At 39.9% G+C, this 144,179-nt stretch overlaps 2 protein-coding genes and 1 long non-coding RNA gene across 7 annotated transcripts; 1 reads left to right on the forward strand and 2 right to left on the reverse strand.

The window, feature by feature from the left end:
* Positions 1 to 59,493: 59,493 nt before the first annotated feature.
* LOC142172943 (uncharacterized) lies at positions 59,494 to 68,806 on the reverse strand. Its single transcript, XR_012702198.1, has 2 exons — positions 68,378 to 68,806; positions 59,494 to 60,445 (listed from the first exon to the last, which is right to left on the reverse strand). It is a non-coding gene; the product is annotated as an uncharacterized LOC142172943 (long non-coding RNA).
* A 16,068-nt stretch (positions 68,807 to 84,874) lies between these two features.
* Positions 84,875 to 88,928, forward strand: LOC107772552 (protein TWIN LOV 1). The gene is made up of 8 exons (XM_016592054.2): positions 84,875 to 85,046; positions 85,452 to 86,112; positions 86,547 to 86,754; positions 86,853 to 86,917; positions 87,077 to 87,129; positions 87,343 to 87,398; positions 87,484 to 87,541; positions 88,452 to 88,928. The coding sequence occupies exons 2-8, from the start codon at positions 85,563 to 85,565 to the stop codon at positions 88,584 to 88,586; spliced, it is 1,125 nt and encodes a 374-aa protein (XP_016447540.1). The 5' UTR covers positions 84,875 to 85,046; positions 85,452 to 85,562; the 3' UTR covers positions 88,587 to 88,928.
* Positions 88,929 to 131,186: 42,258 nt separating this feature from the next.
* On the reverse strand, positions 131,187 to 136,839 carry LOC142161625 (protein PTST homolog 2, chloroplastic-like). 5 transcript variants are annotated; one of them, XM_075237082.1, is made up of 8 exons: positions 135,676 to 136,836; positions 134,881 to 135,044; positions 134,401 to 134,559; positions 134,116 to 134,333; positions 133,034 to 133,179; positions 132,799 to 132,946; positions 131,688 to 131,756; positions 131,187 to 131,604 (listed from the first exon to the last, which is right to left on the reverse strand). In XM_075237082.1, exons 1-8 carry the CDS (start codon positions 136,278 to 136,280, stop codon positions 131,509 to 131,511), a joined length of 1,605 nt encoding a protein of 534 aa, XP_075093183.1. In that variant the 5' UTR covers positions 136,281 to 136,836; the 3' UTR covers positions 131,187 to 131,508. The 5 variants fall into 5 exon arrangements, 4 of the variants coding, with proteins under 4 accessions (XP_075093183.1, XP_075093181.1, XP_075093180.1 ...); XM_075237080.1 differs by lacking the exon at positions 134,401 to 134,559 and having other exon boundaries at positions 134,116 to 134,348; positions 135,676 to 136,831; XM_075237079.1 differs by lacking the exon at positions 134,401 to 134,559 and having other exon boundaries at positions 134,116 to 134,366; positions 135,676 to 136,831.
* Positions 136,840 to 144,179: the final 7,340 nt, after the last annotated feature.

Below are 144,179 nucleotides of genomic sequence, written 5' to 3' on the forward strand. Positions count from 1 at the left end.
CCAAGCTCCACCTCCTAGAAATCAGCCTCCCTACCGGAACCACTATAATCCACAGCCCCCTCAAAATAACTTCCGCCCTCAGGAACCACCTAGAAGACAGACTTTCACACCTATTGGTGAACCATATTCTACCTTGTTCCCAAAGCTAGTCCAGATGGGTTTCCTACAGCAAGTCCCTCAAACAAGGCACAATCCGGCATAACCTGCTTACAAAGCCGGTGTTAGGTGCGCTTATCATTCAGGAGCGGAAGGGCACGATACAAATGATTGTTGGGGCTTGAGAAGGGTAGTTGAGAACTTACTAGAGCAGGGGAAGATAGTACTAAGGGACGAGGAGGTCCCAAATGTAACTAACAATCCGTTGCCCGCTCACAATAATGGGTCGTTGATTGGAATGATTTGCGAGGACAAGGAATTTGATCCTGCTTTAAAAGCTATAATCACCATCTTCGATGCAGGTAAAAAGCCTAAAACCAGCCCAAAACTAGAGAAAGGGGAAAAGAAGGCCAGTACTGTCAAGGTTTAGCTCGAAGAGAAGGTTGAGAAAAAGACAGTAACGATGTTGCCTGTGAGGAATGAAGTCCTTTACGTTCCACGAGGTCGAGCAGAGAAGCCGCAGAGGTTCGAAGTCAAAAGGGCAAAACCGATGTACATACCAAAAGGGTCCTATGTGGTCTGGGGGACGATTCAACCATCTCGGCTGAACGAGCCAGTGGTTATCGGACGCGTGCCACAGAAGCCGATGACAAACCCGTCCACAGTACCGTGGAACTATCAAAGAACGTTGGTTACGTACAAAGGCAGAGAAGTCACGGGAGAACTTTTGGAGAATACTTTCATTGGAAGGTATTCGAACACTCAAGAGTTAAACAACGCCACACGGAAGCGCTTCCCACCCAAAGATCCTGTAAGCGTTGAGGAAGCGGAAGCTTTCTTCCAAAAGATGAAAATGCCAGACTACGAAGTGGTAGATCAACTACGCAAGTGCCCCGAGCAAGTGTCCATGCTATCTCTGCTGATGAGGTCGGCCGAACACCAAAGATCTTGCTCAAGACCCTAAACGAAGCGTACGTACCAGTTGAAACCTCAGTCGAACAACTAGAAAGGATGACGGAGAGGTTCTTCGCCGTTAACCAGGTTTCTTTCAGCAAGAACGACTTACCTCCAGAGGGAGAAGCTCACAACAAAGCCTTACATCTGACAGTTAAATGCGAAGACTACTACGTCAAGCGGGTAATGTTGGATGGAGGATCAGGTGTTGACATTTGTCCGCTCTCCACACTGAAGAGAATGGAAATTGGGACCGGAAGAATCCGCCCCAATAATGTCTGCGTAAGGGCTTTTGATGGCGTCAAGAGGGACACCCTCGGGGAAATAGACTTGGTATTGACTATAGGACCAGTGGAGTTTGAAATAACATTCCAGGTGCTTGACATGGATACGTCTTACAATTTTCTCCTCGGCAGACCTTGGATTCATACGGCAGGGGCTGTGCCTTCCACTCTTCACCAAATGGTGAAGTTTGAGTACGAAGACCGGGAAATTGTGGTCCTCGGAGAAGACGAATAGTCTATTTATCGGGACCCATCCATCCCATATCTTGAACCAAGGGAAGGGAGCGAGCACACGGTTTATCAAGCTTTCGAAGTTGTGCTAGCGGAGCAGTATGAAGAAGGAAGACCTTGCCCCCAACCTTTCTTGTCCAACGCCTCAATCATGGTAGTTAAAGAAATGATCCGGCATTGATTCAGTCCAGGGAAAGGGCTCGGACGAACATTGCAAGGAATAACGGAACCCATCACCTTGCCTTCCACCAAGAAACCTTTTGGGATAGGTTTTCAACCCACTCCAAAAGATGAAGAGTGGGCAAAGAAGAGGAATAATGAGGGTTGGAAACTACCTCGGCCATTGCCAGATTTATATGAAACTTTCGTCGGACCGAAATACATTGAAGAAGAAGACGATGAGGTTTTCACGGCCGAAGAGATCGATGAGATATGTGGGGCAATGAGAGAAATGCTCTACGAATCTCACATGGTTCAACCAGGAGAAGGCACAAGCACCGCTGAGATGCTATATGTGGGGCCAAACGCCAAGCTTCGAAACTGGGAGACCACGCCATTCCCAACTAGACAGGAGTCTGGGTAGACCTGTCCTGCCACCCTTCCTGCATCACGAGTTATCCCCAGGATATAACTTGGATGTTTTTCCCTTCAATTGTTGTTTTGAATCCTGAAATATAAACATTGTTATCTTCAAAATTCCAAGAAATAAAAATCATTGTTTTCTCATTTTTCCTTTGTTCTGATTTTTTGTTATTTTTCCTTTATCTTTTCTTTCAGTTATAATAATGTGGCTTTAAATAATATGACATGCTTGCGGACTTCACGCCCAGATCACAACGAGCTGTTTAATTGTGAAATAATGAACCAAGAATCGGAATATGACGAAGAAGAGGCTTTTAGGGAAATAAATCGAGAATTGGAACACTTTGAGAATAAACCTAAGCCGAATCTGAATGACACTGAATCGGTTAATTTGGGAACTCCTGAAGAAATCCGAGATACCAAGATAAGCATTCACACGGACGAGAAAACACGAGACGCGATAATTCAACTCCTTTTTGAATTTAAAGATGTGTTTGATTGGTCATACGATGACATGCCAGGATTAGGTGTTAATCTAGTGGTGCATAAATTGCCAATTCACCCTGATTGTCCTCCAGTTTAACAAAGGCAAAGAAAGTTCAAAACTAATGTCAGTGACAAGATTAAAGAATAGATCACCAAGCAGCTGAAAACGGGAGTAATTCGGGTAGTCCAGTACACCACGTGGTTGGAAAATGTAGTTCCAGTGCCGAAAAAAGATGGAAAGACTCGTGTATGTGTGGATTATCGAGATCTGAACAAGGCGAGTCCCAAAGACAATTTCCCATTACCCAATATCCACATCCTTGTGTATAATTGCGCCAAACATGAGATCCAATCTTTCGTAGATTGTTACGCTGGGTATCATCAGGTGTTGATGGATGAAGAAGACGCCGAGAAAACTACCTTCACTACACCTTGGGGCACTTACTATTATTAGGTTATGCCATTCGGTCTGAAGAATGCTGGGGCAACTTACATGAGAGCCATGACTACCATTTTTCATGACATGATGCATCAAGAGATAGAGGTGTATGTGGACGACGTGATAGTCAAGTCCAGGACTCGGGACAATCATATCCAAGACTTGAGGAAATTCTTCGAGAGACTGAGGAAGTACGACTTGAAGCTGAACCCGGCCAAATGCGCTTTCGGAGTCCCATCAGGAAAGCTTTTGGGTTTCATAGTAAGCAGGAGAGGTATCGAATTAGATCCAACAAAGATAAAATCTATCAGAGATCTACCTCCCCCAAGAACGAAGAAAGACGTGATGAGTCTATTGGGCAGGTTAAACTATATCAGCCGATTCATTGCCCAGCTGACTAGCACATGTGAGCCCATATTCAAGCTATTGAGGAAAGGATGCAGTGATCAAATGGACAGCTGAGTGTCAGGAAGCTTTTGACACGATCAAAGAATATCTTTCAAATCCCCCAGTTTTGGTCCCGCCAGAGCCAGAGAGACCCCTGTTCTTGTATCTAACAGTCTTGGAAAATTCTTTCGGTTGCGTCCTCGGGCAACATGACATAACCGGAAAGAAGGAGCAGGAAATCTACTATTTGAGCAAGAAATTCACCGGCTATGAGGCCAAGTATACTTTGCTAGAAAGAACGTGTTGTACTTTGACATGGGTTGCTCAAAAATTGAGACATTATCTCCAAGCTCACACTACTTACCTCATAAGCAGGTTGGACCCTTTGAAGTACATATTTCAGAAGCCAATGCCTACGGGAAGACTGGCCAAGTGGAAAATCTTACTTACTGAATTTGACATAGTCTATGTCACCCGCACGGCGATGAAAGCCCAGGCGTTAGCAGATCATCTAGCCGAAAACCCGGTGGATGAAGAGATAAACACCATAGAAGTAGCCTCGGAAAGCGCTCATGTTTGGAAGATGTTCTTTGATGGGGCCATAAACACTAAAAGGGTTGAAATTGGGGCAATTTTGATCTCACCCTCTGGCCAACACTATCCTGCTACAGCTAGACTGCGTTTCTTCTGCACGAGCAATACAGCTGAATATGAAGCCTGCATCATGGGCATGCATATGGCGATCGATCAGGATGTTGAAGATTTATTGATTATGGGGGATTCTGACCTGATTATCCGGCAAGCCCAAGGCAAATGGGAAACTCGGGATGTCAAGCTTATTCCTTACCGACAGCACGTGGAGGACCTCAGCAAGCGTTGCATGTCAACAGAGTTCAGGTACATCCCGCGGTGTCACAATGAACTAGCGGATGCACTTGCTACCTTATCTTAAATGTTACCCTACCCAGGCAATGCCCACGTCGATCCCTTGGAAATCCAAATCAGGGAAAGACACGGTTACTGTAATGTAATCGATGCAGGATCACGTACACAGTCATGGTACCATGATGTCAAGAGGTTCTTGAAGATGCAAGAATACCCCGAACATGCTACCGGAGATCAGAAGAGGACTATCAGGCGGCATGCAGGAGGTTTCTTTTTGAGCGGCGAGGTATTGTATAAAAGGACCCCGGACCTCAATTTGTTAAGATGTGTTGACGCCGAGGAGGCGGGAAGAATTATGCATGAAGTACACGCAGGAGTGTGCGGGCCCCACATGAACGGGTATGTTTTGGCAAAGAAAATCCTTCGAGCAGGTTATTACTGGATGACCATGGAAAATGACTGTTTTAGCTTCGTTCGAAAATGTCATCAATGTCAGATACACGGTGATTTGATTCATGCGCCTCCCACAGAACTGCATCACATGTCTGCACCTTAGCCATTTGTTGCTTGGGGCTTGGACGTCATTGGTCCGATCGAGTCGAAGGCCTCAAATGGACACAAATTCGTATTGGTTGCTATTGACTACTTCACGAAATGGGTAGAAGCGGTCACTCTCAAATCAGTCACTAAGAAGGCTATAGTGGATTTTGTACATTCGAATCTTATCTGTCATTTTGGTATTCCCGCAACTATCATCACAGATAACGCAGCAAACCTAAATAGTCACTTGATGGGAGATGTATGCGAGCAGTTCAAAATAATGCACAGGAACTCCACTCCTTATCGGCTCAAGGCCAATGGTGCTGTTGAAGCAGCAAACAAGAACATCAAGAAGATTTTGAGGAAGACGATCCAGAGCTCCCGACAATGGCATGAACAGTTACCCTTTGCGTTGCTGGGATATCGCACTACAGTACGCACATCAGTAGGGGCAACCCCTTATTTGTTGGTTTATGGGACCGAGGCTGTGATACCAGCAGAGGTAGAAATTCCTTCGCTACGAACCATTGTCGAAGCAGAGATTGAAGATAGCGAGTGGGTTAAGACTCGATTGGAGCATTTGACTTTGATCGACGAGAAACGAATGGCTGCGGTTTGTCATGGGCAGTTGTACCAACAAGGAATGGCCCGTGCTTACAACAAGAAAGTACGACCCAGGAATTTTGAAGTGGGTCAACTGGTATTAAGGCGCATTCTGCCATATCACCAGGAAGCGAAAGGAAAATTTTCTCCTAATTGGAAAGGCCCATACATCATCAGGAAGATATTGCCGAGAGGAGCATTGTATTTGGGTGATATTGAAGGAAATGATCCTGAAACAGCGGTGAATGCGGATGCAGTCAAAAGGTACTATGTCTGAGTTTTACTTCGGTGATGTCTTGGCACATTTGAGATGATGAAGAATTTGTTCCCGCTGCCCAAACACTATCAACTCTCTCCACAAGCCCTTAGAGCCGGTTCCATTTCTTTGTAAAAAAAAAATCGAAAAACATTGATTGAGCTTGAACTATGTCTGACTTGATTCCGAAAGGATACGTAGGCAGCCTCTCTCTGGGGTTCAGTCACACCAAAATAAAATCCAATTTGCCCAGAAATTGAAACCGAGTCACACCAAACGGCTTAGAAGTTGTAGTTTCATCTACCATTCTTTTACCAAGCACAAGTCCTTCGGATCAATTGCCAAAGGCAGGGGAGGCCAAGAGATATCATGATTGGAGGCCGGTACATTCAGAATTGAGAGAAATAAAATGAGAGAGTCTTGTCGGTGAAAACCTTCAGGCACCGTGAGGAGACGGGAGTAGAGAAACGAAAAGGAGAGATCTTGTTTAGTAAAAACTCGCAAAGAATGCTATCAAGCGACAACAAGAATAGAAATGAGAGAGGTCGACTAGCGAAAACCCGCAAAGGGCGCTGTCGGCCGAAAGGATGATTCCACCTTAGGAAGTCTTGGCAAAGTTCCACAGGTTTGGAAACATAGATCTATTTTGGTTCATGAGGAAATGCAAGTTCATTGAAGGTCAGGCGTCCAGTCTAAAAAGCATATCATGTCAATTTAAAGTCAGCATGTTTCCCTCAAATAAGTCTTTCTTGTCCCGAAAGAGACACTTCTCTTCTAAAATTTGCTTTCTCCGTTCTTTGTTTTACTTTTATTTGAATCCCTTTCATTTTTAACCCCAAGTTCCAGATATACTGGAAAGAATAGGTGGCAGGACTGGTTTAACGGAGCTCCGTTTTGTAAGAAGTAAATACCCCGCTTCAGTAGTACGTTTGTCCAAACCCGATGGATCATGATGTTGGCTGCATTCGGAGTAAAGCCACACACACCCATTAAAAAAATCCCCACAGGGTCTCCCTTTGTAAAAATCCCCACAGAGCCTCCCTTTGTAAAAATTCCCCAAAGAGTCTGCCCCAGCAAATCCCCAACGAGTCTGCCTTGTACAAATCCCCACAAAGTCTCCCCAATAAAAATCCCCACAGAGTCTCCCCAGTAAAAATCCCCACTGAATCTGCCTAGGTAAAAATCCCCAAGCAGAATGGGATGAAAGAACCAAAGCCTTACACGGGCAAATCATCACAGAATCCGGGAACGCGAGTTTGAACAGCCTAAAGGGATCTCGCCCGTGGATCCAATCAATGGCGGAGTTTCTCAACAGGAACAAGGACGCAACAAAGCAATTGGAACAATCAAGGTCACCGAACCAACCACCATTTTAAAACTGACAATTGTTCTTTGTTTGGAAGATTGAAACAGGTGTGATCCGGGGCAACCGTCCAAAAGCAGGTGCCGCCCAAGAAGAAAAGGAATACACAAGTGCAAGAAACGGCTTTGCAATAAGGAATCGACCCAAAAGAGAAGTTTCCCCAAAGTTCTCTCCTGCATTTTACTAAACGAAATATAATAAAAAAACGAAAAAGGAAGTAAGAAGAAAAACTCAGCGTTTTGTTTTAGCCAGCATTAGGGCTCCAATCCCTGAACTGAGCATTTTTCCATTTAGCCAGCATTAGGGCTCCAATCCCTGAACTGAGCGTTTTTCCTTTAGCCAGCATTAGGGCTCCAATCCCTGAACTGAGCGCTTTTCCATTTAGCCAGCATTAGGGCTCCAATCCCTGATCTGAGTGTTTTTCCATTTAGCCAGCATTAGGGCTCCAACCCCTGAACTGAGCATTTTCCTGTTAGCCAGCATTAGGGCTCCAACCCCTGAACTGAGCATTTTCCTGTTAGCCAGCATTAGGGCTCCAATTCCTGAACTGAGCATTTTCCTGTTAGCCAGCATTAGGGCTCCAACCCCTGAATTGAGCATTTTCCTGTTAGCCAGCATTAGGGCTCCACCCCTGAACTGAGCATTTTTTCTGTCAGCCAGCATTATGGCTCCAACCCCTGAACTGAGCATTTTTTCTATTAGCCAGCATTAGGGCTCCAATCCCTGAACTGAGCACTTTTTCCTGTTGGCCAGTATTAGGGCTCCAACCCCTGAACTGAGCATTTTTTCTGTCAGCCAGCATTGAGCATTTTTTCTGTTAGCCAGCATTAGGGCTCCAACCCCTGAACTGAGCATTTTTCTGTTAGCCAGCATTAGGGCTACGACCCCTGAACTGAGCGTTTTCCTGTTAGCCGGCATTAGGGCTCCAATCCCTGAGTTGTGCATTTTGTTTAGCCAGCATTAGGGCTCCAATCCCTGAACTGAGCGTTTATTTTATGTTAGCCGACATTAGGGCTCCAATCCCTGAGTCAAGCACTTTTTCATTTAGCCAGCATTAGGGCTCCGACCCCTGAACTGAGCGTTTTTTTTAGCCGACATTAGGGCTCCAATCCCTGAGTCGTGCATTTTTACCTTTGGCGACATTAGGTCTCCAATCCCTGAGTTGCGTTTTGTAGACTAGAGTTTTTTCCAATCCCCGCATCAGTACTATAGATTTATTATGGAAATTAACTCATGAAATTTTCCTAGTGAAACTGGGGAAGAAAAATTTCATTCGTTTATTTCGTTTGTCTCAGCAGGTTTGACCTCGAGGCGCATGGATCGAGATGACCTACGGGATGAGTCTCAACCTTGAATAAAGAAAAGTAGAAAAGAACAAAAGGAGAAGATGTTCCCAAATACTAGAACAAACAAACGGCGGGTCGCTCCAAAAGTCGTTCAAAGTCCCGAGCTCCGCCAATCCCGTCTCACTCAATACCGCAGAAATAAACAGGCGCCTACAACTTGCGAGCATCAAGATTCGGATCGATGTCTACAAGCAGAATCAGCTAACACCCAAGATCAAGTTGCAAAAGAATTATAGATAGGAATCTTGTAACTAGCGGTTGACAGGCATAAGTAGCTAGTTCAGTTTCAATTTCCTTTGGTTGTAATAAGGAGGTCAGTAAAGCGGTAGTGGCAACAGCAGCAACAGTAACAACAAGCATTGCAATTCCATGGTAGTCCCAGCTACCTAAATTTCCCGAACTACATTGACCTGATTCCTGTTTATCCCAGGATATGTAGGAAACCTCTGAAGCAAAGGTTCGGTCAAATGCTTTTAAGAAATGTTTCACACGGAGTACCCGACGAGCGAAAATCGTTCATACCCGCTCACTTTATCTTTGCACGAAAACTCTTTGTGTTTTGGGCAAAGAGGGGCAGCTGTGAGCATTTGATTTTTGCTTCACGGAAATTACTCCAAAAGAAATCAAAACTAAAACAAATGGTTTTGTTGTACAATTTTTTTTTTGATTTTACGTGGCATTTTTGGTAGTTAGTTGTAGTTTGTGTGTGATTGTTTAGTTTTGTCGAATGAAAATGCAAAAATGCATGTCACATATGAACTTGGATATCATTCTACTATTAGGAATTAATCAAACCATAAGTTGGTTTTAAAAGGGAAATCACAAAATATGCAGCTGTTATTCTATTTGTTGTCCTTGAGTGATTTTAAATGTTAATGTGTGTGATAGTTGTTTAATATTTGTATAGTTTTGTTTTACAATTTAGGTGGGATTTTTAGAAATTAAAGAATAAAGAAGAAAGGGGTTTTCGGATTGGGCCAGTTTGAATTAAATAAGAAAGGCCCAAACCAAAATAACTCAGTCCAAATACCCTTTTACCCGATCCAATTAGGCGGGCCACACGACCGTCCAAACGACGTCGTTGTGTCACCCTCAATTTGGACCGTTGATCTTACTAGATTGACGGTCCAGATCACTCACCCATAACCCCATACCCGACCCGTTACCCAAACCAACCCCGACCCCAACACTAAACCAAACGACACCGTTTGATTAGCTCTTGGATCTTGGTCGTTGATCTTGACTGAACCAACCCCAGACTAACACCCAATAATCCCCTTTACTTCCTCATCCCTTATCCCTGAACAGATTAGTTCGAACATGGTTGAAAGCCGTCGAATAACGGATCTAGGGTTTTCAACAGTTCAAGACGTGTCAAGTTTCAAGGTCGATTGTTTCCTATTCAGTATTGTAGGCCTATTTCTCACGAAATAGACATATAATACTAATTAGGACCCAAGTTTGAAAGAACATGCTGTTTGAAATCTGAGAAAAGAACAGTAAGTTCTCCTTAATTCCTTTGGTCGCCTTCTGCAGTTTTGTTTGTCGATTTTAAATAGCATCTTTGTCTTGATCTATTTCTTGTCTTTGGTTCAGTGCTTCTTTTTTTATCAGACCTTTTATTAGGTCTAGTTCCCCTGATCGATAGATTACATGATGTAAATTGTTCGGTCAATTTATAGTTCATTATATGTGAGTCAGTTTTAACCGGATAGTTAGCTCTAATCCTGGCTTTGGTGCCAAGTCCATTTCAGCATGTTTTTGATATTTTTGTTTAAATGATGTATGGCATTGGTCCGGTTGTCCCCTATATGTGATGTGTGCTTCCTTTGTTCTTTGATATACGGTGAGTTCAGTATATTCATAGGATTTCTTTCACTCCATTTCAGCTTAATTTGAAATTATGAATCAATCATCCCCACAATGTGCAGTTGGTGGTTTGGGAAGTTTTTGACCTTGATAGTTAGCTAGACTTGTGTTCTGAGTCATGGTGATGTTGTTACTGAGTTTTCTGTTTAAGTATGGATGCATTTTTTAGTTTTAGTTTCAGTTTCAATGTTCTGCTGAGCTTTTGTTAAGGGATTAAAATTAACTTGACAGTATGTGCTGTCAGGGCATATTCAGGCTGCCCATACTCTTGTTTAGCTTAATAAAAGGGAAACCACTTTTAATATTTAAAGATAGGGTTGTCAGGGGGAATCTCATTGGAGGGAGGCTTTATTTTTATCTGTTGAGTGGAAAAAATAGCAGGAGAACATGGGAGGGGGTTCAGTTTGTTTAAATAGGCTGATTTGAATGGGCTGGGAGAAGCTATAAAAACAGAAGGGTCTCCATTAGTGCGGTAGAGGTTTTTTTGGAGCCATCAAAAACAGCCCCCTAAAAAACTTATTTTTGGGAATTGATGAGCAGTATAAAATCATAGAGAGAACAGGGGGGAAGAGGGATTTTTTGAGGTTTATCTTTTTGTTCTGAAAACAGCTGACAAAAAGGGGTTAGATAAAACATCATTCCATTGAGCTTTGGTTCAGTTCAAAGCCCCAGTAGTTGATATTGATCTTCTGGTTTGACTCTAACTTGTTGGAACTTCTTATGCAATCTACTGGTCCAACTTTGATTTGAGTTCAAGTCCATTTTGAGTCTTTTGCATGCTGTTTGTGGCTGTTTGGGTTTCACAAATCATTTCGGGCTTCGTTTGAGTGTGTTCCTGGTGCATCTAGTTGCTGAAACTGCTGTGTTGCTGGTGCTGTTTGTTATTTATCACTGCTGATGCACTGATCACTCCTCTTTTCCTTCTTGTTGTCCAATTTCCAGGTACATATTTGAATCTCATACTGATGTAACAGTAAAAGCATGAAATGAAAGATGCAAAAGAGTTTAATCAGTTGTCGTTGTACTTATAGCTTTATAAATGTTGCTAAAATTGTTTAATTCTTTAGTTTATAGCTCAATAGAGAACACCTTAGTTAGATCATACTTAATTGAAACTTAGTTGGTCTAAAACTACGATATATGGTTTGTTTAGTAGTATACATGATGTAGCTATGTAATTCATGGAATGTACAATTAGCTAGTATAATTGTTAATTTGAACTTCCTCTCCAGTTATGTTTTGAATATGTACGGCATGTGGCTTTTAACCTTGCCAAATGCAATGTAGTTTTAATCTTTTGAGTTTTAACTTTATTGGATCCCGTTTAGGCAGTTTATAGGACAAGTTTCGAATACCATTAGTAGCATCTTCTAATAAGTAATTCCATTAATCTTGTTTAAATGGGTTAGTTTAAATTCAACTTGAGAAGCGTTTGGAGTGAGCTTAGCATTTCATCAATCTTATATGCAATTTCCTTTACCAAATTAAAAGCATGTTCACCCATGGAATAAGGCACGAAACAATTCCCGCCTCATAAACAATTAAACAGGTAATTAACAAGAATCCGGAGTTGGCCAAGCATGCAATTCAATTAGTATGTATTTTCTTTCTTCCATTTCCTAGAGACGAGCATAATAAAGATGTAGTCATTGTAGGTTTATCCTTTCAAAAAATAATGAGACGAGCCTAGGCAAATAAAAAATGCAAATTGCGGGGCCCTCAATAATTGATCATAATAAATACTTAGAATTCGGGATGGACTGTTTAGTGAATTTCACTGCCTTCCCCAAAGATAATAACGCGTTAGACTCTTTAGGCGCGACTTAATTAAATTACATTCTTAAATTCGGGTGCACATTTATGTGACCCAAATTCAAATCTCAACGGAGTCGAAATGTGTTAACAACTACGGGTGCATTGATTGTGACGTGGTTCGAGATGTATTTTCACGACGTTTCAATTCTATAAAAATAAATGATAATAATAAAAGCGGTTTAAACTTAATAAAAGCACATAAGTCACAACATGTATTTGAATCAGATATTTAGCCATTATAACAATTTAAGCGACCGTGCTAGAACCACGGGATTCGAGGGTGCCTAACACCTTCCCTCGGGTTAACAGAATTCCTTACTTAGAATTTCTGGTTCGTAGACTTCATTTGGAAAGTCGAAAATTTCCTCGATTGGGATTCAAGATAAACAGGTGACTTGGGGCACCAAAAGCCAAACCTTTCCCAAGTGGCGACTATGAATTAAATAAATAATCCCATTTCGAATATTGTCACTTAAATTGGAAAAACTCCCTCGCGCATTTTACCCTTCGGGGCGGGGCGCGCAAAAATGAGGTGTGACAAATGGGCCTCAAGAGCATCCAGCCTTATGCTCCGTGTCGGGTTCTGAGACAACTCGGGAGATGCCAAACCGTGCCACGAGAGGAAGATCTTAGTGTTCAAGTAATTGAGATTAGCCCTGACGGACAGTTTCCCGAAGAAAAAGTCCGTGAGATTTGGAATGAATGTCAATATCTACAAGCAGATACTTGTGTGCAGGATCGGGCCAAAGGAGAAATGTCGCCAGAATACCTCGCATGGTTCAGAAGAGAACTTGAGCATCAGAGGCCAGCTAAAAGACCCCACATCCAGGATTTCACTGAATCTTCACAAGAACAATGGAGTTGGCTAGCAAAATAAGAAGGCTATCAGGCCGAAATTAGCAAGTGGAAACAACAGATCGGAGTTCTGAAATTTGAGAATAGTGTTCAAGTTGCTGCTAATCAGGGAGAAAAGAACATGTTGGCCCAAGAAAATGAGGTGCTTAGGGCCCAAGTCCAACAAATGAGGATAGCGGCCAATAACCAACAAAGGAGTCGGTCAGACGAGCGGTTGATAAAGGGGCTGAAAAGGGAAATTGGTGAGTGCCGGGATGAGCTGAAAAAATCTGAAGGCACCATAGCAGAACTCCGGGCACAGTGGGTAAAAAGAACTGAAGAACGCACCCATTACATGCAACAATTAAAGAAGGATTATGAAAAGACTATCGGTAGTCTGAAAAGGAAAGTGGTCACCCTTGAAGATAAAGCAGTTAAGCAAGCTAAAACTTTTGAGACTGAAAGTGAACACTGCTATGATTTACTGGCCCGAATGGAAGTAGAAATACAGCAGCTGCAAGATCAACATCTTCAGGATTCTCATGTGTTAGAGGCTCGCAATAATCAAGTAAGGTGATTGCTTGTAGAAAAGGATAGAACAAGAGACAAGATTGAGACCATTGCCCATGCCATCCTCAGGAGATGTCGGGCATGTGAAGACATGACCCGTGCTACCTTTTTTTCGGCAGTAATAATTTATGTCAAGCGAACCATGTATGAGCTGGAGAAACTTGAAAGTGATTTGGCACCTAAGCCCGCGGCGAGGCCGAACGATGCCCCGCGGGCACCCACTTTTGAAGCACTAATGTATTCATAGATCGAGTATGTATTTTCCATTCTAGAGTTTGTTGTTTATCAGTCTATTTTCTTTTTGCGTCCAAGTATGCAAGTATGTTCAGAGTTTGTATTTGAGTTTAGTTGGAATCCGTTATTTTCCATTTCAAAATGTTTAGTTTGTAATAGAATGTTGTGGTAATGAAAATCTGAAAAATTCCCTAAAAAATTTGTTCCTTCATTTTGCACTTATTTTCACGAACTACGCCTGGTCTGATTCATGCGGGGTCACGATACGTAGGAAATCTCTATAGGATTCGACCGTAACCAAATGAAGAGAGAACAAAATAAGAAAAACAAGAGAGGATGGAAAAGGAGTAAGAAAAGAAAAGAGCGGAAAAACAAGAAAGGGATAAAATGCGGAGAGAAAAATGAAAGAGAGAAAAGAAATAAAACAAAAAGAAAAGAGAAAGCTTACCGTTGGAACTAAGGAAATGCTGGGATGACGCATGCGGTTGAACAAAATGCATAATAGAAATGGTTAACTGTATAGGTGCATTCATGCCCAACGTGCGGTTATCCAATCTGTTAAAGCCTAATCGCTAACAGAATTGTTGTCTAAATGTGTGAGTCTAGGTAGGTGGTTAGTTGTTTGGCATTCTGGCAACTCATCCATACAACACCCGGTCTAAAGATAAAGTGAACATGACTGGCCCGGAATCTGATACGAGTATTGTTGACCCATCGAAAGAAGTAGAAGAAATGGACGTTCATGCAATGAGGGAGGAAATGTATAAGTTGAAACAACAGATGGAAGAAATGTACCAAGCCTGGGCAAAGGGGCATCCACCGCCAGTTTATCCTGCTAACCCCGCTTATATCCCACCATTGGCTCAGCCTCAAGAGCCACCCACTGTGAATTCATCTCCAGCATTTCCCCTCTACCAACAATGCCAGGGCACCACTTCTCGTACATCACGGTCTCCTCCATCCAAACAAGTCTCATACCCTCTTCCACCAATCACTCCCGTTTTTGTGGCACCTCCGCCTGCAACCCTACACTAATCCCCCAGTGAACCTCTGTTCCAGACGCATGACAACTAGTATTATCCCTCTGAGCCTACCTTCAAAGTGCCAGAACCCTACTATTATACCCCTCATCTTGATCTCACGACAGGCACCGAGAAGCCGCCTAAAAACCCTGAGCAGGAGGAGATGATCAGAAAGGTCAAAAGTCTGGAGCAATCATTCCGAGACATGAGGGGGTTAGGGGGGCAAGTAAGTGTGGCCTATAAAGATTTATGTTTGTTCCCAAATGTTCAATTACTGGTTGGGTTCAAGATGCCTAAGTTTGATTTGTACGATAGGCATGGAGACCCACTAGCACATTTAAGGGGATTCTGTAGCAAGACGAGAGGAGCAGGAGGGAGAGATGAATTGCTGATGGCATATTTCAGCCAAAGTTTGAGTGGATCGGCGTTGGAATGGTACACTAGACAAGACCATAGAAGGTGGTACACCTAGGATGACTTGGGCCAAGTCTTCGCCTGTCAGTTTCAATACAATCTCGAAATCATCCCAGATCGACTGTCATTGACAAAGATCGAGAAGAAGCCCGGTGAGAGCTTTCGAGAATATGGGTTCCGTTGGAGAGAGCAAGCGGCGAGGGTTGACCCCCCGATGAAAGAGAGTGAAATGGTTGATTATTTCTTGCAGGCTTTAGAGCCCACCTATTTTGGTCATTTGGTGTCAGTAGTGGGCAAGTCCTTTAATGAAGTTGTGAAAATGGGAAGTATGGTTGAGGAAGGACTCAAATCCAATAAGATCATGAGTTATTCAGCAATCAAAGCAACCACCCAAGCCATTCAAAACGGCACTGGGGTGTGCTTGGGAAGAAGAAGAAAGAAGAGGTTGCAAATGTCGAATCAGGATTATGGTCCAGGTCTGGAAGCCCTTCACCATATTACAACCAACCCAGACCCCACCACCCAAATTACCCGTATACCCCATATGGCCCTCCTCAACACAATTATCCACCACCGGAGCCACAATTTTCCGTCCATCATGCCCAAGCTTATACCCAGCCTCCGGATCACGTGCAATGGCGTGCGCCGGCTACCTAAAACACATACCCATCTCCACAAAACACATATTCACACCCGAGGGCTTATAGGCCAGGAGCCGGCTTTCGCCCGAACCAAACTTTCAGAAATGAGAAAGTCCAGCACAAAAGAACCTTTACTCCATTGGGAGAATCTTATACCACTCCCTTCCATAGATTGAAATATCTTGGAATGTTGACACCAGTCGAGCCTAAAACGCCAAATCTCCCTCCAAGAAACCTGGACCATTCGGTCAGTTGTGAGTATTGTTTAGGGATGTCGGGGCACGATACTGATAAATGCTGGAGATTGAAGAACGCGGTGGAGGAACTTATTGATAATCGTCGAATTGAAGTACAGGCTCCGGAGGCACCAAACATTAATCAAAACCCGATGCTGGCACATCATGAGGCCAACATGATTGAACTGCTATATGAGGAACAGGGCCTAAAAAGCCCTCACAGACGGTCATGATGATCATTTCTATTGAATCCAAGGAGAAGGAAAACGCAGTTAGGGCAAAGCCAACAACCCAGCCAAAAGGGGTGAATGATAAGCCAGTGGTGGTAATAGGGAAAGGGTCGTCCGTCGTCGCAAAGAAGCCAGAGCCAGCCAAGTTAGTGGTACCAGGGGCGTCGTCTGCGCCCGTGGTTGTTGTGAAAGGGGTCTACATAGAACCAGTTGTCATAAAGTCGGTAGTCCAATTACCCGTAGTTGATAGCAAAGCCATGCCATGGAAATATAAAAAGGTAGTGGTGACATACAAAGGGAAGGAAATTGAGGAAGAGAGTTGTGAGGCGCAAGGATTAACTCGGTCAGGACATTGTTTTGCTCCCGAAGAGCTGAGAAAGGCCAGGGTTACTAAAGACAATCCAGTACTAGTCAAGAAGGTTGTGACGGAGGAAGAAGCGGAAGAGTTTTTGAAAAAGATGAAAGTACAGGATTATTCCATTGTTGAACAACTGAGAAAAATGTCGGCCCAGATCTCGTTGTTGTCATTACTGATCCATTCGGATGAACATCGCGAGCTTTGATGAAGATATTGAATGAAGCTCATGTACCTGAAAAAATTTCAGTAAACTACTAGGAGACAATTACCAACAAAATCTTTGAGGTAAACAGGGTGACATTTTCTAACGATGAATTGCCGGTGGAGGGCACAGAACATAATAAAGCTCTCTACTTGACGGTCAAGTGTGAAGATTCAGTGGTTACTCGGGTGTTGATCGATAACGGGTCTAGTGCTAATATTTGTCCATTATCTACATTGAACAAGTTGAAGATTGAGGATGATAGAATCCACAAAAATAGTGTTTGCGTTCGAGGGTTCGACGGAGGCAGAACAGACACAGTGGGGGATATTATACTTGAATTGACTATTGGCCCGGTCGAGCTCACTATGGAATTTCATGTGCTGGATGTTGCAGTATCTTATAAACTTTTGTTGGGTCGACCATGAATCAACGCGGCCAAAGTAGTGTCTTCCACGTTGCATCAAATGGTCAAGTTCGAGTGGGACAGACAAGAGGTCGTGTTACGCGGGGAAGACCACACATGTGCTGTAAGTGATGCCATCGTGCCCTTTATAGAGACTGATGATGATAAGGGACCATGGGTTTATCAGGTCATCGACACAATCTCGGTGGATAAGGTGCCGGAGGGTAAAAGCATTCCATGTCCCAGGGTAGCAGCTGCGCCCACCATTGTAGTGTCAGAAATGCTAAGTAATGGGTTCGTGCTAGGGAAAGGTCTGGGGGCTGAGCTTCAAGGTATCGTTCAACCTGTCTCTTTGCCCAAGAATTTGGATACCTTCGGGTTGGGATTCAAGACAACAGTGGCAGATGTTAGAAGGGCTCGTAAATTGAAAAAGAAAGCTTGGGTTCTTCTCAAACCAATTCCACGCCTGTCCAGGTCCTTCGTCAGGCCGGGTGTCAGAAAGCAGTTGTTGGCAAAAGTGACAGGGTCACTGATTGGGGCAGAGGAGAATTTGGATAAGGTGTTCGAGAGGGTATTTGCTGAAGTGAACATGGTTGAGGCTGGTGAAGGGTCCAGTAAAGCAAATATATAGTGCATCGGACCACGTGCTAAAGTCAACAATTGGGAAGCTATTCCTCTTCCAATTCGGAGGGAGTCGTGGTAGTGGGTGTTGTTTCCTTTTTGTTCACCTGGATTATTCCAGGGTTTGTAATTCAGTTGCTATGTTCCGTCCATTAGGATGAGTTAAAACCCTGTTATCTTTACATTCAATGAAATGCAATTTTTTCTCCTTTCTTCAGTCCTAATTTTGTTTTCATTTTTCTTCTCTTTTTTGTACAGTTCTTGTTATGCTGATATCAATGACATGACACGCATGAGGAATCTTTGGCCCAGTTTTAAAAGCCAGTCTAACTCAGAAATAATAATACAAGAAATCGAATATGATGATGAGGTGGAGTGTGACGATAACAAGGCCTATGAGGAAATTAGTAAAGAATTAAGTCACTTTGAAGAAAACCCCAAACCTAACCTAAATGACACAGAAGCAGTTAATCTAAGGGACCAAGACAATATTCGTGAAACTAAAATAAGTGTTCATCTGGAGCCACAAATCAAGGAGGAGATAATTAAAGTATTATTTGAATACAAGCATGTTTTTGCTTGGTCGTATGATGATATGACGGGTCTAAGTACCGATTTAGTGGTTCACAAACGGCCCACTGATCCGGCACTCCCACCTGTCAAGCAGAAGCTGAGAAAGTTCAAAACGAACATAAGTGTAAAGATCAAAGAAGAGATTACTAAGCAATTTGATGCAAAGGTCATTCGGGTTACGCAGTATCCTACCTGGTTAGATAATGTTGTGCCGGTACCAAAGAAAGACGGCAAGACCAGGGTGTGTGTCGATTATCGAGATCTTAACAAGGCAAGTCCAAAAGATAATTTCCCCCTGCCGAACATCCACATATTAATTGATAACTGTGCCAAACATGAGATTGGTTCTTTTGTGGATTGTTACGTGGGTTATCATCAGATTCTAATGGATGAGGAAGATGCGAAAAAGACAGAATTCATCACTCTGTGGGGAACGTACTGTTATCGGGTCATGACGTTTGGTTTGAAAAATGCTGGGGCAACTTATATGAGGGCAATGACAATAATATTTCATGATATGATACACAAGGAAATCGAGGTGTACGTGGATGATGTGATCGTGAAGTCTAGACAGCAGTCTGACCATGTCAGGGATTTAAGGAAGTGTTTCCAAAGGCTTCGTATGTACAATCTTAAGCTCAATCCTGCAAAATGTGCTTTTGGAGTACCATCTGGGAAGTTGTTGGGATTTATAGTCAGCCGTTGGGGTATCGAACTAGACCCGTCGAAGATCAAAGCTATTCAGGAACTGATGCCCCCAAGAAACAAAACTGAGGTGATGAGTTTGTTGGGAAGATTGAATTATATCAATAGGTTCATTGCTCAACTCACGACAATTTGTGAGCCGATTTTCAAGATGTTAAAGAAAGATGCTACAGTTAAATGGACTAATGAATGTTAGGAGGCTTTTGATAAGATAAAGGGGTATTTGTCGAACCCACCCGTGTTGGTCCCTCCAAAACCGGGGAGGCCTTTGATTCTATATCTGGCGGTTTTGGATAATTCATTTGGTTGTGTACTGGGGCAGCATGATGTTACAGGCAGGAAAGAGCAGGCTATCTATTACCTCAGCAAGAAGTTCACATCTTACGAGGTTAAGTATACTCATCTGGAGAGGACATGTTGTGCCCTAACTTGGGTGGCACAGAAGTTGAAACATTATTTGTCATCCTACACTGCTTACCTCATATCTGGCTTGGACCCATTGAAGTATATTTTTCAGAAGCCTATGCCCACAGGGAGGCTTGCAAAGTGGCAGATCTTGCTTACAGAGTTTGACATTATCTATGTGACACGGACTGCAATGAAAGCACAGGCGCTGGCAGATCATTTGGCAGAGAATCCAGTTGACAATGATTATGAGCCATTGAAAACTTACTTCCCTGATGAGGAGGTGATGCATATTGATGAGTTGGAACAAGTTGAGAACCCAGGATGAAGACTTTTCTTTGATGGGGCCGCAAACATGAAAGGTGTGGGAATAGGAGCAATACTTATTTCTGAAACAGGTCAGCACTACCCTGTTACGGATCAGCTTCATTTCTATTGTACGAACAACATGGCAGAAAATGAGGCATGTATCTTGGGGCTGAGATTAGCTATAGACATGGGTGTCCAGGAAGTCTTGATCATGAGTGACTCGGACCTACTGGTACACCAAATTCAAGGAAAATGGGAAACACGGGACTTAAAGCTTATACCGTACAGACAATTTTTGCATGAGCTTTGTCAGTGGTTTCAGTCAATAGAATTCAAGCACATTCCAAGGATTCATAATGAAGTGGCCGATGTGTTTGCTACTCTGGCATCAATGTTGCACCATCCGGATAAGTCTTACGTGGACCCTTTGCAGATTCAGGTCCGCGATCAGCACGCTTATTGTAATGTGGTGGAAGAGGAACTTGACGGTGAGCCATGGTTTCATGACATCAAGGAATATGTCAGGATAGGTGCGTATCCGATACAGGCCACACGTGATTAGAAACGAACAATTCGACGGTTGGTAAGCGGGTTTTTCCTCAGTGGAGGAGTGTTGTACAAAAGAACTCCAGACCTCGGGTTGTTGAGGTGCATGGATGTAAGGCAGGCCACATCTATCATGACTGAGGTACATTCGGGAGTCTGTGGACCGCACATGAGCGGATATGTTTTGGCAAAAAAGATCCTACGGGCAGGTTATTATTGGCTTACTATGGAGCGAGATTGAATCAGTTTCGTACGTAAGTGTCATCAGTGCCAAGTGCATGGAGACTTGATTCATTCTCCGCCATCAGAACTACATACGATGTCTGCACCATGGCCTTTCATTGCCTGGGGCATGGATGTCATTGGGCCAATTGATCCAGCAGCGTCAAATTGGTACAGGTTTATTCTGGTAGCTATAGATTATTTTACCAAATGGGTGGAAGCTAAAACGTTCAAGTCTGTGACCAAGAAAGCTGTGGTGGATTTTGTGCATTCGAACATTATTTGTCGGTTTGGGATACCGAAGGTGATTATCACAGACAATGGGGCTAATCTTAATAGTCATCTGATGAAGGAGACATGTGAGCAGTTCAAGATTACTCATCGTCATTCTACTCCATACCGCCCTAAGGCAAATGGTGCGGTTGAGGCAGCCAATAAGAATATAAAGAAAATACTCCAGAAAATGGTGGAAGGATCTAGACCGTGGCATGAAAAGCTGCCTTTTGCATTGTTGGGGTACCACACCACCGTTCGAACCTTGGTGGAGGCAACTCCTTACTCTTTGGTATATAGCACAGAAGCAGTGATACCCGCAGAAGTGGAAATCTCGTCTCTCCGAATCATAGTAGAGGCTGAGATCAATGAGGATGAATGGGTGAAAAGCCGCTTGGAGCAGTTGAGTTTGATTGACGAAAAGAGATTGATATTCGTGTGTCATGGTCAGCTGTACCAGCAAAGAATGGCAAGAGCGTACAACAAGAAAGTGCGTCCGAGGAAGTTTGAAGTCGGACAGTTAGTGTTGAGACGTATTTTGCCTCATTGGGCCGAAGCAAAAGGAAAGTTCGCCCCGAACTAGCAGGGGCCATTTGTCGTGACCAGAGTGTTGTCAAATGGTGCATTATATCTGACAGATATGGAAGGAAAGTGTGTAGAAATGGCTATCAATTCCGATGCAGTCAAAAGATACTATGTATGATTTCTTTATTTTGATTGTACTTGTTTGTATTTGGCATATTTCAAAGATTAAAATGATGAAGGCGTTTTTTTCTGATATGTAAACACTTTTACCCCTTGTCATCCCCTTTGAGCCTTATTTATTCTCTTTCATATCCCTCTTTCGGAATCAATGGCACTGTTAAGAAACGCGAGTGCGGAATAAAAGAAAATGAAAAGAAAAAGTAAAAAAGAAAAAAAAAAGAAAAAAAGAAAAAATGAAAAAAAGAAGAAGGAAGAAAAGAAGGAAAAGAAAAAAAAGAGGAGGAAAATTGAAGGTGAAAAGAAGAAAGAAAATAAAGGGAAAAGAAAAGAAAATGAAGAAAAGAAAGGAAAAGAAGAGCAAAAAAGAAAAACAACAACGTAGTCTCTATAACGTGAACTACGTTTGACTTGATTCCGAAAGGGTACATAGGCAGCCTCTCTGAGGTTCAGTCATACCAAAATAAAATCCAAAAGTCCCCAAGCAAAGAAACTGGGGCAGAGGTCGTGGTTGTTGTAAGAAATCTGATTCCGAAAGTTGTAATTTTAACCCATTTTGAAATTTTGAGCCTTTCATACCCTTTCTTTCTAACCCCATCCAAAGCCCACATTACAGTCCAAAGAAAGACCTTCTGATAAATTTTTGAGAAATGCCAAGTCAAGCAGGTAAAGGTAACTCATGTCCAGGGCAACACTCTGGTTCAAGCAAGAAAAGCAAAAGATAAAATGAGAGAGTCTTATTGGTGAAAACCCTCGCGGGCACCTTGAGGCGAAAGTGAGTTGAGAAATGGTTAATGGAGAAAGGTCTGTTGGTGAAAAACTGTTTCGGGGCATTGCATGTCAAACAAGATTAAGGTTTGGGTGAAATAATCAGTTGGTGGAAATTCTGAGGCAGTAAAGTATGGCAGCTGAAAGCTGGTTAGTTGGATTGATTGGGTCAGTTAGTCCGAAATGCATGTCACAATCATTGGTGCCAGTTGTTCCGGTCAGATAAGTTTCTCTTCTTTGTTCTTTTAACAGTCATCCGATTTTGGATTTTTCTTATCCTTAATTCATGAAATCATTGCGTTTCATTTTCTTTTGGGGTTTCGTCCATCTAAAATGTTACAGTGTCAATTTTGTTCAAAGCAAGAGGGAAAGGATTTCAAAGCTCACTACCAGCTTCCAAAAATGGTAAAGCATAATGTGGTCAGAACATGGCAATAACAACATGATGTAAAGGGGAATAAGAGAGGTCGTCGGGAGTTTCATCGGTGGAATAATTGGAAAATGTTGTGGGAAATGTAAAGGTTCAGACCAAAGGGTCAGAGGTATGAAACAACAACACGGGTACATGACAGTCAGGTTGTCAGAGGTTAGGGACTTGGAAAGTCAGTTGGAAAGTCAAATGGTTCAGGGTTAGTTCGAGGAATTCAGTCAACACAAAGCAAGGAAGTGAAAGGATTTTTCAGCAAGAATGCCATCAACTAACCGCCATTTTAAACTAACAAAATTTTCTTCGATTGAAACAGGGGCAGAAAAGTTGTTTGTTCAAGAGGAATTCTCCATGATGAGAAAGCAAGAGGTAATCAGGTTTGACTGCAAGTGAGGTATGTTTAAAATACAAGATAATGAGGAGTAACATAGGAAATGTAGGGTAGTCTCAAAGTTTGCATGTTTAGAACAAAATATTAAGTGTTGAAGTGGGGAGCCCGCCCCTATAACAAGGGAATACATTTTAGTTTTTAAATTTTAAGTTTTGAAGTGGGGAGCCCGCCCCTATAACAAGGGAATACATTTTACTTTTTAAGTTTTAAGTTTTGAAGTGGGGAGCCCTCCCCTATAACAAGGGAATACATTTTAGTTTTTAAATTTTAAGTGTTGAAGTGGGGAGCCCACCCCTATAACAAGGGAATACATTTCGATTCTTGAATTTTAAGTTTTGAAGTGGGGAGCCCGCCCCTATAACAAGGGAATACATTTCAGTTTTTGAATTTTAAGTTTTGAAGTAGGGAGTCTGCCCCTATAACAAGTGAATACATTTCAGTTTTTAAATTTTAAGTTTTGAAGTGGGGAGCCCGCCCCTATAACAAGGGAATACATTTCAGTTTTTAAATTTTAAGTTTTGAAGTGGGGAGCCCGCCCCTATAACAAGGGAATACATTTCAGTTTTTAAATTTTAAGTTTTGAAGTGGGGAGCCCGCCCCTATAACAAGGGAATACATTTCAGTTTGTAAATTTTAAATTTTGAAGTGGGGAGCCCGCCCCTATAACAAGGGAATACATTTTAGTTTTAAATTTTAAGTTTTGAAGTGGGGAGCCCGTCCCTATAACAGAGGAATACATTTTAGTCTTTAAATTTTAAAGTTACACTTCATTCTTATCGCAATTCAAGTTTTAGTTTTCAATTCTTATTAGTATATGGTAACATGTACCTAGTTTTCCAAATTGGGGTAGAAAGTTTTCTTTGTTTGGTTCATTTTGTGAAGTCAGAAGTCCGCCTGGATAACAGAGGAATACATACGGTTCAAGTTTCAGTAATCGGAAGCCCACCCGTACAATTAGGAAATACATCAAGTTCAGCAATTTGAAGAAATGAACAACACATCAGTTGTAGTTCGCAATGGCAATGAAGGAATTTGCCAAGAAAACGCAAGACAATAAAGCAACGAGGAAGTACAACAACATTTGATGAATTTATATAGGATTTTGCAATTCCTAGGTCATAGTTTAGTTTAACTTCTTTTATTTTGCCATGGTGTAATAAGGGAAGTCAACAAGCAGTAACAGCAGCAATCGCAGTGAAATCATAGCTCTTGGTAGTCTCTGTTGCCAGACACTCCTGAACTACACAGATCTGATTCCTGTTTAGCCCAGGATATGTAGGCAACCTCCGAAGCAGGGTGCGGTCAACTCTTTCAAAAAATGCTTCACACGGAATATTCAAACGGGCAAAAATCGCCCATATTTGCTCACTTATTTTTGCCCGAAAACTTTTCATGTTTCCGAGCAAAGAGGGGCAGCTGTGATCATGGGATTTTTGCCCAAAAGCAAAGTATTCCCAGAAATTCAAACAAAATAATTTCTTTATTATTTTATAATTTTAGGGAATTTTGGTGACATTTTCTGCTAATTGGCGCATTTATATGTGCATTCTAATTCATATGAAAATACAAAAATATGCATTTTCATTTAGGATTTAATTTCATATTTTTAATGAATTAGGAGTTAATTTGTTTTAGGACAAAATAGGAAGAAAATAACAAAAATAGTTCACTTTTTCATTTTTAATTGTTTAATTGTGAATTCATCCCGAAATAGTTTTTAAAATAATTTTAGAAATCAATTAGTCTAATTTTAATTGTTGCAATTTTATAAAATCAGAAAAAATAGACAAAAAATAGATAAAAAAAACAAATGAAAAAAAAAGAAAACAAAAAGAAATAAAGAAAGGGTTGCCCACGATTTGGGCCATGCCCAAAACAATTCACCCGGGCCCAACATTTCGTTCTTATTACCCACGCCCCATGCCCAATCCAATGCGGACCAGGTCCGGGTCCTCAAAAAATCCAAACGACGTCGTTTTCGCGAAGTCCATCTCAGCCGTTGTTTCTTGATCGAACGGATGAGATCGTCTTAGCTTGTTTTATATATATATGTCCGAAATATTTACCCCCCTCCCCCTATCTCGTCTTTCTCGTCTCTCATACCCCCTCGTCCATCTCTATCCCTAAAAACCAGCCGCCCCCATATCCTTCGTCGGAACCCTACCGCCGGCGAACACCACTTACGCCATCGACCACCAAAATAACACCACGAAACCTCCTCTTCCCCCTCGTCATGGATCCACCACCCGTTTCCTTCAACTCCTCGAATCTTCGATAGAAGATTCTTCGATCGCGACGAGACCTACCCTAAATAATACCAAATTAACACCATGTGACCGCCTGAGCCTCCTCTACCCAACCCCCATGGCCTTGTCTCTCGAATCTGTCTGGAAAAAGCTCGAATCTCAGATCGAGGGTTTCTAACCAAAAACCTAAGGTAGGATCTCCATGATTTCGGACCCTAACAACCCTAACCAGGTGTTTTCTTATGAAAACACATGGTTAGGGATGTTAAGGGTCAGAAATTTCGGGGATGTGGAGAAAAAACCGCTGGCCGGAGCTCTTCGTGGTCAGGGGGTTCGTATTGGTATTTTTCTTTCATCTTCAATTTCTTTTTCCTTTTCTGATTTTCTGCATGTATGAATTCCTTGTTTAAATGTATAGTTAATTTACGTTTTAATTTTTGTCAATATTGCTCTAATCTTGTATCCCGATTTGATTAAGTCTAGTTGTTTGTTTGAATATGTTCCAATTCCTGATACTAGTTCGATTTATAATTTGCTAATAAGTTTTATTAAGTTTTGCTTGAATTAGTTTCTGGTTTTCTTTTAGTTAAATAATAATTAGTTCATGTTTGGTTTCAGTTTGATTAGTCGTCTAGCTAGTTCTAACTAGTTTAATTTGTTTTGGTCTGATTAAGGCTGATTTGGATTCTTTGGGAAACTATAATTGGTCTGTTTAAGGCTAACAGAGGGTTTTGAGTCAGTTAGTTAGGGGCTTGAAGTTTAGCTTGTTTGGGTAGTAATTTCAGGGAGGGAATAAGGGTAATTTAGGCATGGAAAAGGGTAGTTGTATTAAAAATAGTAATTTCAAAACTAAGATAAGGGTAGTATAGGTATGGTATAGGTAAAAGAACACCTTAGAGTCTTCTAGAATAAGACTTTAGTATAGATTTCAGTAAACTTAGGGAAGTAACTTGAGAAACAAGGCAGAAATTGAAGGACTAATAGGGGAAATCGGAAATTAAAAGGGGGAAACGGTGTGAGTGCCATCTAGAGCATTCTACCTTATTTGTTGCCTATAAAAGGCAACCCCAATGCCTTGATTGAGGGGTCTGAAAAATTTCCTAAGGAAGCTCCTCTCTGAATGTTCAGATCTAAAACTTGATGTTCAAAACATTTAAAAATCAAAAAAAATCATTGTTTCATTGTTTTCTTCAGGTTGTTTTTGAATTCCAGCTTTAATTCAACTTTCTAGTTTATCTCGAAATCAAAAACAGCTTGAACTCTTTCGTGTCTATTCAATAGTTGAAATCTGAAAAGTGTTTGGAAGTATTTGAGCACTGGTTTTGGTTTATTTGAGTTGGCTGTGGGTTATTCATCGAATGGGTAGATTGATGGGTTCATTGTTGGTTGTATTGGTGCTATTTTGGTTTTGAAAAGTCTCCGGGATCACTGATTCATTTCTGTGTTGAAATTGCTGTTTGAAATTCCAAATCACTGTTGCTTGTTCTGTTGTTGCTAACTGCTCCTTCTTCCTTTGATATTCAGATTTCCAGGTACACATTTGAACTGTCCCAATGTAAACTCTCCTATCCAACGATGAACTGAAATCGAAGTTTCTGCTGCAGTTCTCTTCTTCTATTAAATTTTGTTATGTTATAAACATATCCTGTGACTTAGTGAACTGTACATTCTAATCAATTATGGATTGTATGCCTGGGCTATTTCGATATGTAGCTTGTGTTCGTTTAGACTTGATTTTAGTATAATAGGTACTGGACTCTGTGTAATCATAGTTCTGTTAAAAAAAATCAAAAATAATTGGTATTGCAATAGTTAACAGACACCTAGTGAAGCATTAATTGATTCAGGTTTTGCTAGGTTGAGTCCAGTCAGATGTATGACCATGTAGGTGTTTGGATTGTTGATCAATGTTTGGAGTTGACAATTATAATTGAGAATGCTAACTATTATCGAAAATGTTATGGAAACCCTGCGATTTTATTTTGTTTAAAAGGTTGGGCATAGTCACTTGAGTTTGAATCTTTGTTAGTGTTAATTTGGTAGACTGATTAATTTCTTAGATTAATAATTGTTTGGAATTAAAAGTCGTTTGGTTTGTGTTTGCCCCTGCTGGGATTCGACCACCCAGATGGCTCCGTGTGGCCTGATAGGTTCACCTACTTTGGGCCAAAAGCAGGCCCAGTATTTATAGTTAACGAGAATTGGGTTTTTCACAAGCCTGGTTCATTGGACCAGCAATCATGAAATAAATTCATAAGGATTGGGCCATTTCAAATGGAATAATTGTTTAGGAATTCCTTTTATTACTATGCACAAAAAATAAAAAATCGTAGTTGCTTTTAGGTTGGCCTTTTAAATAATAAGTGAGACGAGCCTCGCCAAATAAAACTACAAATTACAGGGGCCCCGATAAATAATGTCCTAATTTCTTAGAATTCGGAACGGGCCGTTTAGCGAATTTCACGGCCTTCCCCAAAATAATATTGCGTTAGACTCTTTAGGCACGATTTTAATAAAATTATCTTCTTAAACTCGGGTGCGCATTGATGCGACCTAAATCCAAATCTCAACGGAGATGAAATGTGTCAACGACCTCAGGTATATTGATTGTGACGTGGTTCGAGACACGTCTTCATGACATTGCAATTCTCGTAATAATAATAAAAACGGTTCGAAAAAAAACCATAAGCAAGAAAATGTTTTGAAATCAGATAAAATCAAAATACAATAGTTGAGCAACCATGCTAGAACCACGGAACCTGGGAATGTCTAACACCTGCTCCCGGGTTAACAGAATTCCTTATCTAGATTTCTTGTTCGCAGACTGTTAACAGAGTCATATTTTTCCTCGGTTCGGGATCAAAATTGGTGACTTGGGACACCCTTAATCTCCCAGGTGGCGAAACTGAACAATAATAATTAAATCCCGTTCTGATTGTTCTTTAACTGGAAAAACTCCTATATTCGTACACCTTCACGGGTACAGGTGAAAAAGGAGGTGTGACAAGCACCTCAAGTTCGACTTCTCATTTGAGAAGTGGGACAGAGGGTACAGTGATCGCAATTGCAGTCAAACGGTCGCATTTGTGGAAGATCAATGTTAGCATTTCTAAACAAGTCATCGCAAATGCGATAAAAGCAGAGATGGAAGGACTTTGCATTTACGATTGTTTCTTCTCATTTTGCGACATATACGACTATTATAGGAGTGAGACGGGATTTTAGTTCATTCTTCAAATTTTCAAAACAAGAAAAACCTAGAGACAATTTTCCAAAGTACCTTTCTTCCCCAAATCATTGGTAAGTGATTCTAATCTATTTTCTTTCAATCTATCACTATATTTCCTAAGATTTCAACCTAAAATCTTGTGTTTTCCTGGTGGAAATTGGTGGTTTCAGTAGAATTAGGAATTTTTGTAAAATGGGGATTTAGACCTCAAATTGAGGTCGGATTCCAAAATAAATTACATAATCGGGCTCGAGGGTGAATGAGTAATCAGATTTGGGTCCGAATTTCAAGTTTAGACCAAGCAGGCCCGGGAGTTGACTTTTTTAATAATAATCCTTTGTAATCGTGGGTAGTTCCTAAGGCTTAATTTGAATCATTTGGTTGGTAATTTGCTAGATTCTATTGGTTTGGAGGCTTGGTTGAAAGACAAAGCTGTGGTTGAGCTTTGAATTGATCCTTTGGAGCGAGGTAAGTGTCATGGTTAACCTTGACTTGAGGGATTAGGATTTGTTTGTCTATTCTACATGTTTAGATGTTGGGTACAACGTATATGTAAGGTGACGAGTACTTATACGTTGTTGTTGGGTTAAAGCATGCGGGTGGGACTTGTTCCTTGAATTTTATTGCTTATTTTGATTATGTTAGTGATGCTTAGGATAACTACTATTTAAATTGATCGTTGTTACCATGTTTATGTGCTTTTGTGATAATTGCGTATTGTTTCTAAGGTTGAGATTTGTATTGTGGAACCATTGTTGACGTAAGGTTTATTCTTGTTGAATCTATCTCCCTGACGTTACTTGTTCATTGTCATATGGTACAGGAGAGTGTTAATGCACGAAGGGTTATGCCATGCCGTATGTGAGTGTAAAGCACGAAGGGTGATGTCGTGCCTTATTATGAGAGTTAATGCACGAAGGGTAATATCGTGACATGTTTTGAGAGTTAATGCATGAAGGGTGATGTCGTAACGTATCTATTGATTTATACTGAAAGTAAGAGTAAAAGTACAGAGGGTGATGCCATGCAGTATCATTGTTTCATGGTGAGGTTGAGAATAAAAGCATGAAGGGTGATGTCGTGTAATTCTCTTTATCGTGCTTATTCGTTTTACTGGTTAAAGACATATTATTTTTCTGGTTATCATTTTCGATGTATCTCTCGTATCTTGTATCTCCTTAGCATGTCCCCCTCCCAATAGTATATGTTTAGCTTCTATTTGTTGTTATCTTGTACATATATTGTATCTGTACATGTTTATTATGTGGGTGTCTTGTCATTGCCTCGTCACTACATCATCAAGGTTAAGCTCGACATTTGCTAGTACATGGGGTCGGTTGTATTCATACTACACTCTACATTTCTTATGCAGACTTTCGTATCGGCCCTAGCTGTTCGTGAGGCATAGCAGCTTGGATTTTCTCATTGGTGACTCGAGGTAGATCTGCTAGTGTTCGCTGACCTTGGAGTCCCCTTCTATTTTCCCTATTTTACTATTTCCTTTCATTCAAAACAGTTGTATTTCTTTCAGACTTTGCTTGTAGAAAATCTTAGAAGCTCGTGAGTTGTGACTCCAGATCTGGATTGCAGTTAATGCTGCACTGTGGGCCGGTCCCGAACCGGACCGGACCGGGCCCGCGGTCTTAACGGGCCTCACGGGCCTGGTGGGCCGGGCCTGGTGGTCTCTTAAAGCCCGAGGCGGGCTGGTCTTCTTTGGTAAGCCCACGAGCCCGGGACCGTTTAGCCCGGGACCGGCTGGCGGGCCTGGTCCGGGCCTAACGGCTATAATTTAAAAAAAAAAATTAAAAACAGCCCAACGGCCATATTTAAAAAGTAGTCGTTTGGGGCTTTTTTGACAGTTTGGTAGTTTAGAAAATGGCCATTTGGCCCCCAAACATTATTTTAACCCCAAACTTTATATAATTACACTTTTCCCCATTTCTCAACTATAAATACCTCCTCATTCTTTCATTTTTATTCAGCAATTCATCAATATCTCTCAATCTCTCTCAATCTCTCTACTACAATTACTTAATCTATTGTTGAAATTTCGTGAAAAATTGTGAAGTTGTTAAATTGAAGTTTTCAAGTGTTCAACGATTTTCAATTTTGAAGTTGTTCGGCAATCTGGTAAACTTGTTTCAACTCTTACGTTTTAAAAATATATTTTTGTGTGGTTTAGATTGCATAATTATAATTAATATGGCATTTTCTTTGAAAAAAATGTTTGGTAAAAGAAAAGATAAAACCGGTGAAAGTAGTGGCCAACCAACTACCCTTCTTCCGGCTCCCCGACCTAGAAAAGATAAGCAAGTTGAAAGTAGTCGCCAACCTAGACGTCCTCCTCCTTCTTTAATTCTTGATAGTGATCACCCTTGTTTTCAATTTACCGATAGTGAATTTTACCATAATGTTGTACCAGGTGAAAGATTAGATGATGAAATTATGAATGCTCTTTATCCTAATGATACCATCTTAGAAAATAATGAGGAAAATGAGGATAATGATGAAACCCAAGCACCGGATTTAGATGATACACCTACTAGTCCTCTTAATAACCCAACTGATGCACCGGTCGACCCACCTGTAGAAACTCCTACTTTTAATAGAGAACCTGCTAAACGCCTAGAAACATCATCAGTTTGGAATTTTTTACTCAAGTAAGAGAACAAAATAAGGCTAAGTGTAAATCTTGTGGGAAATTAATGTCGCATAAATATACTAGAGACCGTAGAGGCACGGGTAGTTTGACTAGGCTCATAAAAACACACCCTAGAGATAAGGCTAGATTTTTTCAAATGAAAGCGCAGCTAGAGGGGACAAGTGTAGATTCTGCGGTTAACCCTAGTACAGGTTCAAATCTAGTTCAACCAGGAATTAACACTGTCACCGGAGGTATTTTATATTACGATCCAAATAGAGATCGTGAAGAATTAGCAAAGATGATTACTGTTATGTGCTTACCTTATACTTTTGCTTCTAATCCTAATTGGGTTCATTATATTAGAAGAGTTTTTAATCCTACTTATAAAGGTTAGCCTCGCGCAACAGTTAAGAGTGATATTTATAAATTCAAACATGAATATGAACAATATTTGCGGTATTTATTTACTTATATACCTAATCGGATTTCTATTACTACTGATATTGGTAGAAGTGGTAATGATTGTGATTATCTAACTGTTACAAGTCATTGGATAGATGAGGAATGGATAATGCAAAAACGCATAATTGCATATAGAATAAATAATTCGCCTCACACAAGTAAGTTTATAGCTAACACTGTTGCAGATATTTGTAGATATTTTTGCTTTAGCGATAAAATAATGGCAATTTCTATGGATAATGCTTCTAGTAACACTAGTGCTATAGGCATGCTTATAACAACAATAAATCCTGCATTTACTAATATTTTTCATGTTAGATGTATTTGTCATATTTATTATTTAATTGTTGGTGATGGTATGCGAATTTTAAACATAGAAATTGAAAAGGTTAGAATGGCTCTTAATTGGCTTTTTTATTCAAACCGTAGAAGTAGACTTAGAGAGTATTTTAAAAAATGTGATGAATATGGCCTTAGAGAAAGAAAGGTTCCTAAACCTTGCCCGACTAGATGGAATTGTATGTACGAAAGTTTAGTAGTTGCATATGAATATAGAAACCCAATTAATGCAACATTTAATTCTCGGGTAGGTGGTGAGGATGATGATGAAATGCTTACTACTCAAGATTGGATGAATGTTAAAATTCTTTTAGATTTTTTAGAACATTTTCAAATTGCTACAAATGCATTTTCTGGGCAATATTATCCTACTATTTCAAACTGTTTAGTTTATATTGCAGCACTATCTGATTTGTTTGTTGAATTTGGTGAGGGTGGGGACATTTATGAACTTGCTATAAATGAAATGAAACAAAAGTTTAAAAAATATTTTTCCTATCCCTCCTATTTATGGTCTTGCTGCAATGCTAAATCCTACAATGAAATTGGGAGGTCCTCATTTTTGGTATTCAAATATTTATAAGGCTTTAGATCTTTCAAATGAGGAAGTTGCTACACTTGCAGATCCAAAAGCCTCAATTAAAATTAATGCTCAAATAGTTTATAATGCTTATCAACTTGACTTAGAGCATGCTAGGCCAACTATTCCAACCCCTACTTCGTCTAGCTCACAATCGTCTAAAAGAGTTGTGGGCTTAAAAGCTCTTAAATCTTGGATGGAGTTCAGGGGTTCTCAAGGTGATAATTATGATGAAACTTCACATCTAAATAAGCTTCAAGTTTATTTGTCTCAGGGACTTGAAAAGGAGAATCCAGACGGCTCTTTTGATCTTTTGGAATGGTGGAAGGCAAGGGAAAAACATTTTCCGGTTCTTGCAAGGATGGCTCAGGATATTTTATCAATTCAAGCTTCAACTGTTGCATCAGAGAGCGCTTTCAGTCAAGCAAGACTGCAAATAGGTGATCATAGAGCGTCTATGAGGGATAGCTTGGAAAAATCAGTACTGTTTAGAGATTGGATCCGCTCGGAAAGAAGAAACTTTGGAATTGCAGAAGCACAACCGGCGATAGATGAAGCTTATGAAGAAATGATAGCGGAACTTGCGGAGGATTCGGCTTCGCCCGGAAGTGGTGATGAACAAGCTTCTTTTCCACCACCACCAACGCAACCTCCTCCGAACCTTGAAGGATTTATGAGATTTGTTAGAGATAATACATAGACTAATATGTAACTTGTATTTTGGCACATCTTCCTTAGTTTTTTTCCTTCTAATGGTGGTATTAGTACCTTGTTGTGCTCATTCCATTGGGGGAAGGATGACTAAGAAAGATATGCCATTTTTGGTAATAAAATTTATTGCTTCTACCCTTGAATATCTTTTTGCAATATTTCTTTGTCTTTACTTAGAATTATTTATAAGCTACAATATATACATAAGATACAATATATATACTACAAGACAATATATTATGCGAATATATATACATAAGATACAATATATATACTACAAGACAATATATTATGCGAATATATATACATAAGATACAATATATATACTACAAGAAAATATATAAGAGAATATATATACATAAGATACAATATATATACTACAAGACAATATATTATGCGAATATATATACATAAGATACAATATATATACTACAAGAAAATATATAAGAGAATATATATACATAAGATACAATATATATACTACAAGACAATATATTATGCATGACAATTTAGTGTTTTACTATTGTTTTGTTATTTTTCTTTTTCGTCAAGCACTTTAATAATTAGATCTACATATATACTACATATATATTTTTAATATAGCCATGATACTACAAGAAATTGCCTTAAAAAAAACGCTAGGCCCGCGAAGCCCACGAGCCCGACCCGTTAAGCCCAGGACCATGTGGGCTTAGGCCCGTCATGGGCCGGTTCCACCCGTTGAGCCCACGAAGCCCGGGACCGCCAGAGCCCAGGCCCATGAAGCCCGGCCCGTTTGGCCCACGAAGGCCCGGGCCCGGTCCAGAATACAGCACTAATTGCAGTAAATATTATTGTGATGACCCAAAGGGTCATCTTAAGTTTTAGAACTTGATTCCGTGTTCTGAGGCCTTAAAAATCTTATTTTATCTCTCCTCGATTTGCATGCGCGTTTCCGGAAAGCTTCTATGTGGAAATTTGTTGAAATAATAATTTTTGGCCTAAAAAGTTGATTTTAGTTGACTTTGGTCAACGTTTTGAGTAAAAGGATGCGGACCCATATTTTGACGGTCCCGGTGGGTTCGTGGTAAAATATGGGACCTGGCCATATGCCCGGAATTGAATTCCGAGGTCCCAAGCTTGAGAAACGAATTTTTGATGAAAATTGTAAGACTGAAAATCTAATGATTTAAAGAATTTTGGAAATTGTTTGATCTCACTGGTATCAGGCCCGTAGTTTAGTTCCGAAGCCCGGTACAGGTTTATTGTGATATTTAAGACTTACCTGTGAAATTTGGTGTGAAACGGAGTTGATTTGACGTGATTCGGACGTCCGGTTGAAAAGTTGGAAGTTTTAAAACTTTCGTTAAAATTTCATGCAATTTGGTGCTAAATTCATAGTTCTTGGTGTTATTTTGGTGATTTGATTGCACGAGCAAGTCTGCATGATGTTTATAGATTTGTGTGCATGTCCTAGGCTCGGGTGAGTTTCGGATAGGCTACGGGATGATTTACACTTAGAAAATCTGGTATAAGTTGTTGCTTCTAGTGTACAGGTATTTTGTGCTTCGCGATCACAAAGCCACTCTCGTGATCACGAAGTGTAAGCTGGGCTGGGGCTGGATTTCTTCTACACGAGCGCGAGGCTACGGTCGCGAACGCGGAGCACTGGGGAGGGCGCATAGCTCTTCGCGAATGAGACTGGTCTTACGCGAACAGGTAGTGTATTGGAGGTGGGTTGGGAATTCAATGAGTTGTTCTACGCGAACGCGGTCCTAGGCCCGCGAACGCAATGGTCAGGGGGGACAAACCAGCGCAAACGTGTACAACTCTTCGCGAACGTGAAGGCCTCTCTGTCGCTGTGCATCGCGATCGTGACAGGTCTACTGTGAACGCGATGAAGACCTATCTAGTGTTTTAAAACAGACTTCAAAAACGGGAGTGGTTCAAAATTTCATATCTTTTCAATTAGAACTCAACCTAGGGCGATTTTTGAAGAGGGAATTCAACACCATATCATAGGGTTATGTTGTTAAACTCATTTCCTTCAGTTTCCATCAACACTCGTTAGACTTTTAGTCCTAAATCTTGTTCTTAAGGGTAGAAAATTAGGAATTTTGGGTGAATTGGGGATTTTGCAAATTTGGGAATTTAGACCTCGATTTGGGATTGGATTCCGGAACTAATTATATATTTGGGCTCGTGGGTGAATGGGTGAATGGGTTTTGGTCCGAATCTCGAGTTTTGACCAAGCGGGTGCGAGCTCAGTTTTTGACTTTTTGGGGAAAATATTGGAAAATTTATAATTATGTATTTGAATTGATTTCTTTAGCAACGATTGATGTTATTAAGTTAATCATGACTAGATACGAGTGGTTCAGACATAGAAACTAGAGGAAAAGTGACAACTGAGCAGTGAGTGGCCCGACGATCGAGGTAAGTATTTGGTCTAACTTTGACTCAGGGATTAGGGATCCCCGACTTAATTGCTATGTGAAAATCCAAGTGTGTGGCGTATAAGTGAGGTGATGAGTACCTATGCGCCGCCAATTTATCTATTTTAATTGTTCCCTTCCCGTTCTTATTATATATTGTTCCTTGTCTAAACTGCTACCTGTTTAATTTGATATTTCCATGATTAGTTGCTACTTGACGGATATTATTTTCGTTGTTAAAGTATTGGATATTACGTGGTTTCCTTGTTTCATCTTATTGGTTTAGCGGGTTATCAGTGTTTATTAGTATACTTTGAATTGGTTTCTGGAGGTCTAGTACGGTGAACAAGTAAGGTAGGGGCTCTTCGATTAGGCGAACCAGTCCAACTAGGCCAAAATACAACCGTCCACTCCCTTTCACGGCTTTAGCAAAGCTGAGTAGTATAATTCGAGTGAAGTTTCATAATTCTAACGCTTTCAGTTTGTTTTAGTTGAGGTTAAATACCATGGGGAGTTTTGAGCCAAATTGTGAAATTTCTATTCTTATTGTGTGATTGGTATTGATATGGTGGGATCGGGTTGCACGCTACAACAGGAAGAATAAGGGTGATATATTGAGGAGGAATAAGGGTGAAATGTGATTATATGGCGGGATCGGGTTGCGCGCCGCAACAGGAGGAATAAGGGTAGATTGATAAGTTGTAATAAGGGTGAATGTTCATACTGTTAGTGATTATATGGTGGGATCGGGATGCACGCCGAATCAGTTTATTATCTATGTATCCTTCTTCTGCTGTAAAGTTATTTTGTAGTGTTGTATCTCACTTAAGGAGTGGTTATAGCTGAGTACTGATAAGATATTTGAGTTCCGTATTCATTTTGTTGCAAGTTACTGTTTCGTTTTGTTCTATACTTCTTTTTATCTTTATTACATACTATATGCAGGTAATATTGTGATTGCCCCGCCGTAGCCTCGTCACTACCTCATCGAGGTTAGGCTCAGCACTTACTGGTACTTGGGATCGGTTGTACTGATATTGCACTCTGCATTTTCTGTGCAGATTTCGGAGCAGGCAGTGGCTGATTGAGAGATTGCCTGCAGGTTCACAACTTGGAGACCCAAGGTTGTCCTATTGGCGTCCGCAGGCCCTGGCGTCCCCTTCTACATATCTATATTTATATTTTTCTTTCATTTCAAATAGAAGTAATTTCTTCCAGACCAATATTTGCAGTAATTCATAGTATATTCGTGGATTGTGACACCAGCTTTTGGGTAGTAGTAGTAACAGTTCTGGCAATAGTTTATAATTAAAGCAGTGTTTACTTACTTCCGCAGTTATGATCACTTGTTTTAACTTGTTTATTTTTATTCAATGAATTGTAAAGGAAAATGATTAATAATTCTCTAACATTGGCTTGCCTAGTGAGTGTGATGGTAGGCGCCATCATGGTCCCGTTGGTGGGAATTTTGGGTTGTGACATGTCATGACCCGGATTTTCCACCCTCGGAAGTCATGATGGTTCCTACTAATGAAAGCTAGGCAAGCGAACTATTTGAACAAATTACCTCTTTCCTATTTTAAATCCTTTAACAATTATGAAACAATAGCTTATAGACAGCGGAATGTAAACAAGCGGAAGAAACATTTAAAACTATTTGAATACATCCAGTACAACTTCTCAAATAATGACTACCCAAAACTGGTGTCACAGCTTCACAGACGGTCTAGGAGTACTACAAACAAAGTCTGAAAGATAAATAATGCACTGTTTCTGAAATATTTTAATGAAATAGGATGAAGGGATAGATGGAGACAGGGCCTGCGGATGCCTGTAGGACTACCTTGGATCTCCGTATGTACTGAAGGCAGCTACCCAAGCTAAGGTCAAAAAGCTGCTGCTCCGGGATCTGCACACAGTGCAGAGTGTAGTATCAGCACAACCGACCCCATGTGTTGGTAAATGCCTAGCCTAACCTCGGCAAAGTAGTGACGAGGTTAGGACCAGACTACCCAACAAACCTGTGCAGTTAAATCATATACAGCGGAAAGTAAAAACAAGAATGTACAGTTAATAATGGGAGGGGGAAACATGTTGCGGGGGAAACATCAAATAAGAATAAGAAGACAGCAAGTAAATACGAGGAACACCTTATCTAAATTTTCAACAAGAATCAGAAATCAAACAAGTGCACGGCATCACCCTTTGTGGTTTTACTCTCGTCCTCACCATAAGAATCAATATAAACTGCACGGCATTACCCTTCATGCTTTTACTCTCGTCCTCACCATAAAAATCAAGATAACCAGCACGGAATTGTACATCATGCAGCACGGCATCACCCTTCGTGCTTTACACTCTTCCTCACAAAATCATGCACGGCATCACCTTTCGTGCTTTAACACTCTCTCACCAAAACAATACAAGGCATCACCCTTCATGCTTTAAGACTCTTCCTCACCCAAACAACAATCACAAGGAATAAGGTGAGGAAATGAATAAAATTTCGATAAAATCTCGGCAAGGGAACAATCGCTTAACAATCAAATCCTGGCAAGGGAGATAGCATTAAGAGCAACAACATACCGGCAATGGAGACAATATAATAATTCTCTTCTCTTTTTTACTTTTACTTCACAACTCACTTCACAACTTGAGTCAATGCTCTATAATGTTCAAATGTCAATTATACTTCTAGAATTCATTATACAACTTGAGCCAACGCTCTTCAATGCTCAAACATCACTATTACTTCCACAAACTTTACTCAACAATAGAAATAATCACAAAAAGGCATGAACAATACAAACGGAGTTATAATAATCATAATATAAGACTCACGGGCATCATTGACACCAACGTATAGATACTTGTCACCATGTCTATACGTCGTACTCAACAAATAACACGTAGCAAATAGGACACAACGCATAATCCCTCAAGCTAAGGTTAAACCAAACACTTACCTCGATGCCACGAACACAATTCAAGTCTCAACTATCACTTTACCTCTTGATTCCACCACCAATTCGCTCATATCTAGCCACAAGTTACTTAATTACATCAATAAATGTTAAATGAATCAATTCTAATGCATGAAAATAAGTTTTCTAAAGTTTTTCCCAAAAAGTCAAAAATTGCCCCCGGGCCCACATGGTCAAAACCCGAGGTTCGAACCAAAACCCGATTACCCATTTCCTCACGAACCCAAATATATGATTTGTTTTGAAATTGGACCTCAAATCAAGGTCCAAATCCCCAAAGGTTCTACCCAAACCACCCAATTTCCCCCATGAAAATCATTGATTTTGAGTTGAAATCATGTGAAAATATGTTAAATATTGAAGAAAACGAGTTAGAAATGACTTACAATCAATTTGGAAAAGAAGTTGTCTTCGAAAAATTGCCCAAGAGTGTTTTGGTTTTGAAAGAGTGTGAAAAATGGTTGAAATGCGTCTAAGTTATGAATTTACAGGTTGCAGGTATTGCAATTGTGACCAGGGTTCACAATTGCAAACCCAGAAGTCTGCTATTCTTGCATTTGCGAAGATGCTTTTGCAATAAACTTGTCACATTTGCGATGACTAGGGAGTTCAGGGCATCTTCGCATTTGCGAAGGGACTTTTGCATTTGCGAAGTCGCTTTTGCGATAAAGTCGTCGCATTTGCGACCCCAGGCAGCACAGGTCGTTTCTCTCATTTGCGACATATTGCTCGCATTTGCGAGCCAGGCTTCGCATTTGCGAAGCCTGCAGACCTGATCATACCAGCTAAAAACCTGCAATTTCCTAAGTTAAAATTCCACTCCGTGGCCTATCCAAAACTTACCCGAGCCCTCGGGGCTCCAAACCAAACATGCACACCAACCTAAAAACATCATACGGACTTTCTTGTGCATTCAAATCACCAAAATAACATCAACAACTATGAATTTAGCCTCAAAATCATGAAATCACATAAGAACATCAAATTTTCCAATTTTCTCAAATAATGTCTGATTCGCGTCATTTCAAGTCTGTTTCTTACCAAATTTTACATACTAAACTTAAATCACATATAAGACTTGTATTGGGTACCAAAACTAGAATATGGGCCCGATACCATCAAATTTCAAACACATTTCATTTCCAAAAAACTTATAAATATTCCAGAAAATAATTTTCTTTAAAAATTTATTTCTCGGGCTTGGGACCTCAAAATTCAATTCCGGGCATACGCCCAAGTCCCATATTTTCCTACGGACCCTCAGGGACCGTCAAATCACGGGTCCGGGTTCGTTTACATAAAATATTGACCGAAGTCAACTTAAATTCATTTAAAGGCAAAATTTATCATTTTTCACAGGTTTTCACATAATGGCCTTTCGGCTACGCGTCCGGAGATAGAAAGAGGTTTTTAAGGCCTCGAAATAGAGAATTTATTTCTAAAATAAGTGAGGACCTTTTGGTTCATCACATCCTCCACCTTTAAAACAATCGTTCGACCTCGAACAGACATAAGAAGGAAGTAACTGAGTCGGGGAAAAGATGAGGATAACGGCTCTACATATCGGACTTGAACTCCCAGGTCGATGCCTCAGTAGGCTGGCCTCTCCACTAAACACGAACAGAAGGGAAACTCTTCGATCTCAATTGACGAATCTGCTAGTCTAGAATAGCTACCAGCTCCTCCTCATAGGACAAGTCCTTGTCCAACTGGACAGTGCTGAAATCTAACACGTGGGATGGATCGTCGTGATACTTCTGAAGCATGGACACATGAAATATTGGATGCACGGCTGATAAGCTCGGTGGCAACGCAAGTCTATAAGCCACCTCTCCTACTCGATCAAGAATCTCAAATGGGCCAATGAACCTAGGGCTAAGCTTGCCCTTTTTTTTCGAAATCTCATCACGCCCTTCATAGGCAACACCCGAAGTAATACCCTCTCACCGACCATGAATGCCAAATAACGAACCTTGCGGTCGGCATAACACGTATGCCTGGACTAAGCTGTAAGAAGCGTATCCTGAATGATCGTGACCTTGTCCAAGGCATCCTGTACTAGATCTGTACCCAACAACCAAGCCTCTCTCGGCTCAAACCATCCAACCGGCGACCGACACCGCCTACCATACAAAGCCTCATAAGGAGCCATCTGGATACTCAACTAGTAGCTGTTGTTGTAGGCAAACTCAGCTAAAGGCAAAAACTGATCCCACGAGCCTCCAAAGTCAATGACATAAGCTCAGAGCATATCTTCCAAAATCTGAATAGTCCGCTCGGACTGCCCGTCCATCTGAGGATGAAACGCTGTGCTCAACTCCACCCATGTGCCCAACTCTCGCTGAACTGCTCTCCAGAAATATGAGGTAAACTGCATACCTCGGTCCGAAATGATAGACACGGGCACACCATGAAGACGAACAATCACTAGGATATAGATCTCAACTAACCTCTCGGATGAATAGGAGATTGCCACAGGAATGAAATGTGCTAACTTGGTTAGCTTATGAACAATAACCCACACTACATCGAACTTCCTCTGAGTCCGTAGGAGTCTAACAACGAAGTCCATAGTGATATGCTCCCACTTCCACTTAGGAATCTCAATCTTCTGGAACAAACCACCAGGCCTTTGATGCTCGTACTTAACCTGCTGACAATTCAAACACTGAGCCACATATGCAACAATATCCTTTTTCATTCTCCTCCATCAATAATGTTGTCTTAAATCCTGATACATCTTCGCGGCGCCCGGACGAATAGAGTACCGGGAACTATGGGCCTCCTCTAAAATCATCTCCCGGAGCCCATCCATATTTGGCACACAAACTCGACCCTACAGCCTCAAAACTCCATCATCACCAATGGTCACATCTCTAGCATCATCGGGTTGAACTCTGTCCTTAAGGACAAGCAAATACGGATCATCATACTGGCATTCTTTGATGCGATCATATAAGGAAGACCAAGAAATCACACAAGCCATTACCCTGCTGGGCTCCGAAATATCTGACCTCACGAACCTATTGGCCAAGGCTTGAACATCAACTGCAACAGGTTTCTCCCCAACTGGAACATATGCCAAACTCTCCAAACTCGCCGCCTTTTGGCTCAAAGCATCGGCCACCACATTGGCCTTCCCCATATGGTATAATATAGTGATGACATAATCCTTAAGCAACTCCAACCACCTCCGCTGCCTCAAATTAAGATCCTTCTGCTTGAACAAGTGCTGGAGACTACGATGATCAGTAAACACCTCACAAGACACACCATACAAGTAATGCCTCCAAATCTTCAACGCGTGAACTATGGTAGCCAACTCCAAATCATGAACGGTGTAGTTTCTCTTACGGGGCTTCAACTGACAAGAAGCATAAGCAATAACTCTACCTTTCTGCATCAATACACAACCAATACCAACTCTCGAAGCATCACAATACACGGTACATGAACCTGAAGCTGATGGCAAAACTAACACTGGAGTTGTGGTCAAGGCTGACTTGAGCTTCTGAAAGCTCTCCTGACACTCATCCGACCATATAAATGAAGCACCCTTCTGAGTCTACTTGGTCAAGGGAGATGCGATAGATGAGAATCCCTGAACCAACTAGCAATAATAACCCACCAAACCAAGAAAGTTTCGAATCTCTATGGCTGAGGACGGTCTGGAACAACTCTAAACCGACTCTACCTTCTTCGGATCAACTTGAATACCCTCACTGGACACTACGTGCCCCAAGAAAGCCACTGAACTGAGCCAAAACTCACACTTGGAGAATTTTGCATAAAGTTTATCCTCCCTCAATCTCTACAACCCAACTTTCAAATGCTCTACATGCTCCTCTGGACTACGCGAATACACCAGAATATCATCAATGAAGACTACGACAAACGAGTCGAGATAAGGTCGGAACACGCTGTTCATCAAATGCATGAACGCTGCTGGGGCATTGGTCAGCCCGAAAGACATCACCAAGAACTCAGAATGACCATATCGGGTCTTGAAAGTCATCTTAAGAATATTCGAGTCCTTGATCTTCAACTGGTGATAACCCGAACGGAGATCAATCTTAGAAAACACTCTTGCTCCTTGAAGCTATTCGAATAAGTCATCAATGTGAGGCAAAGGATACTTGTTCTTAACTGTTACTTTGTTCAATTGCCTATAATCAATGCACATTCTCATAGTGCCATCTTTCTTCTTCACAAATAGAACCGGCGCACCCCAAGGTGACACACTAGGTCGAATGAACCCCTTATCCACGAGCTCCTAAAACTACTCCTTTAACTCCTTCAACTCCGCTGGTGCCATATGATACGGCAAAATAGAAATGGGCTGAGTGCCAGGCACTAGGTTAATACCAAAATCAATATCCATGTCTTGTGGCATGCCCGACAGGTCTGCAGGAAACACATCGGGAAAATCCCTCACAATTGGAATAGAATAAATATTGGGAGTCTATGTACTAACATCTCTCACAAAGGCTAGATACAAAAGACAACCCTTCCCAACCATATGCTGGGCCTTCAAGAATGAGATTACCCTACTGGGAACATAGTCAGTCACACCTCACCACTCAATCTGTGGCACACCAGTATAGCCTATGTGACTGCCTTGGCATGACAGTCCAGAATAGCACGACACGGAGATAGCCAATCCATGCCCAAAATGACATCGAAATCCACCATACACAATAATAAAAGATCCACTCGGATCTCTAGTCCCCCAATAGTCACCACACACGACCGGGATTGTGTATGATGACAGAGGAATCTCTGTGGCAGACTGAAATAATACTTATAATAACAACATCAAAAGTAATAGCATCGGGTCTAGCTGGAAGTACATAGAAACGGGACTGACCGCCACCTGATCGACCTCCCCCTCTAGGGTGACCCCTAGCTGATTGACCTTTACCCCTAGCTAGCTGGGCGGGTGGTGGTGAAGTAACCGGCGGTGAAGCGGATGGCTAACTCCTTTGCTGAGATGAACCCGCAAGGCGACGAGGACACTACCTCTATATATGACTCATCTCTCCACACTCATAGCAACTCTCAGGTGTTGGATATGGGGACTGAAGGGAACCCCTAGGGCCGGAATGACTAGCTGATGCACCTGACATAGAAGAGCCCTGAACTGATAGAGCACGGGACGAACTATGAGCTGAAAGGCACTAAGTGATGACTGGCCCTGATGACAACTGTGAGAACCATGACCCGATGATGCCCCACGATAACCTGGGCGAGCTGGCTGAGCATGCCTGAATGGACAGCCTCTGTCGTGCTAAAACTGACCTCTCGAAGGAGCACCACTATAACTACCAGATCCTCAAGGCCTCTTGGGCTCCCTCTCCTCTTGCTCCTAGCAATGAACAGGCTCAATCTCACGGGAAATATCCACAACCACCTTGAAAGTAGCACCAGTCACCCTCTCCCTAGTCATAAAAATACGAAGCTGATAAGTGAGGCCATCAACAAACCGCATAATTCTCTCTCTATCTGTCGGAACCGACCAAATAGCATGAGCTAACTCCGAGAACCTCATCTCACACTACGTCACAACCATCCCTCCCTGATGCAACCACTCAAACTACCTCCGCGGCTCCTCTCAGTGAGACTGCGGCACATACTTCTTTAGAAAGAGAACGGAGAACTGCTGCCAAGTAAGGGGTGCTGCACCAACAGGCCTACGCCTCTCAAAAGCCTCCCACCGAGTGAAAGCAGCTCTAGAAAACTGATAAGTAGTGAAAGCGACCTCGCTGGTCTCCAGAATACCCGTTGTACGAAGCATCCTCTAACACTTATCCAAGAAACCCTAGGTATCCTCGCCGTCTGCACCACTAAAGGTCGGAGGCTGAAGTCTACCAAACCTCTCCAACCTATGATACTAGTCCTCTGGTATGGCAAGAACTACATAGTCCTGAGCAGATGCAACCGGCTGGGCTGGATGTTCCCCTGGTGTCTGAAGTCCCTGCACGACCTGCTCAGGTATGCGAGCGAGGTGAGTCTGAGTGCCTCTCCTGGCTTGAGAAGTAGCTGTGGCGATAGTAACTGAGACCGCCTGAGCTAGGCTAGTGCAAACTGATAGAATCTGAGCCAAGGCCTCCAGAAGACCCGAAATCACAATGGGCACAACTGGTGCCTGAGCTGGTGCTGTTGGAGCATCCTCAATTGAGACATGATCCTGAACTGGGGCGGTTGGTGGATCTGTAGGTGTTGCCCTAGCTGCTGTGTGGCCCACACCTCTACCCCTACCGTGACCACAACTTCATCCTCGGCCTCTAATGGCCACAGTTGATGGTACTGATGGTCGTCCATCTTGACCAGTAGCGCGTGTCCTCACCATCTGTGAGAGAATAGAATAATAGAAGTTTAGTACTTGGACCAACAAATTCGCACGATAAAAAGTTCAAGAATATGAAGTTTATTCTAAAGGTTCTGCATCCTCTCGAGGATAAATACAGACGTCTCTATACCGATCCGTGAGACTCTACTAAACTTGCTCATGACTCGTGAGACCTATGTAACCTAGGCTCTGATACCAACTTGTCACGACCCTAAACCCAGACCCAGTCGTGATGGTGCCTCTCGTGAAGACAAGGCCAGCCGACACATTCCCATTTCAATTTTAAGCAATTTAAAATAATAATCATTAAGTCTTAAACATCAAGATAATAATAATTCCAAAATGATAAGCAGTGAAAGTTACAGTTTGCGAAAATAAAACCCAACACAGCCTGATACTGGGGTATCACCAGTTATAGCGGCCCATTTCCACAATAGGTCATGATGGCGCCCAACACCATTGCCAAGCAAGCCAACACGGAAATATAAATAAGTTCTTATTTTACTTTTACCAAAATAATTGCAGCAATTTCTTAAGTTAAAGTTTAAAACAAGTAATAGCCAGTAATGTACCAAAATAACTATACAAATTTCCAAAAAAATAGTCTACTAATATGTGTGCCAAGACCTGGTGTCACAAGTTGTGGGCAACTAGTAGAATATACAAAAGAATAATTCTATCTTACTGTCCGAAATAGAATAGACAACAAAAATAAATAAAGAGACTCCATCAAGCTGCTGAACGGCACAGGAAAGGAGTAGCTCACCGTGGAGGTCTCGGAATGTGCTCAGGGATGCACACCTGACTGATAGCCAGATGTACCTGCCTCAGACCTGTACAATAGGTATAGAAGTGTAGTATGAGTACATAAACAATATGTACCCAGTAAGTATCTTGTCTAATCTCGAAGAAGTAGAGACGAGAAGTCGACTTGACACTTACTAGGGTCAAATAATATGAGAGATGAATTATCCTGAGCATGGATATAACAAATAATTAGCAGTATATAGCAAGAACTAACAGGCCCTCTCCTAGATAATGTCAAAGCTGGCAACTTCCACTCCAAGACAAACAATAAGCTCAAGTCATAGAAAAATATTGAGTAAAACATGCGCAAGTAGTGCCAAGGTCGTACGGCCCAATCCAACATAAAAGTAAATTGTGCACTATCGAGGGTCGAACGGCACGAACCATAGATGCATCTATTACCCCGCTCACGAATTAACCATGAGATGCGGTCAAATGTAATTAAACACAGCAACAAGAAAAACAAGAACATATAACTAGGGAGCAATTACTCACTGATGTATCAACTTTTCTTTAAAAAGGCCAAGAAAGATCATGTTCCTCTTAACTAGTCTCATTTATCATAATCACCATGATTTAAGCAATCCAAATTAAACATAGAGTTGCAAGAATACCACATAAAGCATGTTTTTGGGTCCTAAACTATCCGGACTTAGCATAATAGTAGCTACGCACGGACTTTCGTCACCTAGTGCGTACGTAGCCCCCGCATTTAATGGCAAATTATTAGATTACATCACTTATGGGGACAATTCCCTCTTACAAGGTTAGATAGGAGACTCACCTCGCTCCAAAATGCACCTCCAATACTAAGAATGAGCCCGAACTCTCAATTTGGACCCGAATGATCCAAAACTAGTTAAATGAGGTAGGAACTAGTCAATACAAGCTCACAAGATCGCATTCTAACTATTTAAGCAAACCCTACCCTTAAACACAAATATGTCGTTTCTCTCATTTGCGACATATTGCTCGCATTTGCGAGCCAGACTTCGCATTTGCGAAGCCTGCAGACCTGATCATACCAGCTAAAAACCTGCAATTTCCTAAGTTAAAATTCCACTCCGTGGCCTATCCAAAACTCACCCGAGCCCTCGGGGCTCCAAACCAAACATGCACACCAACCTAAAAACATCATACGGACTTTCTTGTGCATTCAAATCACCAAAATAACATCAACAACTATGAATTTAGCCTCAAAATCATGAAATCACATAAGAACATCAAATTTTCCAATTTTCTCAAATAATGTCTGATTCGCGTCATTTCAAGTCTGTTTCTTACCAAATTTTACATACTAAACTTAAATCACATATAAGACTTGTATTGGGTACCAAAACTAGAATATGGGCCCGATACCATCAAATTTCAAACACATTTCATTTCCAAAAAACTTATAAATATTCCAGAAAATAATTTTCTTTAAAAATTTATTTCTCGGGCTTGGGACCTCAAAATTCAATTCCGGGCATACGCCCAAGTCCCATATTTTCCTACGGACCCTCAGGGACCGTCAAATCACGGGTCCGGGTTCGTTTACATAAAATATTGACCGAAGTCAACTTAAATTCATTTAAAGGCAAAATTTATCATTTTTCACAGGTTTTCACATAATGGTCTTTCGGCTACGCGTCCGGAGATAGAAAGAGGTTTTTAAGGCCTCGAAATAGAGAATTTATTTCTAAAATAAGTGAGGACCTTTTGGTTCATCACATCCTCCACCTTTAAAACAATCGTTCGACCTCGAACAGACATAAGAAGGAAGTAACTGAGTCGGGGAAAAGATGAGGATAACGGCTCTACATATCGGACTTGAACTCCCAGGTCGATGCCTCAGTAGGCTGGCCTCTCCACTAAACACGAACAGAAGGGAAACTCTTCGATCTCAATTGACGAATCTGCTAGTCTAGAATAGCTACCAGCTCCTCCTCATAGGACAAGTCCTTGTCCAACTGGACAGTGCTGAAATCTAACACGTGGGATGGATCGTCGTGATACTTCTGAAGCATGGACACATGAAATATTGGATGCACGGCTGATAAGCTCGGTGGCAACGCAAGTCTATAAGCCACCTCTCCTACTCGATCAAGAATCTCAAATGGGCCAATGAACCTAGGGCTAAGCTTGCCCTTTTTTTTCGAAATCTCATCACGCCCTTCATAGGCAACACCCGAAGTAATACCCTCTCACCGACCATGAATGCCAAATAACGAACCTTGCGGTCGGCATAACACGTATGCCTGGACTAAGCTGTAAGAAGCGTATCCTGAATGATCGTGACCTTGTCCAAGGCATCCTGTACTAGATCTGTACCCAACAACCAAGCCTCTCCCGGCTCAAACCATCCAACCGGCGACCGACACCGCCTACCATACAAAGCCTCATAAGGAGCCATCTGGATACTCAACTAGTAGCTGTTGTTGTAGGCAAACTCAGCTAAAGGCAAAAACTGATCCCACGAGCCTCCAAAGTCAATGACATAAGCTCAGAGCATATCTTCCAAAATCTGAATAGTCCGCTCGGACTGCCCGTCCATCTGAGGATGAAACGCTGTGCTCAACTCCACCCATGTGCCCAACTCTCGCTGAACTGCTCTCCAGAAATATGAGGTAAACTGCATACCTCGGTCCGAAATGATAGACACGGGCACACCATGAAGACGAACAATCACTAGGATATAGATCTCAACTAACCTCTCGGATGAATAGGAGATTGCCACAGGAATGAAATGTGCTAACTTGGTTAGCTTATGAACAATAACCCACACTACATCGAACTTCCTCTGAGTCCGTAGGAGTCTAACAACGAAGTCCATAGTGATATGCTCCCACTTCCACTTAGGAATCTCAATCTTCTGGAACAAACCACCAGGCCTTTGATGCTCGTACTTAACCTGCTGACAATTCAAACACTGAGCCACATATGCAACAATATCCTTTTTCATTCTCCTTCACCAATAATGTTGTCGTAAATCCTGATACATCTTCGCGGCGCCCGGACGAATAGAGTACCAGGAACTATGGGCCTTCTCTAAAATCTTCTCCCGGAGCCCATCCATATTTGGCACACAAACTCGACCCTACAGCCTCAAAACTCCATCATCACCAATGGTCACATCTCTAGCATCATCGGGTTGAACTCTGTCCTTAAGGACAAGCAAATACGGATCATCATACTGGCATTCTTTGATGCGATCATATAAGGAAGACCAAGAAATCACACAAGCCATTACCCTGCTGGGCTCCGAAATATCTGACCTCACGAACCTATTGGCCAAGGCTTGAACATCAACTGCAACAGGTTTCTCCCCAACTGGAACATATGCCAAACTCTCCAAACTCGCCGCCTTTTGGCTCAAAGCATCGGCCACCACATTGGCCTTCCCCATATGGTATAATATAGTGATGACATAATCCTTAAGCAACTCCAACCACCTCCGCTGCCTCAAATTAAGATCCTTCTGCTTGAACAAGTGTTGGAGACTACGATGATCAGTAAACACCTCACAAGACACACCATACAAGTAATGCCTCCAAATCTTCAACGCGTGAACTATGGTAGCCAACTCCAAATCATGAACGGTGTAGTTTCTCTTACGGGGCTTCAACTGACAAGAAGCATAAGCAATAACTCTACCTTTCTGCATCAATACACAACCAATACCAACTCTCGAAGCATCACAATACACGGTACATGAACCTGAAGCTGATGGCAAAACTAACACTGGAGTTGTGGTCAAGGCTGACTTGAGCTTCTGAAAGCTCTCCTGACACTCATCCGACCATATAAATGAAGCACCCTTCTGAGTCTACTTGGTCAAGGGAGATGCGATAGATGAGAATCCCTGAACCAACTAGCAATAATAACCCACCAAACCAAGAAAGTTTCGAATCTCTATGGCTGAGGATGGTCTGGGACAACTCTAAACCGACTCTACCTTCTTCGGATCAACTTGAATACCCTCACTGGACACTGCGTGCCCCAAGAAAGCCACTGAACTAAGCCAAAACTCACACTTGGAGAATTTTGCATAAAGTTTATCCTCCCTCAATCTCTACAACCCAACTTTCAAATGCTCTACATGCTCCTCTGGACTACACGAATACACCAGAATATCATCAATGAAGACTACGACAAACGAGTCGAGATAAGGTCGGAACACGCTGTTCATCAAATGCATGAACGCTGCTGGGGCATTGGTCAGCCCGAAAGACATCACCAAGAACTCAGAATGACCATATCGGGTCCTTAAAGTCATCTTAAGAATATTCGAGTCCCTGATCTTCAACTGGTGATAACCCGAACGGAGATCAATCTTAGAAAACACTCTTGCTCCTTGAAGTTATTCGAATAAGTCATCAATGTGAGGCAAAGGATACTTGTTCTTAACTGTTACTTTGTTTAATTGCCTATAATCAATGCACATTCTCATAGTGCCATCTTTCTTCTTCACAAATAGAACCGGCGCACCCCAAGGTGACACACTAGGTCGAATGAACCCCTTATCCACGAGCTCCTAAAACTACTCCTTTAACTCCTTCAACTCCGCTGGTGCCATATGATACGGCAAAATAGAAATGGGCTGAGTGCCCGGCACTAGGTTAATACCAAAATCAATATCCATGTCTTGTTGCATGCCCGACAGGTCTGCAGGAAACACATCGGGAAAATCCCTCACAATTGGAAGAGAATAAATATTGGGAGTCTATGTACTAACATCTCTCACAAAGGCTAGATACAAAAGACAACCCTTCCCAACCATATGCTGGGCCTTCAAGAATGAGATTACCCTACTGGGAACATAGTCAGTCACACCTCACCACTCAATCTGTGGCACACCAGTATAGCCTATGTGACTGCCTTGGCATGACAGTCCAGAATAACACGACACGGAGATAGCCAATCCATGCCCAAAATGACATCGAAATCCACCATACACAATAATAAAAGATTCACTCGGGTCTCTAGTCCCCCAATAGTCACCACACACGACCGGGATTGTGTATGATGACAGAGGCATCTCTGTGGCAGACTGAAATAATACTTATAATAATAGCATCAAAAGTAATAGCATCGGGTCTAGCTGGAAGTACATAGAAACGGGACGGACCGCCACCTGATCGACCTCCCCCTCTAGGGTGACCCCTAGCTGATTGACCTCTACCCCTATCTAGCTGGGCGGGTGGTGGTGAAGTAACCGGCGGTGAAGCGGATGGCTAACTCCTTTGTTGAGATGAACCCGCAAGGCGACAAGGACACTACCTCCATATATGACTCATCTCTCCACACTCATAGCAACTCTCAGGTGTTGGATATGGGGACTGAAGGGAACCCCTAGCGCCGGAATGACTAGCTGATGCACCTAACATAGAAGAGCCCTGAACTGATGGAGCACGGGACGAACTATGAGCTGAAAGGCACTAAGTGATGACTGGCCCTGATGACAACTGTGAGAACCATGACCCGATGATGCCCCACGATAACCTGGGCGAGCTGGCTGAGCATGCCTGAATGGACAGCCTCTGTCGTGCTAAAACTGACCTCTCGAAGGAGCACCACTATAACTACCTGATCCTCAAGGCCTCTTGACCTCCCTCTCCTCTTGCTCCTAGCAATGAACAGGCTCAATCTCACGGGAAATATCCACAACCACCTTGAAAGTAGCACCAGTCACCCTCTCCCTAGTCATAAAAATACGAAGCTGATAAGTGAGGCCATCAACAAACCGCATAATTCTCTCTCTATCTGTCGGAACCGACCAAATAGCATGAGCTAACTCCGAGAACCTCATCTCACACTACGTCACAGCCATCCCTCCCTGACGCAACCACTCAAACTACCTCCGCGGCTCCTCTCAGTGAGACTGCGGCACATACTTCTTCAGAAAGAGAACGGAGAACTGCTGCCAAGTAAGGGGTGCTGCACCAACAGGCCTACGCCTCTCAAAAGCCTCCCACCGAGTGAAAGCAGCTCTAGAAAACTGATAAGTAGTGAAAGCGACCTCGCTGGTCTCCAGAATACCCGTTGTACGAAGCATCCTCTAACACTTATCCAAGAAACCCTAGGTATCCTCGCCGTCTGCACCACTAAAGATCGGAGGCTGAAGTCTACCAAACCTCTCCAACCTATGCTACTAGTCCTCTGGTATGGCAAGAACTACATAGTCCTGAGTAGATGCAACCGGCTGGGCTGGATGTTCCCCTGGTGTCTGAAGTCCCTGCACGACCTGCTCAGGTATGCGAGCGAGGTGAGTCTGAGTGCCTCTCCCGGCTTGAGAAGTAGTTGTTGCTATAGTAACTGAGACCGCCTGAGCTAGGCTAGTGCAAACTGATAGAATCTGAGCCAAGACCTCCAGAAGACCCGAAATCACAATGGGCACAACTGGTGCCTGAGCTGGTGCTGTTGGAGCATCCTCAATTGAGACATGATCCTGAACTGGGGCGGTTGGTGGATCTGTAGGTGTTGCCCTAGCTGCTGTGTGGCCCACACCTCTACCCCTACCGTGACCACGACTTCATCCTCGGCCTCTAATGGCCACAGTTGGTGGTACTGATGGTCGTCTATCTTGACCAATAGCGCGTGTCCTCACCATCTGTGAGAGAATAGAATAATAGAAGTTTAGTACTTGGACCAACAAATTCGCACGATAAAAAGTTCAAGAATATGAAGTTTATTCTAAAGGTTCTGCATCCTCTCGAGGATAAATACAGACGTCTCTATACCGATCTGTGAGACTCTACTAAACTTGCTCATGACTCGTGAGACCTATGTAACCTAGGCTCTGATACCAACTTGTCACGACCCTAAACCCAGACCCAGTCGTGATGGTGCCTCTCGTGAAGACAAGGCCAGCCGACACATTCCCATTTCAATTTTAAGCAATTTAAAATAATAATCATTAAGTCTTAAACATCAAGATAATAATAATCCCAAAATGATAAGCAGTGAAAGTTACAGTTTGCAAAAATAAAACCCAACACAGCCTGATACTGGGGTATCACCAGTTATAGCGGCCCATTTCCACAATAGGTCATGATGGCGCCCAACACCATTGCCAAGCAAGCCAACACGGAAATATAAATAAGTTCTTATTTTACTTTTACCAAAATAATTGCAGCAATTTCTTAAGTTAAAGTTTAAAACAAGTAATAGCCAGTAATGTACCAAAATAACTATACAAATTTCCAAAAAAATAGTCTACTAATATGTGTGCCAAGACCTGGTATCACAAGTTGTGGGCAACTAGTAGAATATACAAAAGAATAATTCTATCTTACTGTCCGAAATAGAATAGACAACAAAAATAAATAAAGAGACTCCATCAAGCTGCTGAACGGCACAGGAAAGGAGTAGCTCACCGTGGAGGTCTCGGAATGTGCTCAGGGATGCACACCTGACTGATAGCCAGATGTACCTGCCTCAGACCTGTACAATAGGTATAGAAGTGTAGTATGAGTACATAAACAATATGTACCCAGTAAGTATCTTGTCTAATCTCGAAGAAGTAGAGACGAGAAGTCGACTTGACACTTACTAGGGTCAAATAATATGAGAGATGAATTATCCTGAGCATGGATATAACAAATAATTAGCAGTATATAGCAAGAACTAACAGGCCCTCTCCTAGATAATGTCAAAGCTGGCAACTTCCACTCCAAGACAAACAATAAGCTCAAGTCATAGAAAAATATTGAGTAAAACATGCGCAAGTAGTGCCAAGGTCGTACGGCCCAATCCAACATAAAAGTAAATTGTGCACTATCGAGGGTCGAACGGCACGAACCATAGATGCATCTATTACCCCGCTCACGAATTAACCATGAGATGCGGTCAAATGTAATTAAACACAGCAACAAGAAAAACAAGAACATATAACTAGGGAGCAATTACTCACTGATGTATCAACTTTTCTTTAAAAAGGCCAAGAAAGATCATGTTCCTCTTAACTAGTCTCATTTATCATAATCACCATGATTTAAGCAATCCAAATTAAACATAGAGTTGCAAGAATACCACATAAAGCATGTTTGGGTCCTAAACTACCTGGACTTAGCATAATAGTAGCTACGCACGGACTTTCGTCACCTAGTGCGTACGTAGCCCCCGCATTTAATGGCAAATTATTAGATTACATCACTTATGGGGACAATTCCCTCTTACAAGGTTAGATAGGAGACTCACCTCGCTCCAAAATGCACCTCCAATACTAAGAATGAGCCTGAACTCTCAATTTGGACCCGAATGATCCAAAACTAGTTAAATGAGGTAGGAACTAGTCAATACAAGCTCACAAGATCGCATTCTAACTATTTAAGCAAACCCTACCCTTAAACACAAGTTTCCTAAAATCGACCCCGAGCCCTTGTGCCCGGATTCCGAAATTTTTCAAAGAAAGTTGTTCTTCATAATCAAAGGATCAATAATATATGATTTCTAATTCATTTCATAATAAATTTCGTGGTCAAATCTAACTTTTCTCAAAACCCTAGGTTTTTCTCTAACCCCATGATTTTACCTTAATCCTAGTATTTAATCTATCTAAGACACAAGTATTAAATTAGGAATAGGTGGGATAAACTTACCTCAAGATGCTAGGGGGAAGTCTTCTCTCAAAAGCTCCAAAATCGCCCAATGGAGGGGTGAAAAGTGGAAAAAATAACTTAGAACCCGTATTAAATGACGCTCACTGCTTCAGTGATTTCCGCATCTATGGTCCCACTTCTGCGAGGAAGAGACCGCATCTGCGGAATTGTCCAGGCGGGCTGGGACCGCTTCTGCGGTCTTGAAGCCACTTCTGTGCAGCTGCTTCTGCGGTTTTGGGCCTGACCTGCCTTGGCCGCATCTACAAGAGGACGACCACTTCTGCGGTCTCGCACCTGCGGCTGACCAACTGTAAGTGCGGTTATGACAGAAACAAGATGCTTTAGTTATTCTCCACTTTTCCAACTTTACTCGAGCCTCGTCCGTTTGACACACGAGGCTCCCGGGCCCCGCTCGAACATATCAACAAGTCTGAAATCATGAAACGGACCCGTTCGAACCTTCGGAACACCCAAAATAAGCTAAATCTACGAATCACCCCCTAAAACTAATTGAATCAAACTTATGAACTTCAAGTTCTTAAATTCACTTCTAACGTGATGAAACGTACTTATACTACTCGGATCGACACCAAATTTTGTGGGCAGGTCTTGAATTTGGACCTGTATTGGGCTCCGAAACCAACCTACGAGCCCGATAACAACATGATCAATCATTATTTAGTTTCTTTAAATCCTTAGAATTTCAGTTTAAAAATTTCTAATAAAAATTCATTACTCGGGCTAGGGACCTCGGAATTCGATTCTGGGCATATGCCCAGGTCCCATATTTTCCTACGGACCCTCCGGGACAGTCAAAACACGAATCCAGATCCGTTTGCTAAAAATGTTGACCAAAGTCACCTTAGCCTTTTAAGAAAATCTTAAGGAATCAAATGAGCATATTTCAACCCAAATTCTTCCAAATTTCGAACCAACCATCCCTGCAGGTCATAAATTAATTAAAGCAGGCGCGTGAATTTTTATTTAGGGGGACGGGGTTCTAAAAAGCAAAACGACCAGTCAGATAGTTACATTCTCCGCCTCTTAAACAAACTTTTGTCCTTGATCAGACATAGAAAAGTACCTGAGGTGATGAACAAATGTGGGCATTTGCTCCGCATGTCCTCCTCGGACTCCCAGGTCGCCTCCTCGACTGATTCGCCCCTCCACTAGACCTTCACTACTGAAATCCTCTTGGATCTTAACTGGCAATCCTACCTATCAATAATGGCAAATGGCTCCTCCTCATAGCTTAGACTCTCATCCAGCTAAATAGTGCTGAAGTCTAACACATGGGACAAGTCGGCATGATACCTCCGAAGCATAGACATGTGAAAAACTAGGTGAATTCCCGATAAACTGGGGGTAAAGCAAGCTCGTAAGCAACCTCCCAACTCGTCTCAACACCTCAAATGGGCCAACAAATCTTGGGCTCAGCTTGACCTTCTTCCCGAACCTCATAACACCCTTCATTGGCGAGACTTTCAAGAGGACCTTCTTGCCAACCATTAATGATACCTCATGCGCCTTCTGATCCGCATAACACTTCTATCTGGACTGAGCAGTGCGAAGCCTCTCCTGGATCAACTTTACCTTGTCCAAGGTATCTTTCACCAAATCTGTACCGTATAACTTAGCCTCACCAGGCTCAAACCACCCGATAGGAGAATGACACCGCCGACCGTATAAAGCCTAAAATGGAGCCATCTCAATGCTGGACTGATAGTTGTTGTTGTAAGCAAACTTTACTAAAGGCAAGAACTGATCCCACTGCCCTCCAAAGTCAATGACACATGCTCTGAGCATGTCCTCCAAAATCTGAATTGTTCGCTCCGACTGCCTGTCGATCTGAGGATGAAATGTTGTGCTAAGCTCTACACGGGTCCCTAACTCATTCTACATGGCTCTCCAGAATTGGGAAGTGAACTGAGGGCCTATATCGGATATGATGGAAACGGGCACACCGTGCAACCTGACTATCTCCCGAATGTAAATCTAGGACAATCTCTCTAAAGTGTAAGTAGTCACAACCGGAATAAAGTGTACCGACTTGGTCAATCTGTCAACAATGACCCATACTACATCAGACTTCCGCAATGTCCGGGGTAATCCAACTACGAAGTCCATAGTAATGTGCTCCCACTTCCACTCTAGTATAGGCATATGCTAAAACAATCCACCCGGCCTCTAGTGCTCATACTTAACCTGCTGGTAATTAAAACACTTAGCCACATACTCCACTATGTCCTTTTTCATTCTCCGACACTAATAATGCTTCCTCAAGTCACGATACATCTTCGTCGCACCCGGATGAATGGAATACCGCAAACTGTGGGCCTCCTCTAGTATCCTCTCCCTTAGACTATCAACATGAGGAACACATAGGTGACCCTGGAGTCGCCAAACATCATCCATGTCAATAGAAACCTCCTAGGCGCTGACCTAAAGCACTGTTTCTATGAGAACCGCCAAATGTGGATCATCGAACTGTCGGGCCTTAATCTGCCCCAATAATGAAGACTGAGCAACAACGCATGCAAGAACTTGGCTAGGCTCTGAAATATCCAACCTCACAAGTCTGTTAGCCAAGGACTGAATGTCCTAAGCTAGTGGTCTCTCCTCTACTGGAATGAATGTCAATCGACCCATACTCTCTGCTTTCCTGCTTAAGGCATCCGCGACCACATTTGCCTTACCTAGATGATAAAGAATGGTGATGTCATAATCCTTCAGCAACTCAAGCCATCTACACTGCCTCAAATTAAGATCCCTCTGCTTGAACAAGTGCTTCAAGTTGCGATAATCAGTATAAACCTCACATGATACCCCGTACATATAATGCCTCCATATCTTAAGAGCATGAACAATCGCATCCAACTCCAAATCGTGCATGTCACACTTCCTTTTTACATTACCCGAAGGTAGCACAAGGGAGTTTTTCCACTTTAAGTGACAATCGAAACGGGATTATTTATTTAAAATTCAGAGTCGCCACTTAGGATAATTTATGGTGTCCCAAGTCACCGGTTTAGAATCCCGAATCGAGGAAAGATTGACTATGTTCTATAGTTCGCGAACACAGAAATTCGAGTAAGGAATTCTGTTAACCCGAGAGAAGGTGTTAGGCATTCCCGAGTTCCGTGGTTCTAGCACGGTCACTCAACTGTTATTATTGGCCTATTATTCTGATTTTAATACATGTTTAAACCTATGTGCATTTTAACTTTTGAAAACCGCTTTTACTCATTTAAAGAATTAATTCAAGGTTATTTAAAACATATCGCAATCCACGCCACATGAAATGCACCTGTGGTTCACGACACGTTCTATTTAACCTTGTTAAGAATTGAAATTGGGTCACATGAAATGTACACCCGAATTCAATAATTAAAAGAAAATTAATTTAAAGAACGCACCTAAAGCAACTACGAAGGTTCAAATTAATAATACGTTTGCGAGGGACATGGAAAATTCAAAGGATCCAAATAAAGGCTGATATATATTGAAGACATCAGATATTAATGCACCCACATAGCATTTGCTTACATACAACTTAAGTGCGAAGCCCTTAATTAGTCACGTCAAAGATGTAATGCAATAAATAGTGCTCCTCTTCCATTAAATTCGACAAGGCTGAAATTTGGATTTCTCCCAATAATATTAAGTTGCTCATTACCAGAAAATCCAATAATGGATGCCATATAGTTTGTCAATTAAGAGCAGAAAAATCTAGTCATTTAACTACCACCAAATGCTTAAATAATACCTGTTGCACTATCGTTCAAGGAGTATTCAAGAACCATATATATGACACACAAAAAAGGAATCCAAATGTCTGAATATCAATAATAAAAATTTATAATGTGAAGAACCCAATATCTGATGATTCAAGAACATTTCAATAAACAAACAAAAACACATATATTCAACCCATTATGAAGAGAACCTGACTCGTAAATGAACCAAAAGTGAAAGAAAATTGACCTTAATATGGCACGTTTCTTTCCCTGTTTTCTGCCGATTCGGACTCAAACAAAGACCGGCGAACAAGATCTCGACAAGTCCTAATGTCGCACCTCGCCGAACTCAACTGGCACTTTGATGAAACTCAAGGATGGCGTTTGCGCTATTTTTAATGCAAATTTCGATCTGATTTATGAGTTGTTTTGTGGCGGTTTTTGGCTGGTGTTTTGGGGGTGAAAGAGCTGAGTTTTTGAGTTCTTACATGGCTGACACTATGGAGGAAAAAAGAAAAAAATGGTGATTGAGGATGAGGAAGAAGAGAAGAAGAAGACGTTGAAGGGGTGGGGTGTGGTCTACTATGTATTGTGCTTGGTTGAAGGAGAAACCATGGCTGATGTTGTGTCCAAGAGAGAACAACGGGGTCCTGTTTTGCGGCGCAACTTTGTCGGTATATGCCTTCTTGTTTTCCACTTTTTGATTTTTTTAAGCATTAATTTATAGGTAGAGTCTAGCTTTAGGTGTATTTTTGTGTATTTTGCCCATTAGTCCCTAGGTCTTTTGTGTTAAGTCCTTAGGATCTTCTTTATTTATTTTTTTGTTCCAAAGAAGAGTCTAGAAGGGTCCCTAGGCTTAATGGACTAATCCGAATTGGGCCAAGAATTGGGTTCTAAAACTCTTAAAATTATGATCCAACACCTTAATTGACTCATTTTAAAGTAAGATAAAAATACTACCCCATGCAAAAGCTAACATGAAACTATTATATATTTTTTATTTTCAAAATTATATAAAGATGAAAATATGGTTCTATTCTTGTATTATTATTTTATTTTATATACTAAAATATTTTTTTGTAATTTTCATTTTTCTTGTAATAAAATAAAGTAAAAGAGTAAAAATGAGTTGAAATAGCTATATTAGGCCTAAATTAAATATTTTACGCTAAAATATAAAAATATTGGGGAGGATCAAAAATCACATGTCTACAGTTGCCCCTCTTTGACTGGAAACGCGAAGAGTTTTCAGACAAAGAATGACTAGACAGGTCTTTTGACCCGACCCTTATTTGGAGGGACTAAAACTAAGAGAAAAGGGGAATGTGACCGAGCCCTGGTATCTGAGCTGCCTACATATCCTTGGCTATAAAGGAATCAGGCCACGTGTAGATCAGAGATGAGTGAGATGACAGAGTATGCCGAGGTGGAGAGCCGGTCGAGGTGCCGTTCCGCTGAGGTTTCGTTTTGCGGTCCCGTTATTACATCAAAATCAAAATTCAAAAAGACTAACTAACCCTATCAGTTATGAGTTACAAGATTCTTATCTATGAGTCTTCTGAAGCTTGATCATGAGTCTTGGTTGGTTCTTCATGCGGACCCTGATCTGAATCTTGATGCTTGTTAGCTGCAGGTGTTGGTTCAATCTTTTTAGCTTTTCGGATCAAAACCGGGCATGCAGTGCTTGTGACCATGGCCATGTCTTGAGCAGCTCACATCTTTCATTAACTTCTGCATTTGGATTCACTTCTTGTCTTTCTTTTTATTTTATTTTTGCTTTTTTTTTTGGATTGTGACTAACTTTTGTTGATCATCTCGGACTACTGACTCGCATTCTTGACGCGAGCTTCTTTTATTGCTGACCTGAGTTGCATTCTGAATTGAATTCTCTTATTTTCCAGGCGGGCGCCTGATTGCTGAACTTGAATCGTCTTCTTTTGTTACTTGACACTATTTTCCCTTGCACCTTGAACCATTTTCCCTTGAAACTTGAATTGTCTTCCTTCGAAACTGCTTTCCCTTGAAACTCGAGTTGTCTTCCCTCGAACTGCTTTCCCTTGAAACTTGAGTTGTCTTCCTTCGAAATTGTTTTCCCTTGAAACTCGAGTTGTCTTCCCTTGTTCTCCAGGTGGGTGCCTGATTACAACAAAATAGATAAAACAAAAGAAATTTTTTCTGCCCCAGTTTGCACTAGGAAGATTTGTGAGTTGTTAGCAAAATTGTAAACCACTCGTACTATTGATGCAATGATGGGAGTAAACTAAAAATAGACTAGGAAAACTATAAACTAAGCTTGACTAAAGTAAAAACTGACCCTATTCTCCAGGCGGGGCCCCCTGATTTCAGGAAAACTAAACATTGATAATCTTAAAAAAACTAAAAAATGAATCCCCTTTTTTTCAAATCCAGACTTCCCTTTTTTTTCAAAATATCTTAGGAGAAAATTCGTCAGACTAGGTTTTCTATCTTAGGAGAAAGATTCATTAGACAAAGACGTTAATCCTAGGAGAAAATTCACCAGACTAGGTCCTTTTTCTCTTCTTTTTTTTTTGTTTTTTTTTGTATTTTAGGAAAAAGATTCATCCGACTAAGATTTCTATCCTATGAGAAAATTCATCAGACTAGGTTTTGTATATTATGAGAAAAATTCATCAGACTAAGACATCTATCGTAGGAGAAAGTTCATCAGACTAGGTCTTCTATCTTAGGAGAAAAATTCATCAGACTAAGATTTTGATCCTAGGAGAAAAGTCATCATACTAGGTCTTATAATTTATTATCTTAGGATAAAGATTCATAGACTAAGATTTTGATCCTAGGAGAAAATTCATCAGACTAGGTCCTCTATCTTAGGAGAAAAGTTCATCAGACAAAGATTGTGATCTTAGGAGAAAGTTCATCAGACTAGGTTCATTTTCTTCTTCTTCTTTTTGGTATCTTAGGAGAAAGATTCATCCGACTAAGACGTTTATCCTAGGAGAAAGTTCTTCAGACTAGGTTTTCATATCTGAGGAGAAAGATTCATCAGACTAAGATTTCTATCCTAGGAGAAAATTCATCACACTAGGTCTCTTTTCTTATCTTAGGAGAAAGAGTCATTAGACTAAGATTTTGATCGGGAGGAAGATCATCAAACTAGGTCTTCTATCTTAGGAGAAAGATTCATCAGACTAAGACATTTATTTTTTGTATCTTAGGAGAAAACTTCATCAGACTAAGATGTTTATCCTAGGAGAAAGTTCATCAGACTAGGTTTTCTATCTTAGGAGAAAGATTCATCAGACTAAGACTTTTTATCCTAGGAGGAAAAAATGTGAAGATCAATGGCAAGATTTTATGCACAATAGCAAGACAAATAAATGCAAAGATTTGAGAAACTTTCCTTTGTCGGCTCCTCTCGTCTTTCCTTTTTCTTCTCTTTTTTTGTTTTTTTTTTCTTTTTCATTTTTTTTTTCTTTTTGAATCACTTTCCTTGCACCGCTTTGTTCCTATTTCATACAAACAAAAAATTTGTCAGTTTTGAAAATGGTGGTCGGTTTGTGGCCTTAAGTCTTGGGCAGCTTGGCTTCTGCTCAATCAGCTTGAGTCGGCTTCAAGAGATTTTTGCTCTGCATCAACCCTAATAGTTTCACACCTAGTATCATTTGTGCTTGCGGCTCAATCAGCCTTATCCCAATTGGAGATCGTTTCTTAGATGACCTTTCTGATATCTTGAATGACTTCCTGCTTTTGAGCAATTTATCTGTCAGAGAGAATCACAAGTTATCTTTGCTTATGCCAAATAGGCTGACAAGAGTCTTTTGGGGGAGCCTTTGCATGAATCCTTAAGGCACGTTGACAGTAACAACCGAGTGTACTGGCCAAATTTACTTTGTGCAACTGAAAAGATGGTAGCAGATTTTGAAATCTTTTCTTGCTTGTTTTGACAAGGACTGACTCAGAGGGAAGGACACAATGCTATAAAGAAACAATATTAACAAGAAATGCCCCATGTTGGAAGGATAGAAGGAAGAGTTTTTTTCCAATAACTAGCCTTAATGGTCATGACATGCATTTTGTACTCAACGGCCTAATCTATCAGACTAATTCAATCTTCCCTTTTGACATTCTTATGAGCTTTGAAGTCGGGCTTGTTCATGCCAATTTTTTGCATCAGCTTCGCGACTCACTTTCGACTAGTGGTGCCCCGAGGGGTTTTCACCAATAAGTCTCTCTCATTTATTCATCTTTGCTTACCATCGTCTTACAGTGCCCATGAGGGTTTTCACTAGTAAGACTCTCTCATTTTTCTTTTTTTTATCTTTTCTATTTCTTACTTTTTGTAAGTAACTTGACAGTGTTATATGTCGTGTGACAACCATTGCTCATTGCATGCTTCTCTTGGCATTCTTGAAGGCATATAGGGAGGTCTTTATTTGGACGGTTTTGGATAGGGTTGGAAAGAAAGGTCGGCATGAAGGCTCAAAGTAAACTCAAAATGAGGGGTTGTGGACTTACAACTCTTGGAATCAACTCTTTCAAAAATGAAATAAAATCTTTGTTCCAGTTTCGGATGCTGGGGATTTTTTGATTTTTCTAATTTTTTTTCTTTTCTTCTAAATTCTTACTTGGTTGGACCGAACCGTGAGGCTGCCTACGTATCCTTGTTTTTTAAGAAATCAGGTCAAACGTAGTTCAAACATCTGACCTAACTATTTTTTTCATCTTTCTTTCTGTTTCACTTTTTCTTTTCTTTTTTCTCTTTTTTTTCTTTTCTTTTTTTTTCTTTTTTTTTTGTTTGCCCCAGCTTCTATTGTTTAGGGCATGGACCTTTGAAAATTTTTTTCTTCTTTTTTTTCTGAACTTTCTAAGAATTGCCCCAGTTTGTACTCTTGGGACATGGATTTTTTTTCTTTTTTTGACTCTAAACTTGATTCCAAAAGAGGGTAGTCAAAGAAAACAATACCTGCTCAAAAGGGGTAGCGAAGGATATAAAGTGTTTGGGTAGCAGAAAAAGGGCCTCCCAACCTTGAGAACGTCAAACATGGTATATTTTCGCGATCACAACATTGAAAAACATGTCTGTCTTCTTGGTGTGACGTGGTCACAAGACATTTTTCATCCCTTAATGGAAAACTTTCCAACTAACTTCAATTGATTAAACACCCTCAAGCCCATTCTTCACAATGATTTGAAGGTGAATTTTACTCGACCTTAGTTCCAAAGTATTCCAACTCTTTATTCATCCTCAAAAGTACTTTTTTTAGGTATCGAATTCCAGATTAAATCAATTACTAAGATCTAGCCAAAATTTCCGCATGCATGTCATGTCATTAGAACTAGCGAGAAAAGAACTAGGAATAGAATGACACAAAAGGACAAACTGTATTTTATTGAGTAAAGGATGAAAGGGTTTTACAACTAAACAAGCAACCTAAAATACGAGTTACAACCCTAAAATAACCCGAATAATGAAAATAGCAACAGAACAGACATATAAGACTCACACAAATAGAATGGAGGGATAAAAGGGTTTGACTCAATAAAACAAATAAAATCTGGATCACAACCCTGAAATAACCCAGATAATAGAAAAAACATCAAAACAAGTTACCAAGTCCTAGTGAGGAGGGAATGACTTTTCAATTGCTAGGCTTGACATTTAGCCACAAATTTGTTCATCAGAATCAGCAGAGCCTTCTCCAATTTCAACATCATTAACTTCAGTTAGCAAGTTCCCGAGAGGATTCTCATACTCCATGTCACCAGGCATCATCCCCACAAAGTGTGCATCATGATGTGCAGGTAAAGGATTCTGCGCGACATTTTGGGTGTCATTATCTTGGATCACAATCAGGTTTTCCTGGATCATCCTTTCTATTTCTCTTTTTAAATCCCGACAGCTTTCAACATTGTGCCCCTGGGCATTGGAATGGTATTCACACCTTTTAGAAGGGTTAAAGCTTCTTGCACGTGGGTCCACATGATTTGGAGGAATAGGTGCAATCATGTCATAATGTTTTAACTTCTCAAATAAGCTTGCATAGGACTCTCCTATTGGTGAAAAATTATCTTTCAACCTTTGTTCCCCTTTATACCTCTGGCTTGGATGTGGGTTATAGGGCACCTAAAAATTTTGTGAAGGCTGTTGGAGATTTTGTGATGCTCGTGCTCGCCTTCTGGGGTGTTTTGGTGGCTGGACAACATACTGAGGTGGAGCGACAGAGTATTGAGGGTTCTGAGGTGGATAATACTACTAAGGGGAGTCATGCAAAACTTGAGGAGGTTGCTCATGCCTTCGAGATGTTCTCCTGGGACCTCTTCTCTACCCTGATGTCATCACGATTTCTTCAACCTTCTCATTTATGTCGCTAAAATTATCAGATTCAACCTGGACATCCTGAGTTGCGGCTTTAGAAACTGCTTGACTTATAATTTTGCCTGTCTTAAGACCATTCTCTACCATTTCTCCCATTTTGATTGCTTCCGGGAAGGATTTGCCAACTGCGGACATCATGTTTTGAAAGTAATCTGGCTCTTGCGGTAGAAGGAAGACAGTTATTAGCTCGTGGTCATCCATGGGTGGCTTAACTCGAGCTGCTTGCTCTCTCCATTTAATGGCATATTCCCTGAAACTTTCACTTGGTTTCTTCTTCAGGTTTGAAAGGGAAATGTGGTCTGGGCAATGTCGATGTTGTATTGGAACCGTTTGACAAAGGCCTGTGCCATGTCATCCCAGACATACCAGCGAGACGTGTCTTGATCCATAAACCATTCGGAGGCTACTCCCATAAGGCTTTCTGCAAAATAAGCCATCAACAATTCTTCATTTCTTCCCACACCTCTCAGTTGATTGCAATACCTTTTCAGATGGGCTACGGGATCTCCATGTCCATCATACTTTTCAAATTTGGGAGTCTTGAAACCAGGCGGCAAGTGGACATCGGGGAACATGCATAGATCTTTGAAGGCAACACTTTTTTACCTGCTAACCCTTGCATGTTTTTTAACCGTTGTTCTAAGCTTTTCACTCTTTGGGTCATTTCTTCCTGTACCATCTTTCGGGCAGGCTTCTCAATGTTTGTAGGAAGATCAAACGAGTACGAGTGGTACACAGGAGAGTGGTACTGCTCATGTTGTGTAGAAAATTGTGACTCATGACGAGGCTGTCCTTGACCACTGGCCCATGCTTGACACATTTCGATCATTTGCTGTTTCAGTATTCTATTTTTCTCAAACACATTAGACTCTTGTTGAACCCTCTGACCCTGAGTCTCTTAAGCACTTGTAACAGCTTCGATGTCAGTTATCATTTTCCTTGGATCTTATGTTTCCAGCTTACCACAAACCGACCACCTCAACTTTCTTCACAAATCAAAACAAAACATGTCAGAATTGACTCAGTCGGTCATTTTTATTATCAACATTTTTTTCACTTTTGTTTTTCTTCTTTTTATTCATTTTTTTCAATGGTTGATCGAACCTGATATGGGTTGCCTACGTATCATGTGGGAACATGAATCAGATTTTGCGTAGTTCGGGAAAATCATGAATAAAGTAAACAAACAAACTTTTTTTTTTGGATTTTGAAATTTGTTTTTTTTAGAAAGAAATACTTACAATGAAGAAGGAAAATATTTTTTAGATTTCAATTTGATTTTTTTTTAAGATTTTATTTTTTGAAAAGAAAGACGTCTAAAGAAGAGGAAAAAAAATTCTTGAATTTTAACTTTTTTTTTCTTTTTTTTCTTTGAAAATTTCGAAAGAAAAACTTCTAAAGAAGAAAGGAAATATTTTTGGACTTTTACTTTTATTTTGAATTTATGAGGGAAAGAATTCCAAAAAGAAATTATTTTTGAATCTTGAATTTTTCTTTTCAATTTTCGAAAGGTGAACTTCTAAAGAAAATGAAAATATTTTTGGTTTTTTTGAAAATTGTGGGCTCGAAGAAAGACTTTTCGAAAGAGGGAAGTAAAGAAAAATATTTTTGGATTTTTGAAAATTGAGGTCTAAAATAAAGACTTTTCTAAAGAATGAAGAAAAGAAAAATATTTTTAGATTTTTTTTTTTTAAAAAAATGGGGTCTAAAATAAAGACTTTTCTAAAGAAGGAAGTAAAGAAAAATATTTTTGGATTTTTGAAAATTGTGGGCCGGAACCGATGAGGTTTGCTTACGTATCTCACATCCGGTGAGAATCAGACCCGCGTATTTCGCCCTTTTTGACGAAACAGGGAAACATGACTTTTTGAAACCAATGGATTATTTTTCTCTTTTTTTTTTTTTGAATTTCGGGAGAGTTTCAGAAATTTCAAATACCTACCTCTCACTCTTGATTTTTTTTCTTTGATTTTCTTTTTTTTTCTATTTTCTTTTTTTCTCTCTCTCTCTCTCTTTCATTTTCTTTCCCTATTCTAGAAGCCTGTCAGCATGCAAGCCGAAACAAACAGATGCGCAAGTAGCACGTAAGATGCATCAGGATGGTCTTTTTAATTTGGGTACACCTATCCTAGACGGACCCAACCCCTGTGTTGGGTCCCCAAAGTCAAATGCACGTAATGCAAGCAAGTGTTCCTACTAGGGATCTGGCATGAGGCTGTTTATACTAGGTTTAAAAACCTGAGTGTATTGTTCTAGACCTGGCTTACCCGAGCGGACAGCTCGAGCCGAGGGGGCAGCGTACCGGGAATACAGAAGCTTCACCGGCTTTGCAACTTGTCCGAACCTCGTTCTAAAATTGGGATAAGACTCTAACAGAAAAGAAGTCACACGAAGTGCACACTTCCCAGATGATTTAGAAGACTCAGAAAAAGGAGGGTTTCGTAGCAATTTATATACAGTCCAAACATATTAAAGCGGTAAAAGAGGCATTTAGCACATTAGGCTCAACATGTAAAAATCAGATAAAACAAACCAACTATAGCAGTTATTCTAAGCTCGAATTCTTAAACCCTGAACCGAAGTTCTGGGTTTGGGTCCCCAGCAAAGTCGCCAGAGCTGTCACACCTCCTTTTTACACTACCCGAAGGTAGCACAAGGGAGTTTTTCCACTTTAAGTGACAATCGAAATGGGATTATTTATTTAAAATTCAGAGTCGCCACTTGGGATAATTTATGGTGTCCCAAGTCACCGGTTTAGAATCTTGAATCGAGGAAAGATTGACTCTGTTCTATAGTCCGCGAACACAGAAATTCGGGTAAGGAATTTTGTTAACCCGGGAGAAGGTGTTAGGCATTCCCGAGTTCCGTGGTTCTAGCACGGTCGCTCAACTGTTATTATTGGCCTATTTATCTGATTTAAAACACTTTTAAAGCCTATGTGCATTTTTACTTTAAACCGCTTTTATTTATTTTAGGAAGATTTCAAGGTTATTTAAAACATATTGCAAGCCACGCTACATGAAATGCACTCGTGGTTCACGACACGTTCTATTTAACCTTGTTAAGAATTGAAATTGGGTCACATGAAATGTACACCCGAATTCAATAATTAAAAGAAAATCAATTTAAAGAACGCGCCTAAAGCAACTACGAAGGTTCAAATTAATAAAACGTTTGTGAGGGCCATGGAAAATTCAAAGGATCCAAATAAAGGCTGATATATATTGAAGACATCAGATATTAACGCACCCACATAGCATTTGCTTACATACAACTTAAGTGCGAAGCCCTTAATTAGTCACGTCAAAGATGTAATACAATAAATAGTGCTCCTCTTCCATTGGTTAAATTCACCAAGGCTGAAATTTGGATTTCTCCAAATAATATTAAGTTGCTCATTACCAGAAAATACAATAATGGATGCCATATAGTTTTTCAATTAAGAGCAGAAACATCTAGTCATTTAACTACCACCAAATGCATAAATAATACCTGTTGCACTATCGTTCAAAGAGTATTCAAGAGCCATATATATGACACACAAAAAAGGAATCCAAATGTCGAAATATCAATAATAAATAATTATAATGTGAATAACCTAATATCTGGTGATTCAAGCACATTTCAATAAACAAACAAAAACACATATATTCAACCCATTATGAAGAGAACCTGACTCGTAAATGAACCAAAAGTGAAAGAAAATGGACCTTAATATGGCAACGTTTCTTTCCCTGTTTTCTGCCGATTCGAACTCAAACAAAGACCGGCGAACAAGATCTCGACAAGTCCTAACGTCGCACCTCGTCGAACTCAACTGGCACTTTGACGAAACTCAAGGATGGCGTTTGCGCTATTTTTAAAGCGAATTTTGATCTGATTTATGGGCTATTTTGTGGCAGATTTTGGCTGGTGTTTTGGGGGTAAAAGAGCTGAGTTTTTGAGTTCTTACATGGCTGACACTATGGAGGGAAAAAGAAAAAAAATGGTGATTGAGGATGAGGAAGAAGAGAAGAAGAAGACGTTGAAGGGGTGGGGTGTGGTCTACTTTGTATTGTGCTTGGTTGAAGGAGAAACCATGGTTGATGCTGCGTCCAAGAGAGAACGACAGGGTCTTATTTTGCGGCGCAACTTTGTCTGTATATGCCTTCTTTTTTTCACTTTTTGATTTTTTTAAGCATTAATTTATAGGTAGAGTCTAGGTTTTGGTGTATTTTTGTGTATTTTGCCCATTAGTCCCTAGGTCTTTTGTGTTAAGTACTTAGGGTCTTCTTTAATTGTTTTTTTGTTCCAAAGAAGAGTCTAGAAAGGTCCCTAGGCTTAATGGACCAATCCGAATTGGGCCAAGTTGAGTTCTAAAACTCTTAAAATTATGATCCAACACCTTAATTGACTCATTTTAAAGATAAAAATACTACCCCATGCAAAAGCTAACATGAAACTATTATATATTTTTTATTTTCAAAATTATATAAAGATGAAAATATGGTTCTATTCTTGTATTATTATTTTATTTTATTTTGAAAGATACATACTAAAATATATTTATTTTTTTTGTAATTTTCATTTTCTTGTAATAAAACAAAGTAAAAGAGTAAAAATGAGTTGAAATAGCTATATTAGGCCTAAATTAAATATTTTATGCTAAAAATATAAAAATATTGGGGAGGGTCAAAAATCACATGTCTACAGTGCACAGGATAATTCTTCTCATAGATCTTCAGCTGATGCGAAGCATATGCAATAACTCACCCCTCCTGCATTAGCACACATCCCAATCCAACACGCGAAGCGTCGCAATATACCATATACATCCCTGAACCAGAAGGCAACATAAGAACTGGTGTTGTAGTCAAGGCTGTCTTGAATTTCTGAAAGCTCGCCTCACAATCATCGGACCAACGGAAAGGAGCACCCTTCTGGGTTAATCTAGTCAGAGGTGATATAATAGATGAAAAGCCTTGCACGAATCGTCTGTAATAACCTGCTAACCCCAGGAAACTCCTGATCTCGGTCACTGAAGTAGGACGTGGCCAACCCTGAACTGCCTCAATCTTCTTGGGATCCACCTTAATACCCTCTTCTGACACCACATGCCCCAAGAATGCCACTGACTCTAGCCAAAAACTCATACTTGGAGAACTTAGCATATAGCTTCTGCTCTCGCAAGGTCTGAAGCACTACTCTAAAATACTGCCCGTGCTCCCCCAGGCTACGTGAGTATATCAAGATGTCATCAATGAAGACGATGACAAAGGAATCAATATAAGGTTTGAACACCCTGTTCATCAAGTCCATAACTACTGCTGGGGCATTAGTCAAGCCAAAGGACATCACCAGAAACTCATAATGGTTGTATCTAGTCCGGAATACAGTCTTCGGAACATCCGAGTCCTGAATCTTCAACTAATAGTATCCCAACCTCAAGTCGATCTTAGAGAACACCCTAGCACCTTGCAACTAGTCAAACAAATCATCAATGCGAGGAAATGGATACTTGTTCTTGATGGTGACTTTGTTCAACTGGCGGTAATCAATGCACATCCGCATAGTCCCATCCTTCTTCTTCACAAATAACATTGGTGCACCCCAAGGCGATATACTAGGTCTAACAAACCCATTTGCTAACAACTCCTCAAGCTGCTCTTTCAACTCCTTCGGAGCCATACGGTATGGTGGGATTGATATAAGCTGGGTGCCTGGAGCCAAATCAATACACAAATCAACATCACGATCCGGTGGCATGCCAGGAAGATCAGAAGGAAACACATCGGCGAACTCTCGAACTACTGGAGCTGAATCAATCGTCGGAGACTCTGCGGTGGTATCCTGAACATAATCCAAATAAGCCAAACACCTCTTCTCGACCATATGCCGAGCCTTTAGGAAAGAGATAACCCGGTTAGACGTATCAATTGTGGAACCCTTCCATTCCAACCTTGGCAACCCTGGCATTGCTAATGTAAAAGTCTTGGTATGGCAATCTAGGACTGCGTGATATGGAGATAACCAATGCATGCCCAGGATGATCTCAAAGTCGATAATATCAAGCATCAGGAGATCTGCTCTAGTCTTGAAACCATAGAATATGACCACACAGGATCGGTAGATCAGATCCACAACCACAAAATCGCCCACATGAGTGGACAAATGAATAGGAGTGCCCAAAGGCGTAGGAGGAATAACCAGGAAACGAGCAAACAGAGATGATACATATGAATAGGTGGACCCTGGATCAAACAATACCGAAGCATCTCTACCACAGATGGAGATAATACCTGTGATGACGACGTTTGAGGACAATGCATCTGGCCTAGCCAGAAAGGCATAGAATCTGGCTGGAGCACCGGCTGGATGGCCTCCACTTGACTGACTAGTAGCTAACTAACCTCTCTCTACCTGGCCTCCACCTCTAGGACGGCCTCTACCCGCCTGTCCCCCTCCTCTAGGAGGCTGAGCAACCAGTGTTAAAATCATAAGCTGCTGACCCTGATGTACTACCTTGCCCCAAAGTTTGGGGCAGGTCCTCTTCATATGACCCAGATCTCCACACTCATTGCAACCCCTTGGCACCATAGCCTGTTGCCCTGAGGTCTGAGCTTGCTGACCTGAATATCCACCAGAGGAACCCTAAATGGCTGGTGGGAATATGAACTCTCTGGCATGGCACTGAGGTAAGCACTGGAAGAACCCTGATTACCAGAATACCTGCCAGAGGAACCCTGAATAGCTGGTGGGCGATAAGAACTCTCCGTCATCGCACTGAAATAAGGTCTCACTAGAGCACCTTGGGGAGGTGGTGGTGGTGCTTAATATAGGGGCCTGCTGGGCTGACCCCTCCCCGTGTGCCCCCTACTCCTGGTTGGGGCACCTCTGAACTCTCCAAAAAACTGAGCCCTCTTGTCCTGCTGAAACTGCTCTCTACCCCTCTGGCGATAACCCTCAATCATGCGAGCAATCTCCAACACTAACTGATACTCAGTACCCATCTCTACCTCTCGGGCCATGCTAGCTCGAACACTGGGGTGCAACCGCACATCAAATCTCCGCACTTTCTCTGCATCCGTGGAAGTATCATGAGTGCATGGCGAGACAACTTAGAGAACCTTGCCTCATAATCGGTCACGAACATCTGACCCTGCTCAAGATGCTCAAACTAATACCGCAGCTCTTCCCTCTCAGAGGATAGAATAAACATATCCAAGAATAATTGTGTGAACTGACCCCAAGTGAGGGGAGGAGAACCTACTCGCCTGCCAAGAACATAGGACTGTCACCATCTATGGGCCCTACTCTCCAACCGAAAAGTAGTGAAGTTGACTCCATGCGACTCCAATATCCTCATGTTGTGCAGTTTGTCCCTGCACCTATCAATGAAATCTTGGGCATTCTTATGGCATTCACCCCTAAAGATAGGAGGGTGAAGTCTAGTCCATCTATCTAATAACTTCTATGGGTCACCATCCACAGCTGGTCTGGGCTTGGGCATCACTGAAGCGACTGGCTGAGCCCCATCTATGGGTAATGCACCCGGAGTCTGATATACTGCAGCTGCTAGAGCCTGAGCAGTAGGGGTCTATGCTCCCCCTCCTACATATGATGTAGCAGGATCTGCTGGAAATAAACCAGCCTAAGTCATGGTGTCCATGAACCGCAGCATACAGCCCATGACCTCCTAGAAATCCGATGTTGTCATAAAGTCTATCAGGGTAGGCTCGGTTGCGGGCACCTCGCCCTGATCCTCAATGATAGGATCTCCCGCAGGATATGGTGGTGGTGCTACTAGGACAACTCTGGGATGCCCTCGTCCCCTACCTCGGGTCGGTGCCTCCATCGGCCTCTAGCAACGGGGCGCGCAGCTCCTCCCGGGTCTGGAACATTAGTCGTGCGTGTCCTCACCATTTGTGAGAGAATAGAAGAGGGAAATTCAATATACCAACTACTGCACGATAGGAAATAAATAAAGAGTAGTTTCTTAACAGCCTCTAGCCTCTCGAAGATAAATACAAATGTCTATATACCGATCCACAAGACTCTATTAGGTTTGCATATGACTTGTGAGACCTACGTGAACCTAGTACTCTGATACCATGTTGTCATGACCCATTTCCATAATAGGTCATGATGCCGCCCAACACCATTGCCGAGCAAGCCAATACGAAAATATAAATAAGTTCTCATTTTACTTTTACCAAAATAATTGTAGCAATTTCTTAAGTTAAAGTTTAAAACATGTAATAGCCAGTAATGTACCAAAATAATTATACAAATTCCTAAAAGAATAGTCTACTAATGTGTGTTCCAAGACCTGGTGTCACAAGTTGTGGGCAAATAGTAGAATATACAAAAGAATAATTCTATCCTACTGTCTGAAATAGAATAAACAGCAAAAAATAATAAAGAGAGACTCCATCAAGCTGCTGAACGGCACAGGAAGGGAGCAACTCATCGTGGAGGTCTCGGAATGTGCTCAGGGATGCGCACCAGATTGATAGCCAAATGTGCATACCTCAAATCCTGTACAATTAAGTACAGAAGTGTAGTATGAGTATATAAACAATATATACCCAGTAAGTATCATGTGTAATCTCGAAGAAGTAGAGACGAGAAGTCGACTTGACACTTACTAGGGTCAAATAATATGAGAGATGAATTATACTGAGCATAAATAAAACAAATAATTAGCAGTGTATAGCAAAAATTAACAGGTCCTCTCCTAGATAATGTCATAGCTGGCAACTTCCACTCCAGGACAAATAATAAGCACAAGTCATAGAAAAATACTGAGTAAAACATGCGCAAGTAGTGCCGAGGTCGTACGGCCCGATTCAATATAAAAGTAAATTGTGCATTGCCGAGGGTCTAACGGCACGAACCATAGATGCATCTATTACCTTGCTCGCAAATTAACCATGCGATACGGTCAAATATAATTAAACACAGCAACAAGTAGTCAAGAACATATAACTGGGGAGCAATTACTCACTGAATTATCAACTTCTCTTTAAAAAGGCCAAGAAAGATCATGTTCCTCTTAACTAGTCTCATTTATCATAATCATTATGATTTAAGCAATCCAAATTAAACATAGAGTTGCAAGAATACCACATAAAGCATGCTTTTGGGTCCCAAACTACCCGGACTTAGCATAATAGTAGCTACGCACAGACTCTCGTCACCTAGTGCGTACGTAGCCCCCACATTTAATGGAAAATTATTAGATTACATCACCTATGGGGACAATTCCCTCTTACAAGGTTAGATAGGAGACTCACCTTGCTCCAAAATGCACCTCCAATACCAAGAACGAGCACGAACTCTCAATTTGGAGTCGAACGATCCAAAACTAGATAAACAAGGTAGGAACTAGTCAATACAAGCTCACAAGATTGTATTCTAACTATTGAAGCAATTCCCCACCCTTAAACACAAGTTTCCTAAAATCCGACCCCGGGCCCTTGCGCTCGGATTCCGAAATATTTCAAAGAAAGTTGTTCTTCATAATCCAAGGATCAATAATATATGATTTCTAATTCATTTCATAATAAATTTCGTGGTCAAATCTAACTTTTGTCAAAACCCTAGGTTTTTCTCTAACCCCATGATTTTACCTTAATCCTAGTGTTTAATCTATCTAAGACACAAGTATTAAACTAGGAATGGGTAGGATAAACTTACCTCAAGATGCTAGGGGGAAGTCTTCTCTCAAAAGCTCCAAAATCGCCCAATAGAGGGGTGAAAAGTGACAAAAATAACTTAGAACCCGTATTAAATGAAGCTCACTGCTTCAGTGATTTCTTTGCAGAATGCGGTCCCACTTCTGCAAGGAAGAGACCGCATCTGCGGAATTGGCCAAGCGAGCTAGGACCGCTTCTGCGGTCTTGAAGCCACTTTTGTGGCTTGGGATCCACTTCTGCGATTTTGGGCCTAGCCTGCCTTGGCACATCTATGAGAGGACAACCGCTTATGCGGTCTCGCACCTGTGGCTAACCAACCGCAGGTGCGGTTATGATAGAAACCAGATGTTTCAGCTATTCTCAACTTTTCCAACTTCACTCGAGCCTCGTCTGATAGATGCTCGGGGTTCTCAGGCCCCGTCCGAACATACCAACAAGTTTGAAATCATGAAACAGACCTGCTCGAACCTTCGAAACACCCGAAATAATGCTAAATCTATGAATCACCCCTAAAACTAATTGAATCAAACTTATGAACTTCAAGTTCTTAAATTCACTTCTAACGTGCCGAAACGTACTTATACTACTCAGATTGACACCAAATTTTGCGGGCAAGTCTTGAATGTTATATTGGACCTGTACTGGGCTCTGGAACCAACCTACGAGCCTGATACCAACATGATCAATCATTATTTAGTTTCTTTAAATCTTTAGAATTTCAGTTTAATAATTTCTAATAAAAATTCATTACTCAGGCTAGGGACCTCGGAAGTCGATTACTGGCATACGCCTAGGTCCCATATTTTCCTACAGACCCTCCGAGACCGTCAAAACATGAATCCGCATCCGTTTGCTAAAAATGTTGACCAAAGTCACACTTAGCCTTTTAAGAAAATCTTAAGGAATCAAATGAGCATATTTCAACCCAAATTCTTCCAAATCCCGAACCAACCATCCCCGCAGGTCGTAAATTAATTAAGGAAAGCGCGGGAAGTTTTATTTAGGGGGACGAGGTTCTAAAAAGCAAAATGACCAGTCGGGTCGTTACACTAGTCATGAGCATCCATCAATATACTACAAGTCTGAAATGTCTAGAAAGCAATTACAAAATAATTGGAAGAGAAAGAAATAAGATAAAAGGGGAGAAGCGCGGGACTACGGACGCCTAGAAGACTACCTTGGATCTCCGTATGGACTGAAGGCAGCCACCCAAACTAAGGTCCAAAAGTTACTGCTCCAAGATCTGCACACAGTGGAGAGTGTAGTATCAGCACAACCTACCCCATGTGCTGGTAAGTGTCTAGCCTAACCTCGGCGAAGTAGTGACGAGGCTAGGACCAGACTATCAAACAAACCTATGTAGTTAAATCATATACAGCGGAAAGTAGAAACAGGAATGTACAGTTAATAATGGGAGAGGGAAACATGATGTGGGGGAAACATCAAATTAGAATAAGAAGACAGCAAGTAAATACGAGGAACACCTTATCTAAATTTTTAACAAGAACCAGAAATCAAACAAGTGCACGGCATTACCCTTCGTGCTTTTACTCTTGTCCTCATCATAAGAATCAATATAAACTACACGGTATCACCCTTCGTGCTTTTACTCTCGTCCTCACCACTAAAATCAAGATAATCGGCACGGAATTGTACATCGTGCGGCACGGCATCACCCTTCCTACTTTACACTCTTCCTCACAAAATCATGCACGGCATCACCCTTCGTGCTTTAACACTCTTCCTCACCCAAACAACAATCACAAGCAATAAGGCGAGAAAATGAATAAATTGCGATAAAATCCTGGCAAGGGAACAATAGCTTAACAATCAAATCCCGACAAAGGAACAATATCAAAAGCATCAACATACCGGCAAGGGAGATAGCATTAAGAACAATATCCCGGCAAGGGAGACAATATAATAATTCTCTTCTCTTTTTCACTTTACTTCACAAGTCACTTCACAACTTGAGTCAATGCTCTATAAGGTTCAAATGCCAATTATACTTCCACAATTCATTATACAACTTGAGCCAACGCTCTTCAATACTCAAACACCACTATTACTTCCACAAACTTTACTCAGCAATAGAAATCATCACAAAAAGGCATGAACAACACAAACGGAGTCATAATAATCATAATATAAGACTCACGGGCATGCTTGACACCAACGTATAGATACTCGTCACCATGCCTATACGTCGTACTCAACAAATAACACGTAGAAAATATGAAACAACTTCTAATCCCTCAAGCTAAAGTTAGACCAAACACTTACTTCGATGCCACGAACACAATTCAAGTCTCAACTATCGCTTTACCTCTTCATTCCACCACCAATTCACTCGTATCTAGCCACAAGTTACTTAATTACATCAATAAATGCTAAATGAATCAATTCTAATGCACGAAAATAAGTTTTTCCCAAAAAGTCAAAAATCGCCCCCGGGCCCACATGGTCAAAACCCGAGATTCGAACCAAAACCCGATTACCCATTCTCCCACAAACCCAAATATATGATTTATTTTGAAATCGGACGTCAAATCGAAGTCCAAATCCCCAAAATTTGAAAAACCTAGGTTCTACCCAAAACACCCAATTTCTCCCATGAAAATCATTGATTTTGAGTTGAAATCATGTGAAAAGATGTTAAAGATTGAAGAAAATGAGTTAGAAATGACTTACAATCGATTTGGAAGAGAAACTGTCTTTGAAAAATAGCCCAAGAGTATTTTGGTTTTAAAGAGTATGAAAAATGGTTGAAATGCGTCTAAGTTATGAATTTACAGGTTGCAGGTATCGCAATTGCGACCAGGGTTCGCAATTGCGAACCCAAAAGTCTGATATTCTCGCATTTGCGAAGGGACTTTCGCATTTGCAATGACTGGGGAGTTCAGGGCATCTTCGCATTTGTGCAGGGACTTTCGCATTTGCGAAGTCGCTTTTGCGATAAAGTCGTCGCATTTGCGACCCCAGGCAGCACAGGTCTTTTTTCGCATTTGCGACACATTGCTCGCATTTGCGAAGCCTGCAGACCTGATCATACCAGCTGAAAAACCTGCAGTTTCCTAAGATAAAATTCCACTCTGTGGCCTATCCAAAACTCACCCGAGCCCACGGGGCTCCAAACCAAACATGCACACCAACCTAGAAACATCATATGGACTTGCTCGTGTATTCAATCACCAAAATAATATCAACAACTATGAATTTAGCATCAAAATCATGAAATCACTTAAGAACATCAAATTTTCCAATTTTCTCAAATAAGGTCCGATTCACGTCATTTCAGTTCTGTTTCTTACCAAATTTGACAGACTCAACTTAAATCACATAGAAGACCTATACCAGGCTCCAAAACCAGAATGCGGTCCCGATACCATCAAATTTCAAAAACATTTCATTTCCAAAAACTTATAAATATTTTAGAAAACAATTTTCTTTAAAAATTCATTACTCGGGCTTGGGACCTCGGAATTCGATTCCGGGTATATGCCCAAGTCCCATATTTTCCTACGGACCTTCGGGACCATCAAATCACAGTTCCGGGTCCGTTTACCCAAAATATTGACCGAAGTCAACTTAAATTCATTTTAAAGGCAAAATTCATCATTTTTCAAAAAAATTCACATAATGGCCTTCCGGCTACGTGCCCGGAGTGCGCACGCAAATCGAGGTGAGACAGAAAGAGGTTTTTACGGTTTCAAAATACAGAATTTATTTTTAAAACAAGTGATGACCTTTTGGGTCATCACATGACAATTATGGGCATATATGTTATTCTGTACGCGGTTTTATTTCATTTTGGCTTAATTGACATTATTTGTTGAAACTGAATAAAAATTGACTTAACAGTTCTCTAACGTTGGATTGACTAGCAAGTGAAATGCTAGGCGCTATCACGATTCCGAAGGTAGAATTCCGGGTCGTGACATCAATATATGTTATATAACATATATCATTCTCCTTACATAATCTAGTAACTTAATCATGGTCAACTAGCATGTGTATTGCATATAATGGGAAATGGTTTTATCCTCTATAATTGTAGTGTCATCGCTAAGGGTGTGTTTGGTATAATGGAAAATATTTTTCATGGAAAATATTTTTCAAGAAAATATTTTCTTGAAAAATAAGTGGTAATCTTACTCATTTTTCAGTGTTTGATATGCAAATTAAGGAAAATAACTTCTGGAGAGTATTTATAAATAATTTAGATACAATAAACATGAAGCCATAAACTTTCGAACCAACAACCTTCAGAACCCACAAATTTCATAAATTTCTAGACCGCTAAACTTTCGAACCCGTAAACTCTATAATTTCTAAACCCGCAAACTTTAAAACACATAAACCTCTGAACTCATAACTTTGGAACTCGTAAATTTTCAAACCTGTAAAATGAAAACTAAAAAAATCAGAACTGAAAATATATTATAAAAAATTTGCGGGGCGAGGAGAGGGGTGGGGTTGATAGGGTTGGGATGAGTGGGTGGCGCAGAAAAACGGTGGGTGCCACAGAAAAATGATAAAAAATAGAAAATTAAAGTTGGAGGGGTTGGGGTTAGATGTGAGGGTAGGTGGAGTTTTTGGAAAATATTTTTCTAACTTTTTTTAAGAAAGTCATTTTCCTCCAATTTTAGGAAAATGTGATATCTAGGAAAACATTTTCTAAACTATTTTGTGCAACCAAACAGTAGAAAATGGGAAAATATTTTCCGAAAGTTATTATCCGTCATACCCAACATACCCTAAATGTAAAAAAAAAATATGTAAACATTAGATATGTTATAAATATATTATATTATGAATGTTTATTTAGTACTGCATTGTAAATAAGCTTTCTGAAGAAGATTATCCATATGGGACTCCGCCGTAAATATGTTTATCTATTTAGTACTCTATTGAAAATAAGCCTCCTGAAGAAACTTATCGCTTCGGTACCCGGTTATGGATAAATATTACCCACGATAGAAGATTATAGGTATAATAAGCTTATCCTTTCGATACTCCGTTATGGATAAATATTACTCCCGATAGAAGATTATACATACCGGGTATAATAAGCTTATCTTTTTGATACTCTATTATGGATAAATATTACCCCCGGTAGAAGATTATTCATACCGAGTACAATGAGCTTATTCTTTTAGGACTCTGTTATGGATAAACATTACACCCAGTAGAAGATTATCTATACCTGGTACAATGAGCTTATTCTTTCAGTACTCCGTTATGGATAAACATTACTCTCAGTAGAAGATTATTCATATCTGGTATAGTAGCAGCTTGCAGTAGCAGCTTCCTTTCTTCTATAAATAGAAGAGATTTCAGCTCATTATGTACATCAGTTTGAATTTGAATAATATATCAGTTTCTCTCTATACTTGTCTTTACTTTACAGTCTTTATTTTATAACATGTTATCAGCACGAGACTCTTCCATCTCGAGCAAATACTTTGAAAGTATCTGAGGTACGAACTTTCTTTTTCTATATAATGTCAAATCTTTCTAAACTTCAATTTGTAGCCCTGGATATATCGGGCAAAAGCTACATGTCTTGGGTGTTTGATGCTGAAATTCATCTTGATGCGATGGGTCTAGCAGACACCATCAAGGATAAAAATCAGGCATCAAACCAAGATCGTGCCAAAGCAATGAGATTTCTACGCCATTACCTTGATGAGGGCCTGAAAATGGAATATCTTACTATTAAAGATCCAGTCATACTGTGGAATAATTTGAAAGATAGATATGACCACCTAAAGATGGTCATTCTTCCACAGGCACGTTATGATTGGACTCATCTAAGGCTACAAGATTTTAAATCTATAAGTGAATATAATTCTGCTATATTCAGAATTATTTACCAATTGAAATTATGTGGTGATAATATTATTGATCATGATATGTTGGAGAAAACTTTCACCACTTTTCATGCCTCGAATATGCTCCTGCAGCAGCAATATCGAGAGATGGGATTTAAAAAGTATTTTGAACTTATCTCACATCTTCTTATAGCCGAGCAACATAATGGGCTATTAATAAAAACCCATGAAAGCCGACTCCTGGTTCTTGTCTGTTCCCTGAAGTGAATGAGACGAACTTCTACCAAGCTAGATGTGGAAGAGGTCGTGGCCCCAGTCGTGGTCATGGCCGTGGTCGGGGAAGAAATTTTAATCATGGTAATAATAATGCACCAAATAACCCTCCTCACCACCAGCAGTGGAAAAGGAAGGAACAAAAGCATGAAGCGGTGCAAGCACCAAATGCAGAAAATGTATGCTATAGATGTGGAGGAAAGGGGCACTGGTCACGTACTTGCCGTATGCCAAAGCACCTGGTTGAGCTTTATCAAGCCTCCCTAAAGAAGACAGAGAAAAATGTTGAAGCAAATTTTATTTCTGAAGTTAATTTAGACTTCATGCATTTGGATGTAGCTGATTACCTTGCACTCCCAGAAAGAGAAACAAGTCATGTAATCGGTGGTGAATCTATAGAAATACAAATATTTTAATTTTTGTTATTTGTAATAGATAGTATGGTTATATAATTGTTGTACATAAAGAAAAATTATGATTTGATAATGATGTTTACTATAAAATATCTTATTTATATCATTTTGAAGAATATGGATAATATTAATAGATCAACTTAAACTCTAGCAGAGTTTACAAGAAATATATAACTACAAAAAGTGGTTATATTTCTTATATCTCATTGTAATTATATTTTGTTAACCACCAGAAGTGGTATATGCCTATGATCACCAGAAGTGATAATTTAGGTTTTCTATGGTTACAATTGAAGATAAGCTACATAAATATTCTCTATATTAAATGCACGCCTCGATGTGCTCCTGAAGTAGTAAATATTTTAAAAGATGTTGAGGCATCACAATTTGATGTGACTAATGCGCATTCAGATAATTGTGTTCGATTTCCTGAAGGATGAGAACTTTTGATAATATTAATCCATTCTCTGAAGTGAATGTGACAATAAATCTGGTAAATATGAGCATGCCCTTGATGTGAATATATTACAATTTACCTCCAGAAGAGGTAATATAATTGAGAGAATATATACTCAATATTTCGTATTTTAAATTTGCTCCTAAAGAAGTAACACAATTGAAATTGCCTCCTGAAGTAGGAAAATATTATGAAGAAGAGTTTTCTTGTGCTTAAACAATTGTTTTACATTGTTTATTTGACTGTGATTTTCTCTCATGATACCAGAAGTGTATGAGCAATATTTGATAGTACAAAATGTATCAACAACTCCTGAAGAGCTAACTATTTGCCTAGAAGACACATGATACCAGTAGTGTCCGATAAATATTAGATTATGGATAATAAATGAAGGCTCTCGAAGATCTTATATACAAATATATCATTCATATTATATGATTATGGTCAAAACATATGTTGTATTAAACCTGGAGTTTACTAATACAAATGACTATCATATTGAGACTATAAATGACTAGAAGATTGAAAATTTTCATGTTTCCACAATAATAGAGGGTAAAATAATATATATGTGAGAAGTTACCCGCCTTATTCTTCAATTTATATCGTATCATGTATCACAGTAAATCAGAATTTTACTAATGCAAAAGCAGTCACGGTAAATCAGAAGTTTACTAATGCAAAAGTTTATGCCATAGTAAACCAGAAGTTTACTAAGAGATAGCACATGTCATGATAAACTTGAAGTTTTCATTTGCCATTTTTGAATGAGCTATTTAAGAATTCAGATAAATATATATTGAAGAACTAAAAGATTCTTCAAGAATTCTCCTGTGTTGCTTGTTCTCATAATAAATTGATTATACAAACTAAAGTTGGGACTAAGACCCCTGGTTCTGGAATATATAAAAGGTGAATATGGGCTCATTCACTTATCATGTGAACCACTTATAGATGCATATATAAGACGGTTACATGTATGTTTATTGTCAATCTGCAGTTTGGCATTTGAGATTGCTTTTCTCAATTAAGAGCATAACTTTTAGATTATGAAATCAAGACAGTTCATCTTGATAATGCTGGTTTATATCCAAGCTTGTTTAGCATTGAATACCTCCTACTAATGGCTAAACTATTGCTTATGAGAACAAAGCTTCATGTGTTAGTCTAAGATATTCTAAATTGCATACAGTAGCACTTGTATGCACCAGACCAACAATATATGATAAATTTATTCCCTCATAATTGGTTTAGGATCAGAAATCAATTTTTTTTTACTATCTTTTGATGTGTAGTATATGATTAATTTCTCTACCACAATACACAAAGATATGTTTCCCAAAGAAGATTGGGGATATATGTTAATTTTTCCAACATTTGGGGGATGGAATAAACAGTTGAAAAATATGTTATATGAATCGAATTGTCATTAATATGATCCTCACTTAGAAGATAATTCAAGTCAAATGCCAGAAGCATTTGCTGATCCAAAATTTAATATTATATTTCAGCTACAAATGCTCCTATTAAAATTAAAGTCCCTGAAGGATAGAGTTTACTATACGCATGAAGCGTGGTAGATCAGTCGGTTCTAAAGGTAACAATCCTTGAAAAATTGTAGGAGCTAATGATCAAAATGATCATAATGAGGAGGAAATAAGCTCTAGAAGAGCCCACGACATAACATTTCATGAAACTCCCGAAGAAGTTCAGTTACCTAAAAATAAAGAAAGTGATGAGATCTCAACAAGTTATGTCGCTTAAGAACTGACACACAATGATCGTCGACGATATATTTGATACAATATAGTGCACAATGTTCTAAAAGATTGTGAGGATCGGACCAGCAGTCCAGACACTTGAAGATGTCATATCGTTTAGATACAAGTCTTAACCTATATGACTTATTTGATTAAATCTATATGAAGATCCTTGAAGGATTCAAAATGCCTGAAGCATATAATTCAAAGTCTTGAAAAATGTACTCGATCAAATTATAAAGATCTTTGTACGGTTTAAAGCAATCAGTGCGCGTGTGGTATAATCGCCTCAATAAATATTTGCTAAAAGAAGATTACATAAATGATGTTATTTGTCCATATATTTTTATAAAGAAAATGTCATCAGAATTTGTTCTACTTGCTGTTTATGTTGATGACATAAAATTTGTTGGAACTCCAGAAGAACTCCAAAAGGCAATTGAATATCTTAAGAAAGAATTTGAGATAAAAGATCTAGGAAAAATAAAAATTCGTCTTTGGTCTGCAAATTGAATATTTAGCAGACGAGATCTTTATCCATCAATTTGCCTATACAGAAAGGGTCTTTAAACGTTTTTTCATGGACAAGCGCACCCATTAAGTACATCAATGGGTGTTCGATTGCTTGAATTGAATAAGGATCTGTTGCGACCTCCAAAAGAGGATGATGAACTCCTTGGTCCTGAAATACTCTATCTCAGTGTAATTGTTATGCATTTATAGGTGGTGTAGATCGTATTGGTTATGCAGATATAAGATTAGAATGCGGAGACTCAAATATTTGAAACAAGGTTTTCATTAGAGGGAGTAAATATGCGATGCACTATTTTTTTTTTCTTACTAAGGATTTTTCCCACAGGGTTTTCCTTATAAGGTTTTTAATGAGGCACCTAAACAATGCGTATTACTAAATATGTGTACTCTTCTTCCTTTCCTAGGATTTTTTCCCACGTGGTTTTTCCTAGTAAGGTTTTAATGAGGCACATTATCTTTTAATGAACATCCAAGGGGGAGCGTTATAAATATATTATATTATGGATGTTTGTTTAGTACTCTGTTGTAAATAAGCCTCCTGAAGAAGTTTATCCATATGGGACTCCGCCGTAAATATGTTTATCTATGTAGTACTCTATTGGAAATAAACCTCCTAAAGAAGCTTATCACTTCGGTACCCGGTTATGGATAAACATTACCCCCGGAAGAAGATTATTCATACCGGATATAATAAGCTTATCCTTTCGATACTCCTTTATGGATAAACATTACCCCGTAGAAGATTATACATACCATGTATAATACGTTTATCCTTTCGATACTCCGTTATGGATAAATATTACTTCCGGTAGAAGATTATTCATACCGGATACAATGAGCTTATTCTTTCAGTACTCTGTTATGGATAAACATTACCTCCAGCAAAAGATTATCTATACCTGATATAATGAACTTATTTTTTCAGTATTCCGTTATGGATAAATATTACTCTCAATAGAAGATTATCCATAACTGATATACTAATAACTTACCTAGCAGCCTCCAGTAGATTAGACAAGCATTTTAAAATTCATAGTAAAAATAGATCCCTGCCGACTAGCAAAGGAGAAAGAAAACAAAGAAGGGGGACCCTTTTCTTTTTGAGGATATTTCGAAATCACTTCAGAAGATATTTTTTTACGAAGATCTTTACGGTTATGTTTATGGAAGAAATAATTAGAGAAAAGTCCTTGTGCTTTTTAGACCACAAAATGAATTAAATAGGAGTATATAATAACGGTCCATGCGATCTGAAATTCTGCAAGTGTGAGTTTCAACTTTCAAGAGTTCTTTTCCATAATTCATGCACCAAAATACGATTTATGGGTATCTCAAATTCTTCTTCTTCATTTAAAACAAAGCTCCCCTTCAGATATTTTTAATACTCTCTATTTTCTGCTTCTCAAGTGCTCACTCTCTCACACAAGACATGTAAGCTCTTTTATCTTACCAGGAAATTAACGGCTACCACTTAATATTTGGTTAATGAAATTCCATGAAGTTATTGTAAACTGACTAATCTATGTTTAAATCATAGAGAGAGCATAGCATACTTTTTGTTTATTTTACAACACTCTGGTTTAACTTTTTTTTTCTTTACACTAAGCATAGGAAAATTTCTTGTTCCTGAGTGTCGGTTAGACCTAAACATAAATTTTTGATATCATGTTAAACTGTGTAAATTGTATCATTTAAAGGTTTAAAATGATAGATAGCAGATATTAAATATACTTATTTTTAGGTCTATTGTTTTATTAATTTCTTCAGTTCCATTTGCTCTTTCAGTGGTCTTCATGTTTCTTGATTACTTCCTTTCTTGTTTTGTGTCAATTGAAGCTGAAGACTGTAAATTGCAAGGTTGCCTGAAAGTGTGCCACATGGGATAGGAGTTAATCTTTCCTGAAAAAGATAAGACTCTTTGAGGCAGAACTAGTAGAATTAATCAGTATGGAATCGCAAAAGGGTTTGACTAAACAGTCATTTGATTGTTACTCAGCAGGGTTCCAAGAATCTCTTGATGGATTGTGCGATAATTTTACGATTACTGATCCTTACATTTCTGGTAACCCCATTGTGTATGCTTCAAAGGGGTTCTTGGAAATGTTTGGATATTCAAAGTATGAGGTGATTGGGAGGAACGGGAGAATATTCCAGGGGCCTAAAACCAACAGAAGATCGGTTATGGAGATTCGTGAGGCAATTAGAGAGGAAAGGACTATACAGATCAGTTTGTTAAATTATAGGAAAGATGGGACACCATTTTGGATGTTGTTTCATATGTGTCCTGTTTTTGGTGAGAAGGATGGGAGATTGATTCATTTCTTGGGAGTTCAAGTACCTATCTTGAGGAATGGAGTGAATTTATGCCAAAATGGAGCTGGCTGTCGAGAGTCTGTGTTTAGGTGTTATAAGAAAGAAGATTACTACAATTCATTCATGAAATTTGAACGGGAACTATCTCTTGCTTCAGGTTCAGGTTCAGGTTCAAATTTGACAGGTACATTTTGGTTGAAACATGAAATAGTGATATAATTGATTGCGATACTAAACAGTATATATGCCCCTATAGATGTATGTGACCTCAGCTTTCCTCTCACATGATTGCTGAAATTTACTTAGTATTTGAAAAACTAGAACACAGGCTTATCTTGACTTGGCTATCTTTGTGTCATTTCTTGTGAAGCTTAACTTTCATTGTGAAAAGAAAGAAAACATAATATATGCACCGAAAGTTTAGCCCTAATAAGAAGAATGAAATTGGATGAGATTAGACGAGATTGTGGTGCCTAAATGCAAGGATTATTTATCAACTTTTGTGTACTTGAATTATTTATGGTTCCTTTGATTCTAAGTCCTTATGTAGTATTCATCTTAGTCTTGTTGCTTATCGTGCAATTGGTTCATTTTATCCACAAAACTTGTCCATCGCAGGAGTAGATGCTGAGGGGCCTTGTGATGCAAGTGATCTAGAGAAGAGAAAAGCCACTGCTTCTATTAACAACATACAGACTGTGCTAACACACTACAGTGAGTCAACAGGCAGACCGGTCCATGGGAACCAATGCTCTCCGTCTGGGATGAGTCTGCTCAGAGCGTCCTTAAATAGATCTCTTGGTAGAATCAAACAAAGCTTTGTACTGTGAGTTTTTTTTTAAAAATTCCCTAGTTTTTCATTTTTACAGTTGATATGATTAGGTTCTGGATAGTTTTTGACACTATTTTCCCCTTAACTTGCAGAACTGATGCAAACTCACCTGACATGCCAATTGTCTATGCAAGTGATACCTTCCTAAATTTAACAGGTACTGAATATGTATCTAATTTATACTTAATCTTGTGTTTTCTTTAGATGGGAATTAAGTTTTCATCCTTGATGGGTAGGAGGAGTGTGAAGGAATATACGTCGTAAGTTATACTGATAGTTACTAACTGGAATGATGCTTTGTTACCATTTTGGATAGGCTTTTCCAGAGACGAAGTGTTGGGCCATACAGATGCAAGCACACAATTTCGGGTGATTTTCTCTTGTTTTCATCCTTGATGGATAGAGGGAGGGTGAAGAAATATATCTACTCTTATTTGTTCAATTTTGTGTTTTGCATTTCCTAGATTATTGGTATGAGATTTAATACTCTGAAATATTAGTAGCTGAGGGCTTAGGAGAAGAACATATGGAGATAAGTATAACACATGGTCTAAATCCAATTTTTTACTATTCTCTTTGCAGATAAAAGAATGCATCCAAAATGAACAACCATGTAACCTACGCATGTTAAATTACAGGTTGGCTCCTGTCCTTGCAAGTTATTTAGATACAAAGTGTTGTTTCTCTAAGCTAAGTCTCGTGTGGCTACATATTTTCTTTCAGAAAAGACGGAACCTCATTTTGGCTTCACATATCACCAGTCCGGAATGCTTCAGGAAAGGTAATTATTCGCTAAATCTCTTGTCATGTCATCAAAATCTTCAAATGCCTATTTGAATAGAGATTTTTCTTGAATTGAGATGTCTACAGTTCTATTCAAATTATTAGTGGTCATACACAGGCTAAAAATTCCTTGCAATATTCTTCAGTACCCGTGATGAACTTTTGTATTCACACATTTCCTAGAGAATTCGTTCCTGATAGAACCGAGCTTAGTAGCTGCTTAATCTCAGTTCTCTTGTTGCATAAAATGGAAAGGAAAGAGTAGATAACAAGAATATTTTTCATGTATAAGCAAGTTTCTTGGCTAAACAAGTTCCCAACAAATTCAAATAGTTGAGTAAGTTAACCCAAGAGCTGAGGCCGAGCCATATTCGTGGCATGTATGTTTGTTATTTCAATTTAAAATATATAAAATACGAGTGACTTGTTTCTTTGTGGATTTCTGTACATTCTTTTGACATATCCATTTGAAGATTTGAGGTAGTCTGAGATGCTTCACATGCGATATTTGGTTCTCATGCATCAATAGTAACGGATGAAAAATAAATCTTGGTTGCTTCAAGGTTAGGTTAGCTAGGAATATTTCATTGTAATTCGATTCACCTCAAACCTGTAGGCTGGTGAGTCCCAATGCTTTTGATCCTATGTTTGTATTGACATCTTTCATACAGTTAAGTAATATTGATGTTTATTGTTAAAGAATCAATCTGCAATACTATAAAGAAGAGAATGAAAAAGTTGATCTGAAATTGACGATTTGGTTCTACCTAGTTAGCAGTGTCCAAAACTAGCCAAATAGTTACAAAAAGAATTAGAAATAGAAATGGAATTTTAGAATGTCTAGCAGATCTCTATAGGTACTTCTATGCATACAATGGTTTCTGATTCTGTCCCATTTGGCTCGATAGGTTGCATACTTTGTTGCTGTTCAGAGTGAAGATAATAGCGAGACTAAGGAGAAAAAGGGGTTAAGGCAGCATGGCGTTGTTGCTGCTGTAAAAGTTGCTGTGAGAGGTTTGTCAATGGGTGTGAGCACATGCTAGTTCTTGATCAAACTCGGCCTCTTCTTTTGCAGAGGAAATGCGTACAAGCAGAATATTTTGGATTTGTTGGTCCTTTTGATAAAGAGGCAACTTTTATATGTTAGATACCTGAGTAATCTATAGGTTCACCGGAACCTAGTAGTTTTTGTCTAGACCTTGTATGTAGCAAGAATCCACTAAATATCTATAAATACTTGAATGTGAGCAAGTTATTATTATAACTTGAGGTTATTGTAGGAATTCATAAACTTCAAATGGTGGATCCGTCTCTGTAAATTCAACAGTTATGCTTTTGATTTGACCCATTATACATCTATAATATTCTATTACTCTCATTTTAATATTTAGACGCCTGGAAGTTAATGAACTGTATATATTCATTTTACACAGAAAGATAGCCTGGAAAGAACTGCCTAATATAGCTGGTCACCATGATTGGACTAGTCCTAGTTTCGTGGCTGAAATCCATCAAGAATGACGTAGTTACAACTATGTTGAAAAGATAATTATCTCGCTGCATTGTTCTTCAATTGATGGAACGCAGACTCCTTGCGAATTGCATTTCATTTATGGTTAGTATGATTGGTGTGGATGACTGATATGCCCAGTTTAACATATGATCACATTTTATTGTTTCTTCCCTAGCTATTTTGGTCAGTATGCAGGAAGCATGGAGAAGATGATAATAGTAACTGAAAGGAGCATTAGCGGATTACAGGGAGACAAAATGAGAATTCAATGTCGGACTACGTAGTTACAAAGTGAAGAAAGGCATAACCAAGTACCAACTCTTATATAATGTAAGATAAAAAGCAATGTACTATTCTTGGAGATGCGGGGTATCGATCCCCGTACCTCTCGCATGCTAAGCGAGCGCTCTATCATGAGAATTCAACGTGCAACTACGTAGCTACAACGTGAAGAAAGGCAGAACCAAGTACCAACACTTATATAATGTAAGATAAAAAGCAATGTACTATTCTTGGAGATGCGTGGTATCGATCCTCGTACCTCTCGCATGCTAAGCGAGCACTCTACCATTAGAATTGAACGTCCGACTACGTAGCTACAAAGTGAAGAAAGGCAGAACCAAGTACCAACTCTTATATAATGTAAGATAAAAAACAATGTACTATACTTGGAGATGCGGGGTATCGATCCTCGTACCTCTCGCATGTTAAGCGAGCGCTCTACCATGAGAATTCAACGTCCGACTACGTAGCTACAACGTGAAGAAAGGCAGAACCAAGTACCAACACTTATATAATGTAAGATAAAAAGCAATGTACTATTCTTGGAGATGCGTGGTATCGATCCCCGTACCTCTCGCATGCTAAGCGAGCGCTCTACCATTAGAATTGAACGTCCGACTACGTAGCTACAAAGTGAAGAAAGGCAGAACCAAGTACCAACTCTTATATAATGTAAGATAAAAAGCAATGTACTATACTTGGAGATGTGGGGTATCGATCCCCGTACCTCTCGCATGCTAAGCGAGCGCTCTACCATGAGAATTCAACGTCCGACTACGTAGCTACAACGTGAAGAAAGGCAGAACCAAGTACCAACACTTATATAATGTAAGATAAAAAGCAATGTACTATTCTTGGAGATGCGTTATATAATGTAAGATAAAAAGCAATGTACAGCGCTCTACCATGAGAATTCAACGTCCAACTATGTAGCTACAACGTGAAGAAAGGCAGAACCAAGTACCAACTCTTATATAATGTAAGATAAAAGCAGTGTACTATTCTTGGAGATGCAGGGTATCAATCCCCGTACCTCTCGCATGCTAGCGAGCGCTCTACCATGAGAATTCAACGTCCGACTACGTAGCTACAACGTGGAGAAAGGCAGAATCAAGTACCAACTCTTATATAATGTAAGATAAAAAGCAATGTACTATTCTTGGAGATGCGGGGTATCGATCCCCGTACCTCTCGCATGCTAAGCGAGCGCTCTACCATGAGAATTCAACGTCCGACTACGTAGCTACAACGTGAAGAAAGGCAGAACCAAGTACCAACTCTTATATAATGTAAGATAAAAAGCAATGTACTATTCTTGGAGATGCGGGGTATCGATCCCCGTACCTATCGCATGCTAAGCGAGCGCTCTACCACGAGATCTCTACCACGAGAATTCAACGTCCGACTGTCGCACCTCCTTTTTACGCACCCGAGGGGCGCAGGGGAGTTTTTTTCAATTAAAGGACAATCGAAACGGGATTTATTTGTTTATTTCAGAGTCGCCACTTGGGAGATTTAGGGTGTCCCAAGTCACCAATTTTAATCCCGAATCGAGGAAAATAATGACTCTATATTACAGTCTGCGTACCAGAAATCTAGATAAGGAATTTTGTTAACCCGGGAGAAGGTGTTAGGCATTCCCGAGTTCCGTGGTTCTAGCACGGTCGCTCAACTGTTATATTCGGCTTATTTATCTGATTTTTAATACAATTATGAACCATGTGCAAATTTTATCTTTTAACCGCTTTATTAATTATTATTATTAAGAATGTGAACATCGCTTAAAACATGTCTTTGGACTGCGTCACATGAAATGCACCCACAATCCGGAACATATCTTATTTGACGTTTTGGGATTTGGATTTGGGTCGCATGAAATGCACACCCAAGTTTAAGAAAGTAAATTATTAAACACGCGCCTAAAGAGACTATCGCGTTATTATTTCGGGAAGGCCACGAAATTCACTAAGCGGCCCTCCTGAATTCTAAGTAATTTTAAACAAGTATTTACTGAGGGCCCCGCAATTTGTATTTTTATTCGGCGAGGCTCATCTCATTCTTATTTTTTTTAAGAATTTGCAACGTCATGGAAATGCATCTCGGGCCACGCCACAATCAATGCGCCCGTGACTAGAGACATATTTCGACTCCGTTGAGATTTGGATTTGGGTCACATAAATGTGCACCCGAGTTTAGGGAGATAACATTATTAAAGGCGCGCCTAAAGCAACTAGCGCATTATTTTTTTTTTGGGGTAAGGCCGTGAAATTTGCTAAACGGCCCGTCCCAGAATCTAAGTATTTGATACATATATTTTGTGAGGGCTCCGCAATCTGTATATTTTTTCCGGCGAGGCTCGTCTCATTTTATTTATTTTATTATTGTTTTTTATTCATTTTTTTTTTATAATTATTTATTTATTTTTAAAGGATGTCATTTCTACGCCTTTAACAATACTAAACTTACGGCCTCTGTACAACTAAAATCTCATAACTTGTCAAGATTTAATAAAAGAAGCTAGGCGAATGAGTGTTTCGGGCGTAGTAACAACAGGTACTAATATTAATTTTGTCCAAATAAACTAAGACAATAATAATATAACACATTGAACGTAAATAATAACAATACTAATCTTGACTACTAATACAACTAAATCAAATGACATCAAGTAATCAATAATAACATAACACAAAAATGAACTAAAATGCATACGGTGAAACATAAGCAGAAAATTATCATATCAATTTTTATATTGCATCTCAAACATTCAACGTAAGTTTATTTATCTAATACATCGAGGTTTACTAACCTTTGCACCTCGACAAACTCAGAGCGACAAACACGATTCCGACGGAACTTAAGTCGGACCTTTCTGAACGAAGAACAACGACGGAACCTCGGACAGCGCCTCGACGTACCGGACCTCGACTCAACCTTTGGACCTTGGACTGGAACTCGACCTCAACACAAGGTCAAGCAGCTCACCTCCATGAACTCCGGCTCAACTAGTGGCGTGAAGCTAACGGACTGTTTAGTCGACGATTGTGGGGGTCGACGGGCAGTGTTTAATGGTGACGGGGTGATGGTTGTCGACTGGAAAATGACGAGGGCGTTGGTTGCGACAGTAGGGTGGGTTGTTTGGGCAGTGGTTAATGGCTGGAGTTCGGACGTGAGAGAGTGGTTGGTTTTGGGTTATGGTCGCCGGACATGGTGGAGAGATCGACAACGCAGCAACAGCTGCTCGAGTTCCGGCGAGGGGGCATCGACGACGCGATGGAAACGTAGCAGCAGTCGCTGCTTGACGGAGGCTCGACGCGGTGGAGGAAGCTGACGGACAGGTTTGTTGGAACTAGAAGGAGGAGGGGTGGTCGTCCATGGCTGGAGACGCGACAGTAGTGGTGAGTTTCCCGGTGGTTTTGGGTTAGAGTTGAGGATGGTTTTCGGACATGGTGCTTGGGTGATGGCGTTCGGACAGTAGGGAATGGAGTTAGGCTGGTGGTTTTTGGGGTGGAGGCGACGGGGTCAAGGTCGTTGATGGTGGTTTTTGACGCCGGGGGCTGGTGGTCGACGAGACTGGGGCTGCGACGGGGAAGGTGGCTGACGGGTTGTTTGGTTGACGGACTGGGGATGGGTAGGTTTGGTCGTGGGTTTTTTGTAGGGTTTTTTGGTCTGTTCCCGTCAGTAGGGTTTTCCCATTCTTCTTGAGGAAGAAGACGAGTGTACAGTACTCTCCTCTTCAAAAAAATTTCCCGTCCTTTTCCTGTTGGCTTTTCCCGTGTTTTGTAACACAATGCCCATGAAAATGAGCCCCACGCGTGGTGGGGTTCGAGGCATATGTCCCCCACGCGTGGTGGGGTTCCCCATGTGTCCTGGACACTGTTTATTATGGGCTAGGTCCGAAAATTAGGCCTAAAACCGGGTAGTTTAAACCCGAATATTATTCTTTTGCCCGGACCCGAGAAATAGGAACACGTTGCTTAACTAGTCCTATGTAAGCAAAATAACTACCAAAAATAAGACTAGTATTTAAACAAAACTATATCTTTTTAAATATTTTTCAAGGTTTAAAATAGCTACAAAATATTAATAAAACTATTTTTTTTGTAATTTTCGTTTTAAAATATTAAGATAAAATATGAGGTAATATTTTTGTATTTTTTCAAAGTTAAAAATGCCTATAAAACTTTAATAGAATTATTATTTTTGTATTTTTTTCGAAATTATATAAGGTACAAAAATAAAGTGCAATTTTTTGTATTTTTCAAGTTTATGAGAAATACATAAACTAAAATTTATATATATATTTTTTTGAAATTTTCTTTTTGCAACGAAATAAAGTAAAAATAGTTAAAATAGCTATACTAGACCCAATTTCACATATTCACACTAAAAATGTGAAAATTCTCGGGGAGGGTCAAAAATCACGTGCTTACAGCTGCCCCTCTTTGACTGGAAACACGAAGAGTTTTCCGACAAAGAACGACTAGACGTGTTTTTGACCCGACCATTACTTGGACGGACTACACTTAAGGAAAGGGAGGGAATGTGACCGAGCCCTGGTATCTGAGCTGCCTACATATCCTTGGTTATACAGGAATCAGGCCACGTGTAGTTCGGGAATGAGAGAGATAGTGAAGTGTACCGAGGTGGAGAGCCGATCGAGGTGCCGTTCCGTCGAGGTTCCGGTCCGCGGTCCTGTCATTACAACAAAATGAAAACTGAAAAAGACTAACTAAGCCTATCAGCTACTAGTTACAAGGATTCCTATCTCTTAAGTCTTCTGAAACTTGGTCTTGAGTCTTGAATGGTGCTTCATACAGACTTTGGATCTGAACCTTGATACTTGCTAGTTGTAGGTGCTAGTTCTTGAGCAGACCACATTTGTTCTCCACTTCCGTAATTTGGGTTCTTTTTCTTTTTTTTCTTTTTTTTTCTCTTTTTCTTCTTGTTTTTTTTTGTTTTGTTTTTTTTTTGTTTTTTGGTGACCAGCTTCTGTTGATCATCCCAGACTGTGGACTTGCATTCTTGGGGCGAGCTTCTTGTTGCTTCTGTCTTGGATTGAGTGCTGGGGATTTTTGTTGTAGCCTTCTGCTTTCCAGTGGGTCACTGCTTGATCTTGAAAAATGTTTCCCCGTTCTACAAGCGGACTCCTGACTTATTCTATCTTCGACACGCAACAAACTCCGTTCTACAGGCGGGTCCCTGACAATCAAAACAAACAAAACAAACAAAATTTCCTAACCCAGTTTGTACTGGGAAGATTTGTGAGTCGTTAGCAAAATCGTAACTCACTTACACTACTGATGCAATGATGAGAGTAAACTGAAGACTAGGCTAGGATGTGCATCTCCTATGAGTAAAACCAAAACTCTTGCTAGCAAATGTGTCTGCTAAAATAAAAACCTCAATGACTCAAATTAGAAAGTGTGTCTTCTATGGTTGAATCGGAATGAGCTAAACTAGGAAGTGCGTCTCCTAAGGGTGAAAACTTCAGTGACTAGAACTAGGAAGTGTGTCTCCTATGAATAAAATCTCGATTAGGAAGTGCGTCTCCTACGGGTAAACTTCAAAAAAACTGGACTAGGAATTGTGTCTCCTATGGTCGAACTTAAAATGAATCAAACTAGGAAGTGCGTCTCCTATGGTAAAACTGGACTTAGGAAGTGCGTCTCCTATCGGTGAAATATTTTTAGGAAGTGCGTCTCCTATTGGTGAAACTGAACTTAGGAAGTGCGTCTCCTACTGGTGAAACTTATCTTAGGAAGTGCGTCTCCTATCGGTGAAATATTTTTAGGAAGTGCGTCTCCTATTGGTGAAATCAACTTAGGAAGTGCGTCTCCTACTGGTAAAACTTGTCTTAGGAAGTGCGTCTCCTACTGGTGAACTATTCTTAGGAAGTGCGTCTCCTACTGGTAAAACTTGTCTTAGGAAGTGCATCTCCTACTGGTGAACTATTCTTAGGAAGTGCGTCTCCTACTGGTAAAACTTGCCTGGGAAGTGCGTCTCCTACTGGGTGCAATAAACTTAGGAAGTGCGTCTCCTACTGGTGAAACTTTTTAGGAAGTGCGTCTCCTATCGGTGAAATATTTTTAGGAAGTGCGTCTCCTATTGGTGAAACTGAGCTTAGGAAGTGCGTCTCCTACTGGTGAAACTTATCTTAGGAAGTGCGTCTCCTATGGTGAAACTGAACTTTAGGAAGTGCGTCTCCTATGGTGAAACTATTCTTAGGAAGTGCGTCTCCTATTGTGAAACTGACTTAGGAAGTGCGTCTCCTATGGTGAAACTGAACTTTTAGGAAGTGCGTCTCCTATGGTGAAACTATTCTTAGGAAGTGCGTCTCCTATTGTGAAACTGACTTAGGAAGTGCGTCTCCTATTGATGAAACTTGCTTAGAAAGTGCGTCTCCTATTGGTGAAACTTGCTTTTAGGAAGTGCGTCTCCTATGGTGAAACTATTCTTAGGAAGTGCGTCTCCTATTGTGAAACTGACTTAGGAAGTGCGTCTCCTATTGATGAAACTTTGCTTAGGAAGTGCGTCTCCTATTGGCACAATGGATCTAGGAAGTGCGTCTCCTATTGGTAAAACTTAACTTAGGAAGTGCGTCTCCTATTGGTGAACCTATTCTTAGGAAGTGCGTCTCCTAATGGTAAAACTGAACTTAGGAAGTGCGTCTCCTATTGGTAGAACTAAACTTAGGAAGTGCGTCTCCTATGGGTGAAATGAACTTAGGAAGTGCGTCTCCTATGGTGAAACTGAACTTTAGGAAGTGCGTCTCTTATTGGTACAACTATTCTTAGGAAGTGCGTCTCCTACTGGTAAAACTTGCTTAGGAAGTGCGTCTCCTATTGGGTGCAATAAACTTAGGAAGTGCGTCTCCTACTGGTGAAACTTTTTAGGAAGTGCGTCTCCTACTGGTACAATGGATTTAGGAAGTGCGTCTCCTATTGGTAGAATTGAATTTAGGAAGTGCGTCTCCTATGGTAAAACTGAACGTAGGAGGAAATGCATCTCCTATGGGTAAAACTAAAACTTAGGAGGAAATGCATCTCCTATGGGTAAAACTAAAACTTAGGAGGAAATGCATCTCCTATGGGTAAAGACGTGGAATGTATGCCTCTGTTATCTGGGCGGGCTCCCAATTTCAACACTTAAAAGTAAAGACTGAATGTATTCCTCTGTTATTATGGGCGGGCTCCCAACTTCAACACTTAAAAGTAAAAAAACTGAATGTATGCCTCTGTTATCTGGGCGGGCTCCCAACTTCAACACCTAAAATAAAAAGACTGAATGTATGCCTTCTATTATCTGGGCGGGCTCCCAATTTCAACGCTTGAAATAAAAGACTGAAATGTATTCCTCTCGTTATACAGGTGGGCGCCTGGAACATGAAATGCAAATACTGAAATGTATTCCTCTCGTTATTCAGGTGGGCGCCTGGTGGTAAAGATATGAAAAATGATATGCCCGCATTATACTGGTGGGTGACCTTGAACAGAAATGAAAAGATAGAAAATGTATGCCCGCATCATACTGGTGGGTGACCTAGAACAGAAATGAAAAGACAAAAATGTATTCCCGCATTATACTGGTGGGTGACCTAGAACATAAATGAAAAGACAAAAATGTATTCCCGCATTATACTGGTGGGTGACCTAGAACAGAAATGAAAAGACAAAAATGTATTCCTCTCGTTATTCAAGTGGGCGCCTTGTTTTCAAAACTTGAAATAAAAAGACTGAAACCAACATATCCTATTTGAGGGCGGATGAACCCAACATATCCTATTTGAGGGCGGATGAACCCGACATATCCTATTTGAGGGCGGATGAACCCGACAGATCCTATTTGAGGGCGGATGAACCCAACATATCCTATTTGAGGGCGGATGAACCCGACATATCCTATTTGAGGGCGGATGAACCCGACAGATCCTATTTGAGGGCGGATGAACCCGACATATCCTATTTGAGGGCGGATGAACCCGACAGATCCTATTTGAGGGCGGATGAACCCGACATATCCTATTTGAGGGCGGATGAACCCAACATATCCTATTTGAGGGCGGATGAACCCGACATATCCTATTTGAGGGCGGATGAACCCGACATATCCTATTTGAGGGCGGATGAACCCAACATATCCTATTTGAGGGCGGATGAACCCGACAGATCCTATTTGAGGGCGGATGAACCCGACATATCCTATTTGAGGGCGGATGAACCCGACAGATCCTATTTGAGGGCGGATGAACCCGACATATCCTGTTTGAGGGCGGATGAACCCAACAGATCCTATTTGAGGGCGGATGAACCCAACATATCCTATTTGAGGGCGGATGAACCCGACAGATCCTATTTGAGGGCGGATGAACCCGACATATCCTATTTGAGGGCGGATGAACCCGACAGATCCTATTTGAGGGCGGATGAACCCGACATATCCTATTTGAGGGCGGATGAACCCGACATATCCTATTTGAGGGCGGATGAACCCGACATATCCTATTTGAGGGCGGATGAACCCGACAGATCCTATTTGAGGGCGGATGAACCCAACATATCCTATTTGAGGGCGGATGAACCCAACAGATCCTATTTGAGGGCGGATGAACCCAACATATCCTATTTGAGGGCGGATGAACCCGACAGATCCTATTTGAGGGCGGATGAACCCGACATATCCTATTTGAGGGCGGATGAACCCAACAGATCCTATTTGAGGGCGGATGAACCCAACATATCCTATTTGAGGGCGGATGAACCCGACAGATCCTATTTGAGGGCGGATGAACCCAACATATCCTATTTGAGGGCGGATGAACCCGACAGATCCTATTTGAGGGCGGATGAACCCGTCAGATCCTGTTTGAGGGCGGATGAACCCAAAATATCCTTAAGACTTGAAAATGTCTTACCTCGAATACCTATTTGAGGGCAGATGAACCCAACATATCCTATTTGAGGGCGGATGAACCCGACAGATCCTGTTTGAGGGCGGATGAGCCCAAAATATCCTTAAGACTTGAAAATGTCTTACCTCGAATACTTGCTGGGGATTGGAATGAATTTTCCCTCTTTTTTCATTATTATCTTTTTATTCTTTTTTATTCTTTTTTATTTTTTATATTATTCATAGCTTCTTCCTTCGAAGACTACCTCCCTTGAGAGTCATTTTGCCTTTCCCCGAAAGGAACCGCTGAGGATACCGACTTTCCAACCTTGTGTTGGACTCCTCGCAACTGCTAGGGATAATACTGTTGGGGAACTATTTACTTACCTGTTGGGGGTAAAATGTTATCAGCTGAGGGTACCTGACTTCCAGAAAATTTTCTAAATGGAAGGAAAATTTTCTGCCCCAGTTTGATAATATCCCTGGTGGCATGCAGTTCTGGCATCAATGCCATTTCCTTTACCTGTTTCAAATCAAACAAAATTGTTAGTTTAAAACATGGTGGTTGGTTGTGATACTCCTATTGGGATGGCTTTCCCTTTCTCCTTCCTTGCTCTGCGTTCAACAACTTGTTGGGGATGATATTATGTGCTGGGGATAATCCCTTCCTGCTGGGGATATCCCTCTTCTTTCGTGGCATAGCTCGGAAACTGGCATTTCCCCAACCTTTTAGTCTAGTATGGATTTCGCCAAATCATGCTCACTGCTTTCCTTGCTTTGTCCATGGGCCTTGGCCTTGAGGTTTATAACTTTTGATAAAGGCAACGGTATCCCTCTTGACGCTTGTCAATCCTTCTGTCAATTCCCTTTTGCTGGGGATCCTTTTTGACACTGGCTTCGCGTTTGTTCCCTGCTGACTATACCACTTGGATGTACTAGTCAGATCTCATTTTGGAAAGCTGATGGCCTATTTAAAGTCATTTCATACTTGTTCTGACCAGACAGACTCTATTGGGGATTTTTTATGAAAGGAAAATGATAAAAAGAAACAAAATAAAAGACAAAGGAAACGAATGACTCTTTTACAAAAGAAACTATAAATAAAAATCTATCAAACGCAGATACCGACTCTAATGGCCATGACATGCGTATGTGGCCTATCCTCTGCCGTCAATCATCTTTTAAGATCTTCAATTGGCGATTCCTCCTCTGATTCTCAATCTTATTCGACTTGTAGTGCCCGAAGGGTTTTCACTATCAAGTCTCTCTCATTTTGGTTTTCTCTCAGCTTTCATCGCCTTATGGTGCCTGTGAAGGTTTTCACCGATAAGACTCTCTCATTTGTATCACTTTCCAGCTGGGGATTTGGAGTGTCGCCGGTATGACTCTTTCTGCTGGAGATTAGAGTCCTTTCTGCTGTGGAACAGAATGTTATGTTCGCCGGTAAGACTCTTCATTTGTCTGACTTGGCATCTTTTGAAGACTGGTCAGAAGGTCTTTCTTTGGACCGTAATGTGGGTTTTGGATAGGGCTAGAAAGAAAGGGTATAAAAGGCTCAAAAATGCATTAATTTTGGGTTATTAGTTACAACCTTCGGAATTAGATTTATTCACAATAAACGCAACATTTGCCCCAATTTCTTGCTTGGGGATATTTTAATTGATTTTTTCATTTTTCAAAACTATGACCGAGCCGTGAAGCGCCTACGTATCCTCTTTGAGGAATCAGGTCAAACGTAGTTCCCAATTCCTCCTTTTCATTTGATTTTCTTTTTTTTTCTTTGTTATCAATTTTCTTTTATTTTCTTTTTTTTTCATTTTTCGCTTTTCTTTTTGTTGTGTTCTTTTTTTTTTCTTCGTTGCTACTGATTCCGAACGAGGGGTATGAAAGAAAATAAATAAGGCTCAAAAGGGGTAACGAAGGATAAAGTGTTTGGGTAGCAGAACAAAATGCCTTCGTCATTCCAGTCTTCAAAATATGCCAAGTGCAAACAACACGATTTAAAATTGTAGTCTCTTCTGATGGTGCTGGACTTGACAATTATGTTCAACATATGTTTGTTCATTTGTCACTTCTAAAGCACCGTTGGGCGACACTCTCATTCTCATTATTATGAATGACCCTCATGCCAATTTAGGCGAATCTTTCTTTAACGGTTTTCTTTGTGTTTAACTTGCCCCAGTTCCGCATGACTCGGGCTCCAAATAATCTCAAACCGTTCTTATTTCCTTTAAATGCTTTGATCACCTTCTCGGGGTTTTATGATTAACTTTAAAGACTAGGCCCAACTGGGTGCGCATGTCATGTCCCTAGAATCGGCATTGAATGATAAAAAGGACTAAACAAAAGAAAACTGGAAATAAAAAGGACCAGATTTTGCATTAGATTACCGGTGAAAATGGTTTGAATGACCAGACAAACAAAACAACCAGAATAAAATTCTAACCCAGCCTCGACAAAACTTGAACAAACTTATATGACAAAATGGAAAGATAGGAAGGTTTGACACAAGACAATACTTAGATTACAACCCTAAGAATAATCCGAACAACCGAAATGACAACAAAATAAGCCACCAACAGCTTCTCTCTTGCTAACCAGGAACGGAGCGGCCCCCGATTTTATCAAGAACTGGCATCTTAGCCCCTGAGCTTTGCATCAATACTGCCGAGACCATTACCAGCTTCCATATCTCCGTCAACAAGTTTCCAACAGGATTCGAATGCTTCTGTCATCAGGCCTGATCCTCGCAGAGTGTGCATCATGAGGTGCAAGTAAAGGATTCTGGGTGTCACTGTCTGGCTTACCACAAACCAACCACCTTAATTTTATTTGCACAACAAACAGGTTGGAATGGACTCAGTCGGTCCTTATTATTGACAACATCTTTTTTCTTTTCTCTTTTTGATGTTTTTTTTTTCTTTTTTTTTTCCTTTTTTCATTTCTTTTTTTTTCTTTCGCTTTTTCCTTCTTTTTTCATTCTCTTTTTCATTTCTTTTTTTTTCTTTTCTTTTTCTTTTTCTTTTTCATTCTCTTTTTCTTTCACTTTTTTCATTTTTTTTTGTTGTGGTCGAATCTTATGGAGATTGCCTACGTATCATGACCCCGCATGAATCAGACCTTGCGTAGTTCGCGCCAATAAAAGATAAATAATAATGAACATTTTTTCTTTTCACTTTCATATTAAACAAACTGGGTTTCAAAGGTTTAAAGATGACCTACAAACTTGAAAATCAAACAAACCACCTATTTTAATCAAAAGGTTTACAAACTTCAAAACAAATGGCCAACTTTCTTCTTCCATTTGCTAATTTTAACCAAATGGTTGTTTTTGCAAACGTGGCCCTTTCCAACTCTCACATGAATTTTGAGGCCGAGGAGGATTATTTCGACACTTTGCAAACTTGTCCATTCTTTTACGAAAATAACCCTTCGACAACTGAAAGATTATTCTAAGGCTATTTCGGCAAGAACGGTTTAAGACGCGGCCGAAGCTGGCTCGGCTTATTATGACAAAAGACGGTATTCACCTGACCGTCGACTCTTTTTCAAATTATAATAAAACTTGGTGTTGCAAAACACGGCCCTTCAGCGCCTCGGGGACGAAGATCTTTTAAGGCTGTGTGGGTCAATTGGACCAAATCTAAAACAATGACCCAAAGGTGGCTGTTTATGCAAAGTCAGCCTTCCGGCGTCCCTTTCGGGAACATTCGGCTATGTCTTTGATAAAACAGCGTCACCCGACTTCTTTATGACAAAATTAAAATTTGATATATATATATTTTTATTTTATTTTTTATTATTTTTTTTGGCTTTTTAGCAAAAGGTGGGGTTGGACCCGATGAGGGTTGCCTACGTATCTCACATCCGGTGAGAATCAAACCCGCGTAGTTCGGTCAAATAAGGATAAGTAGATGAACTAACCTTTTTTGAATTTGAAAGAACTACTTTAAAAGAAGAAAGGAAGTATTTATTTTTGATTGATTTTCTTTTTAAAAGAAACACTTCTAAGATATATTTTTGAATTTCATTTGCTTTTTTTTTTATTCTAAAGAAGAAGAAGAAAATATTTTTTGGAATTTTACCTTTAATAAAAGAAATGCTTCTAAAATGTTTTTTTTTTCTGAATTTTCTAAAGAAGAATCAAAATATTTTCGGATTTTTATTTATCTATTTTATCTTTTTTGAATTTTGAACTTTCTTTTGAATTTTTTTTTTGGATTATATATATACTTATTTTTGGAACAAATAAAAACTCTTTTTATTTTTATTTCTGGCATTTTCACAGACAAACAAAATAAAATGAAAATAAAACATTTTTTTTTTTAAAAAAAAAAACAAACTCTTTTTCATTTTCATTTAATGGCAAAACAAACTATTTTCTTTAATATTTTTTAAAAACAGACAGAACAATGGTGATTTTTTTTTATTTTTCCTTTGCTTTTAATATAACAAACTAACAAGACATTTTTTCATTTTTAAAATTTCGGCAGAGTTTCGACTCTACTCGGACTTCTATGCTGTTATTTTCTCCTCTTTTTCACGATTTATTTTTAATCTGTGGAAAATAACGAAAACATACAAAATCTTTTTGAATTTTCATGCTTTGTTTTATTTGTAATTGTTTTTTTTTATTATTTATTATTTCTTTCAAAAATGTGGCATGGGAGACATAACGATTTCCAAGACTTCTTGGATTCCGCAAATGCTCCCCATGCGCTTTTCCCAACATATGAAGCGTGGGGGACATATGGGAATTCCAAGACTTCTTGGATTCCACAAATGTTCCCCATGTGTTTTCCCAAAAAGCAAGCGTGGGGGACATAGGGAATTCCAAGGCTTCTTGGATTCCACAAATGTTCCCCATGCTTTGATTAAAATAACATCATGCTGGAAATGACCAAATGACCCATTCGCCCTTGACTGAATATAACATGTAGCACATAGGATGCCATAAGATGGTCTATTATTTTCAGGTTGTTTGTCCTAGACGGACCCAACCCCTGTGTTGAGTCCCCTAAGTCAAATGCACATGATGCAAATAAACGTTCCTACTAGGGATCCGGCATGTGGCTTTGTTATACTAGGTTCAGAACCTGGGTGTTTGTTCTAGACCTGGCTTACCCGAGCGGACAGCTCGAGCCGAGGGGGGCAGCGTACCGGGAATACAGAAGCTTCACCGGCTTAGCAACTTATCCGAACCTCGTTCTAAATTGGGATTTGACACTATACAGAAAAGAAGTCATACGAAGTATGCCCTTCTTCATGATTTAGAAGACTCAGAAAGTATAGGGGTTTCGGCACAGTTTATATACAGTTCACGTAATATCGAAGCAGTAAAAGCAGCATTTAGCACATTAGGCTCAAACATGTAAAAATCAGATAATAGATAAAGTCAAATAATAACAATTATTTTAAGCTCGAATTCTTAACCCTGAACCAGTGGTTCTGGGTATTGTCCCCAGCAGAGTCGCCAGAGCTGTCGCACCTCCTTTTTACGCACCCGAGGGGCGCAGGGGAGTTTTTTCCAATTAAAGGACAATCGAAACGGGATTTATTTGTTTATTTCAGAGTCGCTACTTGGGAGATTTAGGGTGTCCCAAGTCACCAATTTTAATCCCGAATCGAGGAAAATAATGACTCTATATTACAGTCTGCGTACCAGAAATCTAGATAAGGAATTCTGTTAACCCGGGAGAAGGTGTTAGGCATTCCCGAGTTCCGTGGTTCTAGCACGGTCGCTTAACTGTTATATTCGGCTTATTTATCTGATTTTTAATACAATTATGAACCATGTGCAAATTTTATCTTTTAACCGCTTTATTAATTATTATTATTAAGAATGTGAACATCGCTTAAAACATGTCTTTGGACTGCGTCACATGAAATGCACCCACAATCCGGAACATATCTTATTTGACGTTTTGGGATTTGGATTTGGGTCGCATGAAATGCACACCCAAGTTTAAGAAAGTAAATTATTAAACACGCGCCTAAAGAGACTATCGCGTTATTATTTCGGGAAGGCCACGAAATTCACTAAGCGGCCCTCCTGAATTCTAAGTAATTTTAAACAAGTATTTACTGAGGGCCCCGCAATTTGTATTTTTATTCGGCGAGGCTCATCTCATTCTTATTTTTTTTAAGAATTTGCAACGTCATGGAAATGCATCTCGGGCCACGCCACAATCAATGCGCCCGTGACTAGAGACATATTTCGACTCCGTTGAGATTTGGATTTGGGTCACATAAATGTGCACCCGAGTTAGGGAGATAACATTATTAAAGGCGCGCCTAAAGCAACTAGCGCATTATTATTTTTTTTGGGGTAAGGCCGTGAAATTTGCTAAACGGCCCGTCCCAGAATCTAAGTATTTGATACATATATTTTGTGAGGGCTCCGCAATCTGTATATTTTTTCCGGCGAGGCTCGTCTCATTTTATTTATTTTATTATTGTTTTTTATTCATTTTTTTTTTATAATTATTTATTTATTTTTAAAGGATGTCATTTCTACGCCTTTAACAATACTAAACTTACGGCCTCTGTACAACTAAAATCTCATAACCTGTCAAGATTTAATAAAAGAAGCTAGGCGAATGAGTGTTTCGGGCGTAGTAACAACAGGTACTAATATTAATTTTGTCCAAATAAACTAAGACAATAATAACATAACACATTGAACGTAAATAATAACAATACTAATCTTGGGACTACTAATACAACTAAATCAAATGACATCTAGTAATCAATAATAACATAACACAAAAATGAACTAAAATGCATACGGTGAAACATAAGCAGAAAATTATCATATCAATTTTTATATTGCATCTCAAACATTCAACGTAAGTTTATTTATCTAATACATCGAGGTTTACTAACCTTTGCACCTCGACAAACTCAGAGCGACAAACACGATTCCGACGGAACTTAAGCCGGACCTTTCTGAACGAAGAACAACGACGGAACCTCGGACAGCGCCTCGACGTACCGGACCTCGACTCAACCTTTGGACCTTGGACTGGAACTCGACCTCAACACAAGGTCAAGCAGCTCACCTCCATGAACTCCGGCTCAACTAGTGGCGTGAAGCTGACGGACTGTTTAGTCGACGATTGTGGGGGTCGACGGGCAGTGTTTAATGGTGACGGGGTGATGGTTGTCGACTGGAAAATGACGAGGGCGTTGGTTGCGACAGTAGGGTGGGTTGTTTGGGCAGTGGTTAATGGCTGGAGTTCGGACGTGAGAGAGTGGTTGGTTTTGGGTTATGGTCGCCGGACATGGAGGAGAGCTCGACAACGCAGCAACAGCTGCTTGAGTTCCGGCGAGGGGGCAGCGACGACGCGATGGAAACGTAGCAGCAGTCACTGCTTGACGGAGGCTCGACGCGGTGGAGGAAGCTGACGGACAGGTTTGTTGGAACTAGAAGGAGGAGGGGTGGTCGTCCATGGCTGGAGTCGCGACAGTAATGGTGAGTTTCCCAGTGGTTTTGGGTTAGAGTTGAGGATGGTTTTCGGACATGGTGCTTGGGTGATGGCGTTCGGACAATAGGGAATGGAGTTAGGCTGGTGGTTTTTGGGGTGGAGGCGACGGGGTCAAGGTCGTTGATGGTGGTTTTTGACGCCGGGGGCTGGTGGTCGACGAGACTGGGGCTGCGACGGGGAAGGTGGCTGACGGGTTGTTTGGTTGACGGACTGGGGATGGGTAGGTTTGGTCGTGGGTTTTTTGTAGGGTTTTTTGGTCTGTTCCCGTCAGTAGGGTTTTCCCTTTCTTCTTGAGGAAGAAGACGAGTGTACAGTACTCTCCTCTTCAAAAAAATTTCCCGTCCTTTTCCTGTTGGCTTTTCCCGTGTTTTGTAACACAATGCCCATGAAAATGAGCCCCACGCGTGGTGGGGTTCGAGGCATATGTCCCCCACGCGTGGTGGGGTTCCCCATGTGTCCTGGACACTGTTTATTATGGGCTAGGTCCGAAAATTAGGCCTAAAACCGGGTAGTTTAAACCCGAATATTATTCTTTTGCCCGGACCCGAGAAATAGGAACACGTTGCTTAACTAGTCCTATGTAAGCAAAATAACTACCAAAAATAAGACTAGTATTTAAACAAAACTATATCTTTTTAAATATTTTTCAAGGTTTAAAATAGCTACAAAATATTAATAAAACTATTTTTTTTTGTAATTTTCGTTTTAAAATATTAAGATAAAATATGAGGTAATATTTTTGTATTTTTTCAAAGTTAAAAATGCCTATAAAACTTTTATAGAATTATTATTTTTGTATTTTTTCGAAATTATATAAGGTACAAAAATAAAGTGCAATTTTTTGTATTTTTCAAGTTTATGAGAAATACATAAACTAAAATTTATATATATATTTTTTTGAAATTTTCTTTTTGCAACGAAATAAAGTAAAAATAGTTAAAATAGCTATACTAGACCCAATTTCACATATTCACACTAAAAATGTGAAAATTCTCGGGGAGGGTCAAAAATCACATGCTTACACCGACTACGTAGCTACAACGTGAAGAAAGGCAGAACCAAGTACCAACTCTTATATAATGTAAGATAAAAAGCAGTGTACTATTCTTGGAGATGCGGGGTATCGATCCTCGTACCTCTCGCATGCTAAGCGAGCGCTCTACCACGAGAATTCAACGTCCGACTACGTAGCTACAACGTGAAGAAAGGCAGAACCAAGTACCAACTCTTATATAATGTAAGATAAAAAGCAATGTACAGCGCTCTACCATGAGAATTCAACGTCCAACTATGTAGCTACAACGTGAAGAAAGGCAGAACCAAGTACCAACTCTTATATAATGTAAGATAAAAGCAGTGTACTATTCTTGGAGATGCAGGGTATCAATCCTCGTACCTCTCATATGCTAAGCAAGCGCTCTACCATCTGAGCTACATCCCCTAGTCTGTTTAATATTTTCGACTATTTTTATTTAATCGAGAACTATCCTGGAAGAATGTTACTCCCTCCGGTCCAAAATAAGTTATTTTTTGGCTTTTTTCTTGTGGTCCAAAATAAGTGATTTTTCTAGATTTCAAGAATGAATTAATTATTTTTTTCCTACATTGCTCTTGGAGTAATTAATGTTGGAATATGTGTTAGGAGTGTTTATGTGAAGAGATAGTAAAAGTTAATATGGTCAATTTCACTGCTAATTAATGTTAAAAGGTGAATATATTAATATGTGTGAAAACAATCAAAAAATCACTTATTTTGGACCGGAGGGAATACCAGTTACCACATAAATTCCCACAAAATTATGACAATTTACTTTAGGGCATCGTTATCTTTCATGAAGCGTGATGGAGCATTAAATTGTTAAACAGTTGAACAGATTACAAGATGACGTATGCTTTACCATATAACACATACCTAAATTTGTTTCACCGAGACACACAAAGTCTACATACAATTTCTTCAAAGTTCGACCTTGTCAATTAGACCCACAACTACTTCAACATATTAAAACCCACCAAATCAAAAGATTAAGCTTAGTAAATCCAACAATAGCGCGCACTGTTTTTTATATGACAGGAAGAAAATTTAGGTAAATCAAAATTTGTTACATAATAAGAGTAGTTAGTTGGCTCTTAGTAATGGACTCCTCCTTCTCAGAAAGTGTGATAAAAGGTTATGAAATTTGTTCATAAGCCGTGTCACTATTTTTAGCAATAGGCCTATAACAGTCAAAAAAAAATCCAACAATAGCACGCACTGGTTTTTATATGACAGGAAGAAAATTTAGGTAAATCAAAATTTGTTACATAATAAGAATAGTTAGTTGGCTCTTAGTAATAGACTCCTCCTTCTCAGAAAGTGTGATAAAGGGTTGTGAAATTTGTTCATAAGCGATGTCACTATTTTTAGCAATAGGCCTATAACAGTAAAAAAAAATTTGTGGAGCCAAGGGAGTTCGAACCCAAGACCTCTCACATTAAACTTGAAGTTGTCAACCACTAGACTATTGAGTTGTTTTGTTGCAAGTGGTGTCACTTTTAATGATTTTATCTTTTATTTCTGTTTTACTTATTATTTTTATATACAGATGTAGCATAATTTTTCGACGAAGCGGTGTCCTGTGACACCTTTTGGGTCCATGTAAATCCGCCCTTGCTCGAGGTCCACCGAGGATTAGGTGGGAAGCCTTAACTAAGGATAAAGCCCAGGAGTTGGAGGGGAGGTTATCGGCTATGGGAGCCTAGACGAGCAGTGGGGACGCGAGCGTTATGTGGTCAACGACGGCGAACTGTGTAAGGGAGGCGGTGACAGAGGTACTAGGGATATCGAAGGGTTACTCTGGTAGGCACCAAGGTGACTGGTGGTAGAATGACGTAGTCCAAAACAAAGTGGAGGCGAAGAAGGTAGCATATATGAAGTTGGTAGGGAGCACAAGCGAGGAGGAGAGGAGAGTGAATAGAGAGAGGTACAGGGTAGCGAGGAAGTAGGCGAAGTTGGCGGTCACGGAGGCTAAGAATGCAGCGTTTGGTCGTCAGTACGAGGAATTGGGGAGGGGGGGAAGGTGGGGATAAGAAGTTGTTTCGGCTGGCTAAGGCGAAGGAGAGGAAAGCTCGGGATATGGACCAAGTGAGGTGCATCAAAGAAGAGGACGGTAGACTATTGATGGGGGAGTCTCAGATTAAGTAGAGATAGCAGACGTACTTTCATGGTCTTCTGAATGAGGATGGGGACCGGATATTGTACTAGGGGATCTGGTATATGTTATTCGTTGATTATATAGTTCTGATTGATGAAACGCGAGGCAGTGTTAACGAAATGTTGGAGGTTTGGAGACAGGCCCTCGAGTCTAAGAGTTTCAAGTTGAGCAGGACTAAGGCAGAGTACCTGGAGTGCAAGTTTTGCGCTGAGTCGAGGGAAGTAGGCATGGACATGAGGCTTGGATCACAGGTCATCCCCAAGAGAGGTAGTTTCAAGTACCTTGGGTCGGTTATATAGGGGACAGAGAGATCAACGAGGACGTCACTCACTGTATAGGGGGCGGATGGATAAAATGGAGGCTAGCATCTGTAGTCCTATATGACAAGAAAATGCCACCGATACTCAAAGATAAGTTTTATAGAGTAATAGTTAGACCGGCCATGTTGTATGGGGCAGAGTGTTGGCCGGTTAAGAACTTTCATATCCAAAAGATAAAGGTAGCAGGGATGAGGATGTTGAGGTGGATGTGCGGGCACACTAGGATGGATAAGATTAGGAATGAAGATATTTGGGAGAAGGTGGGTGTCGCCCCTGTGGATGATAAAATACGGGAAGTGAGGCTCAGATGGTTCGGGCACTTGCGGAGGAGAAGCCTTTATGCTCCGGTGAGGAGATATGAGCAGTTGGCTTTGGCTTTGGTGGGTACGAGAATAGGTAGAGGACGTCCTAAGAAGTATTGAGGAGAAATGATCAGGCATGACATGATACAACTGTAGATTTCCGAGGACATGGACCTTAATGGATGGTCTGGAGGTCGAGCATTACGGTTGCAGGCTATGGAGCAGTCGAGCTTTTTCTACTTTATACCGGGGATGAGGCTGGTTTGATAGGGTTAATCTTAGACGACTAGTGACTAATGTTGTGTCCACACTATCTTTTCTATTTTTCATAGCTCTGAACCTTAATTACTGGTTATTGTTATTGCATGTTATTTATTTTAAAGATAATCTCACTTTATATCTATTAATTCTAAACTATTTATTCTTTAATGCCCAGACCCAAACTATTTACTACTCTACCTGTGAGACCCAAACTATTTACCCGGTTATTCCCTCGTTATCCTCGCTAATCTCTGACAAAGTATAATTTTTTACAGCTCAAACACCGTTGACTTGCTAATTCCCCTTTGCTTGCTGAAGACAGAGGAAATAGGAAACTACATTTTAGGTGTTTTCCCACGCCAATCAAAACCTTAATTCGATCAGGGCCTTCAGGTTGGTTTTTCTTGTTACTTCTCATACGCATTGTTAAGTTACTCCGGACCTCTGCATCGAAAAGATTTTGTGTGGTAATTATTGATATAATTAACTCGAACATTTTCGATTTTGCTAATAGAACCTGCAAAATTGTGGGTCCCTACGAGTTGAATCGAGGGACATTCTGGTTTTTGCTAATGTTGTTGAATCTTTTTTTGGGTGATTGATCAAATGATTTTTAGTTACTATAATGATTGATCAATAATATGAGGGAGTAATAAACTTTGCATTTGAGTTGAGGACTAATACTTCTGGGAGTTCATACTGAAATTTGATAGCATTTGAAGCTGATTTGAGGTGATTGAGATCCAAATTTTCAGCTGAAAATCGAAGAAGAATACAACTACCCAATAGTATACTGCTATTGTATACCCAAATGGTATACAAATATACCATTTTGTATACTATTATAGTTTACAATATACTACAACGGTATATTGTAATAATCGAAGAAGAACACAGTTACCTAAAAGTATACCGTTACAGTATACAATATACTATAGGAGTATATAGTTATACTGCAACAATATACTATTATAGTATACAATATATTGTTATAGTATACTGTAATAATATGCAATATACTGTAACAGTATGTTGTAATAGTATACAATATACTATAATAATTTTCTTATTACCCGTAAATTCATTTGTCTTTTCCCTTTTAATTTGCTTTAAGCTTTTACCCAGCGTGAGGGGCAAATAAAATAAAATAAAATATTATAGTATGCTATATAATGTAACGGTATACTCTTACAATTAGATCCTTTTAGAATTTTTTGAAATTTTTATTAACAACTGATATTATTTCAGTTTAATAATTGAATTAAATTTTTTTTAACTCTTTACGTACAATTGTATACCCTATTGGTATATCTATATAGTATATACTATACTGGTATCATATGTTAGTTAATATTAGCTACATTTAATTGGTATACAATTTAATTTTTCTTTAGTAATAGTATAAAAAAAGAATAATAAAAAATAGTGAAAACAGTAAATGAAATTAGACTATAAAGAGAAAAAGAATATAAAAAAAGAAGTTAAATGAAATTAGAAAAGAAAAAAAGAAAAAAATAAGAAGAAAATGAGAAAAAAGAAAAGGAGAAAAGAAGAAAAAAAGAAAAAAAGAAGAGAAAAGAAGCATAGAAATAAAAAATAATTGGAGAATAAAGAAAAACTTCCCCACAAAAACTACTATGGGTAGGAAATGTAATTAGTTTATGGGTAGAAAAACAAATGGATAGACAAGGGTAAATAGTTTTGTTTTTGTGGGTAACTGTATAAAAACCCCTTTATTTTATGTTTTTTATGATGATGTTACTATTTCTATGGTTTCTGTTGACGATACTAATATATTGTCTCTTCTTGTTTTTTTTTCCGTCTTCCTGAGCCGAGGGTCTATCAGAAACAGTCTCTTTGCCCCATCGGGGTAGGAGTAAGATTTGCGTGCACATTACCCTCCCCAGAACCCATTTTGTGAGATTTTACTAGGTCGTTGTTGTTGTAACAAGAGTAGTTAGTTGAAGATTTAGGTGTATAAATAACTCAAGGCGGCTGTGGGGGAAAGGAATGCGATCGAGATTCTAAATTTTTCTTTGTTTTCTTGTTCTATTTCATTGTCCTCTTGTCTTTCATCATCTCCCGCTAATATGTCTGCAATTCCTTCTTGAAATAGCCCTACATTATATCATTTTTAGCATCTAGAATATTCTATTTAATTTTTGTTCAATAAAGTGGGGTTCATAACAGGGAACACTTGTAGTGAGTCAAAAACGTGAAATGAACAAGAATCATACCTGAAAAGGATAGAAAGAGCTATAGTGTCAACCCTTCAGTTAAGGCAGAAGAGAGCTTTGCTTAGGACCCTTTCAATAGGGTCAACGTTAGTATTTCTCATAGAGTGAACATTGCACCAAAGAATTTCATGTTTCTTTTTTAAAGAAAAAAATGATCAAGTTAACCCAGATCTTTGGAAAACATGCTTTCATTGCCACGAAACGAACCTTTATTAGGTATGGGTCAAAGAAAGGTGCAAAAAAGTCTACAAAATTTTACATGCAACCTAAAACTAAATGATCAAACAATTGTCAAGAAGAAACAGCCATCATCGATTGGTAGAGCTTCCAGCAGAGGAAAACTACATCAGTCCTTTAACCACATAGCATCAATTGATTTTTCAAATTTTGAAGTAACTTTTCAGTGATACAAGTTATCGAACAATTAGTTAGCAGTCCAAAAAGCCGTTTTTGTTAATGAGAGAATCTGTCAGTAGAAGTAGGATTGAAACCATGATACAATGTAATTAATATAAATACATCTGTAATACATATTCAAAATTATCAATGAAATATGCACTTCTATCCTAAATCTTCTCTCTTCTCTTCTTTTCTCTTCTATGATTTTCATTTCTAGCTGACCTCTCAAAGCTTCTTCCTGAATCAGCTTTACTATCCTCGAGTTCATCTTGAATTCCTATAATAGTGTATTGTTGGTATCAGAGCCAATAATCCTCGGAAGTCATGGCAAGGGTACTCGATCAAGTGATAATTCAATTGAAGATCCGGTTGATTTGCGTGAACTAATGCAGAAATTGATAGCAGTTATTGGAGCTTTGTCTGGTGAAGTTTCACATATGAAGCAATTGGATCAAACAATCCTTGAGTTTAAAGAACAACTGACAAATTCTAGAGAACCTCAAAAGGACACATCTCTATTACAAAACGAACGTGAACCAACTGAAGAAAGGTCGCAGCGAGAAAGGAGCCCTACTAGTTGCTGAAAGTCTTTCTGATAATTGTATTGAAAATACTCTGCCATATTTATACATACAAATTATGTAAGAGCCCTAAAATAAGTCATATACAGAGGATAACAATCCTATGCAAACTAGGACACAAGTGGACAAAACCAATTGATAATATACTACAACTGTTTAACATTATCCTTCTTCATTCCCCCTCAAGTTGAGCAGGGGTCTGGACTACTATCAACTTAGATTTTTAACTCAAGAAAGCGTGACTTCGACAATGGTTTCGTTAATAGATCGGCAACTTGATCAAGAGAGCTGACATACCGAACTAAAAGCGTCTTAGCACGAACCTTGTCTCGAACAAAATGGAAATGAATTTCCATGTGTTTTGTACGAGAATGGAAAATGGGATTGGCTGTTAAGTATGTAGCACTCAAATTAGAAGAGATAAAACATCCAATTTCTCGGAGCAGAAACTCCACCCAAGTGATTTCTGAAGTTGTAGCAGCTATTGCTCTATACTCAGCCTCAGTGCTTGATCGGGATACAGCTCTTTGCTTTCTTGATGACCATGATATCAAATGATTGCCCAGGTAAATGGCAAAACCAGTGGTGGACTTCCTATCATCTATATCTCCCCCCAATCGGAATCTGTATAGCCATGAAGCAATGTTGTAGAACTTCGTGAAAAGAACAGACCATGAGCTAATGAACCTTTGATATATCGCAAGATACGTTTAATTTCCATCCAATGAATATCCGTAGGACAATGCATGAATTGAGAAACCTTGTTCACTGCATCTGCCACATCCGGACGCGTGAAGGTCAAGTACTGCATCGCACCAACTATGCTGCGATACAACGTCGGATCATTGAATGGAACACCACCAGATGATGAAAGTTTGGAGGTTGGGGAAATAGGAGTGTTAACAGGACTGCACAACTCCATCTGAACACGTCGAAGGAGCTCCTCAACATATTTCTTTTGAGATAAAAATAATCCTTCACTTGTCCAAGATGCTGTTATACCTAAAAAATAGGACAGAGTCCCCAAATCACGTACTGCAAATTGAGACTGGAGTTGTGCAACTAATGACTTAATACGAGCAGGGTTATTACCAAGCACCAAAATATCATCCACATATATTAGACAGAAAAGCTTGTCACTAGGAGTAGACATATAGAACAAAGAACTATCCGTCTTAGATCCCAAGAATCCTAGCGAAGTGAGAGCATCAGTGAATCGCTTGTTCCACATCCGATGATCTTGTTTGAGACCATAAAGAGATCGCTTGAGAAGACACACATGATCTGGACGGGAGGGATCTATAAAACCAGGAGGTTGAGACATATATACAACTGATAAGTTCAGCTGCTGCCAACTACCAATTCTAGAAGCCCACCATTGTTGAAGCCACCAACCCATTCTAGAAGCCACCATTGTTGAAGCCTCCATTGTTGAATGAAGAATTCAACCACCAACCACCTTATTTAAGGATATAAATAGAGCCTTATGTTTTACCCAGAAAAATCAATCCAGAGAGATTGAAATACAATCCAGGAAGAGATTGTGAAAACAAAAAGAGAGTTTGGTGAGGTTTTTTTTGTAGAGAGAAATTCTTGGTGTAAATTCTCTGTAATTCTATTCTTGTGAAATAAAGTTGTTTTTCCTCCCAAATAATCTTCATATTGATCCGAGAATCACAACAAGTGGTATAGAGCCCTCGATTCTGTGTTCATCGAGAAATATCGGAACACTGAAAATTTCAACCCGAATTTACGTTTTTCGAAAACGTGATCTTCGGTGTGTTTTGATCATTTCATTAGATTCCTTGCGTCGATACGAATTCAACGCAATTTTCCGGAGGCCAAACAAAGCTAAAACGAAGAAGTTATGGCAATTTTTTTTCTTCTGCCCAAGGAAGAAGATGATGAATAGTAACTGCCCAGTCAGCGCCACGTCATCATCCAGTTAGCATCTAGTCAGCGCCACGTCAGCATCCAGTCAGCATCTAGTCAGCGCCCAGTCATCAGAATTTTTAGAAATTTATGAAATAACCCCTGAAGTTACTAAAATTATAAATCTGCCCCACAAGTTAAGTATATTTTCGATTTAACCCCAAACGTTTGGTGTAAATTTTGAAATTTTTTTGGAGGCCCTATTTTGACCCAAGAAGAGTCAATCCTACCAATTTTCACCATTCCGGACGTGTTGGTGAGTTCCGTTTGGTGAGATTCTGCTCCAAAATTTTGACCAAACCATTTTAAAGACATAATGGAAGAGTCATCATCATGTGGAGCTATGATAAAGCTTACTGCCACAAATTACACATTGTGGAGACCTCGGATGGAAGATCTCCTCAGTTGTAAAGATTTGTTTGATCCCATAGAAGCAAAGGGTAGGAACCCTGATTCCACCAAAGAAGCAGAGTGGAAGAAATTAAACAGAAAAACTATCGGTCAAATTCGACAATGGATTGACGATAGCGTTTTTCATCATGTTGCACAAGAGACAGATGCGTATGCCCTCTGGGTGAAGTTAGAAGGGATGTATCAATCCAAGACCGCTAGGAACAAAGCCTTGTTGATGAGACATTTGGTAAATTTGAAGTTAAAGCACAGAACTTCAGTTGCCGAGCATACCAGTGAGTTTCAGAGCTTGATAAATCAATTATCGTCTGTTGACATGCTGCTCGGGGATGAGATGCAAGCCCTATTACTCCTTAGTTCTCTTCCTGATAGCTGGGAGACGCTGGTAGTCTCTCTCAGTAATTCATCTCCTAGTGGAAATCTGACCATGTCTATGGTTAAAGATGCCTTATTTAATGAAGAAGCCAGAAGAAAGGACATCGATCATGGTGAGTCGCATGCCCTTATTACAGAAAGAGGGAGACAACAAGAAAGAAGTCAAGATAAGAGGAGAGGCAGAAGCAAGAGTAGGGGAAAATCCACATATGGTAGGAAGTCATCATATGCGTGCTACCACTGTGGAATAAAGGGCCATTTAAAGAAGAACTGCAGAAAATTGCATAAGGAGAAGGAGCAGTTGAAGCAAAAGGATGGAGATGCATTAGTCACTACCCACGGAGAGGTAGCCATTTGTTCCATCCAAGAAGAGACATGCCTTCACGTCTCAAGTCAAGAAGAAAACGAATGGGTGGTAGATACTGCAACATCATACCACGCCACATCCCGAAAAGATTTCTTTACAACATACAAAGCAGGAGACTTTGGAGTAGTGAAGATGGGGAACACTTCTTCCAGTGAGATAGTTGGAATTGATGATATCAAAATACAAACAAATATCGGGAGTACAATGATATTGAAGGATGTCCGTCATGTGCCAGATCTTCGTCTAAACCTAATATCAGGTATAGCTCTTGACAAACAGGGCTATGAAAGTTATTTCGGAAAAGACACATGGAAATTGCTGAAAGGGGTTATGATTCTCGCTCGAGGACATATTTGTGGCAACTTATATAAAACTCATGTGAAGGTATGTTCAGACAGACTCAATGTTATGGAAAAAGAGGCGTCTCAAAACCTGTGGCACCAGAGACTCGGTCACATGAGTGAAAAGGGGATATCAATTCTAACGAAAAAGCAGCTTATCAGAATGGACAAGAATGCTGCTTTAGACCCTTGTAATCATTGCTTATTCGGAAAGCAACATAGAGTCTCTTTTACATTTTCTTCAACCAGAAAATCAGAGTTACTCAGTCTGGTACACTCTGATATTTGTGGTCCCATGGAGGAGAAGTCACTTGGCGGCAATAGGTATTTTCTGACTTTCATTGATGATGCTTCTCGAAAGGTGTGGGTGTACTTCTTAAAGACAAAGGACCAGGCTTTTGATTATTTCAAGATATTTCATGACATGGTAGAGCGTGAAACGGGAAAGAAATTAAAATGCCTTCGCTCAGATAATGGAGGCGAGTATACTTCCAAGGAGTTCGATTCATATTGCAAGAGACAAGGGATTCGACATGAAAAGACGGTCCCACGCACCCTACAACATAATGGAGTAGCCGAGAGAATGAACCGGGCAATTATGGAAAGAGTCAGAAGTATGATCAGTATGGCAAAGCTGCCTAAGCCATTCTGGGGAGAAGCTGTTCGCGCCGCCTGCTATCTAATCAACCGGTCACCATCAGCCCCGTTGAATTTTGAGGTTCCAGAGAAAATATGGTCTGGTAAGAATCCCTCATATTCTCACTTAAGGGTATTCGGTTGTTTAGCACATGCACATGTATCCAAGGAGCTCAGGAAGAAGCTTGATGGTAGAACTATACCATGTATCTTCATAGGCTATGGAGATAAAGAATTTGGGTATAGATTATGGGATCCAATACAGAAGACGGTGATCAGAAGTAGGGATGTTGTATTCCACGAAAACCAGACAATTGATGAAAAGCCCACAATGTCTTATGAAAGAGGTTTCAGTGCCCAAAAAGTTGGTCTAGATCCACTACCATTGCAGTTTGACACAAATAGCATGGGGGAGCATGAAACAGTACCAGAAGCAGAACAGGAGGATGTTTGGCAGGGGGAGGCACAAACCCCTCAGGAAACTACAGAACCATCACAGGGGAACGATGACGGTACACCTCCTGAAGCTAATAATCAACAACCTCGTCGATCTGAACGAGGTCAGATTCCATCAACTCGATACCCAGAAACCGAGTATATTCTACTTTCTGAAGATGGAGAACCAGAGAGTTTCCATGAAGCTATATCTCATAAGGATAAAGAAAAATGGCTGCAAGCAATGACCGAAGAGATGAACTCTTTACAGAAAAACAACACTTATGAGATTGTGAAACTTCCACGAGGAAAGAAGGTACTGAAGAGTAAATGGGTATTCAAGCTCAAGAAAGATGGCAGAGGAAAGGTGGTGAAGCACAAAGCCCGGTTAGTAGTCAAAGGATTCCTACAGAAAAAGGGAATTGACTTTGATGAAATATTTTCACAACTTGTAAAATTGACTTCAATCCGCATCATCCTTGGATTGGTAGCCAGTTTGAATTTGGAGCTTGAACAAATGGATGTCAATACAACATTTCTTCATGGTGATCTAAATTAAGAAATCTATATGGAGCAGCCAGAAGGTTTTGAGGTTTCAGGAAAAGAAAACCTCGTCTATAAGCTTACGAAAAGTTTATATGGCCTAAAGCAAGCACCGAGGCAGTGGTACAAAAAGTTTGACTCATTTATGGAAAGTCAAGGATATAAAAGGACTGCTGCAGATCAGTGTGTTTACATTCAGAGATTTTCGGATGGCAAGTTTGTTGTACTTCTACTTTATGTAGACGACATGTTGATCGTTGGACAAGATGCAACAAAAATTAGACAGTTGAAGAAAGAACTCTCTAAGTCCTTTGAAATGAAAGACTTAGGTCCAGCTCAACATATTTTGGGATTGCAGATAACTTGAGATAGGAGAAACAAGAAGTTATGGCTATCTCAAGAAAATTACATTGAACGGGTGATCAAACGGTTCAATATGAGTAATGCCAAACCGGTAGGTGCCCCTTTGGCAAATCACTTCAAGTTGAGCAAGAGTTTGTGCCCCTCATCCAAGAAAGAGATTGAGGAGATGTCTACAATTCCATATTCTTCAGCAGTTGGAAGTCTGATGTATGCCATGGTTTGCACGAGGCCAGATATCGCACATGCGGTAGGTGTGGTAAGTCGTTTTCTTTCTAACCCTGGAAAGAAACATTGGGAGGCAGTTAAGTGGATTTTCAGGTATCTTAAAGGTACTTCAAAATCAAGTCTGTGCTTTGGGGGAGCTGATCCAGTCTTGGAAGGCTATACAGATTCAGATATGGCCGGAGATCCTGATGGAAGAAAATCAACCTCAGGATATGTTTATACTTTTGCAGGGGGAGCTGTGTCATGGCAGTCAAGATTGCAAAAGTGTGTTGCACTATCCACAACTGAAGCAGAGTATATTGATGTAGCGGAAGCTGGAAAAGAAATGTTGTGGCTAAAGCAGTTTCTCCAAGAACTAGGGATAAATCAAACAGAGTATAAGATACATTGTGATAGTCAAAGTGCAATTGATTTAAGCAAAAACTCAATGTATCATTCTCGGACAAAGCACATCGACATTCGCTATCACTGGATACGCGAGGTGATGAATCAAAAACTGTTGAAACTAGTGAAGATCCATACGAAGGAAAATCCAGTAGACATGTTAACAAAGGTGGTCACTCAAGAAAAGTTAGAGCTGTGCAAAGACATAGTTGGAATAACTTTTAAATAGTAGCTGTGTTGGAATGCAGCTGAAGGGGGAGAATTGATAATTTCAGCTACTGCCAACTACCAATTCTAGAAGCCCACCATTGTTGAAGCCACCAACCCATTGAATGAAGAATTCAACCACCAACCTATAGAGCCTTATGTTTTACACAGAAAAATCAATCCAGAGAGATTGAAATACAATCCAGGAAGAGATTGTGAGAGCAAAAAGAGAGTTTGGTGAGGTTTTTTTGTAGAGAGAAATTCTTGGTGTAAATTCTCTGTAATTCTATTCTTGTGAAATAGAGTTGTTTTTCCTCCCAAATAATCTTCATATTGATCCGAGAATCACAACAACAACTTCATCCAAGTTACCATGAAGAAAAGCATTGGAGATGTTCAACTGTGTGATATGCCAACCATTAGTCACAGCCAAGGATAACAACAACCGAATTGTGGCTGGCGTAACTAAAGGACTAAACGTCTCAACAAAATCGATCCCAGGTCGTTGGTGATATCCTTTGGCAACAAGTCGAGCCTTGTAATGATCTAAAGAACCATCAGCTTTCATCTTTGTCTTAAACACCCATCGACAACCAATGACATTCTGAGTTGGAGACGAAGGAACAAGTTGCCAGGTTCCATTGCGTATTAACGCATTGTATTCGTCTGCCATAGCACGACGCCAGTGCTCATGCTTAAAATCCTGAGAATAGCAAGAAGGTTCCTCAAAGGCAGGAGTGACAGCAGACATGGAGAATGGTTGTTTGGGCTTTAGCGAACCAGTTTGAGCTCGGGTGACCATACGCCGAGCAGGTGGTGAATGTGGCAACTCAGGCTGAGGTGACGCAGGTGTGTCTGGCGGATTTGGAGCTGAACAACAATAGGTGGGAGTTGTGAAGATGCTTGGGATACTGGCAGCTTGGGTATTAGCGAGGTAAGGAAGTGATCTGGTTCCGAATTATTTAATAAGATAGTCTGGGAACGGTTAGAAAGACAATTATCTGGAGATGGAGGTATTGTAGGAGCAAGAGGTATTTGTAGTGTGAGAGGGTCTGTAGGAGTAGTGGTTGATTTCATGGGCACCAAGGCATCCTGTGAAGAAAACGGAAACACAGATTCATCAAAAATTACATGACGTGATACAAAAATTTTCGAGGAAATAGGATCAAAACATTTATATCCTTTATGAATTTTACTGTACCCCAAAAACACACAAGGTTGAGATCGAGGTGATAATTTATCCTTCGTGTAAGGACGAAGCCAAGGAAAACATAGGCAACCAAAAATACGCAATAGCGAATAGTCGGGATCCTTTTGAAAAAGTACTTAAAATGGTGATCGATTTTTCAACCGGGGTGTGGGCAATCGATTAATAGTATATACTGCAGTTTCAAATGCATTTGTCCAAAAATGAGAAGGGATATTGGCATAATGTAATAATGCTCTACCAGTTTCGACAATGTGCCTATGTTTACGTTCTGCACAACCATTTTGTTCAGGAGTGTAAGGGCAAGAAACACGTTGTGTAATTCCATTATCACGTAAATAATTGGTCAAGGCTTGAAACTCCCCTCCCCAATCAGCTTGAAAACATTTAATGTGGCGACCAAAATATTTTTCAACAAGAGTGCGAAACTGAATAAAAACTGAAAGAACTTCAGATTTAAAGCGAAGAAAATATATCCAAGTATATTTACTAAAATGATCAAAAAAGATCACATAATAACGATAACCATCATTGGAAACAACCGGGGCAGGGCCCCAAACATCCGAACAAATTAAATCAAGAGGGCCAGATGCTTGAAAACTAGACTCACTAAAAGAAATCTTATGACTTTTGCTAACAGCACAAGTAGTGCATAAACTAGGAGGTTTACTAGACTAAAAAATAGCAGATGGTAATGCTTGACGAACTGTAGGATAAGATGCATGAGCCAGACGAGCATGCCAAACACCAAGAGAAGCTGCAAAGGAAGCTGGGGATGGTAGTCTTGTCACAGGGAGATAATATTATCCTCTATTAATCCGCCATGTGTGTAGTAGTGCCCTCGTTGCCAAATTCCTAATAAAAAAATGGTTAGGAAAGAATTCAACAGAAACATTGTTAGATTTAGTAAAGGAACTAATGGAAACTAAATTTTGAGTAGCAGAAGGGGCATGAAGAATATCTGCAAGTTTGAATTTTTTGTCAGAAGCAACAATAGAACTTGCACCTGTATGAGAGATTGGTACTTTAGAGCCATTACCTAGAGTTACTTCCTCAGGACCTTGATATTCAGAGTGAATGCCAAGGTTTTCTAAATCAGATGTTAGATGATGCGTGGTGCCACTATCCATCAACAAATTTTGGGTAGGTGGAGTTTGGGTGTTTGCTAGGTTAGAGACAGGTCGTCTAGAAACTCTAGTGCCATTAGATGTCTTGGGTGATGGGCAAACTCGTGCCATATGGCCTTTTCCTACACAATTGTGACAAATAATTGTTGACATATCTAAGGTTGAAGGCAGAACGTTAGAGGATTGAGTGGTGTTTTGGAAACCACGTTGTTGAGTCATCGGAAGAAAACCATAATTTTGAGAGCGTCCACGACCTCTATTACCTCTACCTCTACCACGGCCACGAGTGGGGGCAATAGAACTCTGAGTAAATTGTGTTGTGGGTGCTATGATATTAAGAGTCTCATCTCTCTTTAATTGTCGTTCTTCATTCAACAATAATCCATATAAAGCATCAAACGAGATATCCTCTTGACGCGATTCAAGAGATCTTGTAAAGGGACGATAGGCTGATCCAAGTCCAGCAAGAACAAATTCAACTAAATAATCATTAGGAACCGGATGATGCAATGCAACCAACTTGTCCGCAATTTCCTTTGCCTTTTGCACATAAAACTCAATACTAGAATTGTCTCTCTGCAATGTGTGTAGCTGAGTTTTCAACTCACGAATCTGGGGCTTCGAACCTGAGGCATAGGCAGCAACTAGTTTGTTCCAAACCGTTTGGGTTGTCTCAGCGCCAACTAGTTGGGGCAATATTCCTTCCGACACGGAAGCAACAATCCAACTTAACACAAGTTTTTCTTCTCTTATCCAAACATGATAGTCTGGATTAGGTTGATTACCAGTCAGAAACTGATCTGGAATCAGCTGACTACCATCAATATGGTGACCAAGTCCACAACCTCGAACCATCGGAAGAAACTGTGTCTTCCACAGCAAAACATTTGACGATGTAAGTTTAACCGGTAGTTGATGAGCAAGATTAGGAGACGGTAGAGTGGTGACCATGGAGGTCTGTGTTCCAGCAGCTGTTCCTGAGGAGCTTGATGAGATGTTGTCGTCCACTATTGAAGCTGTTTCAAATCTTCTGTGGTTTTTATTTGGGTTGTTTTAACCTTTTAGGGCTCTTAATACCATGAAAGGCTTTCTGATAATTGTATTGAAAATACTCTACCATATTTATACATACAAATCATGTAAGAGTCCTAAAATAAGTCATATACAGAGGATAACAATCCTATGCAAACTAGGACACAAGTGGACAAAACCAATTGATAATATACTACAACTGATCAACGTTATCCTTCTTCAGTTGCAACCATCACAACTCCAGAATAGAGTTTTTGTGATTTGCAAGAGAAGATATGAGGTCATGGTTGGTCAAAATTGAACAATTCTTCTCCATGGAGAAGATTGCTGCTGAGGAAAAAGTCGAAGTAGTTGCAATGCAATTGGAAGGAGAAGCTATACAATGGCATCTATCCTTCATGAGGTACAGACAATACCTGCAGCCAGCTATTTGGAATGAATATGTTTTGGCATTTGTAGAGAGATTTGGGGTTGATTTTGATAATCCAATGGAGGAAATCAAAAAGATCAAACAAACTGGAAGTGTGAAGGATTATCAAGCTATTTTTTTAGAGAAATCTGAATAGAGTAAGATTGTCTCAAGAAAATGCAATTAGTTGTTTCCTTGGGGATTTGAAACATGAGTTGAACAGTACAGTCAAACTCACCAATCCAACTACACTATCATAGGTGTATAGAACTGCCAGAATGCAGGAAGTTTACTTAGCTGCAACCAAACAATCCTCTTATACACCAAATCCTTCAACCAAGAGATATGCAGGATAAGGAACTACTGGTAAACACTTATTACCTACTCCTAACTCAAGTAGTTCAACTTATACTAAAGAATTCAATAGAAGAACACTGAGTCAGGATAAAATGAATGAAAAAAGGGCAAGGGGATTGTGTTACTTCTACAATGAGAAGTATGTACCTGGGTATAGGTGTAAGAACTCCAAACAATTAGAATTGGAGGAAACAGAAGAAGTGTAAGACACAGATGGGGAGCAAGAACTAATACTACATGAAGATGGATTCACTCAAATAGAACATATGGAAATTTCTATTCATGCTTTGAATGGTTCCTTGGGTTATAGAACTCTGAAGGTGACTGGTTATGATGCAAAAAAGGCACTGAACATACTGATTGACACTGGTAGTTCCCAAAATTTTATAGATCCCGATTTGGTCAATCACTTGGGGGGTAAGATCAGGTCTACTCATCCTCAAATGGTGATTGCTGCTAATAGGAATATGATGGTCGACAGAATGTGTACAATTACATGGTTACTGTAAGGTGTCTCAGTCAAACTCTTACTGCTACCATTAGGCTCATGTGGAGTAGTACTATGAGTGCAATGGTTACTGACACTTGGAGACATAAAGATGAACTTCAGGAAGTTGACTATAGAATTTTGGTACAAAGGAAGAAAGCATCTTCTCAGAGGTGCTGACAGCCAGTAAAGGTTCAAGAAACTGAAAAACTAGCCAAGCATATAGGTAACACCTCTTAACTATGTATGATTCAAGTAGTACCCATGGAGAGTACAGGGGAGCAATGGCATGCAATTAAGGCTAAGGAGGAACCTAAAACAGATGCTAGATTAGTGCAGTTGCTATCTGAGTACTCTAAGTTGTTTGAGGAACCTACTGAACTGCCACCTTCTAGAGGTGTATTTGACAACAAGATTGTATTACAGGCTGGTACTGAACCTGTGAATAAAAGATCATATAGATATCCTTCAGTAAAAAAAGACATTATTGAAGGATTGGTACAACGTATGCTGCACCAAGGTATCATCCAACATAGATGTAGTCCATTTGCATCTCCAGTGATTTTGGTAGGAAAAAAGGATGGCACATTGAGACTTTGTGTGGATTATAGAGATCCGAATAAGCATAATGCAAATAACAAGTTTTCCATTCCTATTATGGAAGACTTGTTAGATGAATTAGGAGGGTCCAAAGTCTTTTCTAAAGTAGACCTAAGGTCTGGCTACATCAACTTAGAATGGAATTGGAAGATGTACCTAAAACTTCTTTCAGAACTCACTCTGGACATTTTGAGTATTTGGTTATGCCATTTGGGCTCTCAAATGCCCCTGCAACCTTCCAAGGATTAATGAATTTTGTTTTTCAGAAATTCCTTAAGAAGCATGTGCTGGTTTTCTTTGATGATATACTGATTTACAGCAGTACTATGGAAGACCATTTGGCTCATCTGGAATCTATCTTTGTGGAAATGAAGAAGCATCAACTGTTTGCCAAAAAGAGCAAATGCTTCTTTGGTGTTCACAGGATTGAATACTTGGAACATTTCATCATATCAGAAGGTGTTTCTACTGATCCCTACAAAGTAGAAGTTGTGAGAAATTGGCATACCCCATCCACACTCAAACAGCTGAGAGGGTTCTTAGGATTATGTGGCTACTACAAAAGGTCCATCAAAGGCTTTGGAGTTATCTGCAAACCTCTAACTAAGCTGACCAAGAAAGACAATTTCAAGTGGTCATCGACAGCTGATTCAGTTTTTGCAGAACTAAAGGAAGCACTTACTCATGCTCATGCTCATGTTCTAGCCTTACTTGATGCCAATGAGATATTCATTGTGGAGTCTGATGCAAGTGGTTATGGGATAGGGGACAGTTCTCATGCAGGAAGGTTATCCAGTATCTTTTATCAGAAGGCTCTATCACCTAGACATGTTGCATTATCTGTATAATATGGAGCTATTGGTTATTGTGCATGCAGCCACTAAATGGTCACAATAGTTGCTGGGGAAGAAGTTTATCATAAAAACTGATCAAGTCTCTAAAGTTTCTTATGGAACATAAACTTCACACCAATTCTCAGCTGTTATGGTTAACTAAGTTGATGCCTTTTGATTACACTATAGAGTATAAAAAAGGAGTTGAAAATGAAGTGAAAGACACATGCTTCTCTCTAGGAAGACTGTGAATAGTGACACCGACACTATTCACCGGACCATAAATCCGGCGTCCGGCAGTGGAAAATTACAAGATTGGTGTCAAAAGAACCTCTTACTCTTTGCGCACAATCCCCAATTGGTTTCATAGTCAAATTCATAGCCAATTGTTCTAGATCTTAATTTCTTTTTTCGCGTGCACTGTAGCATCGAGAATTTCCAGAAATTCAGTTCTTCATCAGATGTTTTGACGAGAATTGAGGCAGCCATGGATGCTGCGAGCTCTCCCCAGCCTTTGGCTGTGGGAGAGACAAATCAAAATACTAATGAAACAAATCCAAACGTGATGCCAAAACAATCCTATGCTGCGCTGATTCAAAAAACGAAATCTGCTGCAACCTCGTCAAAACTGGAGTTAACTCCTGTCCATATGGTTCATGGAGAACCAACTGTAGAATTCACAGTCGAAGAGGTGAACACTTTCACCATCGAAGAAGGACTGCATCAGGCAGTAATTCTCAAATTTTCATATGGCAAACCAGATATTCAAGAGTTACGACAGTTAATTCCGAAACAATTCGACGTCAAAGGTTATTGCAATGTTGGACAGCTAGAATTTTGTCATATCTTGGTACGTTTTGATCTCTTTGAAGATTATGTTCAGGTTTTGTCAAGATCTACTGGGTATGTTAAGGCGAAGGGAGATGAATATTTCTTTAGGACGTTTCCATGGACGTTAGGATTCAATCCTCGTGAAGAAACTTCAAGAGCTGTGGCATGGATTTCTTTGCCTGATTTGCCTGCAAATTTTTTCGCAAAGAAATCTTTATTGTCTATAGCTTCAGCAGTAGGGAAACCTCTTGCAATTGATAAAGCAACTCAAGATCGAACAAGACCAAGTACAGCAAGGGTTAAAGTCTTGATTAATTTATTAAACAAACATCCTAAGAGAGTTCGAATAAATATTGTTAACAAGAATTCTGGGAGAATTGTGGAACATTATCAGCACATAGTGTTTGACAATCTACCAGAATACTGTACTTGTTGTAAGCACCAAGGGCATGATGAAAACTCATGCCGTAGGAGGATCGAGGATTGTAAGGAAACTGCTGCTCGAGGAGATGTAGTGGAAGGCTTGGGCAGTCTTGACAAATTAGCTGGTGATGCCAGGGATTACCTTAATGCAAAGAGAGCTGTGCAACCGAGGGATCAAGAGGCAAAGGAAAATCCTATATAAGAGGTGTTGAAGTTGGACAAGGGACCTTCTAAACCCTCTAGAGATGTACCTGCCTCTACAATATTTGCACGAATGTATCTAGCTACTGTTGGTGCATTGAAAGCTGCTGCAGATCGAGCTATAGGTAATGCACCTCATGTGAATGAAGCAATTGATAGAGCAGCAGGAGATCAGCATGCTGCAGAAACTGGTAATATGGATATGGGATCAATGCCTTCAGGTGTTAAAGATGGTATTAAGGCTAATTCACAAAATAATGCTGAAGGTGAGCAACAAAAAAAATATACAGGGCAAATCTCTGACAGAGCAGTAGCTGCCCAGATTTTAGGGAATAACAAAACTGGGAAAAAGAGTTTGTTAATGGAAAATAGTACTAGGAAGGTGTTTGAGGATAGTAAGAGAGGATATATGAACAAAAAGGAGGGAGTTTGGAAGGTCGTAACAGGTAGAAAATCCCCTTCAAAGAAGGAGGTTTCACCAAAAAATCAGACCCAAGATTTTCGACGAAATGACCTCGGCAATGGTTCCAGCTCAAATTCATTCGAAATTCTTGTTGCTGCTGGAGATTCAGAAACTGTTGCAACTGGAGTAAATGAAAGTGGGATGTGCAAACAAATTGTTTCAATAGCCAACAATGAACAAGAAGGCCCAGGCAGTGTTGATTTTGGAAAAAAGTTGGGTGTTCGACATAAGGATTCAAAGAACAGGTTGGGGGCTGAACTAATTGGTATTCAAGCACACATTTCCAATGCACCTACCCTACATTTCTCCAACTCTAATGTAGAACAAATAATTAAAGATGCAAAGAATGAAATGATGTTGAAGTCTACTTTGGTTAAACAGCCCTTGGTCACCTTGAATACCTCCGTATTTGATGTTCCCTCTAAATCAGTGGAATCCTTTGGGGAGTTTGAGGGTGAATCTGGACAGTTAATGCTAGCAACTAGAAATAATAATGATGTTATACAAGCCAAGGTGAGGGAAACGACTATTAATTACAAGTTTTGGCGTGACCAGCGTGAGGAGGAGGATGAAGAACATTGGGGAGATGGCTTTATTGGATACTCATCGGAAGAGGTAGACAAGGAAGAAGATCATTATAGTGCAGGTGAAGAGATTGACTCAACACCATTTTCAAACCTGAAGGAACAACAACTTCCAAAAGCAAACTGAACGTTTATGCTCCAGTTTTTCTGCCCAGAAATTCTCCAGCCGGAAGCTAAAAGCAAGCTGCAGCAACACAAACAAAGCAGGTAGTTCCAGTTGCTAATGATCGAACAGCAGCAGCAGTGATAACTGGACAACAGCAAATAGTTGAAACCAACCCAATCCTTGATGTAGAGCAGAAGCAGCTTAATCCAAACCCCTCAGCTACAATTCCTACTGATGATCTAGGAGCAACAGTAACACTAAATACTGGACAGCAGCAACTTGTGACAACCTCCACAGCTTTTTTAGTAGAGGAGAGACAACTTTTGGATGCAATGCAACAAAATGATACGAACGCTCGGAATAATGTAGCTGGAGTTGTTACTGAATCTGGGCAGCAGCAGCAACTCATTGCAAAAACTGCAGCTGGAGGTGTTACTGAATCTGGCCAGCAATATGTGGTTACAACCAAACCAGCTATAATACAACAGAGGCAACAAGAATATTTGGCTAGCTTTGAATCTGGACAACAACTGCAGAATGCTAACACTCCACTCCAACAGCAGCAGCAAATAGGGAACACATCAAGAGCAGCAGTCCTTTCATCAAATTCAAGAGAACAACAGGACATTACTGTAAGCAATATGACTGGACAACAACAACAACTTGAAAGCACACCAAGTACTGCAATAATAAACTCAAATGCTGGACAGAAACAACAGGAATCCAGTACTCCTATGATTCCTGAGGAAGATAGAAAACTGCTTGATGCATTGGCAGACTCTACACATCGAAACTCAGTAAGTTCAATGCAAATTGTTAGTACAGGAAATGTGAGTAAAAACAGGAATAAAATGCAAGTTATAAAGCAACATCACAACACGACAGCTTTGGAAAATACACAACAAGGAAATGTTTTGATGACACAGGACCTCGTCGACAACTATCCGCATCCTGTGAATGTGGATAGAGATATGTATGAGGAAGGAGAAGAAGATGCTGTTTTGAAAGAATGTCGTGCACATGCAGCAAAACAAGGTGATTTATCTCCTATGCATAGCGGCAAAATAATGAAAGCACATACAAAGAAAAATAGTTGGGACGAGAAGGTCAGTGATTTTTTTAATGTTAGGCGACCTCCAATGAGAGTTGCCAAAGAAAAGAAGGCTGCCACAACTACCTCAACGAGGTCAAACCGTTCAACAAAGAAGTCATGATTTTTGAAGACATTTTGAAGAGTTGGGACAGTGATGACAAAGAATTACAAATTGAAGAATTTACAAGTTTGGGCAAGAAAGGACAACAATTTAATTCCTTCTTCATTTTATTCTACCATTATGTTAGTATACTCATTTGTAATATCATCACAGAGTATGTTATAAACTCTGTGATGATCATTGAATATTTGATACTCTCCAGTTCTTATTTTTTTCATGCATGCTAGTAGGTGAGGCTATTTTACGCCTCAATAGGATTAGTAAGATAAGGTCTAGCCCGGTTTGTGTTACCTTGGTCCTATGCCTTTGGAAATTATCCGCACGGCTATGAGATTATATGCCCTCGTGAGACTTTGCAGGCAGCTGTACCATGAATCCTCTACATGAGGCTGCCATAGGCTTTGTGAGGCGCAGAGGAGTGATTATATAGCCAAGGCATATGGGTAACAATACCGGTGCTATTGTCCCCCTTATTTGTACTATTCCTAATTATTGTATTTTTTTTTCTTTTTATTAATAAAAAACTAGCCCTAGGCGCTTGCCTAGCGGATCGCGGAAAAAAAAAATAGAGTACAAGAAAGGAGTGAAAAACAAGGTAGCCGATGCACTCTCAAGGGTTACCTGAGCTGAATTGTTAGCATTGATCATCTCACCCCACAACACTGATCTCTTCCAAGCCATAGCTTCTAGCTGGAACTCAGATCGGGAGCTTAAGCAACATATTGAAGGACTCCAAATGGACCCTACTACTCACAAACAATTCACTTGGATTCAAGGACAGTTGAGGAGGAAAGGAAGGCTGGTAGTTGGCGAGGTGCCAGAACTAAAAGAAGACATTGTGGCATGCTGCACCTCAAGGTGGTCACTCAGGGGTTGAAGCTACATTAAAAAGGTTGGTAACACTGTTTTATTGGAAAAATATGAGAAAGGAATTAAAGAAATTTATCCAGAAATGTGATGTTTGCCAAAAGAAAAATCAGACCAAGTCTATTGCAGCCACTACCAATCCCAGATGTGGTATGGTCATATATCAACATAGACTTTATTGATGGCCTGCCTAAATCAAATGACTTTGGGGTCATCTTAGTAGTGGTCGATAGGCTGAGTAAGTATGGCTATTTTATTCCATTAAAACACCCTTACACTGCTCAGTCAGTTGCTAAGGTCTTCCTAAACATAGTGGTCAAATTACATGGGATGCCTGATACTATTACTAGTGACACACATGTTGTCTTCTTGAGTTCTTTCTGGCAGGAGCTCTTTACACTATAGGGGGTACAACTACACACCTCATCAGCATATCACCCTCAATCTGATGGACAAACTGAGGTGCTGCAGAAGCCATGAAACGTACTTAAGATGCTATTGTAATGAGGATGCTGCCAATTGGTACTCATGCTTGCCTATGGTTGAGTACTGGTACAATAATTCCTTCCATTCAGCTATCCAAACTACTCCTTATGAAGCATTGTATGGCCGGCCACCACCCTTACATCTACCTTATTTACTTGGAGAATCAGCTTCAGGTGAAGTTGACAACACTTGGATAAATAGGGAACTGAAACTACAACTGCTTAAATACCACTTAAGGAGAGCACAACTCAGGATGAAGTAACAAGCAGCTCATAAAAGTGACAGGCAGTTTGCAGTTTGGGATTGGGTTTACTTAAAGGTCCAACCCTAAGTATTATGGTCCATTTCATATTATCAAGCGGATGGTCCAGTTGCCTATACCCTTTTACTACCTGCAAGAGTAAAAATTCACCTTATAGTTCATGTGTCGATACTGAAAAAATGTTATGAAGTCCCTTCACCCCCTCCTAACACCCCCCCCCCCCGTTCATTAATTTGGCAAGCCCCTACTGCCCTGATCCTGAGCCAGTTTTGCAGAGAAGAATGATAAAAGGAGGCAATAAAGTTGTGGCACGGGTTTTAGTCAAAATGGCAAGAATTGCCTGTTGATGCTGCTACTTGGGAACTTGTCACTGTTTTACAAACTCGGTTTCCCTTGTTTGATCCTTGTGGACAAGGATCTTCTATTTGAGGGGAGTACTGATACAAGTTATTGAAAAGGAGTCGAGTAGATAGTTAAGAAATGAACAGCTAGTTAGCAGTCCAAAAAGTTGTTAGAGTTAGTTACAATAACTAACTTCTGTTAATGAGAGAATCTGTCAGTAGGAGTAGGATTGGAACTCATGATACAATTTAATTGATATAAATACATCTGTAACACATATTCAGAATCATCAATGAAATATATACTTCTATCCTAAATCTTCTGTCTTCCCTTTTCTCTTCTGTGGTTTTCATTTCTAGCTGACCTCTCGAAACTTATTCCTGAATCAGCTTTACGATCCTCGAGTTCATCTTGAATTCCTGCAATCGTGCATCATTCAGAGACATGCTCTTATGTAATAATGAGAAGATTGTTTTCATGTCCGTTGTTGTGAACAGTGGGCCTCAAAGGATCAATCTTCCATTTGCCGTCAACAATGAACTTGATCTGCACAAACAGAAATGAGAGGCTCGGTACAGCACAGGATAACAAAGTATGATATCAAATTCGTTGCAATCAATAAAACCCACCTCATATGTGCCTGGATACAGCTTTAGGCTTACAGAAAAGACATCCCCGCGTGATTTTTCCATCTTTCTCTGCATTTAAATACATCCCATCAAGCTGCTAGTCAAGGACAAGATGCCCCTTGAAATCAACATCACAAAGTCCCTCACGTTCTTGATACAAGGCCTTTTAGGGGAAGAAATAGAAATGTGCAGGTTTCATTATTAAGAGACTGTTGACATGCCATTTTTCAAGGCATTTGATGCTTTAGGAACAGCTTTAGAGAAATCTACTTGATGGTACATGGAACTCTATAACTCAAGTACAGCAATGTTGTTATCTAATTTCTCTCCTAAATGCCAAGTGACTTTCCGGGAAATAAAAAGGGTACAGCAATGTTGTTATCTAATTTCTTTCCTAAATGCCAAGTGACTTTCCGGGAAATAAAAAGGGTAAACCCTGGTAGACCATCTTCTGAAGTTCTCAGCAAGGATTAAAGAAGTGCACCTTGGCTTCTAAAGTCTCCATTTCACTGACGCATTTTTATCTTATTTGCACTAGTAAGTTGAGCAAATTCTGATTTTTGCTGTACAAATTCTAAATAATATGTAGTTTACTAAATAAAATTTGAAAATGAAGCAAATAACAGGAATATAAGTGATCACATATTATTGTGATTAGATCCATAGCCCTTCTCCAAAACCCCATCTGGATCCCAACACAATCAAAAGAGAAGAGAAAAGAAAAGATTGTGAAGGCAAAATGTCATGCAATTTACACGAGTCAAGTCAGCAAAGCATATTGCACTGGATATTAATTGGGTGTACCCCCTAAAAGAGAATCTTTTATTTTCCTGCTCTAGCCAAACATGACTAAGTTGTGAACTACTTTCATATTGGCCACAAGAAATCAAGAATAGCTAGATGTTGACTCTATTGATGACACTTCAACACTAAACCATGCAGAAGAGGATGTCCTTACTGTAATCATTGATAAGACATCATATTCACCCTAAACAACAACAATAAGATTAAGTTGGTATAGACAATCACATTACACGAAATTATGCTTGACCTTTTAACAGTTAAGCACTGTCTCCTATTTCCTATTATTGATGTGGAAGCAAGATGAAACCTGAGTTGTCCATCCATCAAAAGAACCTGCTAGAAGAACCTCTGAGGCGGAGTTGGTCCAAACAATGCGAGCAGTACGAAGAATCTGCAAAGCTTTACTAGCACTATCAATCCTCTCCTGCTTCTCTTCTAATATCTTCTGTGCATCACTGAAAATATATGGTAGGAAAACTCAGTTTTGGTTAAGGTATCTAGTCTAAAGTATCTATTTTTAAATGAATGAGAAGTGACCACACATTATCGCAAGTGTCATTTTCCCCTCAAGCACAGCCAGCTTTGCACGTATCGACCTCAATCTCTCCCGGGCATTCATGAATTCATTCTCCTGGAATTCCCATGCATCAGAAAGCCTTTGCAAATCACTTGGAGAGCTTCCAAGAACCTAAGGAAGAAAGTGAGAAGTTACTTAATAATATTAGCACTATCACATTAAACAATAAATAGTTAGCACAAAAATATATATAGTGAGCAGAACTTCGTTTCCAATTAGCAGAATTTCGTTTCCAATGGAAATGTCTTTACAGTGAAAATTGAAGCATTTCTTCTTTTTGACAGAAGCGTTGAAGAAAATATTTTGCAATATAGTTCCTTTTAGCTCATGTTCTGTTCTCTTTTCTTCTTTCCTGAATTGTGTTCTTTTTTTTTAGAAAGGGTAACAAATTCCTGAATTGTGTTATTACCAAATCCAAAAGCTTAAATTAGTGCGGGACACACTTTTATTTACTTAATTTTGTCTTAACAAAGCCTTTCACATTGTGGTCCTAATTATTTTTCCTGAGTCAAGCACTTGGAAATGCTATTTGTTAATGGTTGGCGGCGAGACTTGAACCAAGGACCACTACTTGCTCAGATACCATGTTAAAAATTTTGAACCCTCAATTAAAAGATTACGGTATATATTGAGAGAGGACACTTTATTTATTTATTTATTTATTTATTTAGGTCTTAACCATTTTCTTTGTCTTAACAGTTCTATTTTCAGCTTTTTTAAGTCGAAGGAAGCAACTTTAGGTATTGAGTCTAAATTCCAAAGATGTCAGCAAAAAGTGTTCGGGAACGTGATGAAAATGTTTGGTTTAACATGATTATGTCATGTTTATAAACGAGTCATGATCAAAAAATTTATTGACACAGAACACTAACTCTGCAAATTTGTTGTCGAACATCTATTCAACAAAATAAAGTTACCACTTTTTTTGGAGGAATATTCATCACCGAGACAACATAGGAAGCTAATCCATTATTTTTATAAGAAGAATAATGATGCTAGGAAAACAGTCATTAGCAATTTTGAGAAACTAAAGATACAGATTTCTACCTCCTTCAAATTTAACTCCTTGCTTTTGGATTTCAACGAGTGCAGTGTCAAGGATAGCTCAAGTTCTAAATGCTGAAGCCGGGTGCTTATCTCGTTGTGGTTTTCATTTTTCCATCTTCGTAAAGCTTCGGTTCTACTCCCCGTGATATTAACTAGATCATCTCCTGCAGCTTCGCTCTTACCTTCAATCGAACTTTTACCTAGAGCAACCTCACCAGCTGTGCATAGCAGCACTGAAGAGAGTTTACAATCTATACACAATATTAGACGCATGAAAGAGAATACCTTCAAACTCTATATCCTGAAGGTCTGCATGTTGCATGCTCCATTTTCTCCACATGGGTGGTGAAAAGCTATGGTTAAGCTCCTCATCTGAATCCCTTCGAATGTCTTTCATGGGGATACCTTTATTGAGGCTACCATTTTTTCCTAGGTCAGTCCTATCTTTTACAATGTAAAAGACATGACATCTCATGACTCAGAATTTAACTGTTTACAGACAGACTACTCAGGAATAAATATTTTCAGTTCAAAAAGTTTAGGTAAATAGTACTATCAGATTTCAAGAATTCTTTTTTTTTTTATAAGGGGATTTCAAGAAACTTTAAAGATATCAAAGATTTAGTACACAAAAGCTATATGATTAAACAGCACTCCAATGCAGTGACTAATAGATTTTTCAACCATTTTGCTGATAACATGTCATCAGCTTTTTCCTTCTCAAAAAAAAAAACATTTCATCCGCTTTCTGATTAAAAAACTTACCTGCATCAGTGGTTCCAAAGCTTCTGTCATCTATGTTGTCCCTACTTGAAGCATGAGAACTATGTCCGTGTTTTCCCAGATCAATTCCAAGAGACGAGTTCCTCTCTTTCTCTAGTCGACTCAATATCCCTTCAATCCCGCTATCTTCCTCTGCTACAATTTCCCTGTTGGGAAGGGAGAGGAAAGAAAAAATGAAGATACTCAATGAATGATTTTTCACACAATTGAATAGAACCCGTAATGAATAGCTAGGAGATAAATAGGTGCAGATAATCACTAAGAAATAGGCTTTGTCTTTTTTTATTTTTGGTCCTCCTGAGTTTTCTCTTTCGCGCTCTTGTTACTAGTGGTACCACCTACCAAGCTAGACTTCACTTCACTCTTTAATCCCACCAACTTCATTCTTCAAATGAGTTAGCTGATTGTAACTATAAGCTACAACATTTACTAAGTCACTTTGGAGCTAGGCGGGAACAGTGAGTGGGAGGAAGGAAGCTTTTGCTTTTGTTTACATGCGATCCGCAGATGCTAAAGCCAGTGCCCAATGAAAAAAGTTGAATCGAAGCAAAGAATCATGTATCTCATATAGGATTTAGTAAATGTTGCAAACTGACATAACAAGCACAATTCTATATCCACAAGATGGAACATACATAAAAGTTAAGCATCTAGTATCCAGAGTCCACTGCCCAACTAATCCGAATTCATGCAGGAAAGGCCCATATAGCGTTTACTAGCAAAACTAAAGCAAATAAATAAATAAAAGAAAGCACATTTCACTATAAGGAACCTCACAACGATCTACCAGAGGACGAGGTGGGCTGAGAAGAATTCCCAAATGAAGAACTAGAAGATCCCGAAACAGGAAAATGAGCTTCATTCCCATGTAATGAATCACTTTCTTGACAACTGTTGACTCTCCTTTGAAACTCCTCAATGTCAAAATCCATTTCCACAGTCTCAACTTCATTAACGTCCATAGTGCAAGTGTCATCATCCTCGGAGTCCCAACCAAAAGAAAACCACCCTCCTCTATTCTTTATAGCCTCCACCAAATCCACTCTTCCAGCTTCTTCCAACTCTTTCCTTGTCGGAAAAGCATTTGGGTTCTCAGATATCTCCATAAAAGCCAAAATCTCTTCTTCCAGCTCCATTTCCCCTTCACTTCCTAGCCCTTTCCTACACCAGCAGTATGCACTATCCTCAGCTCTTCCCTTGCTAAGCTTAAAACGCCGAAAGAACCCCATTTCTTGGTTAAAAATCGCAGCATTTCTGCGGCAGTGAAGTTTTTTTGCGGGGGTTATAACGAACATTATAGTAGGAATAGGTGAAAAGCTCAAATGGGTGTTGAAAAAAGGAGGAATTGAAAAATGGGTAGGTGTCGAAATGACTGAAACCATCGTTCAGGCATTTCTTCAAACAGTTGGAGGCTACCAGAAGAAATAAGTGCACTATCCTGCAGAAAAGTGAAGCAATGGGCAGCGCACTGGGATACGGAAATGCAATTAATGAGAACTGATTTGTTGAGGATTACTTAATGAATACTGTTATAAGTTCTATGACTATCAACTTTATAGGCATCGAATGAGTATGAATATAATAAAGTGACTCACACATTTTTCCAGACTTTTGTTTTCAAGATTTGGTTTTGTCCAGCTTAAAGGTAAGGCTGTGTTTGCCAACGGAGAGGCGTGAAGTTGGAGAAGAAGGCTTAGAATGTGTCAGCTTCTCATCCTGTATAACACGCTAGTACTTTGGAATTTGGACATATCTTACCGTTTTTGTACTATCTATTGTTAAAATGTATCCACTTGACTTGACCAAAGTTGTCTCCTTTCCCTGCCATTCTTATGAATTCTTTGTATCAATTAATCAGCTATAAGCGCCCGTCGGTAGACTTAAACTACGTTCCATGCGATACACTCATAATCTTGTGCAACTTGGTTACCATCTTGTTATGTCAAGTTACTCTTAGTCTTATTACACTAAAAATCACTAAAGAAATATTAAAACAAAGAAGAACGGTCAAAGAAAGCTTTTGTATTAGAGAAAAGTTGATTGTTTTGTTTGGGTAGTTATAAATGAATAACCTCCTTTATATACTAGTCTCCTAAGGACTAGTGAGTAAATAATAATTATTACACATGGCCCTTATTATTTACAAGTAAATCCCTTCTCTAAAATTTTCTACATAGCTAGAATCTTCTAAAGACTTTTCTAGCAATTCAATAGGGTTCTAAGGTCTTTCATGAGAAATCTCCATATTTCTCTAGAATCTTCTCACATGTGCTAGTCTATTTCATATGTAAGCTTTCCATATGGCAAAAATAATTGCCAAGTTGCACCTATGTGGCATGATGATGTGGCGGGCCATGACACTCTCCCCCACCCAATTTTTTGTCGCCCTCGACATAAAGCATCGATAAGTACGTACGCACCTCGCTTTGGTGTCGTCGGAGATCTTTGTCCATTAGCCATGATGCTCTATGGAGTGGTTCGCCTTCCCATGTCACAAGGTACTGGTCACATTTCTTCTTACCTCGTTTGTACTTTGGACGGCTAGTAATGATGGCATCGATCCTCCGTCCATCAAATGTCTATCCTTGCTCTTGGCCCGAATCTCCCCATGACTCAACCAACTCTAGCAACTTCTCAAGCATCGGTTCTATGCTTCTACTTCCTATTTGGCTACCCACTACGGTCCCAGTCTTGCTAGCAAACTTGATCCATCTGCTTGGTGCATCGACTAAGTCCGATAACATGGCATCACTTTGTAACTCGCCATTCTCTTCAACTATGTCCGTCCAACTTTTCTTGTTGCCACCATGCTCTATTTGTATGGCGCCAAGATAGGCTTTGGAATCCCCTACTTTCGTCTTAGATTCAAAGCCCATCCCCCCAACGTAGGTGGTCCCTCATGTGTCACCCTTGTGTGCCTGAGCAAAGTTCCAGATCATTTCTGCAAGCTTTTCCAACTCTAGACATTCACTTGCCTAATGTGATTCTTTACAGAAATAGCACTCTGCCTTAGGCACGTACTTGCTACCATTTTTCGGCCCCTTCCCATTTCTCTTGGACCCATTTATGGGATGGCTCCTTACCATTGCCCTTGTGTATCTAGGCTATGCCTTTCCTGTTGTCTTTATCATGATCTCCCCCACCTCTCTCGACATTGCCTTCTTTGGACTTAGTAGACTCCATTGAAGTTAACGAGCAACTCGGTTACCGCTATGGCCTCATCCATGTTGGCTACTTGATATCTTCTTAACTCCTACTTTGCCTAATTTTTCAATCCATCCATGAAGTAGAAGAGTAAATCTTCCTCGGATAATGACGAGATTTACAACATTAAGGTAGTGAACTCGCGCATACACTCCTAAATTGTGGCTGTCTATCGAAGCTCCCTTAACTTCCACCTAGCTTCATACACCACATTCACTGGGTAGAATTGCTTCTTCAACTCAATCTTGAACTGCTCCCACATCTCAATCTTGCATATCTCCTACTCCATGTCAACACACTTTTGACGCTACCATAATGTGGCAATCTCTAAGAGGTACAATACAGCGATGTTGATCTTAGCCTTGTCATCCCTCATTTTGTTGTGCTTGAAATAGTTCTCCATGTGCCGAAGAAAGTTTTTCACTTCTTGTGCATCACGAACACCTTTGAATACCGGTGGCTTGGGAGCCTCGACCTTGGCTTCCATCGTTGCAACAACATTATTGTCTGCCTCGATCATGCCAGTATCAACATGCTCCTCGAGTGACTCTAACTTTGCCTTCATTGCATCGATAGTACTCAAGGCCTCCATGAGTCTGCATTCCAAGGTAGTGATGAATCGCCTTAGCTTCATCTCAATCTGTATACATCCCTCTAAGTCAGTTCAGATACTCTCAATCTCCTCAAGAGTGTGTCCTTCAGGAACCCTAAGGGTGCTTTTCACCTTCCCCAAGCGTTGGCCAAAGATCTCCATGGTATCCATCCCTACGTTCACCTTCATCACCCACTCTTTACCGAGCGAGATGTCCTCCGATAGGACCTCCACCTCATCTCGCTCGCTTTAGTGGTAGATGGTGTAAGCACGTGATTTTTGACCCTCCCCGAGGATTTTCACATTGTTAGCGTGAATATGTGAAATTGGGTCTAGTATAACTATTTTAACTATTTTTACTTTATTTCGTTGCAAAAAGAAAAATTTCAAAAAAAAAAACATATATATAAATTTTAGTTTATGTATCTCTCATAAACTTGAAAAATACAAAAATTGCACTTTATTTTTGTACTTTATATAATTTCGAAAATTACAAAAAATATAGTTCTATTAAGGTTTTATAGTCATTTTTAACTTTGAAAGATACAAAAATATTACCTCATATTTTATCTTAATATTTAAAAACAAAAATTACAAAAAATAGTTTTATTAATATTTTGTAGCTATTTTAAATCTTGAAAATATTTTTTTTTAAAAAAATATAGTTTTGTTTAAATACTAGTCTTATTTTTGGTAGTTATTTTGCTTACATAGGACTAGTTAAGCAACGTGTTCCTATTTCTCGGGTCCGGGCAAAAGAATAATATTCGGGTTCAAACTACCCGGTTTTAGGCCTAATTTCGGACCTAGCCCATAATAAACCGTGTCCAGGACACGTGAGGAACCCCACCACGCGTGGGGGACATATGCCTTGAACCCCACCACGCGTGGGGCTCATTTTTCTGGGCAAACCCATACAAATGCACGAGACTTGGACTGGGCAAAGGGGAGGATTTTGAAAATTGGAGGAAGGACTTTGAATTTTTTTGAAAAAGAAATATTGTTCACGCTTCTTCTTCTTTAGAAGAAGAAGCAGAAAAACCCTACTACTAAAAAAAAAGAAAAAAACCAGTCCAAAAACCCTTCAGCTCCCATCACCACCAGTTCCCCTCCCCTCGTCACCACTGTTCGCCATTTTCTTCCTCATCGTTGCAACCCCAGTTCGTCAACCAACAACCGTCAACCATCGATCACTACCCCAAAACCACCGTCAACCTCCCCGCGTCCAAACCCAACACCAGTCCAACTCCATCACCCTACTATCCAAACGAACGCCGGAAAACAAACGAGCTCCACCTCCGTCAACCGCCATACCATCACCTTCCCCCAGCACCACGACCAACAACGTCTCGCCTGCGTCGTCCAAACTACCAGCCCGACGAGTAGCAGCAGCGTCGTCACCTTCACTGCCTCCTCGCCACCGTCCTCACCTTCCCGGTGTAACCCACCAAACCAGTCGTGACACTCCCCTTACGTCCGAACGACATCGCCATCTTCCTCCGTGAACCCACCATGGCTGCCTCCACCAGCTCCCTCCATTGAAACCAGCTCCACACGCATCTCGTTCACCACCCAAATCGTCTCGACCTTAACCCAAAACCACCAGTCCGCCATAACCACCACCCAAACGACCACCCTACTGTCCGAACGACCCCTTTGCTTCATATCCACGTACCAACTGCTGCGTCAAAAAATATACAGCAGCCACCAACATTCTTGGGCGTTGACAGTTTTGGGGTCCAAGCTTTCCATCGAGGTCGTCTTTGGTTTGTCGAGGTGTTTGTCCGAGGTTTCGTCGCTGTTCCGCGTCCAGTGAGGTCTGGTTTGAATTCCGTCGGGGTCGTGTTTGTCGTCCTGAGTTGGCCGAGGTTCAAAGGTTAGTAAACCTCAAGCATTAAATAAGGAGATGTTATGTCAAAAGTTCAAAAAATGCAATATAGAAATTGGTATGATAATCTTCTGCTTATGTTTTCACCATATGCGTTTTGTTCATTTGTGGTGTTATGTATTTTTGTTTATTTGATATCATTTAATTTAGTAGGGTTAGTTGTTCTATGACACAGTTTAACGTTAATTTGTTCGTCTTTTCCCTTGCTTAGTTCATTCGGACAAAACTAGCATTACTTGTTGTTATTACTTCCAAAACACTCATTTGCTAGATTCCTTTTATTAAATTTGTAACGAGTTATGAGATTTCAGTTGTAAATAGGCTATAAGGTTTAGTATGGTTAAAGGCGTAAAAATGGCATCCTTTTTTTTTAAAAAAAAAATATTATAAAAAATAAAGAATAAATAAATAAAAATAAAAATAACAACGAGACTAGCTCCGCTAAATAAAAATGTACAGATTGCGGAGCCCTTCACAAAATATATGTATTAAATACTTAGATTCCGGGACGGGCCATTTAGTAAATTTCACGGCCCTACCCAAAAATAATAATGCGCTAGTTGCTTTAGGCGCGCCTTTAATAATGTTATCTCCCTAAACTCGGGTGCACATTTATGTGACCCAAATCCAAATCTCAACAGAGTCGAAATATGTCTCTAGTCACGGGCACATTGATTGTGACGTGGCTCGAGAAGCATTTCCACGTCGTTGCAAATCCCTTCAAAAAATAAGAATGAGATGAGCCTCGCCGAATAAAAATACAAATTGTGGGGCCCTCAGTAAATACTTGTTTTAAATTACCTAGAATTCAGGAGGGCCGTTTAGCGAATTTCACGGCCTTCCCAAAATAATGACGCGATAGTCTCTTTAGGCGCGTGTTTAATAATTTACTTTCTTAAAACTTGGGGTGTGCATTTCATGCGACCCAAATCCAAATCCCAAAACGTCAAATAAAATATGTTCCGGATTGTGGGTGCATTTCATGTGACGCAGTCCAAAGACATATGTTTTAAGCGACGTTCACATTCTCGTAAAAACAATAATAATAAAGCGGTTAAAAGATAAAATTTGCACATAAGTTCATATTGTATTTAAAATCAGATAATCAAGCCAAATATAACAGTTGAGCGACCGTGCTAGAACCACGGAACTCGGGAATGCCTAACACCTTCTCCCGGGTTAACAGAATTCCTTATCTAGATTTCTGGTACGCAGACTGTAATATAGAGTCATTCTTTTCCTCGATTCGGGATTAAAATTGGTGACTTGGGACACCCTAAATCTCTCAAGTGGCGACTCTGAAATAAATAAACCAATCCCGTTTCGATTGTCCTTTAATTGGAAAAAACTCCCCTCGCGCCCCTCGGGTGCGAAAAAAAGAGGTGTGACAGCTCTGGCGACTCTGCTGGGGTTTTGGACCCAGAACCACTGGTTCAGGGTTAAGAATTCGAGCTTAGAATAATTGTTATTATTTGGCTTTATTTATTATCTGATTTTATTACATGTTTTGAGCCTGATGTGCTAAATGCTGCTTTTACCGCTTTGATATTATTTGAACTATATATAAATTGTGCCGAAACCTTTCTCTTCTTACCTCCGGGGATGTGCTTACTGGTTGAGACTCCCTATTCTGTTAGTGTGATACCCTGAATAAAAGAGGCTCGGAAAGTTTCTAAGCCGGCTGGCCTTTTGGTTCCCGGAAAGGAGCTCCTTCCTCAGCTCGAGTTGTCCGCTCGGGTACACTGTCTAGAACACCGACCCAGGTTTTTGAACCTAGTATAACAAAGCCACATGTCGGATCCCTAGTAGGAACGTTTATTTGCATCATGTGCATTTGACTTAGGGGACTCAACATAGGGGTTGGGTCCGTCTAGGACAAGCAACCTGAAAATAATAGACAATCTTTCGGCATCCTATGTGCTATATGTTGTATTTAGTCAAGGGCGTATGGGTCATTTGGTCATTTCCAGCATGATGTTATTTTAATCAAAGCATGAAGAACATTTGTGGAATCCAAGAAGCCTTGGAATTCCCTATGTCCCCCACGCTTGCTTTTTGGGAAAACACATGGGGAACATTTATGGAATCCAAGAAGTCTCGGAATTCCCATATGTCCCCCACGCTTCATATGTTGGGAAAAGCGCATGGGGAGCATTCGCGGAATCCAAGAAGTCTTGGAAATCATTATGTCTCCCATGCCACATTTTTGAAATAAATAATAAATATAAAAAAAATATTACAAATAAAACAAAGCATGAAAATTCAAAAAGATTTTGTATGTTTTCATTATTTTCCACAGATTAAAAAAAAAATCGTGAAAAAGAGGAGGAAAAAATGACAGTGTAGAGATATAACTACTTATTTTTAGAGAAAAATCAATGTCCGAGTAGTATCGAAACTCTGCCGAAATTTTGAGAAAATGAAAAAAAGGTCTTATTAGTTTGTTATATTAAAAGCAAAGAAAAATAGAGAAAAAAAATCATCATTGTTCTGTCTTGTTTTTTTTTTCAAAAAAGAAAATGGTTTGTTGTGCCATTAAATGAAAGTCAAAATGAGTCTGGTTGTTTAAAATGTTTTTTTTATCTTATTATGGTTGTCTATGAAAATGCTAATAAAATAAAAAGAGTCCGGCGTTGAATGTGATTTTATTATTTGTTCCAAAAATAAGTATATATATAACCCAAAAAAAAAATTCAAAAGAAAGTTCAAAATTCAAAAAGATAAAATAGATAAATAAAAATCCGAAAATATTTTGATTCTTCTTTAGAAAATTCAGAAAAAAAATATTTTAGAAGCATTTCTTTTATTAAAGGTAAAATTCCAAAAAATATTTTCTTCTTCTTCTTTAGAATAAAAAAAAAAGCAAATGAAATTCAAAAATATATCTTAGAAGTGTTTCTTTTAAAAAGAAAATCAATCAAAAATCAAAAAATATACTTCCTTTCTTCTTTTAAAGTAGTTCTTTCAAATTCAAAAAAAAAAGTTAGTTCATCTACTTATCCTTGATTGACCGAACTACGCGGGTTTGATTCTCACCGGATGTGAGATACGTAGGCAACCCTCATCGGGTCCAACCCCACCTTCTCAAAAAGAAGGAATGTTTTATGTTTTTCGTTAATTCGTTTGTTTGTTATAAATGAAAATAATAGAATAATAGTCTATTTGATTGTTGTGAAAATAATAATAATAAAAAAAAAAATATATAGAAAATGGAAAAGGGTCTTCTCAATAATAGTTTATTTACCCGAACTACGCGGGTTTGATTCTCACTGGATGTGAGATACGTAGGCAACCCTCATCGGGTCCAACCCCCTTTTTTGCTAAAAACCCAAAAACAAATAATAAATAATAAAAAAAAAACATGTCAAGTTTTTATTCATAAATAAGTCGGGTGATGTCCAACTTCCCCTTTTACAAAATATATAGCAAAAATATATATGTCAAATTTCATAAAGAAGTCGGGTGACGCTGTTTTATCAAGACATAGCCGAATGTTCCCGAAAGGGACGCCGGAAGGCTGACTTTGCATAAACAGCCACTTTTGGGTCATTTTTAAGACTTGGTCCAGTTGACCCCCACAGCCTAAAATCCTTCATC

The sequence above is a fragment of the Nicotiana tabacum genome, chromosome 18 (assembly GCF_000715075.1).
Source record: "Nicotiana tabacum cultivar K326 chromosome 18, ASM71507v2, whole genome shotgun sequence".
Classification (NCBI taxonomy): Eukaryota; Viridiplantae; Streptophyta; class Magnoliopsida; order Solanales; family Solanaceae; genus Nicotiana; species Nicotiana tabacum.

What these genes read in the sequence shown, in the direction of transcription:
- LOC107772552 (XM_016592054.2), top strand. Translation starts at nt 85,563, where the DNA reads ATGGAATCGCAAAAGGGTTTGACTAAACAGTCATTTGATTGTTACTCA. An exon ending in ATCAAACAAAGCTTTGTACT is followed by an intron (nt 86,755 to 86,852) that starts GTGAGTTTTTTT and finishes CTTAACTTGCAG; the next exon opens with AACTGATGCAAACTCACCTG. An exon ending in ATGCAAGCACACAATTTCGG is followed by an intron (nt 87,130 to 87,342) that starts GTGATTTTCTCT and finishes TTCTCTTTGCAG; the next exon opens with ATAAAAGAATGCATCCAAAA.
- LOC142161625 (XM_075237082.1), bottom strand. Translation starts at nt 136,280, where the DNA reads ATGGTTTCAGTCATTTCGACACCTACCCATTTTTCAATTCCTCCTTTT. An exon ending in TCGTCCTCTGGTAGATCGTT is followed by an intron (nt 135,045 to 135,675) that starts GTGAGGTTCCTT and finishes CCTTCCCAACAG; the next exon opens with GGAAATTGTAGCAGAGGAAG. An exon ending in AAAATGACACTTGCGATAAT is followed by an intron (nt 132,947 to 133,033) that starts GTGTGGTCACTT and finishes ATATATTTTCAG; the next exon opens with TGATGCACAGAAGATATTAG.